This window comes from Oncorhynchus mykiss, chromosome 19, assembly GCF_057628025.1.
Source record: "Oncorhynchus mykiss isolate SJ-2025 chromosome 19, ASM5762802v1, whole genome shotgun sequence".
In the NCBI taxonomy this organism is placed as follows: Eukaryota; Metazoa; Chordata; class Actinopteri; order Salmoniformes; family Salmonidae; genus Oncorhynchus; species Oncorhynchus mykiss.
Genome location: NC_143040.1, coordinates 33909506 through 34053684, shown reverse-complemented (window position 1 = coordinate 34053684; position 144179 = coordinate 33909506). Strand labels below are relative to the sequence as shown.

Below are 144179 nucleotides of genomic sequence, written 5' to 3'. Positions count from 1 at the left end.
CAGACACGATGACGGGACACACAGCTGGTTACCATGAGAACCCAGATGGAGATAATGTGGGATTGAAGAGAAGGAGGAGTGACTCCAGTGACACTTTGGATTCCTTACACAACTAAAGAGGTTACACGTGGACTGGTAAATGTTTACAGGTTAAGGTCAAGGAAGAGTAATAGAAGACTGTCACGTTCTGACCTTAGTTCCTTTGTTCTGTCTTTGTTTTAGTATGGTCAGGGCGTGAGTTGGGGTGGGCAGTCTATGTTCTTTTTTCTATGATTTGGGATTTCTGTGTTTGGCCTGGTATGGTTCTCAATCAGAGGCAGCTGTCAATCGTTGTCCCTGATTGAGAACCATACTTAGGTAGCCTGTTTTCACCCTTGAGTTGTTTGTGATTATTTTCTGTTGTGTTTCTTCACCAGACAGGACTGTTTTGTTGTCGTTTCGGTCTTTCACTTTGTTTTTTGTATTTCAGTGTTCAGTTTGATTCACTAAATATTTACATCATGAACACATACCACGCTGCGCTTTGGTCCTCCCCTTCTTCCACCACCAAAGGCCGTTACAAAGACATTCATAATGGTGTGTCAAGAGATAATGTACTGTACAGAGATCATTATCTCTCGTGATAACTTTATTTATTTTGTGATCAATTCAAAAGAAGATGTTATAATAAATGCCATTATATGAAATTGTGTGACTTCTTCATCTTACAGTGTATGCAGACTTTGATGTCGTAGTCGAATTATGGTGGGTCAGCTGTTACACATTGTATGTGTGAAAGTTGTCTTTTGTTTTTCAGTTGCTAGCAAATGGCAGTTTGCCCAAAACATCAATCTAATCAATTTTTTTAAAGAAGCTAACTGAACTGTCAGACAAAGTCAGGGGAGGCAGCGTGTAATCGCTATAATCTGGTCAATGTAGTCAGACCCATCAAAGCCACTGTCAGATTGGCTGTGACAACCACAAACACGTGCGCACGCTCTCCAGGGGAACAAAATGGTCTGACATCTGACAACATAAAGAGCTGTGTTACCGTGGCAATAGAAGACCTCTGTAAAAGCGGATGCTGGGTAGATCTGCTCAGCGTATCAGTAGGACATTTTCCACACTTGTATTTGTTCACATCCTAATAGGACAAAGGATATTTCTCAATTCATCTTCACCTCGAGTACTCGCCTCCTTAAAACGCATCCAATACAGTTGAGGAGGCAGCAAGGAGATAGAATCGCGAACCGCAAGGAATCGCAGAAGGACGAATTGTTAGATTTAATAGATTTTATTTGCCAGTTTAAAAAACAGACACACAGTATAACAACGTGATGGGAATAAAATAGTCAGACGTTGCACCCTTAGCGTGGTCGGTAAAATCCAGAAACATCCTGTTTTCAGAGATACAGTGATACGTTTGAGTCATTTAGCGGAAGGTCTTATCCAGAGCGACTTACAGGAGAAATGAGGGTTAAGTGCCTTGCTCAAGGGCACATTGACAGATTTTCACCTAGTCGGCTCGGGATTCAAACCAGCGACCATTCAGTTACTGGGCCAACACTCTTAACACTCTTAAGAGTTAATCAGCTATAATTGTGTATATGGGTATGTTACCGTATAACCCAATCTCATTCTTCTCTAAAATACATATCTTTGACCTGGAGGTTTGCTATCATGTCATAGCGACTACACTAGCCATGAGCTCATGTGTTTGGCCTGTGTGGTGCCTCTCTTTCTCAGGTGTTTTGAGCATAGAGACCGAAACAGAAACACACACACACACACTTTCAACAAGCCTCTGCAACCTCCAAACCTGTAACTGCCACTTACTTCTTTTCTTCTTCTTTTTTTCTAAAATAGCTACAGTTTTCTACAATAGCTAGCTAGTAGCTAGGTTTTCAGTTGTTTTAGCAAACCAACTGGCTTGCAGATCTTGTAATGCCATAGATCGATATGTATACACTGAGTATACCAAACATTAGGAACACCTTCCTAGTAGTAAGTTGCACCTCCCCCTTTGGCCCTCAGAACAGCCTCAATTCATCGGGCATGGACTCTACAAGGTGAATCCTTCTTTAACCTGACTCCTCCCCTTCATCTACACTGATTGAAGTTGATTTAACAATTGGGATCATAGCTTTCACCAGGATTTACCTGGTCCGTCTATGTCATGGAAAGAGCAGGTGTTCTTAATGTTTTGTATACTCAATGTATATACAGTATATATAATCAGTACTTAATTAGGGAGCAAAATAAAAAGTTGATTTAAAAAAATTACATATAAAAACTTCCACTTAAAGTGGAACTCCAGTCTCCTTTTCACCTCATTTAACACCTGAGCCATTCCTCTTTTGTTTTACTCTTCTATTGTTCTGTTGTCATCAAGCAAGAGGGAAGCTGATCACAGATTTCCATCAGACCAACTCCTTGAAGGCCCTACTCCTTGAGGTAGTTGTCTAAAAAACAGGATTTTCCTCAAAACGTATTTGTTTACCATTTAGTGTGTACTTTAGTTTATTTATGCTTGGTATATCGCTTTTCAATAGTGAAAGTTCAAAAATCACTGGAGGAAGTGTTTGAAAACAATAAACTACTTACATATTTACAGGATCTCTCTGCTTAGGCTGCTACTAGGGCCTATATAGCCAGGGATTTTCAGGGTGTTAAAGTGTTGATCGAGTGCTGGCATGAAAGTATGGTGAGAGTTTTCCTCTCATTGGAATTTTTGCCGCTTTAAACCTCTTTGCCCAGCACGCTTTCGCTCTCCTCCCTTCCTTCGGGGCACCATGCAGAGTGCGACGGAGAAATTATACTCTGAATGTGGTGAAGTGCATTATGGTTCTGTACCCTACCCTGGAGAGAGAGAGTAAAAATAGCATCAGCACAGACAGACAATACATATCATTCTCCTCAACAACAACAAAAAACTATTAAAAGTGCTTCCTTATAAGATTGTTTTCTCTCTACGTATTTAAAGTTAAGAAACAGTGAAGTTCTTCACAGTGATTTATTTTCTGATGCTTGGCCCCTTGAGAAACGCATCAACGGAGAATAACACTGGATTAATTGCTTCCTTTTGACGATGTGTTTCTCATAGTGGTCAGAGGGAGATTATAGAGGGAAGAATCATTTGTTTCATGGCTAGATCTTTTGTGTGGTCTTCTATACTACAAGCAGTTCCTAATATAGAACAGGGATTGTTATTCACTATAGTCGAGTTGTGAGTTTCACTACATTAATTAGAGGAAACAAAGAAGTGGTTGTTTTTATTAAATGGGTTGGGATGATATTGTTTATCTGAGAAAAATAGGACAAGACAGTGTTTCCTAGTCAATGTATGGGGAATGTAACATTGGAATGAGGAGTGAACTGCAATTAACCCATATGACACGACAACAGAACTGAAGAAGAGCTGAGACTTGCAGAGTAGGATAGAAAACGTTCTTGTCCAATGTGGGACGTTAGCTCACTTTTGGCTTGACACAATGACATTGACAGATATTACAGCACTTTTCTATCACTTTGTCATCAAGAGGTTAAACAGTTTTTAAATATTTTTTTTAGATGTATTGTACAGCAAGTTCAATATATGTACTTTATTTATGGAATTCTAAAGGACAATTCCAAAATGTTGTGATAGGACTATGTGTGTTTTAATGTTCATAATGCCAAATCAACTCTCAAACTTGAGATGTCGAGTGAATATCATTTGAAAAGCCTCTTCCTCATCATTTTACTCTCTCTCTCTTCTTCTCTGTCTCTCTTTTTTTCATGCAACATTGGCTGTCTTTCTTTCTCCCTCTAATAGCCCAATAGATTTTTTCGTGGGCGAATCACATTTATTTATGGGCTTTTCACACACAGGAGTCAAAGTCATCCATCGCTGCAAAGTGTTTAAGGCTCTAACCCAGTCCCATGGGGCCTAGCTATCGGTCTGTACTTAGATGACTATACACTGTCAATTAGTCTCTGATTAGTAGCTAACACCTGGGCTTCGAGAGGGACTCCATATGTTATGATTAGCTACTGATGAGCATCGAATAAAGTGATGTGAATACTGGTTGGAGAAATAAACACAAAAACAAACCATCGATGTGTTTGTGTAGTAGTCTGAAAAGAGGGGGAGAGAGGGAGAAATCTAACAGAGGTCTTATTCTGTGAAGAAAGAACAAATTGGTTGCTGCAGTATACCTCAACAGACACGACACCAACACAAGGACAGCACCACTTTGTGTGGCCTGCTCTTCACGTGTACTGTACATACTGTATCTGATAACGGGTTAGCATGTCACGGTCAAAGTACTTCATTGGATTAGAAAAACGCACAGCCAACCCTTGGGATCAGCAGATACCCTGAAAATGACATCGACTCCATTCACTTACTGTGCACACACCACTCTCGGCCATAACTGAATAAACAACGCACATCTGAAATTGATCGGATTTAATGAACGTGCTCTCAGATTTGCATGTCTGTAGAATGAAAGATACTCTCTCTCTCTCTCTCTTCCAGCCCTTCAATTCCCTCTCTCCTCCTTGTGGTTCGATATCAGGCATCTCTCTGGCATCTGGCCTGTAGATTCAATGGAAGTGACACTCCATCAAAGTATGCATATGGCTGTCACGGATAATGGCATGGCTGCATAGATAGTGTGACTAGATAGTGTGACTGTGTGAGTAAAAGAGCTGAGGCACCTAGTCTGACCATCAGTCTAATAGACTCACATTGTGTTGATAACACGCAGCTGAAGCACCTTCTCTGTCATTGAACACTGTATTGTCGTCAAATTAAAGTTTATTGGTCACGTACACAGTTGAGCAGATGTTATAGCAGGTGCAGCGAAATGCTTTTGTTACTAGCTCCTAACAATACAGTAAAATATGTACTAACAATGATAGGTAGAGCAGTAGATGTGTCAGAGTGAGCTATGTCAATAATCCAGTATATAAATAAATATGCAGCGTGTATAAACAATGTAACTAAAATGCAATAACAGTAGTAGATATACTAGAATGAGTAATGTCGAGAATACAATTAGAAATACTCAGTACAAAACCCCATGGTAAAATGGACAGAATTGTAGGAAATTAGCTTCCAGACCAGAGTCCGGAATATAAATATATATATATATATATATATATATATATATATATATATATATATAGAATTTGTGAATGGTGTGCATAGACAGTATGGACAGTATGTGAATAGAAAAGGTGTGTACAGCAGTAGTTATATAGGAACAGCCATGACTAGAATACAGTATACAGGGCATAGGGAAAGTATTCAGACCCGTTGACTTTTTCCACATTTTGTTATGTTACAGGCTTATGGTAAAATGTATTAAATCGTTTTTTCCCCCTCATCAATCTACACACAATACCCCATAACGACAAAGCACATATCATATTTACATAAGTATAAAGACCCTTTACTCGGTACTTTGTTGAAGCACCTTTGGCAGCGATTACAGCCTCGAGTCTTCTTGGGTATGACGCTACAAGCTTGGCACGCCTGTATTTGGGGAGCTACTCAAGGACATTTAGAGACTTGTCCCGAAGCCGCTCCGGGCTTTGTCTTGGCTGTGTGCTTAGGGTTGTTCTCCTGTATGTAGGTGAACTTTCGGCCCTGTCTGAGCTCCTGAGCACTCTGGAGCAGGTTTTCATTATACTTTGCTCTATTCATCTTTCCCTCTATCCTGACTAGACTCACAGTCCCTGCTACTGAAAAACATCCACACAGCATGATGCTGCCACCACTATGCTTCACTGTAAGGATGGTGCCAGGGTTCCTCCAGACATGACGATTGGCATTCAGGCCAAAAAGTTCAATCTTGGTTTCATCAGATCAGAGAATGTTGATTCTCATGGTCTGAGGTCTTTAGGTGCCTTTTGGAAAACTCCAAGTGGGCTGTCATGTGCCTTTACTGAGGAGGGGCTTCCGTCTGGACACTCTACCATAAAGGCCTGATTGCTAGAGTGCTGCAAAGATGGTTGTTCTTCTGGAAGGTTCTACCATCTCCACAGAGAAACTCTGTCAGAGTGACCATTGGGTTATTGGTCACCTACCTGGCCAAGGCCCTTCTCCCCCAATTACTTAGTTTGGCTGGGCAGACAGTTTTGTTCCACATTTCTTCCATTTAAGAATGATTGAGGCCACTGTGCTCTCGGGGACCTTCAATGCTGCGGAATTTATTTGGTACCCTTCCGCAGATCTGTGTCTCGACACAATCTTGTCTCGGAGCTCTACGGACAATTCCTTCGACCTCGTGGCTTGGTTATTGCTCTGACATGTACTGTCAACTGTGGGACCTTATATAGACACGTGTTTCCTTTCCAAATCATGTCCAATCAATTGAATTTACCACAGGTGGACTCTAATCATGTTGTAGAAACATCTCAAGGATTATGAATGGTAACAGGATGCATCTGAGCTCAATTTCGAGTCTCATAGTAAAGGGTCTGAATACTTATTTAAATAAGGTATTTATGTTTTTGCTTTGTCATTTTGGGGTATTGTGTGTAGATTAATGATGGAAAAAATGTATTTAATCAATATAAGCATAAGGCTGTAAACGTAACAAAATGTGGAAAAAGTCAAAGATTTGGAATACTTTCCGAATGCACTGTTGTAACGCCTGTCGCCGGATGGAGTGGACCAAAGCGCAGCGTGAAAAGTGTTCATGATTTCTTTTATTATCGAAAAACACTCAAACAAAGTAACAAAACGAAAGCGAACAGTTCTGTCAGGTAACAGAGACTAAACAGAAAATAACTACCCTCAAAACACAGGTGGGGAAAAGGCTGCCTAAGTATGATTCCCAATCAGAGACAACGATAGACAGCTGCCTCTGATTGGGAACCATACTCGGCCAAAACAAAGAAATAGACAACATAGAATGCCCACACCAAATCACAAATCAGGGCGTGACAACTGTATACAAATAAAGTGTGAACATTATTAAAGTGACCAGTGTGATGACTCTATGTACTGTATACAGTTGAAGTCGGAAGTTTACAAACACCTTAGCCAAATACATTTAAACTCAGTTTTTCACAATTCCTGACATTTATCCAAGTAAAAATCTCCTGTCTTAGGTCAGTTAGGATCACCACTTTATTTTAAGAATGTGAAATGTCAGAATAATAGTATAGAGAATGATTTATTTCAGTTTTTATTTTGTTCATCACATTTCCAGTGGGTCAGAAGTTTCCATACACTCAATTAGTATTTGGTAGCATTGCCTTTAAATTGTTTAACTTTGGTCGAACGTGTCGGGTAGCCTTCCACAAGCTTCCCACAATAAGTTGGGTGAATTTTGGCCCACTTCCTCCTGACAGAGCTGGTGTAACTGAGTCAGGTTTGTAGGCCTCTTTGCTCGCACACACTTTTTCACATCTGCCCACAAATATTCTATAGAATTAAGGTCAGGGCTTTGTGATGGCCACTCCAATTCCTTGACTTCGTTGTTCTTAAGCCATTTTGCCACAACTTTGGAAGTACACTTGTGGTCATTGTCCATTTGCGACCAAGCTTTAACTTCCCGACTGCTGTCTTGAGATGTTGCTTCAACATATCCACAATTTTCCATCCTCATGATGCCATCTATTTTGTGAAGTGCACCATTCCCTCCTACAGCAAAGCACCCCCACAAGATGATGCTGCTACCCACGTGCTTCACGGTTGGGATGGTGTTCTTCGGCTTGCAAGCCTCCCCCTTTTTCCTCCAAACATAACGATGGTCATTATTTCCAAACAGTTAAATTTTTGTTTCATCAGGCCAGAGGACATGTGTCCCCATGTGCAGTTGCAAACCGGCTTTTTGGCTTTTTTTATGATGGTTTTGGAGCAGTGGCTTCTTCCTTGCTGAGCGGCCTTTCAGGTTATGTCAATATAGGACTCATTTTACTGTGGATATAGATACTTTTGTACCCGTTTCCTCCAGCATCTTCACAAGGTCCTTTGCTGTTGTTCTGGGATTGATTTGCACTTTTTGCACCAAAGTACATTCATCTCTAGGAGATAGAACGTGTCTCCTTCCTGAGCGGTATGGCGGCTGCGTGGTCCCATAGTGTTTATACTTGCGTACTATTGTTTGTACAGATGAACGTGGTACCTTCAAGCATTTGGAAATTGCTCCCAAGGATGAACCAGACTTGTGGAGGTCTACAATTTTTTATCTGAGGTCTTGACTGATTTCTTTTGATTTTCCCATCATGTCAAGCAAAGGGGCACTGAGTTTGAAGGTAGGCCTTGAAATGCATCCACAGGTACACCTCCAATTGACTCAAATGATGTCTATCAGAAGCTTCTAAAGCCATGACTTAATGTTCTGGAATTTACCAAGCTGTTTAAAGGCACAGTCAACTTAGTGTATGTAAACTTCTGACCCACTGGAAGTGAAATAATCTGTCTGTAAACAATTGTTGGAAAAATTACTTGTGTCATGCACAAAGTAGGTGTCCTAACTGACTTGCCAAAACTATAGTTTGTTAACAAGAAATTTGTGGAGTGGTTGAAATACAAATTTTAATGACTCCAACCTAAGTGTATATTAACCTCCCGACTTCAACTGTATATGGCAGCAGTCAATAAGGTGCAGGGTAGAGTGGTGGTATTCAGCTAGTGACTGTGTCTAAGGTTCATTGCAGGGTTCGGTGAGGAGGCAGGCTAATGATGACTGTTTAACAGTCTGATGGCTTTGAGACAGAAGCTGTTAATTAGTCTCTCGGTCCAGCTTTGAAGCACCTGTACTGTTTCCGCCATCTAGACAGTAGCGAGGTGAACAGGCTGTGGCTCGGGTGGCGGAGGTCCTTGATTATCTTTTTGGCCTTCCTGTGACACCGGGTGCTTTAGATGTCCTGGAGGGCCGGCAGTGTTCCCCCGATGTTGTGTTGGGCTGACCGCAACACCCTCTGGAGAACCCTACAGTTACGGTCGGTGCAGTTGCTGTACCAGGCGGTGACACAGCCTGACAGAATGCTCTCGATGGTACATCTGTAAAGAAGTTTGTGAGGGTCTTAGGGACCAAGCCGAATTTCTTCAGCCTCCGGAGGGTTTAGAGGCGCTGTTGTGCCTTATTCACCACACTGTCTGGACCATATCAAATTGCCAGTGATGTGCACACACTTGTTGCTTTTGACCCTGTCCACTGCTGCCCCATCGATGTGGATGGGGGTGTGCGCTCCCTGCCGTCTCCTGTAGACCGTGATCAGCTGCTTTGTTTTGTTGACATTGAGGGAGAAGTTTTTTTCCTGGCACCACTCCGCCAGGGCTCTCGCCACCTCCCTGTAGGCTGTCTCATCGTGAACTTGATGATTGAGTTGGAGACGTGCATGAACACCCAGTCATGGGTGAACAGGTAGTACACGAATAGAATAGAATCCATGGAAATAGAATCAAAAGGGCTTGGAACCTCTAACCCTGGCAATTTGACTGGCAAATTGATGGGTACATTCGCAATGGCTGCCAGTCCACCCATTATGCAATAATTTATGGGGAGGACCGTTCTATGGATTTTAATTATATGATTGCAGTACTGTATGCTTTCCTTCTGCTATTATTTAGTTATTATTGACTTAATTCTTTAATGCTGTAGAGAAGTACAGAATGTGTATTATACTTGTTCACCAGCTGTGAGTCTGACCAGATGTCAGTCAGAAAACAGGAGATCCCAGGAGCCTGTCAGGAAAGGTCAACTGATGTCTGTTTCCAGGTCAGTTCATATATGTATCCAGAAACCACTCATTTTGCTCCATCAAGATTTAGGAGTATGGCAACACCAGACTGAGAGATGTATGATGCTTGCACCTTGAACGACGCACACTCTTATGCACCTCCACAACAGACACACACTCACATGCACTCACCTGCACACATGTACACATGTACACACTGCTATAACACACACTCACAAACTTGTGCTCCGAAGCAGGTCTGCTTCAGCCAAATATAGTAACAACAAGGTGCCCCCTTCCCCCTTTACATTCCTCTCACTCCCCCTCTCCACCGTTCTTACACCCCCCCCCCCCCACGCAGTCGCACCCTTTCAACCCCCCACCACAAACACACATGCGCACACATGCGCACACATGCGCACACATGCACACACACACACACACACACACACACACACACACACACACACACACACACATACACACACACACACACACACACACCTCGACCCCACAGTTACATATCCATCCCTGCACCCAGAGAGGGCCCTGCGTTTTCAGATAAATTAAACGCTGTCATGATGATATATGTAGTCATATAATTTTTATTGCTGCCACTTTATCTGCTCTTCCTACCGGCTCTGTCCGAGTTTCTGCCCTGTTGCTTCCCTCTCTAGTGCCACTTTCTCTCTTTCACCCTGCTTTCTCTTTCTATCGTCAGTCTCTTTTCTCTTTCACTCTCTATCTCTCTCTCTCTCTCTCTCTCTCTCTCTCGCTCTCTGTCCATCCCTCAACCTCTCTCCTCCCACTCTCATCATCCTGTCTTTACCAGTCACAGGAAGGTACAGTACTGGTGAAGCATGTCATCTCCCTCCCTCCTCCTCTCACATCCCTCACTCCCTTTTCTGTGTATTGTTGTGTGTTCTGGGTTGTGTGTCAGGCTGGGGGAGGCGGTAGGGGGATGAGAAAAAGAGAGCGAGAGGGGGGAGGACAGAGCGATTAAGAGCGAGAGAGAGAGAGAGAGAGAGAGAGAGAGAGAGAGAGAGAGAGATGGATGGATGGATGGGCCTCTTCTACCTGCCTAGCTGGGGTAAATACTCCCTCCAGTGGCCAAAAACTGTAACGTCATTCAACCCCACGGGGTGGGATAAGATTATCACATACGCTGATCTGAGGACAGTTTTGTGTTTCACACCAACTGGTTAAGATTAGGAATAGGGGAGAGTAAGCTGATCCTAGATCTTTGTATGAGGGCTTCTTTAACTCTGTTTCTTTCCTCTCCAAAATTCTCTCTCTCATTTTTCACCTCTCCCATATTGTCTCTTTTTAATCACAAATAAGTCATTGATTTTGTGTGGGTGGTTGTGTGTGCATGTGCGTGTGTAATCTCTGTGTGACTGGCTGTGTTTATCTGTGCTGTCCACACCATGGGGCTGCTTCCTTTCAATCCTCTCCCCTTTTATGTTCCTGTTCCTCTCATCTCCCCTATCCCGTTCCCCCATCCTCTCAATTCCTATCTCCTTTCTTCTCTTGTCCCCCCATCCTCATCTATTGTCTTCTCTTCTAACATCCTTTCTCACCTTTCGCGGTATCCTCTCTTCTCGACCCTCCTCTTCTTCTCTAAATCCCTCACTCTTCCACCCCATCTCCTTCCTATCTCCCCTCTCCTCTCGTCCCCTCGCTACCCCATGTCCCCCTTTCCACCCTCCCTCCTTTGCCCCCTCCCTCCCCAGTCTGCAGTGTGTCTCAGTGTTTGGGGGATTGTAGTCTCAGAGGCTGTCCGTGTGGAGCCTGTCCTCAGAGATAAGGCTGGCAGAGAAGAGGACTGGAGAGGAGAGGAGAGAAGAGGAGAGGAGAGGAGAGGAGGAGAGGGGGAGGAGGGGAGTGGATGAGTGGTTTTGAGAAAAGAGTCGATGCAGGAATGTTTTGCTAAATTCCTTGTGATTTTACTGTCTTTAAAAAAAATCAATGTGGGTGACCCAAATGTTAAAGGTTTAGTGCAAGGGGCGGCAAAATTTGTTCTACCCGGTCGGAAAACAGTGTTGAACATAACATGCAGCACTCCTTCTATGGGCATGTGGGGGAGGGTTCTTGAAATGTAACAAGAATTACAAATTTAGCTGCTGGAAGCCAGCGGATCATTCCAGTCGCTTCAGCTAATACATCATTCTCCAGACCTCCAAAGAAGGTGTGACAACAACGTGTTTTCAAGGTATGGCTACGCAAGACTACGTGCTGACTAACTGTGGCCTACCACACTTACCTACCTACTGGTCTTAGGCCTGCTGTGGTCTGACAGTGCATTGACATCTTGATGAAGCTAGAAACAACCCCCCCCCCCCCCCCCCCCCCCCCCCCACCACTGAAGTCTCCATCAGCTACTGTCTCACAGAGATGACATCAGAGATATATTTGGCCCCTGCCGCTGCCTGCACCAAGGAAAAGTGGCAGCCATTTTGATTTGATGCCATCTTGGCCATGTGTCCTATGTGATGTGTGCCAAACGGCATTGGGGTTCTGGTGTCTTGGTGTCTCTGTCTGTTTTTCGGTCTGTCCGTTCGTCTGTCTGTCTGTCTGCATGTCTGAGAATCTGGTTTAGGTTGGCTGTGCTGTAACTTCAACTAAATTCACATTGCAGTTTATCTTTGTTCAAGATGTTGAAGCCAAAGAGCCGGAGAAAATGTTTATATTTTAGGGAAATGTAACCCGCAATCATGTTTCCTTTTCGATATTGACTTTAAGTATATGTGAAAGTGAGAAATATTTAACGTTGGAGATAATATTGAAGATAAGAGTACTTCCTAACGCTGATAGATGATGCTTTGATGCAACTATTAACTCAGAAGCTGTTTTTGACCTTTACTTTCTAGGTTTGAAATGCCGTGCTATGAGCGCAGTTCCATGTTTTTCTACCCATGGTAGGTAGGCTAGTTGAGAACAAGTTCTCATTTGCAACTGCAACATACAACCACACAGAGTTACACATGGAATAAACAAAACATAGTCAATAATACAGTAGAACAAAAGAAAACAAAAAGTCTATACACAGTGTGTGCAAATGAGGTAAGATAAGGGAGTTAAGGCAATAAATAGACCATGGTGGCGAAGTAATTACAATATGGTCACGAATCCCGCCGAAGATGGTGCCTCTTCCTGTTCGGGCGGCGCTCGGCGGTCGTCGTCGCCGGCCTACTAGCTGCCACCGATCCCCTTTTCTGTTTAATTTAGTTTTGTCTGATTAGTTGCACCTGTTTCTTGTTTAGGTTTTGGTTTTGGGCTATTTAAACCCGGTAGGCCCGCCGGCTTTTGTGCGGGCTTGTTTTATGTTATTTGATGTGTGTGATTTCTGTGGAAGTATTTTGTTCTCGAACCGTTTCGTCCTGTTGTTTTGGACTGGGTCTTATTGCTCCAGTGTGTGTGGCGTTGACCGACACTGTGGTTTTGGGAATAAACATTCCACATATCAACTTCACTGCTCTCTGTGCCTGACTCCTCCACCCACTACTTCTAGAAGTACATGACAAATATAGCAATTAAACACTGGAATGGTAGATGTGCAGAAGATGAATGTGCAAGTAGAGATACTGGGGTGCAAAGGAACAAGATAAAGAAATAAATTCTGAATGGGGATGAGGTAGGTAGTGTTACAGGAATTATATTCCTCTATGCTTTAATACCCAATTAAAATTAAACACTGTCAATTCCTAAGAATTTGTAAGACTCTTATTTGCATAAAATGGACAGAGACCAGTCTCAAAAATCAACCAGCAGCGTTTATTCTCGAGAGTACTGAACATGATACAGTTTACCACAGATTATAAACTGAAAATGACGTCATTAGTTTTCGTACTATCCCGTCTCATCAACCAGCAGTACAATGGCTGTATAGTTCTCAAGCCTTCCCACATCGTCTCTCCCTACTAAGATAATTTACGACCCAAGCCAAGGTCTGCCTGTGTAGATTAGCATTCTAGCCAGTCTGGCTATAAGTTCATTCATTTCTACCAAGGAACAGACAGTCATTGTTCTAATTCTTAATTATATTTACACACATTATATTCAGTACTAAGGTTAAAAGAAAATTCATACATCTATACAGTAACATAATAGTTTTCTGATTAGTCAGTCCTGATTGAAATGTATAAATAATTAGTCATTATTGATAAAAAAAATCCCTTAACAGGTAGATAGATGGGCTGTTTACAGATGGGCTATGTACAGGTGCAGTGATCTGTGAGCTGCTCTGACAGCTGGTGCTTAAAGCTAGTGAGGGAGATATGAGTCTCCAGCTTCAGAGATTTTTGCAGTTCGTTCCATTGGCAGCAGAGAACTGGAAGGAAAGACGACCAAAGGAGGAATTGGCTTTGGGGGTGACCAATGAGATATACCTGCTGGAGCACGTGCTACGAGTGGGTGCTGCTATTGTGACCAGTGAGCTGAGATAAGGCGGGGCTTTACCTAGCAGAGACTTGTAGATAACCTGTAGCCAGTGGGTTTGGCGACGAGTATGAAGCGAGGGCCAACCAACGAGAGCGTACAGGTCGCAATGGTGGGTAGTGTATGGAGCTTTGGTGACAAAACGGATGGCACTGTGATAGACTGCATCCAGTTTGTTGAGTAGATTGTTGCAGGCTATTTTATAGATGACATCACCGAAGTCGAGGATCGGTAGGATGGTCAGTTTTACGAGGGTATGTTTGGCAGCATGAGTGAAGGATGCTTTTTTGTGATATAGGAAGCCGATTCTAGATTTAATTTTGGATTGGAGATGCTTAATGTGAGTCTGGAAGGAGAGTTTACAGTCTAACCAGACACCTAGGTATTTGTAGTTGTCCACGTATTCTAAGCTCTCAGAAGGTGTGTACATTTGTCTTGTGTGTGAGTTGCTCTTAGTGCCACCCAGAACCACTGAACTCTGAGATTGGGCTCAGAAGGGGAGACAATCTTTTGTTTGGTGTCTTAGTGAATGCCTCAGTTATTCTTCCCCAGTCGGAACAATAACATCAGGGTAGACTCTCTACAGCGAGGCAGACAGGACAAGGCTGAACATACTGTTAGTGCTGTTGTAGGTTAGTTCTAATTCAGACACACACACGCACACACACAAACAGACAGACAGGCACACACACACACACACACCCACACTCATAAACTTGATTTCTATTACAGGATGTGAGCAAAAGTCAACTCAGCACCGCTTCACACGGATACAAATGATATAGATACATTTCCATGTCCTGCAAATTGGAGACACAGTGCTGCTGTTTAAAAACAAAAGTACACTGTGATAGCGGCAACCAGTCCGTGTTAGCCTGGCCATCCGCAACTCTCCATTGCTTTTCACCTGTAAGACCTTGACATTTAATTTCCCTGTGAATGGAGAAACTCTGCCAGCGAGCTGGCATGAGGAATTAGACCGCAGGCGGCCGCAGACAGACCAGTTGCAGTATAGCTCTGAAACAAGTCAACTGTATTAAAAGGAGAGGGGAAAATAAGTTTGTTCACACAGACCAGCGACTAGAAGTGTGACTGTGGGTTGACATTACAGTGGGTGGCCTTCTTAACCTATCAGTCTCTGTCTCTTCTCAGAAGATGGAAATAGGCTCTATACAGGGCCGACGCAGCACACACTTTGCACCTTAAATAATTCCAATAATTATTTTCTCTGAAATGTGTCTAGGACATTCATATCTTATGTTCTGAGAACATGGCAACCATGTCCTGTGTATGTCTGGTGGGACGTTGATGGAATAGTCTCCTAACCCTCAGAAAAATGGACACATGAATGTTCTTGCAATGTACCATGAAATGTGTTTAGAAAATGAATATTGTATATTATGAGAACATGTTAAGCATGCTCTGGGTATGCTCTGTTTGACATTGAGGTAACTCTAACACCAAAACATGCTAAAAAGGTTTTCAGAAGGTTTTTGCTAACATAGATAGATGCTCCCCTAACTAATAGAAAACTGTTCACAAACATTAGGGGAACATTACATTTAACATTACAAAAACGTTCTCTCTCCCTAGAATTGTTAGCTGGGCTGCTGCTGTTGGTTGTTATGGTGATGGCGGGATTGGCTAGTGGCGAAGTGGCGAGGAGTGTTGTAACGGCAAGGCCTCTCGGTGAGTTGATTACACCCCATTATGTCATTTCACTCCCGCTTTGTTTTTAATCGTCCTGTCCCCGTTACCATGGTCACCGATGGAGCACTGCTAGCTGCTCTTTTCAGACTGCCTGTGTTGGCTAACAGCCGTGCTCTTGACTGACAGACAGGTAGTCTCGGTGTGTGTTTTTAGGTCATCTCTTGTGTCAGTCATAAAGTGGGTAACAGTTTCTTAGTTTACAAATGGCCTTTAACTCCGAGTGAAAACAATGTTTCCTTCACCTTGTATTAGCTTAAGGCCGGTCAGGAGTTTTGTTAGTTATAGATTGTGGCCTTGTTATAGACCATAACTACTAGGACATAATATATTTCCTGGTCAGGTCACATGGTCAAGACAAACTTCTGGGTTTAAACTATAAAGTTACCCCTCTGTATCGGTTTCTCCCTTTTTATTCAGAGGGTAGAAGCTGAAAGAAACTGGCGTCCATCTTGTTTCCTAGCCCGTAGAACAGAACCAGGGGCAGGTTGGTTCCTAGTCTCCTCACCTCCTCACCGTGACAGTTGAGTTTCTATCCCAGAGAGTTTGCCTGAGGGGGACAGAAGAGTGAAAGGACTTTTGTTTACATTTAACATAATCTCCTTGTGTGAGCGAGAGCTGGAGAATGCTGGCACTGTGCCTCTCTATCCCTTTCTCTCTCTCTCTCTCTCTCTCTCTCTCTCTCTCTCTCTCTCTCTCTCTCTCTCTCTCTCTCTCTCTCTCTCTCTTTCTCTCTCTCTCTCTCTCCATTTCTCTCTCTGTCCATTCCTCAATCCCGCTCTGTCTCTCTCTCTTCTTTTGGCAGCCTGTAATTTTTTTCTCTTTCAATCACGTCGGCTTCCATGGTAACTATCTGCTGAGAGGCCAGAGAGAGTCTGTGAAATGGTTCCAGGGCCCAGCTGTAATTGGTAGCAGGTTAGATGGAGAGAAAAATACCCTGCGCTCCATCTGTGTTCCCATGCATTATCACAATACAGAGACCTTTGTGTACATGAGCAGGTGTTATTGGCTGTGTGATGCAGCTAGGCCTAGCTGCATATACTGGTGGGAAAAATATGTAATGACGCATGTATTACTAGGCTTCTGCTACAAACTATGCATATCACTAAGCAACATGGCTTCAATTGATCAAAGTTAGGTATTTTATCTATAGCTACAAATCCGATGATCCCACCTGCATTGGAAAACGAATGAAAATAGCTTGGCGATAGATATTTCAGTTGTTGTTCGTCTTCTGTTAGATAATTGTTTGCCAGTAGTTATGCCCAGCTAAAGCCCTGGTAATTCCGGGATGCCTTTATCTGTGTAGTGTATACTGTGAGTGACTTGACCAGCTTGCTGTTGTGTTATAAATGGTGTAATCCCAGCTCTGAAGGAAGCCTGTGGTCCATGCTAAATCAACAGTAATCAACTCCCAGGTACCTGGAAGGCGTTGCAGTGCAATAGTGACACCTGTAGGCCAGAGGCGGCAGCGCAGTGGTGCTCTATAACAGCAGGTGCATCTGGTAGTCGTGTATACTTTAGGTTAGAGAGAATAGAATGGCTATATCTTTAGAGGTGTTGATCACATGTTCTTTAACGGTATGGGTAAGATTTAACATGGTTGAAAGTGTATTTACATTTAAAAACTGCTCTTCATCCATCTTTTCATAGTGGTAGTATTAAGCGACGGACGAGTGCATCTGGCTAAACGAAATGGGAGCGTAGTGCCCTGAGGAGGATTATAGAGCAGGCCCAGTCACGTCTAGGTCTTGGAAGGTGATACCAGTACACACACAAAGGAATACTCTGTGTACAGGCTAGGCTGCCTCTGGCTGTCATACTCTGAGGAATGGAATCTGTGAGTGGATTCTTGTGACTGAGAGTGATGCCAGAGAAAAGCAATGAGTAGTAGCATATATGGCCCACCGGGGGATGACCACTATGAAAACAAATACTGTATGAGGACACGTATCAAGTGTTTATTTTTGACTTATTCGTCAAATAGAGTCATCCATTTATTTTCCCTAATGCGTTTGTCCATCACCATCACAAGTCACATTTTTTTTGAGAAACTGCATAACCTTTATAAGGACTTCGGACATTCATACACACATAGGCTACTTTACACATTACACAGACATGCAGGTAGTCTAGCGGTTAGAGAGGCGACTGGTTGCCAGTTTGAATCCCGGGACTGACTGGAAAAATCTGTTGGGAAGTGAGCTGGCTCAAATGTCAAAAATAATTAAAACAAAAACACTACAGTACTACAGTAATGTCTGCAAAAACAACACAGAATTTATACCATATACTATTTATATCATATACTATGATGTTTTTTAATGTGGATGAAACCGGAGAGTTGCTGGTATCAAATCCTAGATGCCATTTCCTGTCGTTGTGCCCTTGAGCAAAGCACTTTACCCTACACAATAACTGCTCCATGGGTGCCCAGTGTGGCAGCCCCCTGCTCCAACCTACCCAACCTGTATGGGTGTCTTTTGGAGGGGTTGGGATAAAGCGGAAGTCAAATTTCAGTTGGACTTTGTGTACAATTGACGAATAAAGTGTTTTTTTTATTTTACCCCCTTTTCATGGTATCCAATTGTTTGTAGTTACTATCTTGTCTCATCTCTACAACTCCCGTACGGGCTCGGGAGAGACGAAGGTCGAAAGCCATGCGTCCTCCAAAACACAACCCATCCAAGCCGCACTGCTTCTTAACACAGCGCACATCCAATCCGGAAGCACCAATGTATCGGAGGAAACACCGTGCACCTGGGTGCACTGCACACTGTGCCCAGACTGCCACAGGAGTCACTAGAGCACGATGAGACAAGGATATCCCTATCGGCCAAACCCTCCCTAACCCAGATGATGCTAGGCCAATTGTGCGTCGCCCCATGGACCTCCCGGTTGCGGCAGAGCCTGGTGTCTCTGGTGGCACAGCTAGCACTTCGATGCATTGCCATAGACCACTGCGCCAAAGTGATTTTAATCTTAATATATATGTTCACATTTATTATACCAAAAGAGCAAATTGTTTTAGAGCTGATAGTTTATAAGTCAATAGTCAATCACGTGCATGAATGCATTCAGTTGTGCAACTTTCCCTTTCCCTTTTGTTTGGTAGCGGTGCCATTGTTTTTCCCTTGGCTAAGAACATTGCATAGAAAACGGCATGATTCCCACTGTGATATAAAAGCTAGGGATTGTGTAGTCGAACCCCCCATCTACGGGCTGTGATAGGCTGTTTTCTGGGGGCACTCCCCTCTTCTTCTCTCCTGTCTGTTCCGGGTGGTGAGAGTTACCCCTTGCAGTGTAATGGGTTTTCCTGAGCCTGGCTGCCTTGAAATGTAGGAGTCCTTTTGTGGTGCCATGTGCAATGCCTCAGAGAAGAGCAGGAGGGGGAGAGGGGAGGTGCAGGGGGAGAGATAAGGAGAGGGCTGCGTGTGCGGAATGCTCATCCTCCCTCTGTCTCTCTCTTTCATGCTCTTTCTCTCTCTCTCCCCCCTCTCTCTCTTTCTCTCCCTCACATGTCTACCCACTCTGTCTCACCACATCCAACTGTTTATCTACTACTACAGGGCTTTTCTCTCTCTCACTCTCACTCTCTCTCTCTCTCTCTCTCTCTCTCTCTCTCTCTCTCTCTCTTTCTCTCTCTCTCTCTCTCAATCTCTTTCTTTCTTTCTCTCTCTCTCTCTCTCTCTCTCTCTCTCTCTCTCTCTCTCTCTCTCTCTCTCTCTCTCTCTTCACACACATCTGTCAATCGCGTGGGCAGTAATGGAAACCTAAAAAAGATTACATCTGATAATGAAGGCTACTGGGGGGACAACTCTGAGTTCTTGGTTGATGGTTTCAGATGCCAATAAATCCATAGGTATAAGAAACCCTAACCCGTACCACCTACTCCGCTCACAGCATAAGTGTTGGGGTGTACTTTAAGCACTAACCAGCAGTGTAGGTGTTGGGTTGTGAGGTGTGGTGGTGGTGGTGGGGAGAGGCAAAGGCGTCATTGGATGAGTTATTGAGCTATTACAGTACCGCCAGACCGCTAACTGGGGTGATGAACCTCTCAGACTGACCACAGGTAGCTGGTGTCTGGTCACACGTGACAAGAGACATGGGGCAAGGGAAGATTAACACACCTGTTCAGTGTAATGTATCAGTGTGTGTACCACAGCAGCCATCGACACTGCAGAAAAAAACGCAAGACAAAAAATGGCTACCGTATCGCTCTGTCTCTCACTTCGCTAAATATTGTTATGTTACTTCCTCTATCTTTCTTTCTTTCTCTCTCTCTCTCTCTATATATATATATATATCTCTTTATTGCTCTCTTTTTCTCTCCCTCTTTCTCCTTCCCTCCGTCTCTCTCTGCCAGCGGCTAACAGGAATCCAGGCAGGGGAGGAGAGAGAAACAGATTTGGTTCCCTCCCTTCCTCTCTCTCTCTCTCCCCTCCCCCTCTCACCAAACCTGTTTTATTCCCATCATCTCCTCGCCTCTTATCGGCCTCTTCCAGGCGCATGGCGGGCGAGAGCCTCCATAATGAGGTGGCGAGATCTCAGACTCCGATCACTTTGCCGCCTTATCGGCGCTGACACCAATCTCCTTGAATGACATTCCGCCCAAACCGTTATATAAACCAGCAGAGCCCAGATCAGTGGAGGAAAGTCAATGCTGCAAAGGAGAGCGAGAAGGAGAAGAAGGATGGAAAAAAGGGAGAAGATTTAGAGCTGCCGTTGCGAATGATAAGGGGCAACTGTTTTTTTCCTTTTTTCCTTTCCCTTTCTTTCTCTTTTTGTGTGTGTTTTTACTATCACTTATTTAATTAAAATCGGAGTTGCTTTGCTAAGAAAAGAAGAAGGGAGATAAAGGGGATTGTTTTTGAAATGGCGTGGCTTAAGATCGTTAGCCTGTCTGGATGCTGAAGTGGGATGGGAATCATGTGACGCAGTCAAGTAATAGCACAGATCTGGGTATGCTCTAAAGGCGCATTTTCCTTATCTTTGATCTGGGTTTGAATTGACCCCTGAGCATAAGCAAATATTAACATAGTAATCCCCATCATCAAAATGTTAACCTTGGTTCTGCCCACCATTTCAGAGCATCCCCTAGAGTAAATCTGTGTATACATGCGTGCATGTGTGTGTCTATGTTTGTGTGTGCGTATGTGCGTGTGTGTGTGTGTGTGTGTGTGTGTGTGTGTGTGTGTGTGTGTGTGTGTGTGTGTGTGTGTGTGGGTGTGTGTGTGTGTGTGTGTGTGTGTGTGTGTGTGTGTGTGTGTGTGGATGAAGGTTCTACCCTGTCTTTGATGGAGAAGGGAGGGGAAGTGGGGGGCGCTATCTCCACTCTAATAGCAGTGCTCACAAGTAGGAAGTAAACACCACACTTATAGATCTATAGAACATTGTTACCCATGATAGCGTTAGCTAACCTACAGTAAGCCTTGATATTAGATATAAACCACAATATGCTGTGGTTGCCCTGCCAGGAGATATGGTGCATAGTACATTAACGCAGCGATAGATATGCTATTCTAGGGAGCAGTGGCCTGGAATAGAAACCATTAAGAGCCCAAATAGGAAAGAAATAATGGCAGCAATCATTTAACACATGGAAAGTAAAACACGGGTCCTTATCTTTCCTGAACAGGAGTGTGTTGTTTTCTCCTCATGTGCCTCAGTCCAGCAAGCTCACCATGACAATGAGAACAATTTCATTAAAAATACAGGCCTGAGGGGGGAAGTGTGTGTGTGTATGTGTGTGTGTGTGTGTGTGTGTGTGTGTGTGTGTGTGTGTGTGTGTGTGTGTGTGTGTGTGTGTGTGTGTGTGTGTGTGTGTGTGTGTGTGTGTGTAGGGGGGGGCACATTTCAAAGGCAAATCTATGCATAGTAGTTTGACCGTGGGTCACCCTATATGATGTGAAATAGGAATTAGAGGTCAGTGTGTGTGATATTCTATCATCCTCTAACATGGGGTATTGTCAGTCTCTCTGAAACAGTATGAGAGAGACAGTAGGAGAGAGAGAGAGAGAGAGAGAGAGAGAGAGAGAGAGAGAGAGAGAGAGAGAGACGTGAGGAAGCCTCTCCATATAGATGATGTTAGAGAGACACCATCAGGCATACAGTGCTCACTTCACCTTATGGCTGGGTATGTTTGAAATCACAAAATAATTAGAATATTGCTCTAATTGAGCCTAGGTTATGATAACGTATACTGTCCCTATACCTTGCAGACAGTTCAACCAAAGTACAGGAAATGAAGAGTAAACTCGATCTATGGGGAAAAAGGTAGGTTCAAGAATGCTGTTTCTTTATAAACTACCTCAGTATGAGTCATAGTACCCATAAAACCTAGCGGTCAAACAAGGAAATGGTTCAAATCATCATTTTTCCCGTAAGGGGTTTTAGAAAATGTTTAATAAGGGCTATGTTTTGTGTAAAACACATGATGTTTTGATAACTGTGGAAATCTGCCGAGGACAAGGTGACTTTTATATTTATCACAATACCTGTGTCACACTCTGACCAGAGTTTGCGTTGTTTGTTTCTATGTTTTGTTTGGTCAGGGTGTGATATGAGTGGGCATTCTATGTTGTATGTCTAGTTTGTCTGTTTCGATGTGTTTGGCCTGATATGGTTCTCAATCAGAGGCAGGTGTTAGTCGTTGTCTCTGATTGGGAACCATATTTAGGTAGCCTGTTTTGTATTGTGGGGTGTGGGTGATTGTTCCTGTTTGCAGTGTTTGTGTTCACGTTATGGGACTGTTTTGTCTTTGTTCATTTTGTCGGTTTGTTGTTTTTGTTTGTTGTTAAAGTATTCTATTAAAATGGATAATCATCACGCTGCATTTTGGTCCTCCTCTCTTTCGCCCGACGAAGATCGTTACAACCTGTTAGCAAAGGCGTCAGCTAGAGATGACGTGCAGGAGCTTGCAGGGATTTGTAGTCTTGCATGATGTCTACTTTGATGCTAATTAGCATTTTCAAATCTGAGAGTAAATAGAGAGGAATATCTTGATAAAAGTCACCTTGTCCGAGACAGCTTTATATTGTTATAAAAACGTATAAAAAATGAATGGTGGAAAAACTATTTGAACCATTTCCTTGTTTGACCGCAAGGTTTTATGGGTATTATGACACCTCCACTGTGGGGCTCTGTAGTTATGAAATGCTCTAAGGAATGCATGGCACTCTGCCAGAATGAATGTTATTCAAAGTACGCATCTAGGCCTACATTTTCCCACGAGATAAGTGTTTCCATCCAATTGACTTGTTTTGGATAAAAGGCTGTGCGTGATGACGTAGTGCACATAAAAATTACTTTTACATTTAAATGCCCATGTACCGAATATTTTTTTTTACAAATAAATGGGTTTGCATAGCATTTTCAACTCTACTGATGGTTTTGTCACAAACATTTTTGTGTTGTATAGCGAATTGTGTCTACTCTGGTATTGGCACATGCGCTCTCGCCAACAGCTCGCAGATACAGTGCATAAAAAGGCTGGATGAAAACTTGATCCTATTTTGGCAGTTACCTGTATAGACGTGTGTGTGTGTGTGTGTGTGTGTGTGTGTGTGTGTGTGTGTGTGTGTGTGTGTGTGTGTGTGTGTGTGTGTGTGTGTGTGTGTGTGTGTGTGTGTGTGTGTGTGTGTGTGTGTGTGTGTGTGTGTGTGTGTGTGTGTGTGTGTGTGTGTGTTGTGTGTGCGTGTGTATCTGTGTCCTCCCCAAAGGTCAGCACTCCTCACAGGCCTCCTAGTGGAGGATGCGGTTGGCATTGCTCTCACAGCTGCTGTGGATGAAGGGTCTGCAGGCCTGGACATGGCTGTTAAAATACCAGTGCAGAATAAACTTCCCACAGCTGCCCTCCTCCCGGGACAACACACACGGTTCTACTGGAGCTGGAATACATCACACACAGTGAGTGAGTGAGTGAGTGAGTGAGGCCAAAAATCTGGAATCAGAACAGAGGTAAAGCCACAGTGAGCCGTTAAAGCTCCGAAATTTTGTGACGTTAGTATTCATTTTACTGTACAGGAGCTTAACATTTTGTGATGATCATTAAATAAGTGATCATACAATTGAAGAGTTTATTTGTTTCACATTTGTGTTTTTTCTTCAGAAAATAATGCAATACCTTTATGTGTCTGTGAAATATTACTGTCCTCAGATTTTCAATTCATATTTTTTACAATTGGTTTTGTTGCAAAACACTATATATCCATTGTTTAGCTTGAATTGAATTTTTGTATCCTGCATTTAAAAAATACAAATAAAAACCTGGTCCAACCTTTTTATGCAAGTACAGTACATGTTGGATAAAAAAAATGTCATGCTCAGGCCTGATGAAAACATCACATTTGTAAACTTTGCAAATATCGAACAAAATATAATGTGTTAGACAAGGTGGGATCTTTTTGTGTCTGTAAAATGAATTATGTGAGAAATGGTGGTGGAAACTCCTTTATGCGCAAATATTGATAAAATAACCATCATATTGAAGTAAACTTGGAGTCAAGCGATGGTAGGTTGGGTGGTCCTCCCGCCTACGACTTCTCAGGAGACTTCTCAGGAGAGCACGCAGTTTATTAGGCTACAGATTAAATACATTATGATGAACGTCACAGGGTGGTGAAAGTGCAAGGTGATGAGCTTGATACTCCTTTCCAATACATAGAGGGTCTTATTATGGTGACAAGATGATGGATGCTTGGCAGCCATTTAACAAATACAAATAATATTGCTCTTATCCATAATGAAAATGTTGGTAGCCTACCCGCACTGTATCTGCAAGCTGTTTGCTAGAGCACATCTGCCAAGACCAGAGTATTTGTATTTGTTAGGGATCTCCATTAGCTGCTGCCAAGAGAGGGCACATTCGCTATATAACGCAACATTTGTCGTGACAAAACCATCAGTAGAGTTGAAAATGAAATGGAAACCCATTTAACTTGTATTTTTATTGGGTACATCAGAATTTAACAGCAAATGTCAGTTATGCGCACTAAGTCATTACGCACAATTTTTTTATCCGCAACAAGTCAATTTGATGGAAACATATATCTCTGGTGGGAAAATGCGCATATTGTTTTTATGCGGCTTGAAGAATATTTGCATGATAATCTGTCGCCAATAGGATGGAAACCTAACTATTGACACCCACTATGTTAACAATTATGTTTAGTGTGTCATCAATTTGCAAAGCAACCACTCAGAATTTGACAAGAATATCTGATTTCAAGCTCTTGGTCAATTTCAAATTGCGGGTAACACGTAATTTAGCACACCGTGGGAACAGGTGAGACCTATGTCACATGTCAGAGAGCCCAAACAGTAGAGGCTACTACAGTTCATTTCCACTACAGAGGACCACTCCCTTTTCTTATCTGAAGGCTCGTAAACCGCACCCATTCCTGAATGCCGCAATACCATAGGCTGACGCTAGTTGCTAGGGGCGTTTATTTCCGGTATTGCAGCGGCTGGAATTTCAGGGGTTGCATTCAGTTCATCTCAACGATTGCTACGTTGCGTGATGGTTTATACTGAACAAGACGTTTCCCCAAAACGGTGCGTACCGTCCTTCAACATCATTTGAGGTACGTCTGCTACTCTTTGGTGGGTGTGGCCTGATCAATACGGGGGATACCATTTGAAATCGCAAAACTCGTTCAGCAAGTTACAGTTATAGCCGTTATGTTGAATCAAAGGTTGAACATCGTGCTGTCTTACTGAACACACCCCTTGTGTCCGCGTTGTGGATTTTTGGGTGGGTTTGCGAGCGCACAACCCGGACAAGCACCAAAAACGAGTTCCCCATTCTGTGCTAGCCAGATACATGCAAGTTACTGTAGCCTCCACAATCATAGGCAAGGATGACCGAAAGCTCCGCGAACAAGCCGGCCAATGGACAAGTTTGTCACCGAGTAAAGAACGGAGTTAAACCGGGCAGAAACGGTTTCATAAAAAACCATCACCATTACCATCATCAGCAGCCGATGTACTGCTATCCCGAGGACAAGGTGAGGCCCAAGCGCACTGTATGGATGGAGAATGGATGGATGGTGTGGAAGTGGTGAGGCTTATCTGAATAACCGAAAACACCAAGCTGAAAATCAGTATTGTTAGCAATGTAGCTAGCTAACGTTATGTATATTTAGCTTGATGTGTTTTGAAATGTAGCTAAACGATTTTGTTAGCTGTAACGTTACTGACACCTATTTGAATTTGCTAAACAACTGCCCGCAAGCTGAAGCCAACGTTGCTGAGTCTACTAGCTCAGTAAGTTGGACATATGACAGTTGTTGCCAACTATTTCAGTTGGTTTATTAACTAACGTTATCTATTCATCAAAGTAGATTTGTAATAATGGAACGTTAGCATTATGTAACGTTCAGTGGAGGCTGGTGGGAGGCGCTATAGGAGGACGGGCTCATTCTAATGCTGGAATGGAATTAATGGAATCAAACATGGGGTCTCCATGTGTGTGATGTCTTTGATATCGCTCCATTCATTCCAATCCAGCCATTGCAATGAGCCCGTCCTCCTATAGCTCCTCCCATCAGCCTTCATTGGTAACGTTAGTGTTAGCTAATTATATCTGCAGTGTAGCCAGTTAGCTAGCTACAATGTCAACAATCATTTAATTAATCACTGATGCCATTAGCCCAAAGGCCAGCAGATGGCGCAATTCAGTTGTTTCATTTACCGTCCAAAGGGAATCACAGCTATACACTCGTATCCGCTGTGAACCGGTTCGTACATAACACTTTCCATTCAGGCTGCAAAATCATTGATTTCCTCCTTAACTCCATTTAATGGTGAGAAAGCAAAAAAATATGCATACTTTCTTTATGAAACACCATTTTCCACCACCATGCTAGAGTAATTAATACTAGTCCCGGATGTTGCGTAACTAATTCACTTTTTGGTCCACCAGCTACGATTTAAAAATATTTTTTTAAATCTACCAGCCACTCAGATCTTTTACCAGCCAAAATAAAATAAAAATGTTGCCATAATTACACACACACACAAAGAACGAAAATGCTTTCTGTTTTTCTAAAACAAAACATGTATTACTTGTAAGAAGTAATGGGGTATATTGCATAATTTCATTTTTATGACCTGTCTTTCAACCAATGTTTGTTAAAATAAATCATTTAGATACAATAGTAAAAAGAGATGAACAGGTATAGAACTGAATCAACGAAGGCTGAGTATGGCTTATTTAGTTCATTTAGTTATTTAGTATTATAGTTCAATACTTTATTTTGACATTTTTTACAAGCAGTTCATGATTTGCTCCTAAGAAGAAATGTAACACACAAATACATCTAAGAGAATACATATGAGTGTTTTAATAATAAGAAATTACTAAAAGTTCATTAATAAAATATTTTAGGATGGATCCATGCTCAATCAAGCACAATCATTAGACAAATGTTCAGCTGTCCCTTTAAGGGATGGCTCATTACCATAGCAACTTAGGCACTTGCTTGTCTGTGCTGGAAAAAAATCTTACCGCAAATGTCTTCCTAGCAGCAGACTGTTGCAGCAAACTGAAAGTAACATTGAAAAACAACCTAGTGTGTGTGAACAAAATTATATAACGGGCCAAGAAACACAAGGACAAAGTCACAGTCAGTGGTGTAAAATATCTAAGTAAATACTTTATAATACTACTTAAGCCATTTTTTGGTGGTATCTGTACATTACTTTACTATTTATATATTTTTGAAAACTTTTACTTCACTACATTACTATAGAAAATAATTTACTTTACTCCATACTTTCCCTGACACACACAAGTACTCATTACATTTTGAATGCTTAGCAGGACAGAAAAATGATCAAATTCATGCACTTAGCAAGAAAACATCCCTTGTCATCCCTACTGCCTCTGATCTGGCAGACTTACTAAACACAAATGCTTCAATTGTAAATGAAGTCTGAGTGTTGGAGTGTGCCCCTGGCTAGCCATAAATAAATAAAAACACATTGTACCCTCTGGTTTGCTTAATATAAGGAATTTTACATTATTTTTTACTTTTGATACTTAAGCATATTTGAGAAATTCCATTTACTTTTAATACTTAAGTATATTTAAAACCAAATACTTTTAGACTTTTACTCAAGTAGTATTTTACTGGGTAACTTAACTTGAGTAAATTCTATTAAGGTACAATATCTATACTTTTACTCAAGAATGACAATTGGGTACATACATGTTAGCATTGGCGAATGGGAATATGATGCTCAAAGTGGCTCAGACTCATTGTGATGAATCTATAAAACGGAACTAGCTAGCTACATAAACGTATTTTTGGGAATTCGAAAATGTATTGGAATAAATAACCAAACTATAAAGCTAGCTAGCCAGCTATGGTGCGGGAGGTAGCCTAGCGGTTAAGGGCATTAGGCCAGTAACCAAAAGGTAGCTGGTTCGAATCCCAGAGACAGCTCGGTGAAAAATCTATCTATGGCTTTAAGCAAGGCACTTAACCCTAAATGTTCCTCTACGTCGCTCTGGAATAGAGCATCTACTAAATGAATAAAATGTAAATGTCTGTAGCTAGCTACCTGACAAGAGTGCTATGTTAGCTTGCTAGGTAGATAAATAGCTTTAGGTCGGTTGCTTTCCACCAAGGACGTTGCCTATCCCTCACTTGGCCATGGGAATTTGAAGGTAAACTTGGATGTGACTATGTAAAACTTAATTTATGGGTTGAGGGGTGAGGGCTGTCTACTTCGCATTTGTCCGCAGCCCTGAACTGAAAGTTTCTAAATAAAAGAATGCTGAAACCTGATTGGCTGAATGTGATACGCTAATTTCGGGACGAGCATTAACTGCTCTAGCATGGTGGTGGAAAATGGTGTTTCATAAAGAAAGTACGCATATTTTCCCTGTTTTCTTTCACGCCTTCTCATCATAAAATAGAATTAAGTAGGAAATTGATGCCTTTGCAGCCTTAATGGAGAATGTTTTATGTACAAACTGGCCCACGGGGGATACGAGTGAATAGCAAGCTGCATACATTCCCTTTGGACGGTAAGATGAAACGACTCAATATTGCCATCTGCTGGCCTTTGGGGTATGACGTCATCAGTGTTCTCTCTAGAAGATGTTGAGTGTAATCTTAAATAATCTTAACTGGGTGTAGCCCTGCTGCTGCCTGATGGTGCTGCTATTCCTCACGTCTTTTGTCATTTGTCATTGGTGTCCTGCATTAAGCTGCACAGACCGGCGACAAACCGGCGACAAACTTGTATATCCTCCATTCAGGCTCCAAAGGCATCTGAAAAAAAAATGGGGAAAATATGCGTACTATCTTTAAAAAAAAAATGTTTTCCACCACTAGTTTTGGATTTTCTGACAACTTCCAGATGTTGCACACCACATTCAGCCAATCAGGTTGCAGCAGTCTGTTGCTTACCCCTGGCTGAATGCGATGCACAACGACAGGAAGTAGCATTATCCACTCTAACATGGTTTGTTGGAAGTTGTGTTTTATTAAGACGGTACGCATATTTTCCCAGTTTGTTTTTTGGGGCGGCATGCCATTAAAGCTAGTTAAGGAGGAAACCGATGCATCTACAGCCTAAATGGCGGATGTTTTATAGACCAGCTGGTTACTAGGGGACAGGAGTGTACAGTGCCTTCAGAAAGTATTCAGACCCCTTGACTTTTTTCACATTTTGTTACGTTACACCATTCTAAAAATGTACCTCATCAATCTACACACTATACCCCATAATGATAAAGCAAAACCAGGTTTTTAGAAATGTTTGCAAATGGTGCCAGGTTTCCTTTAGACGTGACGCTTGGCATTCAGGCCAAAGAATTCAATCATGGTTTTGGTGCCCTTCCCCAAATCTGTGCCTCGACACAATCCTGTCTCGGCGCTCTATGTACAATTCCTTTGGTTTAATGGCTAGGTTTTTGCTCTGACATGCACTGTCAACTGTGTGGGCTTTTATAGACAGGTGTGTGCCTTCCCAAATCATGTCCAATCAATTGAATTTACCACAGGTGGACTCCAATCAAGTTGTAGAAACATCTCAAGCATGGTCAATGGAAACAGGATGCGCCTGGGCTCAATTTCGAGTCTCATAGCAAAGGGTCTGAATAGTTATGTACTTATGTTTTTAATTTTTAATACGTTTGCAAAGATGTCTAAACCTGTTTTCCCTTTTTCATTATGGGGTATTGTGTGTAGATTGATGAGGGAAAACATGCATTTATTCCATTTTAGAATAAGGCTGTGACGTAACAAAACGTGGAAAAAGTCAAAGGGTCTGAATACCAAATCCACTATACTGAACAAAAATATATATGCAATAATTTCAAAGATTTGACTGAGATACAGTTCATATTAGGAAATCAGTCAATTGAAATACATTCATTAGGCCCTAATCTATGGATTTCACATGACTGGGAATACGCAGATATGCATCTGTTAGTCACAGATACAGTGCCTTGCGAAAGTATTCGGCCCCCTTGAACTTTGCGACCTTTTGCCACATTTCAGGCTTCAAACATAAAGATATAAAACTGTATTTTTTTGTGAAGAATCAACAACAAGTGGGACACAATCATGAAGTGGAACGACATTTATTGGATATTTCAAACTTTTTTAACAAATCAAAAACTGAAAAATTGGGCGTGCAAAATTATTCAGCCCCCTTAAGTTAATACTTTGTAGCGCCACCTTTTGCTGCGATTACAGCTGTAAGTCGCTTGGGGTATGTTTTGCACATCGAGACTGACATTTTTTCCCATTCCTCCTTGCAAAACAGCTCGAGCTCAGTGAGGTTGGATGGAGAGCATTTGTGAACAGCAGTTTTCAGTTCTTTCCACAGATTCTCGATTGGATTCAGGTCTGGACTTTGACTTGGCCATTCTAACACCTGGATATGTTTATTTTTGAACCATTCCATTGTAGATTTTGCTTTATGTTTTGGATCATTGTCTTGTTGGAAGACAAATCTCCGTCCCAGTCTCAGGTCTTTTGCAGACTCCATCAGGTTTTCTTCCAGAATGGTTCTGTATTTGGCTCCATCTATCTTCCCATCAATTTTAACCATCTTCCCTGTCCCTGCTGAAGAAAAGCAGGCCCAAACCATGATGCTGCCACCACCATGTTTGACAGTGGGGATGGTGTGTTCAGCTGTGTTGCTTTTACGCCAAACATAACGTTTTGCATTGTTGCCAAAAAGTTCAATTTTGGTTTCATCTGACCAGAGCACCTTCTTCCACATGTTTGGTGTGTCTCCCAGGTGGCTTGTGGCAAACTTTAAACAACACTTTTTATGGATATCTTTAAGAAATGGCTTTCTTCTTGCCACTCTTCCATAAAGGCCAGACTTGTGCAATATACGACTGATTGTTGTCCTATGGACAGAGTCTCCCACCTCAGCTGTAGATCTCTGCAGTTCATCCAGAGTGATCATGGGCCTCTTGGTTGCATCTCTGATCAGTCTTCTCCTTGTATGAGCTGAAAGTTTAGAGGGACGGCCAGGTCTTGGTAGATTTGCAGTGGTCTGATACTCCTTCCATTTCAATATTATCGCTTGCACAGTGCTCCTTGGGATGTTTAAAGCTTGGGAAATCTTTTTGTATCCAAATCCGGCTTTAAACTTCTTCACAACAGTATCTCGGACCTGCCTGGTGTGTTCCTTGTTCTTCATGATGCTCTCTGCGCTTTTAACGGACCTCTGAGACTATCACAGTGCAGGTGCATTTATACGGAGACTTGATTACATGTATTTATCATCATTAGTCATTTAGGTCAACATTGGATCATTCAGAGATCCTCACTGAACTTCTGGAGAGAGTTTGCTGCACTGAAAGTAAAGGGGCTGAATAATTTTGCACGCCCAATTTTTCAGTTTTTGATTTGTTAAAAAAGTTTGAAATATCCAATAAATGTCGTTCCACTTCATGATTGTGTCCCACTTGTTGTTGATTCTTCACAAAAAAATACAGTTTTATATCTTCATGTTTGAAGTCTGAAATGTGGCAAAAGGTCGCAAAGTTCAAGGGGGCCGAATACTTTCGCAAGGCACTGTACCTTAATAAAAACAAAGGTAGGGGTGTGGATCAGAAAACCCGTCAGTATCTGTTCGGACCTCCATTTGTCTCATGCAGCGAATGACGTTCCTGCATTCAGCATGTCAATTGCTCGCTCCCTCAACTTGAGACATCTGTGGCATCGTGTTGTGACACAACTGCACATTTTAGTGGCCTTTTTATTTTCCCCAGCACAAGGTGCACCCGTGTAATGATCATGCTGTTTAATCAGCTTCTTGATATGCCACACCTGTTAGGTGGATGGATTATCTTGGCAAAAGAGAAATGCACACTAACAGGGATGTAAACATTTGTGGCAAAACTCTTTGAGATATAAGCTCTTTGTGCATATGGAACATTTCTGGTATCTTTTATTTCAGCTCATGAAACATGGGACCAACACTTGACATGTTGCACTTTATTATTTTTTTCAGTGTAGATTTAAGACTCAGGTCACAAAAAAATGAAATGAAATTGAGCAATATACCACATTACTTCTTACTAATACATTTCTTGTTTTAGAAACATTACAAAGCACGGTCATCCGTTTTGTGTTTTTTTAAATGTAATTATGTCAAAAATATTTTAACAAAATTATTGTTCAATTAACCTTAACCCCTTTCCTAACCTTAAACTAATTATCTTAACCTGTTATGATAATTCTCCTAACCTACTGCGTAAATTCTCCTAACCTGATATGAAATGTCAAATCTGACATTAATTAGTCAAAAGCTGGATTCCTTCTAGTGAAATTCTCACAGGCATATGTGATGACCTGAGTGGCCCCGTTACCAAGGTAACCTTAAAGGGGCAGCTGAAAAATGTTTGTCACGGAATATTAAATTTAAGTCTTACTAGTAATACATTATTTATTTTTTTAACATTACTGAACATGCTCATCTGTTTTTGTGTGTGTAATTATGGTGGGGAAAACATTTGGCTGGGAAAAGATCAGAGTGGCTGGTAGATATTTAAAAAAAAAAAAAAAAGAGAGAGAGATTCTACCTGCCACAGTGTCTGGTATACAAAAAAGTTAGTTTTAGTCCCTGGTCACAACCCTATACCTGTACTCCCCGACTCCCTAACTCCCCATCTATAGAGGAAACGCAGAGGAACAGGGCGCTGTTCATTAATTTTCCACCCCTTGATCCAGGCTTAATTTTAATTAGTCTAGTGTATTGCAAATTCGATAACATCTCTTTCATGAGTCAACAACATATCTTTAAGATGGCTCTAAATTAAAATTCTCAGAGACAATTCTATCAAGTTGGCTATATCAATGTCTTGCCCTATATAGCCACTTTTATCCAAAGCGATTTAGTCATGCGTGCATACATTGGCTCCAGCGGGAATCAAACTCACAACCTTTGGCGTTACAAGCGCCATGCTCAACCGACTGTGTGATCTTCTAGGTAGAGCATTTTTAGTTTAGTTTATTAATTCGACCACTTAAGCACACATAAAACTTAAAAGCCATATATGCACATGAATAAAATCATCAAGGATAACACACAATAAAGTCTGGGACTTATTTCCATTTTGGTCCTCTTGAGACAAGATGGCTAGACAAGATCGAACACAGTGTGGCAGTGAAATAATAAAACCTAAACATAAAAGAAGAACATCGATCTCATCATTCCAGTTACATCATTGCATTGGAAGTCAAACACTGGGGCCCAGATACTGATGTCTTGTCAACTAGGGTATGACAATTCAATAAGGCATTGCCGAGACATCACAAACAGATCTTAGATACAAGGAAATGAATCAAGGATTTAGCCTAGGCCTACTTGTTGTAGCTACACTAGCTCCTTTTCCCAGGCGTAAGGCGGAGAGTGGGAGGGACGGGAATGCATGGTCTGGTAATTGACTCCAAGCTGATTTTTTAAAAATGTATTTCACCTTTATTTAACTAGGTAGGCTAGTTGAGAACAAGTTCTCATTTGCAACTGCGACCTGGCCAAGATAAAGCATAGCAGTGTGAACAGACAACAACACAGAGTTACACATGGAGTAAACAAACAATAAACAAGTCAATAACATAGTAGAAAAAAAAATCTACATACATTGTGTGCAAAAGGCATGAGGAGGTAGGCAATAAATTGGCCATAGGTGATTAATTACAATTTAGCAGATTAACACTGGAGTGATAAATGATCAGGTGAACATGTGCAGGTAGAGACACTGGTGTGCAAAAGAGCAGAAAAGTAAATAAAATAAAAACAGTATGGGGATGAGGTAGGTAAATTGGGTGGGCTATATACCGATGGACTATGTACAGCTGCAGCGATCGGTTAGCTGCTCAGATAGCAGATGTTTAAAGTTGGTGAGGGAGATAAGTCTCCAACTTCAGAGATTTTTGCAATTCGTTCCAGTCACAGGCAGCAGATAACTTGAAGGAAAGGCGGCCAAATGAGGTTGGCTTTAGAAATGATCAGTGAGATACACCTGCTGGAGCGCGTGCTACGGGTGAGTGTTGCCATTGTGACCAGTGAACTGAGATAAGGGCGGAGCTTTACCTAGCATAGACTTGTAGATGACCTGGAGCCAGTGGGTCTGGCGACGAACATGTAGGGAGGGCCAGCCGACTAGAGCATACAGGTCGCAGTGGTGGGTGGTATAAGGTGCTTTAGTAACAAAACGGATGGCACTTTGATAAACTGCATCTAGTTTAATGAGTAGAGTATTGGAAGCTATTTTGTAGATGACGTCGCCGAAGTCGAGGATCGGTAGGATAGTCAGTTTTACTAGGGTAGGTTTTGCAGCGTGAGTGAAGGAGGCTTTGTTGCGAAATAGAAAGCCGACTCTAGATTTGATTTTGGATTGGAGATGTTTGATATGAGTCTGGAAGGAGAGTTTGCAGTCTAGCCAGACACCTAGGTACTTATAGATGTCCACATATTCTAGGTCGGAACCATCCAGGGTGGTGATGCTAGTCGGGCGTGCGGGTGCAGGCAGCGAACGGTTGAAAAGCATGCATTTGGTTTTACAAGCACCTCTGCGTAGAGGTGGATCAGGGAATCGCCCGCAGCAAGAGCAACATCAATGATATATACAGAGAAATGAGTCGGCCCGAGAATTGAACCCTGTGGTACCCGCATAGAGACTGCCAGAGGACTGGACAACATGCCCTCCAATTTGACACACTGAACTCTGTCTGCAAAGTAGTTGGTGAACCAGGCAAGGCAGTCATTAGAAAAACCGAGGCTACTGAGTCTGCCGATAAGAATATGGTGATTGACAGAGTCGAAAGCCTTGGCCAGGTCGATGAAGACGGCTGCACAGTACTGTCTTTTATCGATGGCGGTTATGATATCGTTTACTACTTTGAGCGTGGCTGAGGTGCACCCGTGACCGGCTCGGAAACCGGATTGCACAGCGGACAAGGTACGGTGGGATTCAAGATGGTCAGTGATCTGTTTGTTGACTTGGCTTTCGAAGACCTTAGATAGGCAGGGCAGGATGGATATAGGTCTGTAACAGTTTGGGTCCAGGGTGTTTCCCCTTTGAAGAGGGGGATGACCACGGCAGCTTTCCAATCCTTGGGGATCTCAGATGATACGAAGGAGAGGTTGAACAGGCTGGTAATAGGGGTTGCGACAATGGCGGCGGACAGTTTCAGAAATAGAGGATCCAGATTGTCAAGCCCAGCTGATTTGTATGGGTCCAGGTTTTGCAACTCTTTCAGAACATCTGCTATCTGGATTTGGGTAAAGGAGAAGCTGGGGAGGCGTGGGCGAGTAGCTGCGGGTGGGGGGGCGTAGCTGTTGGCCGCGGTTGGAGTAGCCAGGAGGAAGGCATGGCCAGCCGGTTGTAGTGCATGTCACTGTTGCTAGCCTCTGAGGTATGGGAGAGAGAAGCATGACTAGTCACATGTGGTTGCAAAGCAGTGTGGGGCTTGATTTTTCAATGGAACGACTCAAAGGCCACTCCTGTATGTCAAACCTCAGTATTGCAGTGTGTGTAAAAATGTCTCTCACATATTAACCTATCCTACCAATAAACTTTTATTTGATTATCTGTATGGGCCAGCTGGCCCTAATTACATTAATGGTCGGGGTCCATGACAGTTATTTATAAGTTGTACACTACAAATTGACCGCAGCAATTTCAAACAGATATACACTGAACAAAAATATATATGCAACATGTTTCATGAGATGAAATAACAAGAGGTAATAAGACAAGAGGTAATAGCCTAAAGGTAGGCTAGTGCTGTCTTTAAGGCCCGGTTTCCCTGACACAGTTTAAGCCTAGCCCTGAATTAAAAAGTATGCTTAATGGAGAATCTCATTTGAAATGGCTTTTAGTTCAGGACTTGGCTTAAACTAGCAATTTGTGTCCGGGAGACTGGCCCTCATCTTTGGATGGAAAAGTTGACTGTTGTATATCAATCACATACAGTTGAAGTCGGAAGTTTACATTCACCTTAGCCAAATACATTAAAACTTTAAGACATTTAATCCTCGTAAAAATTCCCTGGCTTAAATCAGTTAGGATCACCACTTTATTTTAAGAATGTGAAATGTCAGAATAATGGTAGAGAATTAATTATTTCAGCGTTTATTCCTTTCATCACATTCTCAGTGGGTCAGAAGTTTACATCCACTCAATTATTATTTGGTAGCATTGCCTTAAACAATTTAAACTTGGGTCAAACGTTTCGGGTAGCCTTCCACAAGCTTCCCACAATAAGTTGGGTGCATTTTGGCCCATTCCTCCTGACAGAGCTGGTGTAACTGAGTCAGGTTTGTAGGCCTCCTTGCTCGCACACGCTTTTTCAGTTCTGCCCACAAATCTTCTATAGGACTGAGGTCAGGGCTTTATGATGGCCACTCTAATACCTTGACTTTGTTGTCTTTAGGCTGTTTTGCCACAACTTTAGAAGTATACTTGGGGTCATTGTCCATTTGGAAGACCTATTTGCGACCAAGATTTAACTTCCTGACTGATGTATTGAGATGTTGCTTCAATATATCCACATCATTTTCCTCCCTCATGATGCCATCTATTTTGTGAAGTGCACCAGTCCCTCCTGCAGCAAAGCACTCCCACAACATGATGCTGCCACCCCTGTGCTTCATGGTTGGGATGGTGTTCTTTGGCTTGCAAGCCACCCCCTTTTTCCTCCAAACATAAAGATGATCATTATGACCAAACAGTTCTATTTTTGTTTCATCAGACCTGAGGACATTTCTCCAAAAAGTACGATCTTTATCCCCATGTGCAGTTGCAAACCGTAGTCTGGCTTTTTTATGGCGGTTTTGGAGCAGAACGGCCTTTCAGGTTATGTCAATCTTTTTACTCTGGATATAGATACTTTTGTACCTGTTTCCTCCAGCATCTTCACAAGGTCCTTTGCTGTTGTTCTGGGATTGATTTGCACTTTTCGCACCAACATATGTTCATCTCTAGGAGACAGAACACGTCTCCTTCCTGAGCGGTATGACGGCTGTGTGGTTCCATGGTGTTTATACTTGTGTACTATTGTTCGTACAGATGAAGGTGGTACCTTCAGGTGTTTGGAAATTGCTCCCAAGGATGAACCAGACTTGTAGAGGTCTACCATTTTTTTCTGAGGTCTTGCCTGATTTCTTTTGATTTTCCCATGATGTCAAGCAAAGAGCTACTGAGTTTGAAGTTGGGCCTTGAAATACATCCACAGGTACACCTCCAATTGACTCAAATTATGTTAATTAGCCTCTAAAGCCATGACAACATTTTATGGAATTTTCTAAACTGTTTAAAGGCACAGTCAACTTAGTGTTTGTAAACTTCTGACCCACTGGAATTGTGATGCAGTGAATTATAAGTGAAATAATCTGTCTGTAAACAAACAGTTCTAACTGACTTGCCAATACTATAGTTAACAGTGGTTGAAAAACAAGTTTTAATGACACCAACCTAAGTGAATGTAAACTTCCCGACTTCAACTGTAGTTTGTTTATTAAAAAGAGGAGCGTAGCAGAATACAGGCCTAATAATCATAAGCTGTTTAGCAGATGCTCTTATCCAAAGCGATAAAAGCGTCCGTCATGCATGCATACATTTGACCTACGGTTGGCCCTGGGAATGCCGAATGCATGCCTACTTGTTTTAATAATCCAGGCGTAGATCAGTGGCAGCATTTCGTTGTTTTGATTTATTTCATTGGCAAGATGTTTGATTCATGTGAGTTTGTTAGGAGTGTCGTATCTGCTTGGAGAGTGCTCAAAAACAACACCCTCAGTCATGGAGCAGCCCCTCCCTTTATTTGACTCACAAATCCGATAGCCAGAGCAACAGTGCTTTACATATGGTCAGTGTAAAAACATAGCTAGCCCATAGTATCCTTCTGTAGGCTATTTTGAATATCTCACTTCCTCTTCCCCCACAGTGCTATCACTGTAATAATATTCACCGACCACATAGACTAGTCACCACTTACTGAACGAAAATTCTGTTCGGTGATGATGGGAACACACAGAAATTGTCATATGAATGACCAGGAATTAGGTTATGCAGACACCTCGGCGCCAGCTGCCAGACAAGTATTCATTTACATTTTTGCGTACGTTAAAGACATCAGATGGTGGCAAGTGCTTTGAAAAGTGTATGTCCCGTGTATGTGAGACCTTAGGAGAGCTATGTAAGCCATGCCTTCTATGTTTTTATACAAAACATGCAACAGCTTGTTATTACTATGATCCAAGTGGCTTTGAAATACGTGTATTACCCGGACTTGTGAGACTTTCACATTTCCAGATCATGAAACTCATGTCATTTACAGTGTCAATGGGCCTGTACGATATCAAAAAGCAAACCAAACTCTTTGCAAATATGTATGAAACGTTTTGTTAAAGTCAGCAGGGGTATGGGACAAAAAGTGATTCAAAAGAAAAAAATCAAAAGGAAAGACCCTTTACAGTATGTTTTTTTTTGTTGTTGTTGACATTACCCCTTAGGGATGAGTAAAGGTAATTTAACTGAATTGACATTTTCTCCATCCCAACCACCTCATCTCACCATCACCCAAAAACCCAGAATAACACTAACACTTGCACTGGCTGTGCTGATAACTAGCCTACTTTATTGAGAGAACCAGGTTACTATAACCAGCTTTCCATCTAACCTTTTAGATCAAGTACACGTATGCTAAAGAATGTCACGACAGGCCTGATGGAAATAGCCAAATTGTTGGTAAACTTTCCAAATGTCGACGAAACAAAATATGCTAGACAAGGTGGGATCTTTTTGTGTCTGTAAAATTAAAGATGTGAGAAATGGCAGTGGAAACACTATTATGCAAATATTGATATATAATAAGCATTATATCGACGTAAACTTGGAGTCACGTGATGGTATGTTGTGTGGTCCTCCCGCCTACGACTTCTCAGGAGAGCACGCAGTTTATTAGGCTACAGATTAGATACATTATGATGAACGCCACAGGGTGGTGAAAGTGCAAGGTGATGAGCTTGATGCTCCCTTCCAATACATAGAGGGTCTAATTCTGGTTACATGAGGATGGAAGTTTGGCTGCTGTTTGCCAAAATAAAACTGTTCTTGCTCTTATGTCCATAATAATCTCATCATGTAGTCGGCTACCTGTCCTGCACAGTATCTGCGAGCTGTTGGTTGGAGCACACGTGCCAAGCCCAGAGTGGGCACATTTCGCTATATGACGCAACATTTTTCTTATGACAAAACCATTAGTAGAGTTGAAAATGCGATGGAAACTCATTTAACTTACATTTGAATTCGGTACATGAGAATTTAACCACAACTGTTATTTTGATGTGCATTATGTCACCACGCACAGCCTTTGACCCGCAACAAGTCAATTTGATGGAAACACATCTGGTGGTAAAATGTGCATATTGTTTTTGTGCAGATTTTTGAATATTTGCCTGAAAATCTGTCGACAATTGGATGGAAACCTAGCTACTGATATGTGGCGGTCTTACCTAGTTGTCTTAATATGAATGCACTTAACTGTAAGTGGCTCTGGATAACGCCGTGCTAAATGACTAAAATGTTAATGTAAATCACCTTGCCCCCCCCCCCCCCCAGGTGCAGCACACCGCGTGTAATGGCAGCAACGGCCTGGGCCTGTACAGTCGTCCCTTCATCGAGTCTTTTGAGGAAACGCCCATGCTGGTGGCGGTCCTCACCTACATGGGCTACGGCATCCTCACCATCTTCGGATACCTCCGAGACTTCCTCCGGGACTGGAAGATCGAGAGGTGTCACGTTGCCCGCGAGAGGGAGGAGCAGAGGGTACGATTATGACCACCTCACCTGGCTTTGTCCTCAGTTTGTTTGATAAATGTTATTAATTGTCATTTCCATTAATCTCATCTTGTTCATCAACACCATTATTTGTTAAGGGGATTCAAAATGAATGAATGAAGTTGTCAGATGTTTTCATATTTCAAAAGTGACATTTTGTGTTATATGTTCAACTTATTTACTTTTGAGGTAAGAAAAGGAGGTTACCTTCGACATTGAAATTTTACACTTGGAAGCATTCACTGTAACACTTTATTTTGGCACTGAAGTCCAATTTTGGGGAGGATATCAAACAACTCTTCAGATCTCAGATGGAATGTTTGTGAAAAAGGAAGGAAAGCTTTTTTTTACCAATTAAAACCACTTCGGGCAACAGTCATTCATTGTGACATACACTAGTAAACAGGAAGTAGGAGTGTGAGAAGGAGGTTGTTATGTCCTAATGTACGACACAGACTTTCACTCACTCACCGCACGTAAAATAACAGTTTCAGGACATTGTTTTGGCACTCTGTTACCTCTGGAGGAGGAAAGGAGCTAACTTTATCGCCTGAAGGATATCCTACTCTTGTCGCCTCAGACACTGTTGGGTTTGAAGAAAGTGAAAACACTTTCAAGGAAATAAGCTGAATGTCTGTGGGGCTTTTTCAGTCATGTGCAAACTTTAAGTTTACCTCTGCGTATAGGGAGAGATTAAGACTAATTAGAACAGTACATGTTGACTATACTTTGACTGTGAGCTCAGCCTATATGCTTAGTGTAATATGGATGAATGTGGCATAGTACACAGAATATGGCTGGCGTGATGTCGGAGTGGGGCATAACGGGTCACTTAACAGAGAGCGGTATGTGTGTGTGTGGTCTATACTAGGAAATGGGAATAATACTTGTTTTATTTTTCCTCATCCGGTCCCCCCTCTCCCTCTCCCATATGTTCCGTCTTCAGGACTTTGTCCCACTTTACCAGGACTTTGAGAACTTTTACACCAGGAACTTATACATGCGCATCCGTGACAGCTGGAACCGACCCATCTGCAGTGTCCCGGGGGCCAAGGTGGACCTAGTGGAACGTGTGTCACCTGACTACAACTGGACCTTTGAGTGAGTGTCATAATTACAGGGGGAAAAAACAAGACAAACCAACTCTGGCCTTGTGATTCGTGTCCGGCCCTGAGATTTGGAAGGTAGGGAGTTCGATCCCTGGCCGAGTCATGCCATACTGTACAAATGGAACTTGGCTTGGCACTCAACATTTTAAGGAAATAGATTGGGGGTAAGGCCCTGCAATAGACTAGTGTCCTGTCCAGGGGGTGTACTTGTACACCAAGCTGCCTCACGCTACAGAAACGGGCTCGCACAAGCCAAGGCTACTTACAGTCACTGGATGTGTCCCAAATTCCACCCTATTCCCTACATAGTGCACTACTTTTGACCAAAGCCCTATAGAGTTGCTAAAATAAGGTCCTAACCACTGATCCAGGGCCAGATGAGAACATTAGCCGTCTAATGTTTAGCATTAGGAATCAGGTTAGGGTAATCTGGTCTGAGATCAGTGGTTAGATAGGGCACCACCATGCCTGGTGAATAGGGTTTTGTTCCAGCCCAGTAAAAATACACCAGATTAGGCCTAAATAATCAACTAATCATGTCTTTCAGTTTGCACTACGATTAGGACGTGTGACATTGTTAGGAATGTGTTATAAACAGGGTGTCCCATAAAGTGTTAACTTGAGTGGTATCAGGTGAGGTAGAGCTGTTTGGAACAAAAGCCTGCCTTACACACACTGCCCACTTCCACGCCTTAGTGTCACCCCCAGCCCTGTTACCAGAGGGGAAGTCACTCTGCAGTGCATTTACAGGCCCTGAAAGAGCCTGTCTGTGTTGTACTAAGATAGCAACACTAATCTACAGCAAAGGTCAGAAAAGCGGTCGTTCCTTATAGTGAAGGATGTATTAAAAGCCTTAGATGGGCAGGAGAGAGAGGAGGAAGAGAGAACAAGGAGATGTTCTTCTAGACTAACCGCAAAACGTGAGGCCTCTTGTCAAGATTTATTGGATTGGATTGGAACTGTCAACTAAACGGTTGTATTCTGATTTGGTGCTGTGTGTGTGATTAGCATCATGTCATTATAGTGTCTGGCTGATAAACATGCAGTCAAGAGACTGTTGAAGGTCAACTATGTGTGTTGACTTGCTTAGCTGAACAGAGTAAAGGTTAAATACATTTGGCACCCCTTTTAGTCCCAGCTATACAGAGTAATGGGCCTTATCTGTTTCTCTCTCTCTCTCTCTCTCTCTCTCTCTGTTTTTTTTCTCTCTCTCTCGCTCTGTTTTTCTCTCTCTCGCTCTGTTTTTCTCTCTCTCGCTCTGTTTTTCTCTCTCTCGCTCTGTTTTTCTCTCTCTCGCTCTGTTTTTCTCTCTCTCGCTCTGGTTCCCCCCTCTTTCTCTCTCTCGCTCTGGTTCCCCCCTCTTTCTTTCTCTCGCTCTGGTTCCCCCCTCTTTCTCTCTCTCGGGTTCCCCCCTCTTTCTCTCTCTCGGGTTCCCCCCTCTTTCTCTCTCTCGGGTTCCCCCCTCTTTCTCTCTCTCGGGTTCCCCCCTCTTTCTCTCTCTCGGGTTCCCCCCTCTTTCTCTCTCTCTCTCTCGGTTTCTTCCTCTCTCTCTCGGTTTCTTCCTCTCTCTCTCTCTCTCTCTCTCTCTCTCTCTCTCTCTCTGTTTCCCTCTCTCTCTCTCTGTTTCCCTCTCTCTCTCTCTCTCTCTCTCTCTGTTTCCCTCTCTCTCTCTCTCTCTCTCTCTCTGTTTCCCTCTGTTTCTCTCTCTGTTTCCCTCTATCCCTCTCTCTCTCTGTTTCCCTCTCTCTCTCTTTCTCTCTGTTTCCCTCTCTCTCTCTCTCTCTGTTTCCCTCTGTTTCTCTCTCTGTTTCCCTCTATCCCTCTCTCTCTCTCTCTGTTTCCCTCTCTCTCTCTCTCTCTCTCTCTATTTCCCCCTATCTCTCTGTTTCCCTCTATCTCTCTCTCTCTCTCTCTGTTTCCCCCCTTCTTTCTCTCTCTCTCTCTCTCAGCTACACAGGCAAAGTGGTTGAAGGTGTAATAAACATGGGTTCCTATAACTACCTGGGCTTTGCTGAGAACACGGGTTACTGTGCTGACGCGTCCGCTGAGGTCACCATGAAGTACGGGGTGGGCGTGGCCAGCACCAGGCAGGAGATGGGTATGGCCCGGTAACACATGCATGCACACACACACCGCGTAAATACACTCTCCACAGTTTAATTCATATCACTGTCCAACATGGCCAATATGTTGACCCAAACAAGACACAAAGAGCAGTGAAAGCACTGATTTTCACAATCCTCATTTTTCTGTAAAAGTTGAGTGTTTACAAATAAATACAATGTAAGCATTTTTTTCTCACTTTCACACCCTCAAGTTATTTGTGTTTCACAGTAGAGTCCTTCCATGTCATTTCAGCAAGCCATGCCACCCACCATCAGATTGTTCAGAAATGGTTTATGTAGTTAGAAACAAGATTGGCATTCCTGAAACATTTAATTGACTTTTTTTTTTCTCTGAGAAATTAAGCTAATTGATTGCATCCAAATTGGCAATTTTAATGAATAGGATTCAGATAATATTCCGTAAATAGAGTACCCAACATCAGATTTGGAACATTTCTTCCTACCAATGAGTAAGACATGAGGAATCCCCCCCAAAATGAAAGATGCTGCTCTTCTTGCTATACCGCCACACTCTTATCAATTTTGCTGGTTTCTTGTGTTTAGTAAATAGATCACAGCATTTATTTTGCAACTTTGGGTAGAAAACCAATAGATTTGGCTCATGATGAAAATAAATGTTTCCTTCTTTTTACACGTAATCTATGTCCAGGAAACCCTTTTGTGTGGTTTATTCCCCTCAAAAAAGGTCTGGTGTAGTTACTGTTAGACCAATGGTAAACAGGCAAACTATTAGGCTAAGGCAGTTCTAATGGTTTCAGTGTTATGGTCTCTAATGGTCTTCAATGGTAAAAGTCCCAAACACACACTGTATAGTGTTTTGGTACTGGGTTATCTTAATGTTTAATGTTACTAATCACAATACATAAAGAGCCATTTCCTCATCATTTTATTAAAAAACATAAGACTGCCACACATTAAAACATTTTTTTTTAGCGTTGCCACATTTGATTTACCTAGCCCATTTATCCATCAAAGTTTTGGGCTTGTAGGAAAAGTCTTAATATGAGAATTGCGTAGGGATAGTCCTCTCAGAGAGCGGCCACGTGTTGGACAATTCGAAGATAGTTGGGTTGAAGGTGGAGGTCGACCGATTTATGATTTTTCAACACCAATACCGATTTATTGGAGCACCAAAAAAAGCCTATACCGATTTAATCGACCGATTTAAAAATAATTGAAAAAAAAATGTTTAAATTATTTTTATTTTCTTATTTGTAATAATGACAATTACAACAATACTGAGTGAACACTTATTTTAACTTAATATAATACATCAATAAAATCAATTTAGCCTCAAGTAAATAATGAAACATGTTCAATTTGGTTTAAATGATGCAAAAACAAAGTGTTGGAGAAGAAAGTAAAAGTGCAATATGTGCCATTTAAAAAAGCTAACATTTAAGTTCCTTGCTCAGAACATATGAAAGCTGGTGGTTCCTTTTAACACGATACTTCAATATTCCCAGGTAAGAAGTTTTAGGTTGTAGTTATTATAGGAATTATAGGACTATTTCTCTCTATACCATTTGTATTTCATATACCTATTGGATGTTCTTATAGGCACTTTAGTATTGCCAGTGTAACAGTATAACTTCCGTCCCTCTCCTCGGCCCTACCTGGGCTCGAACCAGGAACACATCGACAACAGCCACCCTCGAAGCATCGTTACCCATCGCTCCACAAAAGCTGTGGCCCTTGCAGAGCAAGGGGAACAAGTACTTCAAGGTCTCAGAGCGAGTTACGTCACCGATTGAAACGCTATTATTAACCATTTCACATCGGTTACACCAGCCTAATCTCGCAACTTCATAGGCTTGAAGTCATAAACAGCTCAATGCTTTTGAAGCACAGCGAAGAGCTGCTGGCAAATGCACAAAAGTGCTGTTTGAATGAATGCTTACGAGCCTGCGGCTGCCTACCACAGCTCAGTCAGACTGCTCTATCAAATATCAAAACATAGACTTAATTATAACATAATAACACACAATAATACGAGCCTTTGGTCATTAATATGGTCAAATCCGGAAGCTATCATTTCGAAAATAAAACGTTTATTCTTTCAGTGAAATACGGAACCGTTCCTTATTTTATCTAACGGGTGGCATCCCTAAGTCTAAATATTGCTGTTACATTGTACAACCGTCAATGTTATGTCATAATTATGTACAATTCTGGCAAATTAATTACATTCTTTGTTCTTTGGTCTTCACACAGTTCGCAACGAGCCAGGTGGCCCAAACTGCTGCATATACCCTGACTGCTTGCACGGAATGCAAGAGAAGTGACACAATTTCCCTAGTTAAAATATAGTCATGTTAGCAAGCAATATTAACTAAATATGCAGGTTTAAAAATATATACTTGTGTATTGATTTTAAAGAAAGGTGATGATGTTTATGGTTAGGTACACATTGGTGCAACAACGGTGCTTTTTTCACAAATGCGCTTGTTAAATCACCACCCGTTTGGAGAAGTAGGCTGTGATTCGATGAGAAATGAACATGCACCGCATCGATTATATGCAACGCAGGACACGCTAGATAAACTAGTATCACATCAACCAACATCAACCATGTGTAGTTAACTAGTGATTATGTTAAGATTGATTGTTTTTTATAAGATAACTAGCTAGCAACTTACCTTGGCTTCTTACTGCACTCGCGTAACAGGTAGTCAGCCTGCACGCAGGCTCCTCGTGGAGTGCAATGTAAGGCAGGTGGTTTGAATCCCGAGCTGACAAAGTAAAAATCTGTCGTTCTGCCGTTGAACAAGACAGTTAACCCACCGTTCCTAGGCCATCATTGAAAATAAGAATGTGTTCTTAACTGACTTGCTTAGTTAAATAAAGGTAAACAAATATATATATATATATATAATAAATAACAAATTGGCCACAATCTGTGTCCTAAAATGGCGATTACTGATTGTTATGAAAACTTGACATCGGCCCTAATTAATTGGCCATTCCGATTAATCGGTCGACCTCTAGTTGAAGATTAGGTTGCTAAGAGAAGGATAAACTGAATTGCTTTCATGGAGGACTTGCTTGATTTGTGAGGATTACCACACAATTGATTTCTATAATGAGCCAAATCTATTGGTTTAGAACCCAAAATTGCAAACGAAATGATCGACTTAATAAACACAAGAGACCAGCAAAATGGATAAAACTGTGGCATTATAGCAAGAACAGCGGCATCTAGTGATTAAAACATGTTACTTTCTTACTACTTTATGGTAAATATTGCAAGCGACTTCCATTACAAAATTCACCAGTAATTCCCTGACATAGTATGGAGAAGCAATTCTCCAAGCCACAGCTTCATACTACTTATTGGTAGGAAGATGTTTGGTCCAAAACGGATGTTGAGTACTGCATTTATTGAATATGATCTGAATCTTATAAATGAAAAGGGCAAATGTGGGTTTAATCAATTAACTTCATTTCATAGAGATCAAATTATGTTTAAACAAAATAATATTTCAGGAATGCTAATTGTATCTGTTGACAACTACAGAAACAATCTGAGATGGTGGATGTCAATCCTCTTTCTTGTGCTTTTTGAGGTGGAATGACCCAGTAGTGAGTGGTAGGATTAATCCTCAGGCTCTGAGACGAACTATATCAGATTTTATTTTGGTTCATATTAATTTATTGCTGTAAAGTAAACGCATATCCATTTGTTTATAAAAACGAATTTAGTCGCCACACCCTCGGGCTTTATAACTCAGTTTTGGCTGGTAGATGAATGCAGAGGCTCCGACTCAGCCCTAAAGCCATCTGTATCATACAACTGTTTTCTAATGAATAACACACAGTTATTCTTCTGAATCTTATCAGTAGGTAGGTATGTGTCTATGGGAGTTTTGATGTATCTCCTAAATTCCCTTAGGTAACTTAGACAGACATGAGGAGATGGAGGAGCTGGTTGCTAAATTCCTGGGCGTGGAGTCGGCCATGGCTTTCGGGATGGGCTTCGCTACCAATTCGATGAACATCCCTGCCCTTACTGGCAAGGTAGTAGGACATGCTACCGAAACATCAGGGGTTTTCAGTCTGTTTCTATGTTCTAGCCTCTGGCCTCTGGTTCACTGTCTTTGCATCTGTCTCTCTCTTGCTCGCTCTTGCTCTCTCTCTCTGTGTCTCTCTCTTAATTCAATAAATGCTTTATTGGCATGAATGGCTGATTGCCACTGTTGCCAAAGTAATGTATGTGAAGTATTACATACGTTAACAATATTTTTGCGCAACTAATAATATATATCAACCAAAACAATTATACATGGAAAATAATACACACAAAAAATAAAATAAACAGCAACAGTTGAGAAATGTAATCTACAAGGGCATCTGTATGACATGGCAGTAGCTATTGTCTCTCTTATATTATTATACTGTCTCAACGTGTTCTAACAACATTTCTGATTTTCTCCTCAACGGGCAGTTCAAGAAATCCTGCAACGTTTCCTTACAATTTCAGGAGATCAATATCTCTGGAGTCATATTTAGAGCAGTGGAGTCGGAAGCGACCCACAGTGCTTACATAGTCTTTCTTCAACTGACCTTCCATGTTTTTCTATGGCATCCTGTCTCTATTGCCAGGCTATGGTCACTGAGTCTGCACATTGTTAATGTCTTCCTTTGTTTGAGTTCTTTGATTTTGGCATGGTGTTGTCTCCCAAGTTCTGCCCTACAGGCTAGGTTTGGGGCATTTCTGTGCACACCTAGAATATATATTTTTTACAAGTGTAACATTTCTGTGGGGCTTTTATCCCATGATATATATTGTAAATTGGTGGGTTAAATAAATCGCCCTGATAAACTTCTAGTCAGACCAAGGTTAGTTTAGTTGGTGGTGTATTTAAGGGTTATTTATCCTAGGATGAAATGGTATTGTCTTTCCTGGGATCTGGACTTTTTCTGAAAGATCATTACTTTGTTTGTTTTCTATATTAATGGATAGTGCCCAGTCCTTACAATAATGTTCTAGCAAGGACGGACTTTGTTGTAGCCTCTGTTCTGCTGGTGACAAGATTACTATAAGCCATAGGCATATAAAATACACTTTATTTCTTTGTCTTCTAGGGTGATGTAGATTGTTTTAATATGGTAGCCAGTTAATTTATATAAATAATGAGTAAAGTTGGACTAATATTGCGACCTTGTCTTACCCCTTTGTCCTGACTAAAGAATTGTGTGTCAGCCAGAAGAGGACCGGCCACCCCTCATAGCCTGGTTCCTCTCTAGGTTTCTTCCTAGGTTTTGGCCTTTCTAGGGAGTTTTTCCTAGCCACCGTGCTTCTACACCTGCATTGCTTGCTGTTTGGGGTTTTAGGGTGGGTTTCTGTACAGCACTTTGAGATATCAGCTGATGTACGAAGGGCTATATAAATACATCCGATTTGATTTGTGTTCACTTAGGAAGGCCTGAATTCTGGCATTCATTATTCTACTAAAAACTTTTCCTGAGTTACTACGAACATAGATGCCTCTGTCTGTCTCTCGCTCTCCTCTAGAGACATCTTTCTTCCTTCTTTTATTCAGTTAGTTTCACCCGCTCTCTGTTCATTACACTTTCCCTGGCGCTCACTCATTGCCTCTCTACTTTTCTTTCCCTCTCGCCGTGGCACTGTGTGCTCTGTCGGTCTGTTGTGTTGCCCTCTCAGTACTGCCTGCACCACACCTTGGAACATCATCATTTTCAGGATCACAGCTGCCAAAGGTGTGTGTGTGTGTTAAGAGTTTGAGAGGAAGAGGGTGTGTTTGTATTGAAATAGGGGGAGAATCCATGTTAGTATATTTAATACCAGCGTGGTGTTGTCATAATGTTCAGAGGACAGCCTGTTCCATATCTCCATAACAACAACATTCTGGGAGGTTGTGTGTGTCATCATGGCGCCAGCAGGTGACCTCCAGACCTGGGTGGTGCGTACGCACGCCACGGGAGAGTCTCGATAACACAACATATTATCAACGGGAAGTGTTTCCTGCCGCCAGGAGCACATCACAGCTCCACTTTCTGTCAGGACAAAGGTCATCGCCAGGGCAGCCAGAGGTCAACTCTGTTGTGTTGCTGTGAGAGCGGATGCAGTGTGAGGTTTCTTTTCTCTTTCTTCCTTGTGAGGATTGCGAAACGCGAGATGGTGAGGTTAGGGTTTACTACTTATTGATCAAGCATAAAAATAGTGTTAGTAGACAAGCTCTTCTGTCTCTCTCTCTGTGTAGGGCTGTCTAATCCTAAGTGATGAGCTGAACCATGCCTCTCTGGTCCTGGGAGCCAGGCTGTCTGGGTCCACCATCCGTGTCTTCAAACACAACAGTAAGTCCGCCCCCCCCCCGCAATCCCCTATCCCTTTCCCCCCTGCAACACTGGGTCCGTCCCCTATCGCTGTCCCCACTGCAAAACCGTGTCCGTCCTCTATCGCTGTCCCCACAGCAATATCGGGTTCGACCCTTATCTTTATCCCCTCCATACTTTGTTCATGTTCAACCAAAATGGTGGGGCTTATACATCCCTTATATCTGTCCCACATGCTACAATGGGTCTGTCCTTTATCTCTGTCCCCCCCCTGTTTCTACAGTGTACAGATCACCACCCTAAGGCTCTATAGCTAGTCCATGAGGGGCATACACTACTTAGAAAAGTTTTGGAACAACTGCACTGGTCTAAACCTTTTAGTCCCAGCAGTGGTGTGTGTGTGTGTGTGTGTGTGTGTGTGTGTGTGTGTGTGTGTGTGTGTAGAAGTTTGGCAGTACATCAGCAGTTTTTCACTTATGTCAGTCACTGACACACTCAATTAGTATGTCAGCTAATCATTTTTAGATTGGTAAATTAGTCTAGCCTGCTATATAAACTTGTAGTAATCATGGCCGAATACCGACCGGATATGCAGGGCAGGTAGGTGCCTAGTGTCCCTGACCTTCAAGTGGCCCCCATTGTTTTAGCTTTAGAACTGCAAAGATTTATCTCCATCCCATGGCAAAATGGGTAGAATTGCAGAAAATGGGAACAACTGGCGTTGTTAGCATCCCTGCCTTTCATTTCATATGGATTGATTTGAGACTGGTTCAGCCAGCAACCAGACAAATCTCGCTCAGGCCCCCCAAAAGGCTAAGGCTGGCCATTGTCTCCTGACAGATGTTCATGGTGATTGTTCTGCTGTGGAAACTGTGTAACTGTGTGCTCCTGGTGTGTCTTGTCAGACATGCAAAGTCTGGAGAAGATGTTGAGAGACGCCATAGTCCACGGCCAGCCCAGAACACACAGGCCGTGGAAGAAGATCCTCATACTGGTGGAGGGTATATACAGGTAGTCTTTTACATGCTATTTCAACTTTACTTCTGACGGTACAGCTCTATGTGAGCTTAAGTCAATCTGTTTACATTTTTATAGAAGTACAGACTCAGAGCTTCAAAATGGTTTATCATACACTGTAGTTGGATAAACATGGAAAGCTATACTGCTTTGAAAGTTGATAAACTTGAAAGATTTTGCTGTTATTTGTTTACGACTATTCAGCATCTTTCACACACTCTTAAGCTTTAGTCCCACCCATCTCCTTTAAAAATTCTGATGTACAGTGGCTTGCGAAAGTATTCACACCCCTTGACTTTTTTCCTATTTTATTGCCTTACAACCTGGAATTAAAATAGATTTTTGGGGGGTTTGTATCATTTGATTTACACAACACGCCTAACATTTTGAAGATGCAAAATATTTTTTATTGTGACACAAACTAGAAATAAGACTACAAAACGGACCAAAAAACGAACTTGTGCGTGTGTAACTATTCACCCCCCCAAAGTCGATACTTTATCGAGCCACTTTTGCAGCAATTACAGCTGCAAGTCTCTTGGTGTATGTCTATAAGCTTGGCACATCTAGCCACTGGGATTTTTGCCCATTCTTCAAGGCAAATCTTCTCTAGCTCCTTCAAGTTGTATTGGTTCCACTGGTGTACAGAAATCTTTAAGTCATACCACAGATTCTCAATTGGATGGAGGTCTGGGCTTTGACTAGGCCATTCCAAGACATTGAAATGTTTCCCCTTAAACCACTCAAGTGTTGCTTTAGCAGTATGCTTAGGGTTATTGTCCTGCTGGAAGATGAACCTCCGTCCCAGTCTCAAATCTCTGGAAGATTGAAACAGGTTTCCCTCAAGACTTTCCCTGTATTTAGCGCCATCCATCATTCCTTAAATTCTGACCAGTTTCCCCGTCCCTGCTGATGGAAAAACATCCCCACAGCATGATGCTGCCACCACCATGCTTCACTGTGGGGATGGTGTTCTCTGGGTGATGAGAGGTATTGGGTTTGTGCCAGACATAGCGTTTTCGTTGATGGACAAAAGCTCAATTTTAGTCTCATCTGACCAGAGTACCTTCTTCCATATGTTTGGGGGGTTTCCCACATGCCTTTTAGCAAACACCAAACTTATTTTCTTATTTTTTTCTTGAAGCAATGTTTTTTTTCTGTCCACTCTTCTGTAAAGCCCAACTCTGTGGAGTGTATGGCTTAAAGTGGTCATATGGACAGATACTCCAATCTCCACTGTGGAGCTTTGCAGCTCATTCGGGGTTGTCTTTGGTCTCTTTGTTGCCTCTCTGATTAATTCCCACCTTGCCTGGTCCGTGAGTTTTGGTGGGCGGCCCTCTCTTGCCAGGTTTGTTATGGTGCCATATTCTTTCAATTTTTTAATAATGGATTTAATGGTGTTCCGTGGGATGTTTAAAGTTTCAGATATTTTTTTATAACCCAACCCTGATCTGTATTCTCTACAACTTTGTCCCTGACCTGTTTGGAGAGCTCCTTGGTCTTCATGGTGCCGCTTGCTTGGTGGTGCCGCTTACTTGGTGGTGCCGCTTGCTCAGTGGTGTTGCAAACTCTGGGGCCTTTCAGAACAGGTGTGTATATATATACACTGAGATCATGTGACAGATCATGTGACACTTAGCACACAGGTGGACTTTATTTAACTCATTATGTGACTTCTGAAGGTAATTGGTTGCACCAGATCTTATTTAGGGGCTTCATAACAAAGGGGGTGAATACATGTGCACGCACCACTTTTTCGTTTTTATTTAAAACAAATTTTTAAACAAGTTATTTCTTTTCACTTCACCAACTTCGACTATTTTATGTGACCATTACATGAAATCCCCCAAAAAATCAATTTAAAATACAGGTTGTAATGCAACAAAATAGGAAAATCACCAAGGGGGATGATATAGTATTCATACGAGTCAGCATGGCATTGTCCTCCAAAAAGCAGTCTCTACTTAAACTTTCCCCTTCTGTGCTTTGCTGCTAGCAACAGATACATTCAGGGCAGCAATGTTGTTGAGAGCTGTGGCAACACTTTTGCTGCTACACATAGCTAGCTATATCTTTCCAAATATCTGCAGTAGCAAAGATGATCTATATACTGACCAGTGAAGCCCCCATTCTGTGATAGATGGAAGCCTGTGACGTGACACACCAATCAGGACTCATCTCTCGGCATGTACAGCCCCACCATTATCTCAGCCAATCATGGCAGTCCAGGAAGGATCCTGTCTCTCTCCCTAGCTGTCTCCTAGGCTGAACTAGGCTCGTAACTAAAAATGTTTACAGATCACATACGAGTTTGTTATTAAGGCACATGAAAGTTTACATGTTCAAGAAGGCCTGCTGGCAGCAGAACATTATACATATACTTCAGAGGCAGCAGCTTAGACTGCTAGACCACCCCAGGCTACATGCTGTTTAAACTTTATACTGTAAAGAAGGAATCGACAGGAACTCCCAACACTGGTGCTCTCTCTCTCATTAGTCAAATGTACACTATGTGATGTGATGGCTGAAAATGTCCCCTGAAGTGAAGATGGGATACTTCCTCCATCTTTTGTCCCTCTTGTCACCCCCACCCACCCACCTTCCTACCCCTCTCTTTCTGTCCCCAGTATGGAAGGCAGTATAGTACGTCTACCTGAAGTCATAGCTCTGAAGAAGCGCTACAGGGCCTATCTGTACCTGGACGAGGCCCACAGTATTGGGGCTCTGGGGCCAGGGGGCCGAGGTGTGGTCGACTACTTTGGTCTGGACCCCCGAGACGTGGACGTCATGATGGGGACGTTCACCAAGAGCTTTGGTGCCGCTGGGGGCTACATCGGAGGCAGGAAGGTGAGGAGGATAACGTTGTTGTAATGGACAAGTTCACTTTTTTTTTAAAACCAAATCTGTATTTTGTATGTAAATGGCATGTTATAGAAGTTATAGATGTCCTGACACTTTTGTTGCGATTTCACCTGGATTTGAAAAGCGTACCCCGCCAGCGATAGACTTCCTCATGCTCATTCAGCTGTTGCAGGGGCACAGATAAAACATGAACCAACGGCTCCAAAAACACCCAAATACATCCTTTTCAAAACGGCAACGCTCTCAGGATAGTGATGCAGGTCTTTTGATGTTGTACACATGAAATTGTCTCATTCTGAACTTTTTCTGCAATGTTATGTTCCATTTTGTGCCACTCGTGTTATTGCCCGTGCATGCGCACAAGGAAAAGTATAGCTTGAGTCGCACGCGTTTAGAATCGCACAACGTCCTTTACTGTTACTAAAACGTTTCAATCACGTTACAAATAAACCTTTCAGATCCTGTAAATGTACCATATCAATATAAAAACATGACATATTAACAACACAGCAACATTTGAGAGAGGAGGGTGAAGAGCAACGGCGCACAATGTAGATATCTACTTTTATGCCAAGTGTGAAATCAGAAATGTATACTTTTAGTGTTGCAAATATACTAACCTCAGAATCGACAATAACATTCTATTCTGTTCTATTTTAGGAGTTGTTGGAGTACCTGCGCTCCCACTCTCACAGTGCGGTGTACGCCGCGTCCATGTCACCTCCTGTCGTGGAGCAGATCATCGCTTCTATGAAGTGCATTATGGGAGAGGACGGGACGACGCTTGGTGAGTCCGACACGTAGAAACGCAGTGGGTAGAGTGAAAAGCTGCTATTTCCCCCACACACACTGATGCAATGAAATGCCATTTTGAAGACATTGCACTGAGCTGTAAAAGGTGTTAGAGGATGTTTTTGCTCTGTGGTTGGTACTGAGGTGTTTTCTGTTGACCCATACCATGCTTCACCACAAGGGGGCGGCAGAAGCTTGTTTAAGACGAGCATGGCAGAATGCTCTCAACAGACAAACTTAGTTTCTGGACAGACACAGAGTAGGGTTCTGATTTACTGACTGTGTGTGAGGTAATCAGTGTTCTATATTGGTGGAAACGTACTGTACTTGCTATACCCAAGCTTGGGTAAACACTGACTATATAGTAGGCTATTTATCAGGTTTTAACTACAGTACCATCAAATCAAGTGTATTGGTCGTGTACACAGATTTGCAGGTTATCGCAGGTGCAGCGAAATGCTTGTGTTTCTAGCTCCAACAGTGCAGTAATACCAAGCAATAATATATTTAAAAATACACACACAATCCAGAAAATATCAATAGTAATAAGGAAATTAGTAAATATCAGAATGATGTCAGGGACCGGAATATATGTGTGTGTGTGTGTGTGTGTGTCTCAAACGTTTCGGGTAGCCTTCCACCACCTTCCCACAATAAGTTGGATGAATTTGGCCAATTCATACACTTAGGTTGGAGTCATTAAAACTCATTTTTTAACCACTCCACAAATTTCTTGTTCACAAACTATAGTTTTGGCAAGTCTGTTAGGACATCTACTTTTGTGCATGACACAAGTAATTTTTCCAACAGTTGTACAGACATATTATATCTGTACAGACAGATTATTTCACTTATAATTCACTGTATCACAATTCCCGTGGGTCAGAAGTTTATATACACTAAGTTGACTGTGCCTTTAAACAACTTGGAAAATTCCAGAAAATGATGTCATGGCTTTAGAAGCTTCTGATAGGCTAATTGACATAATTTGAGTCAATTTGAGGTGTACCTGTGGATGTATTTCAAGGCCTAACTTCAGACTCAGTGCGTCTTTGCTTGACATCATTGGAAAATCCAAACACATCAGCCAAGACCTCAGAAAGAAATTGTAGACCTCCACAAGTCTGGTTCATCCTTGGGAGCAATTTCCAAACACCTGAAGGTACCACCTTCATCTGTACAAACAATAGTACGCAAGTATAAACACCATGGGACTACGCAGCCGTCATACCACTCAGGAAGGAGACGCGTTCTGTCTCCTAGAGATGAACGTACTTTGGTGTGAAAAGTGCAAATCAATCCCAGAACAACAGCAAAGGACCTTCTGAAGATGCTGGAGGAAACGGGTACAAAAGTGTCTATATCCACAGTAAAATGAGTCCTATGTCGATATAACCTGAAAGGCCGCTCAGCAAGGAAGAAGCCTCTTTTTCAAAACCTCCATAAAAAAGCCAGACTACGGTTTGCAACTGTACATGGGGATGAAGATCGTACTTTTTGGAGAAATGTTTTCTGGTCTGATGATACAAAAATGTAACTGTTTGACCATAATGATCATCTTTATGTTTGGAGGAAAAGGGGGGAGGCTTGCAAGCCGAAGAACACCATCCCAACCGTGAAGCATGGGGGTGGCAGCATCATGTTGTGGGGGTGCTTTGCTGCAGGAGGGACTGGTGCACTTCACAAAATAGATGGCATCGTGGGGATGGAAAATGATGTGGATATATTGAAGCAACATCAATCAGGAAGTTAAAGCTTGGTCACAAAAGGGTCTTCCAAATGGACATTGACCCCAAGCATACTTCCAAAGTTGTGGCAAAATGGCTTAAGGACAACAAAATCAAGTTATTTGAGTGGCCATCACAAAGCCCTGACCTCAATCCTACAGAAATTTGTGGGCAGAACTGAAAAAGTGTGTGTGACAAATCTGACAAATCTGACAAGGCCTAAAAAATTTACCTTATTGTGGGAAGCTTGTGGAAGGCTACCCAAAACGTTTGACCCAAGTTAAACGGTTTTAAGGCAATGCTACCAAATACTAATTGAGTATTTCTGACTCACTGGGAATGTGATGAAAGAAATAGAAGCTGAAAACAATAATTCTCTCTACTGTTATTCTGACATGTCACATTCTTAAAATAAAGTGGTGATCCTAACTGACCTAAGGATAATTTTTACTTGATTAAATGTCAGGAATTGGGACAAACTGAGTTTAAATGTATTTGGCTAAGGTATATGTAAACTTCAGACTTCAACTGTGTGTGTGTGTGTGTGTGTGTGTGTGTGTGTGTGTGTGTGTGTGTGTGTGTGTGTGTGTGTGTGTGTGTGTGTGTGTGTGTGTGTGTGTGTGTGTGTGTGTGTGTGTGTACACTCACATTACTACTGTCCCCCACCCACTCAGCAACGATGGTTGTTAATGCCGTTTTAGTTTCTCTGCTCTGTGCCTCCTCCATGTTCTTAATTGTCAGTAGTTCCTGGGACTTCATGTCCCACTTCTCATTAACGTGATGGGTCGTTGCAGTGATGTATGACAGTGTGTTCATTGACGTCCAACAATCTGTTCAAATGTTATTGGTCACATACACAGAATTATCAGAAGTTCTTGCGGGTGTAGTGAAATGCATGTGTTCCTAGCTCCAACAGTGCAGTAATATCTAACAATGCACAACAATACACAAATCTAAAAAGTAAAAGAATGGAATTTAGAAATATATAAATATTAGGTTCTTGTTGTTCGAGAGCTGGCGCTTTTGTAGGCCTACTTGCAGAGTAATCATTGCACAATTTCTCCATCAGTTTTTCGACATGGCATCTTGTTGTCTGGTTCTAGACATGCCAACAGGGCAACATTGAAGCCGACATCTTCTACCGTTGACAATGGCTGCAAATCAACTGCAATCATTTCTGTAATCAGCGCTGTGATTTTCTCACCCCCCCGTCCCTTATCGCACTGCTGCCAGGAACGGGTTGGGTCTCACGGTGCCTCCCTTTTCAGCATTGCACCTGTGCTGCCACTGTAGCTCAATTCCACCTTGCAGAGTTTGCATTTCACAACCTCCTCATTTAACTTCTCTAAGTAATTGCCATACAGGACTTCACTGCTGTCTCTACCCTATCTCACTCTGTCTCACTCGCTGGCATTTTTATATATATATATTTTTTACTGTTAACGAGGATGACGTGCAGAGCGCTTTATATCCGGGGCAAATCATTTGAAAGATGCAGATCTACTAACGTTCAGCATGGTTGCGTTAGGCATTTGTTTAAAGTTTATTTTACGCTTGATGATGATGATGATGATTGGGGCCTGTTAGTGGTAGTTTTGTGATAATTGCACTGTTTTTCAGTTAGGGATTTCTTTCTAAACTTTGTCGATCCCAATTTTGTTTAAACGTCACACCCCTAATGTATATAAATATAATGCAGTGTATAGACAGTATGGACAGTAAATGAATAGAAAAGGGTGTTTACAGCAGTAGTTATATAGGATGAGCCATAACTAGTCTAGATTACAGTATATACGTATAAAGTGGGTGAAACGGTATGTAAACATAAGTAACTAGTGACTAGTGTTCAATGACTCTACATAGGGCAGCAGTCTCTTTGGTGCAGGGTAGTGTACCTGGTGGTAGCCAGCTAGAACAGTGACTAAGGTTCACGGCAGGGTACTGGGCAGAGGCTGGATAGTGGTGACTGTTTGATAATGGCCTGGAGATAAACTCTTTCTCAGTCTCTCGGTCCCAGCTTTTATGCAACTGTAGTGTCTCCACCTTCTAAATGTTAGCGGGGTGAACAGGCTGTGGCTCCGGTGGCTGAGGTTCTTAATGATTTTCTTGGCCTTCCTGTGGCACAGGGTGCTGTAGATGTCCTAGAGGACAGGCAGTGTGCCCCCGATGATGTGTTGGACTGATTGCACCACGGTCTGGAAAGCCCTGTGGTTGCAGATGGTGCAATTGCATCCCGACAGGATGCTCTCAATAGTGCATCTGGAGAAATGAGGGCCACACCGGATTTCTTCAGCCTCCTTGAGGTTGTTGTGCATTCTTCACCATGCTGCCTGTGTGAAGGGACCATTTCAGGTTGTCAGTGATGTGCACGCCAAGGAACTTGAAGCTTTTGACCCTCTCCACTACGGCCCTGTCGATGTGGATGATGGTGTGCTCCGCCAGGGCTCTCACCTCCTCCCTGTAGGCTGTCTCATCGTTGTTGGTACTCAGCCTTCAACTGTTGTCGTCAGCAAACTTGCTTATAGAGTTGGAGGCGTGAAAAGGGGGGAGGGGGCTGAGCACGCACCTCCTCTGGGGCCCCCATGTTGAGGATCAGCATGGCGGAGTTGTTGTTGCCTGTCTTCACCACTTGGGGTTGGCCCTTCAGGAAGTCCAGGTGCCAGTTGCAAAGGGAAGGGTCCAGTTCCATGCCTTGAGCTTTGTGATGAGCTTGGAGGGCACTATGGTATTGAAGGCTGAGCTGTAGTTGATGAACAGCATTCTTACCTAGGTACAGTGCATTCGGAAAGTATTCAGACCCCTTTACTTTTCCCACATTTTGTTAAGGTAGTTTTTATTCTAAAATGGATTCAATAAAAAAATCTCAATCTACACACACTACCCCGTAATGACAAAGCGAAAACAGGTTTTTAGAAATGTTTGCAAATTTATAAAACAAAATTAAGTATTCAGACCCTTTGCTATGAGACTCGAAATGTAGCTCAGGGGCATCCTATTTCTATTGATCATCCTCGAGATGTTTCTACATCTTGATTGGAGTCCACCTGTGGTAAATTCAATTGATTTGGAAAGGCACACACCTGTCTATATAAGGTCCCACAGTTGACACTGCAAAAACCAAGCCATGAGGTTAAAATAATTGTCCGTAGAGCTCCGAGACAGGATTGTGTCGAGGCACAGATCTGCGGAAGGGTACATAAACATTAATACAGCATTGAAGGTCCCCAAGAACACAGTGGCCTCCGTCATTCTTATTGGAAGAAGTTTGGAACCACCAAGACCCTTCCTAGAGCTGGCTGCCCGTCCAAACTGAGCAATCGGGGGAGAAGGGCTTGGTCAGGGAGGTGACCAAGAACCTTCCAGAAAAACAAACAGAAGCTACTCCTCAGTAAAAGGCACATGACAGCCCGCTTGGAGTTTGCCAAAAGGCACCTAAAGGCCTCAGACCATGAGAAACAAGATTTTCTGGTCTGATAAAACCAAGATTGAATGATATGGTGTGAATGCCAAGCGTCATGTCTGGAGGAAATCTGGCACCATCCCTACGGTGAATCATGGTGGTGGCAGCATCATGCTGTGGTTTTCAACGGCAGGGACTGGTAGACTAGTCAGGATAGAGGGAAACATGAACAGAAAAAAGTACAGAGCACTCAGACTGGGGCGAAGGTTCACCTTCCAACAGGACAACGACCTTAAGCACACAGCCAACACAACGCAGGAGTGGTTTCGGGACAAGTCTCTGAATGTCCTTGAGTGGCCCAGACTTTAACCCGATCGAATTGTATGTAATGTATGTATGTATGTATGTATACTGCTCAAACAAATAAAGGGAACACTTAAACAACACAATATAACTCCAAGTCAATCACACTTCTGTGAAATCCAACTGTCCACTTAGGAAGCAACACGGATTGACAATACATTTCACATGCTGTTGTGCAAATGGAATAGACAACAGGTGGAAATCATAGGCAAATAGCAAGACACCCCCAATAAAGGAGTGGTTCTGCAGGTGGTGACCACAGACACTTCAGTTCCTATGCTTCCTGGCTGATGTTTTGGTCACTTTTGAATGCTGGCGGTGCTTTCACTCTAGTGGTAGCATGAGATGGAGTCTACAACCCACACAAGTGGCTCAGGTAGTGCAGCTCATCCAGAATGGCACATCAATGCGAGCTGTGGCAAGAAGGTTTGCTGTGTCTGTCAGCGTAGTGTCCAGAGCATGGAGGCGCTACCAGGAGACAGGCCAATACATCAGGAGACGTGGAGGAGGCCGTAGGAGGGCAACAACCCAGCAGCAGGACCGCTACCTCCGCCTTTGTGCAAGGAGGAGCAGGAGGACCACAAAACGCCCTGCAAAATGACCTCCAGCAGGCCACAAATGTGCATGTGTCTGCTCAAACGGTCAGAAACAGACTCCATGAGGGTGGTATATGATGGCCCGACGTCCACAGGTGGAGGTTGTGCTTACAGCCCAACCTTACAGTTTGGCATTTGCCAGAGAACACCAAGATTGGCAAATTCGCCACTGGCATTTCTTCACAGATGAAAGCAGGTTCACACTGAGCACGTGACAGACGTGACAGAGTCTGGAGACGCCGTGGAGAACGTTCTGCTGCCTGCAACATCCTCCAGCATGACTGGTTTGACGGTGGGTCAGTCATGGTGTGGGGTGGAATTTCTTTGGGGGGCCGCACATCCCTCCATGTGCTCGCCAGAGGTAGCCTGAATGCCATTAGATACCGAGATGAGATCCTCAGACCCCTTGTGAGACCATATGCTGGTGCGGTTGGCCCTGGGTTCCTCCTAATGCAAGACAATGCTAGACCTCATGTGGCTGGAGTGTGTAGGAGTTGGCGGATGCTTTAGTCCAGGTCTGGGAGGAGATCCCTCAGGAAACCATCCGCCACCTCATCAGGAGCATGTCCAGGCGTTGTAGGGAGGTCATACAGGCACGTGGAGGCCACACACACTACTGAGCCTCATTTTGACTTGTTTTAAGGACATTACATCAAAGTTTGATCAGCCTGTAGTGTGGTTTTCCACTTTCATTTTGAGTATTTTGAGACTCCAAATCCAGACCTCAATGTGTTGATAAATTTGATTTTCATTGATGATTTTTGTGTGATTTGGTTGTCAGCACATTCAAGTATGTAAAGAAAAAAGTATTTAATAAGAATATTTCATTAATTCAGATCTAGGATGTGTTATTTTACTGTTCCCTTTATTTTTTTGAGCAGTGTATGTATGTGTGTATATATATATATATATATATATATATATATATATCACACACACACACACACACACACACACACACACACACACTGCTCAAAAAAACTTTCAGCTTTGAAAAACATTTCACATGCTGTCAGAAGTCACCGTTTACTCTTTTGGAATATATATATATATATATACAGTGCCTTGCGAAAGTATTCGGCCCCCTTGAACTTTGCGACCTTTTGCCACATTTCAGGCTTCAAACATAAAGATATAAAACTGTATTTTTTTGTGAAGAATCAACAACAAGTGGGACACAATCATGAAGTGGAACGACATTTATTGGATATTTCAAACTTTTTTAACAAATCAAAAACTGAAAAATTGGGCGTGCAAAATTATTCAGCCCCTTTACTTTCAGTGCAGCAAACTCTCTCCAGAAGTTCAGTGAGGATCTCTGAATGATCCAATGTTGACCTAAATGACTAATGATGATACATACAATCCACCTGTGTGTAATCAAGTCTCCGTATAAATGCACCTGCACTGTGATAGTATCAGAGGTCCGTTAAAAGCGCAGAGAGCATCATGAAGAACAAGGAACACACCAGGCAGGTCCGAGATACTGTTGTGAAGTTTAAAGCCGGATTTGGATACAAAAAGATTTCCCAAGCTTTAAACATCCCAAGGAGCACTGTGCAAGCAATAATATTGAAATGGAAGGAGTATCAGACCACTGCAAATCTACCAAGACCTGGCCGTCCCTCTAAACTTTCAGCTCATACAAGGAGAAGACTGATCAGAGATGCAGCCAAGAGGCCCATGATCACTCTGGATGAAATGCAGAGATCTACAGCTGAGGTGGGAGACTCTGTCCATAGGACAACAATCAGTCGTATATTGCACAAATCTGGCCTTTATGGAAGAGTGGCAAGAAGAAAGCCATTTCTTAAAGATATCCATAAAAAGTGTTGTTTAAAGTTTGCAATCGGAAATCGGTATTTTTGGGTGCCGATTTCCGATTTATAAAAAAAATGTTTTATTTTTATTTATTTAACTAGGCAAGTCAGTTAAGAACCCATACTTATTTTCAATGACTGCCTAGGAACTGTGGGTTTACTGCCTTGTGCAGGGGCAGAACGACAGATTTTCACCTTGTCAGCTCAGGGGTTCCAATCTTGCAACCGCACAGTTAACTAGTCCAACGCTCTAACCATTGCACTCCACGAGGAGCCTGCCTGTTACGCGAACGCAGTAGAAGCCAAGGTAAATTGCTAGCTAGCATTAAGCTTATCTTATAAAAAAACAATCAATCATAATCACTAGTTATAATTACTAAATCAGTTTAGCAGGCAATATTAACCAGGTGAAATTGTGTCATTTCTCTTGCGTTCATTGCACTCAGAGTCAGGGTATATGCAACAGTTTGGGCTGCCTGGCTCATTGCGAACTAATTTGCCAGACTTTTACGTAATTATGACATACATTCAAGGTTGTGCAATGTAACAAGAATATTTTAAAAATACCGAACGGTTCCGTATTTCACTAAAATAATAAACGTTTTGTTTTCGAAATGATAGTTTCCGGATTTGATCATATTAATGACCAAAGGCTCGTATTTCTATGTGTTATTATGTAACGATGCTTCGAGTGTGGCTGTTGTCGATGTGTTCCTGGTTCAAGCCCAGGTAGGGGCGAGGAGGGGGACGGAAGCTATACTGTTACACTGGCAATACTATAGTGCCTATAAGAACATCCAATAGTCAAAGGTATATGAAATACAAATGGTATAGAGAGAAATAGTCCTATAAATACTATATTAACTACAACCTAAAACCTCTTACCTTGGAATATTAAAGTCTCATGTTAAATAAAAGGAACCACCAACTTTCATATGTTCTCATCTTCTGAGTAAGGAACTTAAATGTTAGCTTTATTACATGGCACACATTTCTATATGGCACATATTACTTTATTCTCCAACACTTTGGTTTTGCATTATTTAAACTAAATTGAACATGTTTCATTATTAATTTTTTGGCTAAATTGATTTTATTGATGTTTTATTTTATGTTAAAATAAGTGTTAATTCAGTATTGTTGTACTTGTCATTATTACAAATAAAAAATATGGTCCTTTGGTCCTCCTCCAATAATCGGTATCAGCGTTGAAAAATCATAATCGGTCGACCTCTAATACAGTACCAGTCAAAAGTTTGGACACGCCTACTAATTCCAGTTTTTTATTTTTTTAATATTTTTTTATTTTCTACATTGTAGAATAATAGTGAAGACATCAACACTATGAAATGACACATGGAATAATTTAGTTACCAAAAAAGTGTTAAACAAATTAAAATATATTTGAGATTTTTCAAAGTAGCCACCCTTTGCCTTGATGACAGCTTTGCACACTCTTGGCATTTTCTCAACCAGCTTCATGAGGTAGTCACCTGGAATTATTTTTATTTATTTTATTTAACCTTTTATTTAACCAGGAAGGGCTCATTGAGATTAAAATTACTTTTTCAAGAGCGCCCTGGCCAAGATAGGCAGCACCAAGTCATTACAAAAAAATTACAGACAGACAACATGAAAAACTACAAGTAATCTAGTAAAAACCATTGAATTCACAAGTATAAAACAGCAAATTAAAAACATTGACAGGTCAGGGAATCAGCCTCAAAATCCTTTGTCAGTAATTTAAAAGTTCTTCCAGTGTAAAAGTATTTTGGAAGGTGTTCCAAGACGATGGCGCAGATTACATAAAAGCCCTTTTACAAAATTCAGTTTGAACATTTGGAACAGTTAGCAGGATAAAGTCCAGCGAACGAAGAGAGTACCCACCACATTTCTGAACAATAAAAATGCCCAAATAAAAAGGTAGTAAACCCAAAATGGCTTTGTAAATAAAAGTATATCCCGTGACTGAGCCTACGAGTGACTAGAGAAGGCCAGCCAACCCTGGTATACAAAGTGCAGTGATGCATAAGGGTTTTGCTGTTATATAAATAAATAAATAAATAAATCTCTGTGCGCCATGGTAAAGGGTGTCAATTGATCTCAAACACTGAGCGGAAGCATTCATATATAAAATATCCCCATAGTCTAGAAAAGTCATAATGTAGCTGACACTAGCCTCCTTCTGGCTTCAAAAGAAAAACAGGCCTTATTCCTAAAATAAAATCCAATTTTCAGCTTCAAGTTGTTGAATATGCAATTTAAAAGAGGCTGTCATCAACTAAAATTCCAAGATATTTATGAGGTTACAACCTCAAGCTCCTTGCCCTGACAGGTAGTAATAGGTGAAAGGTTTTATTTCTTGCATTAGAAAACACCGTTAGTTTAGTTTTGTCAGTATTGAGGATAAGCTTCAATTGACACAAGGTATGTTGAACAGTATAAAAAGCAGTTTGCATGTTCTGGAAAGCTTTTTTAAGAGACGAGACACAACAGTAAATAACAGAATCATCAGCATAAAAATTAAGTTAAGTTAAATTAAGTTAAATTAAGTTAAAAATTAAGTTGTGCATTTTGGATATTTTTGTCTAAATCATTTATATAAATAGTGAATAAGAGAGGACCAAGTACAGAGCCTTGGGGCACACCATTCAAGACAGACAATTTAACAGACATAAGCCCATCAAATTGAGTGCACTGAGTTCTATCAGAGAGATAGTTAGCAAACCATGCAACTGCATGCTCCGAAAGACCTACACTCGACAATCTCTGCCTTAGTATAGCATGATCAACTGTATCAAAAGCCTTAGAGAGATCAATAAAAAGTGAGACACAGTGCTGTTTTTTGTCAATGGCTTCAGTGATATCATTTAAAACCTTCATGGCTGCTGTAATTGTGCTATGCTTCTTCCTGAAGCCCGATTTGGTACATTGATAAAATAGAGTTAGTAAATGAACTCTGCATTTCAATTAACAGCTGTGCCTTGTTAAAAGTGAATTTGTGGAATTTCTTTCCTCCTTAATGCTTTTGAGCCAATCAGCTGTGTTGTGACAAGGTGGGCTTTATATATCGACGATAGTCCTATTTGGTAAAAGTCCATGTTATGGCAAGAACAGCTCACATAAGCAAAGAGAAATGACAGCCAATCATTACTTTAAGACATGAAGGTCAGTCAATCCGGAAATTTTCAATAACTTTTAAATATTCTTCAAGTGCAGTCTCAAAAACCATCAAGCTCTCATGAGGACCGCCACAGGAAAGGAAGGCCCAGAATTACCTCTGCTGCAGAGGATAAGTTCATTAGAGTTACCAGCCTCAGAAATCGGCAGTTAACTGCACCTCAGATTGCATCCCAAATAATTGCTTCACAAATTTCAAGTAACAGGAGTGAATCTGGCCTTCATGATTGATGCAAAGAAACCACTACTGAAGGACACGAGAGACTTGCTTGGGCCAAGAAACACGAGCAATGGATATTAGACCGGTGGAAATCTGTCCTTTGGTCTGATGAGTCCAAATTAGAGGTTTTTGGTTTCAACCGCTGTGTCTTTGTGAGATGCAAAGTAGGTGAACGGATGATTTCTGTATGTGTGATTCCCACCGTGAAGCATGGAGGAGGAGGTGTGATGGTGTTGAGGTGCTTTGCTGGTGACACTGTCAATGATTTACTTAAAATTCAAGCCACACTTAACCCACATGGCTACCACAGCACTCTGCAGCGATACGCCATCCCATCTGGTTTGGGCTTTTGTTTTTCAACAGGACAATGACCCAACACACCTCCTGGCTGTGTAAGGGCTATTTGACCAAGAAGAAGAGTGAGGGAGTGCTGCATCAGATGACCTGGCCTCCACAATCACCCAACCTCAACCCAATTGAGATGGTTTGGGATGAGTTGGACCGCAGATTGCAGGAAAAGCAGCCAACAAGTGCTCAGCAAGTGCTCAGCATATGTGGGAACTCCTTTGAGACTGTTGGTAAAGCATTCAAGGTGAAGCTGGTTGAGAGAATGCCAAGAGTATGCAAAGCTGTAATCAAGTCCATGTGTGGCTACTTTGAAGAATCTCAAATATAAAATGTATTTTGATTAACACACATGATTCCATATGTGTTATTTCATAGTTTTGATGTCTTCACTATTATTCTACAATGTATAAATAGTACAAATAAAGGAAACACTTGAATGAGTAGGTGTCCAAACTTTTGACTGTGTGTGTGTGTGTGTGTGTGTGTGTGTGTGTACAATTATTTATTTTTAAGGGTAAGCTTAAAATAGGCATGGTCCGATTTGATTCCACAATCTAAGTTTAGCTTTTTTTAATATTCCAGAAAATCTATAGTTATTTCTGGTTGCTTATCAAAGGCATCTGGCTTTGTAGTATATAACCCTCTGCAGTACTGACCATGGCTACAGACACACACCCACACACTCACTTGCTTACTTTATTCCTGTCACTGTCCCTGCTTAGTGTTGCATAATTTTAATTTAAACATATTGTGGATAAACAACAGTCATCACATACTTTTTCCACTCTCTGTACAATACATTCTGTATGGTCAACCCTAACCTTGAATCATCACTATTGTTTCACTTTCATGCTTTTGATGGAGGGAAAGAATGTCATGTGGGAGGTTTTTAATTTCTGCCCTCTTCTGTTTTTCACCACTCATTAAATAAGAGTGATGGCTTCCACAGATGCACAGAGTCTTTCCAGGTACAATATCTAACCCAGAACCCCAACCAACCCCTCCAATATGGCAACAATTACCCAGCAGGCCACACTGATAGGCCCTTTGGTGAGGCCCTCTCAACCAACTCTCTCACACACACACTTTTGTACACGTGCAAGAACAAGGGCATTTACGCACACTTTCATACACACACATGCCACTTAATCACGGCAGGACAACGACAACAAACAGTTGCTCTTGCCCTGTCTGCCCCAGGTGAAGTGTATGTGTGTGTGTGTGTGTGTGTGTGTGTGTGTGTGTCCGGGTTTCCGCTAGGAAAATGTGGAGCCGGACAACATGACAGGAAGATTTTAAATTTAGCGTCCATTTGAGATATGTAGTGGACCCATATGTATTGGGTGCATAACCCATTAGGGTGTCCACGGTGCTCAGAATGATAAAAAATATCACATTTAGATTATGGTAATACACCTGAACAGAACAGGCAACTCATGTAATGAAGAAGCCAATAAAACGTCATTTTCAAACATTTACAGAGAGGCAATTTGCGGAAAAAATACATTCTAAACAGAGCACCTGGGAAAGCGCCATTCTAAACAGAGCACCTGGGAAAGCGCCATTCTAAACAGAGCACCTGTGAAACCGCCATTCTAAACAGAGCACCTGGGAAACCGCCATTCTAAACAGAGCACCTGGGAAACCGCCATTCTAAACAGAGCACCTGGGAAACCGCCATTCTAAACAGAGCACCTGGGAAACCGCCATTCTAAACAGAGCACCTGATAACGGTTCCCTATGTGACAGATGGAAATACATTTGGATATATTTCTATAATTACTCCTGTTTATACAAAAATAAATAATATCATTCAAAATAAGTCCCCAGAAAGCATGTCTTCGCCACAGAGGACTCTTCTTATTCAAGAAAATTCTGTGGATTGTTTCAAATCACAAGCCGTCAGTGAAAAGCATCTAAAATATGTCTGAAGATCATGTGTCTTGAGTATAATTTCAAATGTTGAGAAATGAAGAAGGGGAGGGGTGTTTCGCAAAGGTATGCAATGCTTTCGGAAAGTATTCAAACCCCTTGACTTTTTCCACATTTTGTTATGTTATAGCATTTTGTTATGTTATTCTAAAATATACACACAATACCCCATAATGCCAAATCAATAATAGGTTTTAGACATTTTTGCAAATTTTATAAAAAATAAAATCAGAAATATTACATTTGCTTAAGTTTTCAGACCCTTTACTCGGTACTTTGTTGAAGCACCATTGACATTACAGATCAGGTCTTATTAGGTATGATGCTACAAGCTTGGCACACTTGTAATTGAGGAGTTTCTCCCATTCTTCTCTGCAGATCCTCTCAAGCTCTGTCAGGTTGGATGGGGAGTATCCCTGCACAGGTATTTTCAGGTCTCTCCAGAGATATTTGATTGGGTTCAAGTGGGGGCTCTGGCTGGGCAACTCAAGGACATACAGAAACTTGTCCCGAAGCCACTCCTGCGTTGTCTTGGCTGTGTGCTTAGGGTCGTTGTCTTGTTGGAAATTGAACCTTTGCCCCAGTCTTGAGGTCCTGAGTGCTCTGGAGCAGGTTTTCATCAAGGATCTCTATGTACTTTGGTCCGTTTCCCTCGATCCTGACTAGTCTCACAGTCCCTGCTGCTGAATAATATCCCCACAGTAGGGATAGTGCCAGGTTTCCTCCAGACTTGACGCTTGGCATTCAGGCCAAAGAATTCAATCTTGGTTTCATCAGACTAGAGAAACTTATTTCTCATGGTCTGAGAGTCTTTAGGTGCCTTTTGGCAAACTCCAAGAGGGCTGTCATGAGTCTTTTTACTGAAGAGTGGCTTTGTCTGGCCACTCTACCATAAAGGCCTGATTGGCAGAGTGCTTCAGAGACAGTTGGCTTTCTGGAAGGTTCTCCCATCTCCACAGAGGAACTCTGGAGCTCTGTCAGAGTGACCATCCGGTTCTTGGTCACCACCCTGACCAAGGCCCTTCTCCCCCGATTACTCAGTTTGGCTGGGCGGCCAGCTCTAGGAAGAGTCTTGGTTGTTCCAAACTTTTTCCATTTAAGAATGGAGGCCACTGTGTTGTTGGAAATCTTCAATGCTGCAGAAATGTTTTGGTACCCTTCCTCAGATCTGTGCCTTGACACAATCCTGTCTCGGAACTCTACAGACAATTCCTTCAACCTCATGGCTTGGTTTTTGCTCTGACATGCACTGTCAACTGTGGGACCTTATATAGACAGGCGTGTGCCTTTCCAAATCATGTTCAATCAATTGAATTTACTACAGGTGGACTCCAATCAAGTTGTAGAAACATCTCAAGGATGATCAATGGAAACAGGATGCACCTGTGGTCAATTTCAAGTCTCATAGCAAAGGGTCTGAATACCTATGTAAATAAGGTATTTCTGTTTTTTTTAATTGTTTATACATTTGCAAAAATGTCTAAACATCCGTATTGATTTAAAAAATACTCAATCCATTTTAGAATAAGGCTGAAACGTAACAAAATGTGGAGAAAGTCAAGTGGTCTGAATACTTTCCGAATGCACTGTAGACGAGTCTCTCTCCAGAATGGCTCAGCTGTCTCCTGCCAATTCTTGCGCATTCATTGTTTCCTTGTGTGAATTGTTTGCCCTTTGATTATTATTTTTTTTAATCAAATCCCCATTACGAATGTCACCAGTAGTAAATGTACCGTTAACCCCTGTCATTTGGTTACATTTAATTTATTTGAATGCATGTATTAATTACAGTCATTTACTGTTCTCATTCTCAGAGTGGAAACGTAGTTTGCAGAGTAACCATCTATGAAGTTTTGTAAATTTGTTCATTGTCTTTTGTTTGGAGTGCTCCATGTGAACATTGAGCATGGGTCTGGTTTCTCTGTCCTGATAATGCTGAAGGAGTGAGCCTGAGCGCGCATAGAAGTAAGCACCTAGCCTGCTGCTCAGAAATGTTGAAAGGTGTTTTTGTTTTTGTTTTTTTACATCCATTGTGAATGATAATATATTAAAACTATAGTTTCTCACAGTAAACTGTTGCACATATGAAAATCATAAATGGCACCCAAAACAGTAGAAATGGTGAGATAAATTGTAAGCTTACCCAAACTTTGAACTTACCCGCAGCCTATGAAGTCTTTTTAAAGTAATTGTCTCCACGTTTCCATGGTCAGATTTTGCCTATAGGCTACTTTGAACCAAGGTGAGGCATACCTCATGATATGAGGTAAAACATACAGGTTTCAAACAATTAAGTATATTTTCAAAATGCATACTGCCTGCAGCTCACGTTGTAAAGTGGTGGGTGACGCGCTGATAGCCTGTTGCCTGCACTTGAATGGGGAGGAACACTTCAATTACAAGTTGAGAAATAAACATGGTGGCTATTTTTTGTCGTTCACCAAAACAGTTCGTAACACGCGATTGCATTTAGAATCGTTGCTCATTGAATGAATGGTCTTCTTAACCAGGGAAAATGCAGAGTGCCAAATTCAAATAAATTACTATAAAAATCAAACTTTCATTAAATCACACATGTCCCATAAACATCACAAATGGTCCTTTTGTTCGGTTAATTCTGTCTATATATATCCAAAATTTCCATTTATTTGGCGCGTTTGATCCAGAAAAATACCGGTTCCAACTTGTGCAATGTGACTACAAAATAAAAGTTACCTGTAAACTTTGCCAAAACATTTCAAACTACTTTTGTAATTCAACTTTAGTTTTTTTTTTTACGTAAATAATCGATCAAATTGAAGACGGGATGATCTGTGTTCAATACAGGATGAAAACAAACTGTAGCTAGCTTTCTGGTCACTCCTCTATCTAACAGTAGACTACAAGTGACCCTCGTTCTGAACAGGGCAAGTTTTAGAAACTTCAGAGTGTTTTCTATCCAAATCTAATAATATGCATATCTTATCTTCTGGGGATGAGTAGCAGGCAGTTGAATTTGGGCATTTCATCCGGACGTGAAAATACTGCCCCGTCACCAAGAAGTTAAAGCACATGTTTTACTCCAGCTGCAACCAGCTGAGGAGCAGCAGGTGAAATCCCACTCAAATAGTCTGTATGCTGTGCACGTGTAGTTGTTAGATAAATAAGATGCATGACGACTAACAAAAATACAAAAACCAGGCCAATTTCATTTAAATTATGCAAAAGTTCCTATCGACCGATAAACATGACGGTCAAATGTATTTCCATCGACTGGTATTTCCATCAATTAATTAATTAACTTTTGCAGTGGGATTTATTTTATTATATTTTATATTTTATTATATTTTGTGTGTGTGTGTGTGTGTGTGTGTGTGTGTGTGTGTGTGTGTGTGTGTATGCGCATGCACATTCAAGCGTACGTTCAGTGACTGTTTCTGTAACATAGCCTTGCTCAAGGTTGTCCACATCTCACCACATCTGATCTGATACACATATACTCCTGCCAGACAAAGACATTGTTCCTGCAGGCAATCCTACCATTACTGCAGCCTCAGGAGGTTGACTACTGATCCTAGATCTGATACACATGTACTCCTGCTAGACAAAGACATTGTTCCTGCAGGCAATCCTACCATTACTGCAGCCTCAGGAGGTCGACTACTGATCCTAGATCCTTTCTCCTCCTTCTTTTCCACCCTTCATTCACTGTATATAGAGCGCTGCTCCAAATATGTCAAACAACTGTTGAAGGACACATTGGCATACCTGGCTCTTTTCCTCGCCTCTCACTTTGATTGACAGCAGATATGACCAAACTTGGCCTTCTTCCCTGCCTTTCCCTGTGTGTCAGAGCTAAGCTGTCCGTACCTGGCCCTCCTCCCCATCTCTCCCTTTGAGTGACAGCAGAGCTGTCCATACTTTGCTCTCCTCCCCGCCTTTCCCTTTGATTGACCACTGAACTGACCCATACCTTGAATCTGTCATTGACATCAGTGTATGTTGCGGAATTGTGATGTTGTGGCCACAGTGTTTAGCATAGTGGCGTGCTAATTGGCATTTTTAATGATCGCTGTGTGTGTGAACTGGGTCATGACTGGAAAAGCAATCAAATTGGGGGAGGGGTCAATGTGTGTGTGTGCATGCCTGCACGAGTGTGTGCATTTATATAATGGTCTGTGTGTGCGTGCGGGATGCACAATGTACTTTTTTTTTCTTCAGTTGGAGGTCGTATATAGGTGGCCGGATATCCTGTGGTTCCCCAGGGGGACCGACACCCTCTAAACTCCCATCAGGGTGGTCCTTCAATGGGCTAGAGGGGGGACGTTTGCCCCCTCCCCCTTGATGTCACCACAGATGCACTCTTAGAGCAGAATCTGAAATAGGGAGGTGTGCGTGTAACTTGACTTTTCACAGAAATGATCATGCTTTGATAAGTGTAGGATTTGCGTGACAATTAGTCTCACATGTATCTCAAGTTAGGATGTGGCAATGTTCGTTCACAGGGCATATGAATGGATGTCACAGATGACCACGTAGTCTCACCACCCGTGTGTCAGCCTCAACGTTCTCCTCTTCTCGTGCTCTGTGTTGTTTTTCAGACTGCATCTTGGCCTTTTAGAGGTGATGTTAAAACCATCCATGCTTGGTTCTCACTCAACCTTACAGTGTCCACAGATAAAACACTGAGAGGAAGTTCATGGGAAAACCATCAAAAGACCTTCACAACACGTCTCTCTCCTCTGTGCACCACAGATAATTAATCCTACACTATGTGGGAACGGGGCTTTTTTAAACACACACACACACCCACACACACATATGGTGTGATTTGGTTCTATTCATCCAGTGTAATTTATACAGCGTGCCTAGCCAGGCAGTAGTACAGTAGAGCTATAACCCCTGGAGTTACAGGCCTGTAAAGTGGCCTTTAAATGTGGTGTAAAAACACCCTCTCAGATCTATGGGCCAAACCCAGTCATTCTTCACGGATAGCCCAGGCCTTATCAGGACCACAGACCAGGGCAGTGTTCATTAGGACATGGTGTAGCAGAATAGTTTTAAACAGAAAAAAATCAACAACATGTGTTTCTTATTGTTCCAAAAGCTATGTATTTGTCGAACCTTCAGAATACCCTACAGTTGGACGCATCTGTGCCTTTCGGGTAGTTCATATTGTTGTAGGACCTGTTCACCAACGAAACCACTTTTATAATAGTGTTTTTGTATTGTCCGTGCTCCTGCCTTGATTGAAGCATTAGTTGTCTAACTTTTTAATGTGCCATTTCTGCTGGTCACGCAGGGCTCTCTTGCAAAAGAGGCAGTTGTCTCAATGGGACTCGCTGCCTAAATAAAGGTTAAATAGCCATGTGAAGCTACTGTGACCTACAAAACAAGTGGATATGATGTTACTGAAAGAGAGACATGCATCTGTGTTACTAGACCCTCATCAGTACAAGAAGCAGAGGTGGAGCCATCACTGCAAAGCACCAGCCAGCAAGCCTCACACCCAGATAGACTAATTATAATAATCTATTCAACTTCTACAGACAATACTATAAAGATGTATTGTATATCACTTGTGCAAAGCTGCTGTGATGGATCCAAGTTAGCTCCACAGGTGAATAAGATTTGAAGTGAAAAGGCAAGACGTGGTTGAGTTAATGTGTTATTATTCTTCGGAGTGGTTTACAAAGCCGTTGTCACAGGATGATTAGTAAACCGTAATCCTAAAAACATGTTGAAGGGATAAATATTATCTCTGGACCCCAGGAGAAAGTCTTTGGAACAATCCCTGTTTCCACTCAGGGAAAACTCCCATTCCCTGATATTTACGGTTTTCCCGGTGAGTTTGGGAAGTTGGGAGGTCTCCGTCACGCCTGGGAGCATGTGGGTCTCATCTGGAGTGACGGCCACGGCAGACAAGAAATGGGATGGAGATGCAGGAAGTGCGACGGATAGAAGGGAAATGGTACTCTAGTGGTTCCCCCCGCCCCCACCCCCCATCTTCAGTTGGGTACATGTCAGGGAGGCATGTATTTCTGGACAAGGCCAACAATTCCGTGCCTTGATGAACATTGTGCCACTGCTCTACCAAGGACTGAACATGGCCAACAAGCGTGTCTCCTATTTACAGAATCTTTTGTTCAATTCATTTGTTTTGATTCAAAATCTGTCTTCCAGATTCCATCTGAATCCAGTTGGATGATTGAATGGATTAAGGCTGGATGGATCCGGGCTAGAAACAGGTTTTGCATGATATCTGGTTGACATTGAGATGGGCAATACCAACTCCAGCCCATCCGTCTCAGAGTGAGGGTGTTGACTTCCCCTGACTCCTGAGAAAGGCGGGGTTCAGAGTTTGTGATGTCAGACGTCCCATTGTCTCTTCAGGACATTGAACTTTACATTAGATTGGAGAAGTTTGGTCTCTGAACGGTCTTGAGTTTAGAAGTGATTAACTCACTCTCCTTGCCTCGTTCTGTCTCTACCTTGCATTTGTCTTTTACTTTGCATGGTTTAGATACAGAATCTAGAGTCTTCTAAAGCTGTTGATCTTTCCATGGCTGTGTGTAAGTTTTGTGTGTGTGTGAGTGAAACCCCGATTTTGCATGGACATTGCCATATAGAGCTTCCACCCCAGCTTCTTATTCTACTGCTACTCAGAGATGTGTGTGTGTGTGTTAAGTTTTATTAGTCGTATGTACTGGAGTACAGGATACACATGGTATACATCGTCCATCGAAATGATTACGTGTGTGTGTGTTCTGACCATCTCTGCTTGTCAGAAGCCCTTGAACTGAAGCTGGTGTAGAAACCTCCAAAGCGCTGTGGGTGTTTTGTACTTATCCCTCCTCCTCCCCCCATTCTCAGATGAGAAGGAAGTGAGGAGGAACTTTCATCTGAAAGGGAAACAGCCCCTACATCTGGAAGCTCTTTCGCCCCTCCATCCCCCTCAATCCCTCTCCTTTTCCCCCTCCACCCCTCCCCCTTCCTTCATCTCTTCACCCCCTCCCCCCATCTTTCACTCCAGATCCCTTTGCCCCGTGTCTGGAAGGAGTTAAGTGTGTATGTGTATGTGCCCGTGCCACTGCGTACGTGTGTGTGTGTTGTGAAACTAGCTGTTGAAAGGGTAACCCAGAAAGATTTTCTTTGGAGAGCCCTGCACCCCATCCCCCTGGAGAGAGAACACTCTGACTGAAGAGCTTGAAGTCAGCGACCACTCCACACACACACACACAGACACACTGCTCCCCCTGTAAGGCCTTATTGCTTTCAGATGGCCAGCCCTGCTCTGGGTCTTAATACATTTGTTCTCCTCACAGTTTATGTAGCTGATCACAGCTCTGGAGGGGAAAGGCTGGGATCATTAGGGAAATGGCTGGAGAACATGGCAACGAGTATGTGCTTGTGTGAGGGTGAACGTGAGTAAGAGAGAAATTGTGTTATTTTTCTCCCATTCTCTCTCCCTCTCCTCCTCCCTCTCGCCCCCCCTCTCTCTCCCACTCTCCTCCTTCTCCCTCCCCTCCTTTCTCTCGCTTTCTTTCTCTCTCTCCCCTCCGTCTATACTCTCTCCCTCAGCAGTGGCAGTAGTCTTGTGTATTGGTGGGCAGTGCCAAGTGTCCCGTATCAGTTGAACACAACACACAGCTCCATTTGGAAGATGAGAGGATAGTGACTCAGAACCAGACCAAGCAGCCTGCTGCCATTTGTTTTCATCAAGGTCATTATCGATTTGGGACAGCCCTAAGTGATTCTCTCTGTCCAGTGTGCAAGTCATCTCTGGCATGCATGGGCTGACTGACCATGATAATACTGTGCTGTCAGTCCTGCGCCGTCGGGTATATACTTTCCCACAGTGTGTGTGAGCAGCCGGAGGAGAGGGAGAGAGAGGGGGGATGGAGTCGAAAGGGTGGGAATATGTTTTCAGGGGGGTTGTGTGCAGAGTTATCTATCCAAAACTGAGATGTATGGTTAACCCACTTCTCCAAACAAACATCCAAAAAATGTACATGATCAAATGCAAATCTTAGAATAATCTATTAAAGACTACCAGAACCCACTGGATCCTCCAATTACATTGAATGAACTACAGGACAATATACAAACCCTCCAACCCAAAAAGGCCTGTGGTGTTGATGGTATCCTCAATGAAATTATAAAATATACAGACCACAAATTCCAATTGGCTATACTTAAACTCTTTAACATCATCCTTCACTCTGGCATCTTCCCAAATATTTGGAACCAAGGACTGATCACCCCAATCCACAAACGTGGAGACAAATTTGACCCCAATAACTACCTTGGGATATGCTTCAACAGCAACCTTGGAAAAATCCTCTGCATTATCATTAACAGCAGACTCGTTCATTTCCTCATTGAAAACAATGTACTGAGCAAATGTCAAATTGGCTTTTTACCAAATTACTGTAACGTATTCACCCTGCACACCCTAATTGACAAACAAACAAAACAAGGGCAAAGTCTTCTCATGCTTTTGACTCAATTTGACATTAGGGTCTGCTATACAAATTGATTGAAAGTGGTGTTGGGGGGATACGACATTATAAAATACATGTATACAAACAACAAGTGTGTGGTTAAAATGGGCAAAATAACATTTCTTTCCACAGGGCCATGGGGTGAGACGAGGATGCAGCTTAACCCTCTTCAACATATATATCAAGGAATTGGCGAGGGCACTAAAACAGTCTGCAGCACCCAGCCTCACCCTACTAGAATCTGAAGTCAAATGTCTACTGTTTGCTGATGATCGGGTGCTTCTGTCACCAACCAAGGGCCTACAGCAGCACCTAGATCTTCTGCACATATGCTGTCAGACCTGGGCCCTTGACAGTAAATCTCAGTAAGACAAGAAATAATGGTATTCCAAAAACACTGTTGCCCTAGAGCACGCACACAAACTATATATACTTCGGCCTAAACATCAGTGCCACAGGTAACTTCCACAAAGCTGTGAACGAGCTGAGAGACAAGGCAAGAAGGGCCTTCTATGCCATTCAAAGGAACATAACATTTGACATACCAATTAGGATCTGGCTAAAAATACTTGAATCAGTTATAGAACCCATTGCCCTTTTATGGTTGTGAGGTCTGGGGTCCGCTCACCAACCAAGAATTCACAAAATGGGACAAACACCAAATTAAGAGACTGCTTGCAGAATTCTGCAAAAATATCCTCAGTGTACAACGTAGAACACAAAATAATGCATGCAGAGCAGAATTAGGCCGATACCCACTAATTATCAAAATCCAGAAAAGAGCTGTTAAATTCTACAACCACCTAAAAGGAAGCGACTCCCAAACCTTCCATAACAAAGCCATCACCTACAGAGAGATGAACCTGGAGAAGAGTCCCCTAAGCAAGCTGGTCCTGGGGCTCTGATCACAAACAGACCCCACAGAGACCCAGGACAGCAGCACAATTAGACCCCAAAAAATCATGAGAAAATACAAATGTTATTACTTGAGACATTGGAAAGAATTAACAAAAAAACAGCAAACTAGAATGCTATTTGGCCCTAAACAGAGAGGACACAGTGGCAGAATACCTGACCACTGTGACTGACCCAAACTTATAGAAAGCTTTGACTATGTACAGACTCAGTGAGCATAGCCTTGCTATTGATAAAGGCCACCGTAGGCAGACCTGGCTCTCAAGAGAAGACAGGCTATGTACACACTGCCCACAAAATGAGGTGGAAACTGAGCTGCACTTCCTAACCTCTTGCCAAATGTATGACCAAATTAGAGACACAGTTTTCCCTCAGATTACAGAGATCCACAAAGAATTAAAAAACAAACCCAATTAACCAGTGAGTCACTTGATTTGGCAATGTTAACATATGTTTCCGGGGGGGGGGGGGGGGCTATGCACCTTAATCAGCCAATCAAGTCAACTTTCATATATGTTATACACACGTCAAGTCCAATGATCCCCTGTCACGTTCCCACACTTGTTGCTTTCCCTCTTCTCCTCTCGCTCAAGTGATTGCTGCTCCCCCCCGTTTCATCAAAAACGTCAGCATTCCATAAACCAATCCTGACGTGTGTGTGTCACTCTCTAATGTGTAGCTCTCAATTGGGGATGATGTGTTTTGTTCAGCCTGGCACCCGAGGCAGGAATGTGCCACTGCAAAGTGACTTGAAGGCGTCACTTAGTGCATCTGGCCAACGGTGGCGGAGGGGCGACTAGCAGGGGGGAATCGTCAGGGAAGGGGAAATTCCTGGGCCCGAGTCCTTAGCATGCGCAGAATATTTGACAAGTGAGAACCGAGGCGTGCAGAAATGCAAGCTGGCCCTCCGAAACTGTTCCGTCCGCCTCATAGCCAATAAAGGAACAGGCGGAATTCTGCTCTCCCTCAATATTACTGCGAGGAGCTTGGTGAGAAAGTGTGTTGACCTCCTTTCAAAGGCTGATGTGTATGTACAAGTTGTAATCAATTGGCTCGTAATACTTTCAGCCCTTGAAGCACACACAGACCCTTTCACATACACACACATAGGCTTGCGTAGACAGAAAGACAGACAACCTGCATCCCCAATGCTGTGTAGGAATAGATAGAGATCTGCAGTATGTGCCTGGGGCATGAGGGTCTGTCTTGAGCTCTACCAGTCTGATAAAGGCTACAGCCAGATGGTAACAGAGAGACAGACGTGGTTAACATCAGCTGTCTGTCTGGACAGAGGACAAACCACTGTAGGGTGTTACTGTGTCATCTTAGAAAGAGTTTTAACCAACATTGAGTAGGTTCAGGCTTTAGCTACTCATTTTTAAATCCTTCAAAATTCACGTGTGTGTGTGTGTGTGTGTGTGTGTGTGTGTGTGTGTGTGTGTGTGTGTGTGTGTGTGTGTGTGTGTCCAGGTCGTGATCGCGTGCAGCAGTTGGCAGAGAACACTTTGTATTTCCGTAGGAGACTGACAGAGATGGGCTTTATCATCTACGGAAACAACGACTCGCCCGTAGTTCCCATGATGCTCTACATGCCGGCCAAGATAGGGTGAGTTAGCCCTGGCATCCACAGTTTAATCTATGAATATGAGAGGTTGCCTTTCCCCAGCCCCATTCCTCAACTTTATAGTAAACCAAGTGGCTTGAATGCAGTTTTGTTTTTCAAATTAGGCTCAAAACTTTAAATACATATTTGGCTGTGCACCTACTCACAAACTACTCCTCTAAAGTTGTTGTTCGATGCCCTCTCTTGCTTTCTCTCTCGCTCTCTCTTTCTCTCAGGGCGTTTGGTAGAGAGATGCTGAAGAGGAACATCGGGGTGGTGGTGGTGGGCTTTCCAGCCACACCCATCATTGAGTCCAGAGCACGATTCTGTATCTCTGCCGCTCACACCAAAGACATGCTCAACACGGTAACTATCCCCCCATGCTTGGCACAAAATGGCTGCCTTTTTCACATCAAAGACATAAAGAGCGTACACTTATGGTCCTGTGTCCTTCCGTTCTTTCTTCCATTCTATTGCTTCCACTTCCTAGTGCAGCGTTTCCCAAACTTGGGTACAGGACCCCATGTGGGGTCACCAAATTGAAAAATGGTGTGGATAGAGAAAATAAAACTTACCTTGGTAGGTTACCCCCCCCATCCCCCTTAGTGGTGGGTGTATGTAAGTGTGACCTCCCCTCCCCTCATTGCTGGCATTAGATCTAACAGCCTCTCTTAATCTCTCTCTCCCCCAGGACTCCCCATTTAACTCTGCTGAAAAGCACACTCCCTCTGCCTCCACCTCTTTTTTTTATCCTCTTTTAACTACTTCTCTCTTTCACAAAGGCCTGTACCCCCTCTCTCCTCCCTCTCCTCCCCCTAGAACTCAAACCGCCCTTTGATGTGACGCTATCTGTTTTCACATTGAGTCTAGGGCTGGGCGGTATACCATATTTTATGATATACCGGTATTGATGCAGGGACCGGTTTAGGTTTTTACTTAACCTTCTGTACCCATATTTGAATGTTTGGTTTGTTAAATGCGATACGCCATGTGTAATGTCCATTTTTTATAGTTTACTTCGCTACTTGAGTCATCTCTCTCCGCTCTTTCTCTCCGTGCCACTTTCCACACAAAACTAGCCATGCCCTCTGTAACTCAAGGAGCACAATTGATGTTCCTCAACCATGAGACACTTGCGTTCAGTCTGCTTGGTCAATGCAGCACATGCAATAATGTTGACAACAACAATGCTGTTTTCACTTTGCTTCTTAATATAAATCCACTAGCGTTCTTTAATGACACTATTCATTTGTGTTTCTCACATCAGCAAACAGCTAGTGTGTCTTTTCTTAGCAAGTTGCCCAAAATCTTGTGAGATGCTAATTGTTAGCTGCTAATGCTAATAGCTAGCTAATAAATGTACTGCTTAAGAGCAAACGTAGCTAGCTAATACAGCCTGATACAGTGATGGTGTAGACTTAAATCAGCATGTTGTTTGTGCAACAGTATCTTCTAAATCAAAGAGGAATATGCAAAGCAAGAATTTTACCACTTATGACATTTAATCCTAGTAAAAAATCCCTGTCTTAGGTCAGTTAGGATCACCACTTTATTTTAAGAATGTGAAATGTCAGAATAGTAGTAGAAATAATTATTTATTTCAGCTTTTATTTATTTCATCACATTCCCAGTCGGTCAGAAGTTTACATACACTCAATTAGTATTCAGTAGCATTGCCTTTAAATTGTTTAACTTGGGTCAAACATTTCAGGTAGCCTTCCACAAGCTTCCCACAATAAGTTGGGTACATTTTGGCCCATTCCTCCTGACAGAGCTGGTGTAACTGAGTCAGGTTTGTAGGCCTCCTTGCTCGCACACGCTTTTTCAGTTCTGCCCACAAATTTTCTATAGGATTGAGGTCAGAGCTTTGTGATGGCCACTCCAGTACCTTGACTTTGTTGTCCTTAAGCCATTTTGCCACAACTTTGGAAGTATGCTTGGGGTCATTGTCCATATGGAAGACCCATTTGTGACTGATGTCTTGAGATGTTGCTTCAATATGTCCACATAATTTTCCTTTCTCATGATGCCATCTTTTTTGTGAAGTACACCAGCCCCTCCTGCAGCAAAACTGCAACATGATGTTGCCACCCCCTTGCTTCACAGTTGGGATGCTGTTCTTTGGTTTGCAAGCCTCCCCCTTTTTCCTCCAAACATTACGATGGTTATTATGGCCAAACAGTTGTATTTTAATTTCTCCAAAAAGTACCATATTTGTCCCCATGTGCAATTGCAAACTGTAGTCTGGCTTTTTTATGGCAGTTTTGGAGCAGTGGCTTCTGCCTTGCTGTTCGGCCTTTCGGGTTATGTCGATAACCCTCGTTTTACTGTGGATATAGATACTTTTGTACCTGTTTCCTCCAGCATCTTCACAAGGTCCTTTGCTGTTGTTCTGGGATTGATTTGCACTTTTCGCACCAAAGTACGTTCATCTGTAGGAGACAGAATGCGTCTCCTTCCTGAGCAGTATGACGGCTGCGTGATCCCATGGTGTTTATACTTGCGTACTATTGTTTGTACAGATGAAGGTGGAACCTTCCGGCATTTGGAAATTGCTCCCAATGATGGACCAGCCTTGTGGAGGTCTTTTTTCTGTGGTCTTGCCTGATTTCTTTTTATTTTCCCATGATGTCAAGCAAAAGAGGCACTGAGTTTGAAGTTAGGCCTTGAAATACATCCACAGGTACACCTCCAATTGACTCAAATGATGTCAATTAGCCTATCAGAAGCTTCTAAAGCCATTACATCATTTTCTGGAAGCTGTTTCTCAGTCTCAGTCAACTAAGTGTACGTAAACTTCTGACCCACTGGAATTGTGATACAGTGAATAAGTTAAATAATCTGACAGTAAGCAATTGTTGGAAAAATGACTTGTCATGCACAAAGTAGATGTCCTAACCGACTTGCCAAAACTATAGTTTGTCAACAAGATATTTGTGGAGTTGTTGAAAAACAAGTTAATGACTCCAACCTAAGTGTATGTAAACCTCTGACTTCAACTGTATCTGCTGTCTGCTATCTATTCTTTGGTGTCACATTGATTTCTGTATCACCTCTCTTCCCTCTCTTCTTCTCTTACATCACTGTGCCTCTTTAGTGCCTGCCCTATAGTGAGATTCTGCCATTATGGGTCTTGATGTGATAGTCATGTTGTAGATGAGTGAGTTATGTGAGATCCTCATGCTAGCTCTGCTCTCTCAAGTCCCAGTCTTCCCCCATCATAGATCCTACTGTACCATGTGTTAGTGATCTGGGAGGGCTTGCATCACTCTCAACTGACTAACATCCAATGGTAGCTTCAGACAGCTGTAGTCAGCCTGTGTTAGACGTAGACGTGAGTTTTGGCGTAAGTGTGTCTTCCATCGGTATACATGTAAAGCAAGACGGTGTGTGTTTGTTTTGTCAGGCTCTGAGTGTAATCAGTAATATGTGTCTCTGCAGGCATGACGTGTGTGTTGTGTGTTCGGGTTAGAGTGATCATTGACGTGCGTGTATGTGTGTCTTCATATCTGTGTGATAATGTAACATTTATGGTGTGTGTGTCTCTATGGTTAGGCCCTGAGTGTGATCAGTGAGGTAGGAGACCTGCTGCAGGTCAAGTACTCCAGACACAAGAGACTGCCCTCTCTGGACTGAGTCGTCGACCATAGCATCTACGACCAGATACAAGACTGAACTGGACCACAGTGGTCTAGACCGGATCGGACCAGATTGGACTGGCAGTCTTCCACACCCAGAACCAAAATGTGCTCGCCTTGATGTCACAGAACCACTTTATTCATCTAACACAAGGTTTTAACTTTCACACGCCTGCCTTATTTTACCAGCAAACTCACTGCATCATGGCGAAGAAGAAGAAAAAAACTCGGAAAACATTTATTTTTTCAAACGATTATTTCTTACCTCTGTTTTGTCTTAAATAATGAAATGTTGGGTCTGCATCTTAATTTGTGGCATTTTGTTTCTGGAGGATTAGTAGACTGAGGACTGCTTATGTGTGCTTGTAGCTGCTTTATGTCATGCCTATGTCATGTCATCTCTGACTGTGTGTGTTTGGGAGAAACGGTGTGATTTGTAAAGACCAACCTAAATGTAGCTTACGAAGCTTTCGGAAGTATTTAAACATTTTGGAGGAGAGATGGGGAGTTGAAGAAAAACAACAAGAATAATCAACACAAACAAACAAACTGATTTCTAAAGGTCATAAAACACACTGAGTTTCTGTTAGAAGTTTCCCTTAGGTACAGATCTAGGACCAGCTTACCCTCCACAAAACCTATCCTTACCCATTGGGGTTGAAATGTGTAACTGACCTTAGCACAGTGTCAAGGGGCAATGTTATCCTACTCTACTCAGTGATGGTATTGCTATGAAGTACAGTTTAGGAGTGCTTTGAGATGCATGTTTGGTGTAACCGACTCCTGGAGCTAAACTTTGCTGTTCTAACTTGCAGCCAGGAACCGTGTCTTACTTGAATCTCTAACTACGTTCTCTTTCCAAAGTATTTATGATTTTTATTTACAGATGACTATATCTCATAACAGGTCAGAGTGAGAGACGTTGTACCAAGGCCTTTACTTCCAGATGAGCTATGAGCACATCACTCCTCCTCGCTCGTATCCACTAGCCCTTGGTTCCAGGCTGTTTCAGCTGTAGATCCTAACCACAGATCTAGGATCAGATTATTCTATCCCGATCCTAACGTTATCATTAGGTGGATGAACAACTATATGACCCAGTAGCGGTGGTTTGGGGGAAAACTCCACCCACTCCAGTAGAAAAAGTCTGGTATCCAGGGAAATGGATCTATCAGATGGGGGGGGGGCAGACTTAGTCAAGACAGACTTAGTCTTAACCAAACGTGTGTGTGACAGAGAGAGTTGTTTAATGTACAGATTTATTTATTCATTGTTTCCATGTTTTTTTTTTTTTTCAATTTGGAAAAAATGTAACATTTTATCACTGGCAGCTCTGAAGCCATGTCCTGCATGCACATACCTTTACACCTCTCTGACTGATCACATGCCCTCAGTGCAATCACTACTGATGTGTATTTTATCGTTTGGCACACCTTAGCGCTGCATGCACAGTATGACATAGTCACTGACGCTGCTAGTACACCATGAAACAAGGTGCTCAACTGTACACACTACCTACATACAACACTCCTTCCTGTGGCTTTGTTTTAGTTTTTAAATACAACCTGAACTCATTCCAAAATTACTGATTTTATTGTATGAAATTGATATATCTTTGAAGACAAGGACATGTTCTGTTTGTGTTAAAAAAATAAAAATAAAAATCTTTCTTTGAGAGTTTATTAATATAAGTGACCTGCAAAGAGCTGGAGGAGAGACATTTAAGATCATTGAAAATATTGAATATAGAGAACTAAATAGATTTTCATTCATTTTTCTTACTGTACAAAGAACTCTCACAATGACAAATGATTTGACTCATTCAGCTAGCTATTTTTTTGTTTCCTCAAAGGCAAAAAGTTAGAAGTAAATCTGCACTGGATGTGTGTAAAAATGTCTTTTGTATATTTCTATTTTTCTTGTTTGCACAAAGAGAAATACAACATGATACTGATGTGGTGTCAAAGTCTTAACGTCAAACTTCTTAAGATTTAAACACTGTCCTTATGCCTCATCTGTGGATGACCTGTCTCTTGGGTGAGATACAGGGTGTGAGTGGCCATTCAACTGCTTTAAAAAAAAAATACATGTATGTGTTCTAACATAACTTGGATGTGCTACAAATAGTGCATAATAATAGCTGTACTTTTTTTGGATCAAAGAAAAATGCAGTGTTTGCTACATATCAGTGGATGACCTATTTGTACCTGTTTCACTCATGTTACGGACATCAAAATGTCATTAAAATAATGTAACAACGTTTTTGTGTTTTATTACAAATCAAATGTTATTGACTTATTACACATCAGGGCCTGTGTTACGAAAGCGTCTCAGACTAGAAGTGCTGATCTCGGACCAGACCCCACCTCTTATTCATTATGATTTAAAATGCAAAAATGATCCTAGATCAGCACTCTTGAGTCGGTTTGTGAATGAGGCCAGATGACTAATTTTCTTCACGCGTTCCATTCAATTTTGCTTTAGCTACAGTGCCTTCAGAAAGTATTCATAACCCTTGACTTATATCTAATTTTCTTGTGTTACAGCCTGAATTCAAATTGGATTAAATATATTTGTTTCTCTCACCCAGCTACAACCAATACACCATTATGACAAAGTGGAAACATGTTTTTGAAATTTGTACAAATTTATTGAAAATGAAAAACATAAGTATTCACACCCCTGAGCCAATACTTTTTAAAAGCGCCTTTGGCAGTGATTACAGCTGTGAGTCTTTCTGGGTTAGTCTCTAAGAGCTGAGGCTCCCGAGTGGCGCAGTGCTCTAAGGCACTGGATCTCAGTGCTAGAGGTGTCATTACAGACCCTGGTTCGATTTCAGGCTGTATCACAACTGGCCGTGATTGGGAGTCCTATTGGGCGGCACACAATTGTCCCAGCGTCGTCCGGGTGAGGGTTTGGGCGAGGTAGGCCGTCATTGTACATAAGAATTTGTTCTTAATTGACTTGCCTAGTTAAATAAAATAAATTAAGAGATTCCCACACCTGGATTGTGCAACGTTTTTCCATTATTCTCAAAATTCTTCATTGTCAATTGGTTGTTGATCATTGCTAGACAACCATTTTCAGGTCTTGACATAGATTTTCAAGTAGATTTCAAAACTGTGGCTCGGCCTCTCCGGAACATTCACTGTCTTCTTGGTAAGCAACTCCCGTGTAGATTCGGCCTTGTGTTTTAGGTTATTGTCCTTTTGAAAGGTGAATTAATCTCCCAGTGTCTGGTGGAAAGCAGACTGAACCAGGTTTTCCTCTAGGATATTGCCTGTGCTTGGATCCATTACATTTATTTTTATCCTGAAAAACTCCCCAGTCCTTAACAATTATAAGCATACCCATAACACCACTATGCTTGAAAATATGGAGAGTGGTGCTCAGTAATGTATTGGATTGGCCCAAAATTCAACACTTTGTATTCAGGACATAAAGTTAATTTATTTGCTACTTTCTTAGCAGTATTACTTTAGTGCCTTGTTGCAAACAGAATGCATGTTTTGGAATATTTTTTTATTCTGTACAGGTTTCTTTTCGCTCTGTCAATTAGGTTAGTATTGTGGAATAACTACAATGTTGTTGATCCATCCTCAGTTTTCTCCTGTAACTGTTTTAAAGTCACCTTTGGCCACATGGTGAAGACCCTGAGTGGTTTCCTTCCTCTCCGGCAAGGAAGGACACCTGTTTCTTTGTAGTAACTGGGTTTATTGATGTACCATCGAAAGTGTAATTAATAACTTCATGCTCAAAGGGATATTAAATGTCTGCTTTTTTATTTTTATCCATTTACCAATAGGTCCCCTTCTTTGTGAGGCATTGGAAAGCGTCCCTGGAAAATCCCTGCTCGACTGAGGGACCTTCCAGATAATTGTATGTGTGGGGTACAGAGATGAGGTAGTCATGTTAAACACTATTATGGCACACAGAGTGAGTCCATGCGACTTATTATGTGACTTAAGTAAATTTTTACTCCTGAACTTATTTAGGCTTGCCATAACAAAGAGTTTGAATACTTAAGACATTTCAGCTTTATATTTTTTTATTACATTTGTAAAATAAATAAATAAAACATAATTCCACTTTGACATTATTGGGTATTGTGTGTAGGTCAGGTTTGTGAATACTTTCTGAACGCACTGGAATTGAACAGAGTGGTGCAGAAAAGAAACAAGCTAAAATCAAACCTGTAATAGGTGTTGAGAGCTGTTAACAGGATCACTTTGAATACTGTCTCTCTGTTTCCAGCACATCTTATACCTTGAGCTGAACAACAGCTCCTTCATCACTTGCTCTCTTAAAACACATCACCTTTTCCTTTTTCTTAGCAAGACCGAGATAACACGCAGAATCTCTCTCACTAACTCACTCTCATGCTCGCTCTCAATCACACACAGTATAATCCTGAAGAAGTAGGAGATTTCCAGATAACGTTATCCTTCTCGTGTGTCATAATTCAGAGCTGGTTCATCGGTTATCAAAGGGAGAGTTCGGTCTGAGGGCTAACATAAAATCAGGTGTGGTTTTAATTCAACATGTTTATCGCAGAATAAACTCATACTGTAAATCGCTGGAAATCATGCCATGTCTTTGTCTTGCGTCTTTCGCTATCTCTGATTCCCTCTGTGGAGAGAAGTTCATCAGTTCTCCCTCTGTAGTTCACAAGGTCACCGCCGTCATCAGCTTCACATCATATGTGTCTTCAGTCTGGGAGAAAACCCAACACTCTAGTCCCTGGCTTCTGCAACATTTGGAGTCAAAACGGGGAATTCTGGCACATGGACAAGATGATAGCGAGATAAATGGGAACTCTGTGGGGAAAGTCATTTAATTAAGCTCATCCCCGAACAAAGAAAATGAATTACTCCATATTAATTTGCATTATTAAACCACACGCCCCTCTAATCCAACGGGGAGTGTCTAACCTTCAGACTTTATTCAAAAGGGAGCATTCTCTGTTTAGTCACCATCTTCGGCCTTATACCTCCTCTCTTTCATAATGTTATCCTTTCATTTTGCTCATATTTAAAATCACCCCCTTCACAAACCTTCATTCATTTCGGTCGCTCATTCATTCCCTGATTTCGCTCTTTTATTGTGCGCTCTTTCGTAAGACCCTCCCTCAGAACGTCACCCGTAAAGGGGAGATGGGGATCGAGCCCTCAGCCAATGAGGCCACTATACTATGAGTGGTGTCTGCGAAGGTGACTGGGACTGAACAGATGGTGACAGAGAGAGAGAAGCAGCGACGAATGTAGATGACAAACGATTATTCTCAAGCAGTCATAGAAGAGGTTCCTTATAACAGGCACAGCAGAGCGCATGCGAGCATATTTGAGTTAGCAGCATTTAAGGTTAGAGAAAGTTACTTATTAAAACTCGGGATAAACTCAAGTCCATTTATTTCAAAGGAGTATACCCACAAGGTTGTAATAGCAGGACCGAAGAAGCGTGTACGGAAGGAGACAAGTATAAGGAGACGAAGCGTCTGGACAGTGTAAAGTCAAGTGAGGATAGGTAGGCAACATAGCTACCAGCCGATAGCCTGATCTAGTTCTGAACGGTTTTGTTATAAGACTAAGACTGGATATTGGCGGGAGAAGAGCCAACGGGAATTAATGATCACAGTGCAAAATATTTTAAGTAACCTTTGAGCGTCAACGTTGGAAGTTACCTAATGGCGCATTTGGGGAGCAAAGAGCACAGATGAGACGCATCAAATTGGTTCAAAATTCAGCTCCAGCTCTGAAAACTGAGTTCACGTTCAAACAACATTGGATTAAGAATCGTATATCGCAAAGTCTTACATATTGATTTCGGATTTATATTGATTATATTTAGGCTATGGATCAGAGGCGAGGGTTCTGAAAACGTGTCCAGCACGCCGAGCGGCTTCTAAATATCTGCTGTTGCTTTCCACACCGACCACAGCATCGCAACACCAGCAAACACCGACGAAACCAACAGCTGTTGTCCCAACTTGGAAAAGACATGCAGAAGATGCACAGGAAGGTTAACCTGCTGTGGGTAGTCTTCTTGACGATGACTCAGGTGTCAATCAAGAGCTTCCCCACCAACAGTCACAAAAGTGCAGTCCCCAAGGACAGGAGCACTGCGACCACGGAGGTAAAAGCCTACTAACTTTTATTTTCTACTCACAGTTAGGGGGTTAGGCCATTTGCTAATTTTCCCTCAATGTCATATGATTGGGAAATATGTTTCACTCTGCTGAAACTTGACAGAGCGCATTTATGAATTGATGCGTAATGTTACCTTAACACCTGGCTTGACGTAACACGTTGTATGTTGTCCGAAATTACAACATTATTGTTTAGGAATTGGCATCATTCATCATGAAGTTAATCTATTTGGTTAAACTCTTTATTCTGAAAGCTCAATGGGCCAGAGACAGTGAGCAACAATGGCCGTGGTCCAAAGTGACTTCATTGCGCAATCATTTTGCTGAAATGAAAGCAGAGGTAGTCGGGAGCTGGGGAGGGCAATAGGCACCAGATCATGTGAAACGTTTGATTGTCTCCCCTTAATCCCCTTAACATGTGTAGACAATCTAAAAAAACATAAAATAATGTACAACAGGCAGTCCTGTTAGGCTGAGAGGAGTAGAGAGCCCTCTTTGGCTGGTGAGGAAATGATAATTTTCCAGTTGTGATGACACTCATACCTGATAACACCTCAAATATCCCCCTCAGGTATCATTGGAGCATCTGGCAGTTCATGTCCCTCAGTGTGTATGTATGCTATACTGCATAGACTTTCTACAGCTTATAGTGATGGGCTGTATTCAAATCTTTATAAAGATGAAGGCATTGCCCTTTCACATGGCTATAATACAGTAATGACCCAGTTACTAGTCATCATTTTCCAGGGTTCAGGTCAGAGGTAAAGGTTCAGAGATCAGACGTCTCAAAGGGTTATTAAGCAAATGTAGCCTCAGGCTTATACCCTTTCTGATAAAATATTAATGGAGAACTCTCCCTCTATCAGTCTGTCTGTCTGTCGACTCCATCACACGAATACAACAAATCTGCCCGTGATCTTACCCTGTTCTTACAAGGTACCACCTTCATACTTACTGGGTAGGTAAAATTAAGTGGTGTCTGTTTCCACATATATACAATAGAGTTACTTGTGAGCTACAATTACATTGGACAACTCCGTCCCATAAAGACAACAGCAAATCTGTCTGATCTTAACCTGTTGTTACATGGTACCACCAACTTCAGACTTACAGATTAGGTACTGTAGGATGTAAGAGGATGTAAAATGAAGTGGTGTCTATTACCACATAGATACAATGTAGTTATTTGTGAAGTACCACTACATTGGATGACTCCATTCCATGAAGACAAAAGCAAATCTGTCCATGATCTTACCATGTTGTTACAAGGTACCACCTTCACACTTACAGGATAGATATGAGGTAAGAGGGCTGTAAAATGACGCTGTTGCTAATACCATGTTAATACAATATACTTTCAAGTTTACTCCAGTACAATATAACAAAGTGATTTTTCACAATATAGACAAGCAAGCAATTCAGAGTGAAGTTAATTTAATGAAAATCAACCAAACAAACCTAAGTAGAAACACATTTGTTTTCACAATCATATCAAATAGCTAGCTAGCTTAACAAAAAAAGGAATTGCATACATTTCTATGTGAATGTGAAAATAATTTTAACATTAGCTACATACAAGTTGTATCTACAGTTCATGACATGAATATAATCACTGCATACAGAATTTATTATACAAGAGACAAAATTCACAAATTATACAGCACAACGGCAGAGTCATTTTTATTTTTTTTACCTTTATTTAACTAGGCAAATAAGAACAAATTCTTATTTTCAATGACTGCTAACTGCCTGTTCAGGGGAAGAACGACAGAACGACCTTGTCAGCTCAGGGGTTTGAACTTGCATCCTGCCGGTTACTAGTCCAACGCTCTAACCACTAGGCTACCCTGCCGCCACTCTAGACTCATGTCATCTCATCTCATGCAAAACTAATAATGACTCAATAGAGAACGCTAAAGTCCAGAAGAACTAGAAAGTTGGCTGTCAGAAGTATTACAATGTAAACGTACTTTATTCCGCCTGTCTGTGTATTTCCAGACATGGCATATTGGGGTGTAGTGAGATACCCTATCTCGAAAAAACGTATACTAAAAAAGTGGAAATAAAACAATCAAATAATACAATGGAAAAATCAAATGATTTATTTTTGAAATATTTAGTGGGCTACGGAGAGAAACTAAATGTTGCAGTTTCAGGCCATGTGGCGGAAAGTGATGTGGGTGCTGGATATGGGGGTGTGTGCTAGTCGGTTCGGGTAGGTGTGATGTAGTTGTTGTTTGTATGATGTTGTCATTTGCACCACTGGAGAGCCCCACTCAGGCACCCGAGTAGCGCAGCGGTCTAAGGCACTGCAAGGGTGACACTACAGTCCTTGGTTTGAATCCAGGCTGAATCACATCCGGCCGTGATTGAGAGTCCCATAGGGCGGCGCACAGTTGGCCCAGCATCGTCTGGGTTAGGCCGTCATTATGAATAATAATAAGTTAAATAAATGTTCAATAAAATAAAACATTTGTATGTGTATGTATATAAAATATTAAATAAATCTTACCCCCCTCCCCCCCAAAAAAATAATGACTGCATACATTCTAACCACAAGCTAACATAGAATATTGCTAGCCCAAGCAAATAGATAGATTCTGTACAACATGTAGCTAAATTACTACCCAATCGGGAGCTAGCATGCTAACACACAATGTAATATAGAATGTAGAATGTAGAATAAACATACAAAAAATGTAATTCCAACATAAAACACTGCTTGCGAAAGCAAGTCTTTAACTACATTTTCACAATATTACCCACAGACATATCTTTCCAAAGCGCAGTAAGGAATCAATTATTTATATTTACACTTGATGACTTATGTATGCAGTGTTTTGAAGCCACCACGCCTCCATCTTGGAACCCCCCCACCGTTCAAAAAAATATTTTGGAAGCTATAGAAATGCATTTATGAATGGCTATATTTGTTTTTGACGTGTTTATTCTATTACGTAAGCCTTATTACATACTTTAAAATTATATTATGTGAGCTAAACATAAAAGTGAAAAATGATATTAAAACATTTTCCTTAAAGTTCTAATGTTATTTTCCTCACTACAACAGAAAAAATAATTGTCTTTGAAACTAGGACTGCTTCATTCGGGGAGTGCCAATAGGCTTCAAAGCCTCTCATTGGCCAATACATAGTATCTGAAATTCAGGGTTTATATACTTTATTTGAAGGAACGTGATGTGAAGTGTCACTTCAGCAACCTGTGTCCAGGGACGGCATGCCTTAAAACGCTGTGTATGATATTAATTCAGTATTTTTTGCAGTTTTGCATAGTGCATGTTATAGGATGCAACACTATAACTACATTGGGAAAAACTACACTATATGTTTTTGACACTTTTCTACTATGACACGAGGGACTTTTATTTTCAAATGTTCCCAAATTCGTGACCTGGAAGTGACTCAGTGTTGCTAGTAGCTACTTTTCAATCTCACCCACGATATTCAAACTTGCCACTGTCTATTTGCCTGGCTACCCAGACTCCTTGCTCCGTTGTAACCTATTGTAGCAGGTGTAAAAGAAATGCCTGAAACTAGATCCCCTACATACTAGTCTTGATGAGAAGAAGAAAAACTGTAGGGGGAGGTTCTCTTCTACACCATTCAACCAAGCCAGTAAATGTAGAGGAGGAGTTAAAATGGAGTGTCTACTTCTTAGTGTCCAGAATTGGAAGTTGTGTCACAGGCTATTTTTCAATTTCCCCTGAAAACCGGAATGTCTGGTTGTTGGGGACTCAGCAGGGGCTAGCTCCGTCCAAATGCTACACCACACCCACAGACGTTAGCTTCTTCTCTGCAATAAGTACCTCCCGTAAACACATTCGGAGCCGTCTGATTGGCCCAGAAACCGATGTGTTGGGCCAGAGCCAGAACACACGTGAGTAAAGCGGCGGTTTGAAAATGTCTTCTTGGCTTTGATACTCTGATAGGTTCGAGGCGATCCAATGGCTGAAGACTTTGTTTTGTACAACGCTCCTCATCATCACAAACAAGTTCCATGATGGCAGAGAGGAAGAAGAAAAGGGAGGCCCAACTTGGCAGAAAATCTGTCTCCCTCCAGCAGGTAGCGCTTTTTCGTTGTTTCCAAGCAAGGAGTTTTTGTGTGGACTCCAATGAGAGAGTGTCGTTTGGTCAACAAAAAACGTATACCTTATTTGCTACACAAGGTTTATTTGATCTAATAGAAGTCCCGTAATGCTTAAGTTGTTACGAGTGTACTGAGTGACATCCCAGCAACTTTGCGAAAAAAACCCGCTTCATATCGGAGTTGCCTCGGGATAGCTAAGGGTTCTTCAGCTGTCCCCATAAGGGAAGCATTTTGGATTACAGGTAAATCCTTTTGTGTTCCATGTATAACCCTCTGTAGAAAGGGTTCTAAATGGAAGCCAAACGTGTTCTACCTGGAAGCAAAAAGGGTTCTCGTATGGGGACAGGCGAAGAACCATTTCAGTTAGTTAGTTCTAGATAGAAAAAATCTGCAAAGAGTTTATGCATATCCATGGTATGAGGCTATTAGCATAGCATCTCTCTCCAGAGTTGACATCAACAACACTCATCGAATATTCAAAAAAGGATTACAACAATTTATACACCAATCCAAAGAATGGATAGCAGGGAGCTAGACTTCCCGCTGTTCCGCTCTGTGGACAACGACTCCCATTGTTAGGGCAGAGAGACATGTAACTTGTCAGTATATCCACAATCTTTGATGATGGCAGTCTCAGACTAAAGTACAGTGGGGAAAAAAAGTATTTAGTCAGCCACCAAGTGTGCAAGTTCTCCCACTTAAGAAGATGAGAGAGTAATTTTCATCATAGGTACACTTCAACTATGACAGACAAAATGAGAAAAGAAATTCCAGAAAATCACATTGTAGGATTTTTTATGAATTTATTTGCAAATTATGGTGGAAAATAAGTATTTGGTCACCTACAAACAAGCAAGATTTCTGGCTCTCACAGACCTGTACCTTCTTCTTTAAGAGGCTCCTCTGTCCTCCACTCGTTACCTGTATTAATGGCACCTGTTTGAACTTGTTATCAGTATAAAATACACCTGTCCACAACCTCAAACAGTCACACTCCAAACTCCACTATGGCCACTGTCTAACTGGCTAGCTTTAGGATATTTACTACCCCATACCAGTGACAAACTTGGATATGTTATCGATATATCTAGCTCACTTATTTTGCCTGCTAGAAAGAAACAGACACAAATTTATTCAGAAACAGAGGAAGAGGATAGCTAGTTATAGCAAGCTAACGTTAGCTGATGCCTCTTTAACAAGAAGCAACTGTGACATTGATTACTTTCCCATTTAACAAAATCCACAACCACCCCTCCATAGAAAGCGTGTCTCCAGGACTTCTCAATGACCCCAGATCTGCAATCAGATCCATGACCAAAGTGTCACATTTCAATTTAGCCTGCAGGCAGGCTCTATAGAAAACTCCCCCAATGCTAGACACCATCCAACGAGACAGCCAGCGGCTCCCAAAACACAACTTATGCGGGAAGCTCTAGAAATAAACGTTCCAATTGAACAAAATCCACCCCTCTAAAGAAAATCTGTTTCCTTTCTCTGAAATGCCACCAGATCCACGATCTAATACATGGCCAAAGCTTTGCATTTCGGTTTAGCTCGCTATCCACACACATAGACATACACACAGTTGGGGCCCCAGCCACAGGCTCTATACAGAAACATTGACCTCCATTGTGACCAAACTACACTTTTCCCATAGATTTGTACTATCTATAGTATGACAGTACCAGCAGTTAGCTAGCAACAGTTGGCAGTTGACATGTTAATTTGGCTACTTTAGCATTAATCAGTGTTATTTAGATGGAAGATGTGAGCTAAATACGGTAGCTCTAGAGCTAGCTAAGGTTAGCATAGAGGTAGTAAGTTAGCTCTTTCACTTTCCCGGTAAAGTCCTGATAATGCTTTGTCTCTGCTGGTGCTGCTGGCTGTTTGTGATACTTTATAGGCCACATTGTTGGTAAGGACAGCATCCATTTTGAAAAGCAACATTTTGCTGAGGCCCTCCTTCTATTGTTGATAGCCATGGAAGTTCTCAAGGACGAAATTTGCGAGTAGATGCCCAATTCGCCGACCTCATTCTCACAACTGTATCCCACTTTACACAGTGTTGCATTTACATGATAATAGAGGCATTCTCACATTTCGATAGCAAGTGTTGCTACCCCCTGCTACCACACAAAGCTTCTTGATGAATAAAAATACAATTGCTAGCTAGCTCCATACCACTGACCCACGCTTTTTGTTGTTGTTGTTGTTTTTTTACCCACAAGTATATGAAGAGTGAGCATGGAAACCAAACAAACCCAATTTAGAACAATATTAGATTATTATAAAAATTGATTTAAGAGTTTGTAATTTGGGAATGTTTTCTTGGGGTGCTCTACAATTATACACGTTTTTGGCATTGAGAAATAGCTGAAATGGTCAGATAGCTAGCAATTTCTGCAAGTCATCTATGTTAGGTCATGATAGGGATATATGCAGTCATTCTTTTTAATCATATTTGTATATGATATATATTCATGTCATGTAGATACAAAATAGTTTTGTATGAACAGTAGCTAATGTAAAAATGATTTACACATATTGACATAGACATTTAAAAAAACATATTTTTTTATGCATTTCACTTTTGTTGTTATGCTAGGTCTTTGATATGGTTGTGAATACAAATGTGTTTCTACTTAGCTAGCTAGCTAGGTTTGTTTGGTTGACATTCATTAAACAAACTTTTTTGTGCTTGTCTCAATTGTATAAAAAAAAACACTGACAAACTGGATCACTTTGTTATATTGTACTGGAGTAAACTTGACAGTATCTGGTATTTACATGGTATTAGCAACAGCTTCATTTTACAGTCCTCTTAACTCATATCTACCCCGTAAGTGTGGTGGTGGTACAGGGTAGGATCACGGACAGATTTGCTGTTGTCTTCATGGAACGGAGTCATCCAACGTGCTGGTACTACATTGTATTTACCTGGAAACCACTTAATTTTACAGCCCTGTTACTACTACACACAGATTACTGCCAAAATAAAGGAAACACTTGAATAAATGAGGGATACAAAGTGTATTGAAAGCAGGTGCTTTCACACAGGTGTGGTTTAGGAATGAATTAAGCAATTAGCATCCCATCATGCTTAGGGTCATATATAAAAATGCCCAGTTACCCATTATTTTGGCTACCCATTATCTCATCATGGCAAGATGATGAGATCTCATTGACTTTGAAAGAGGTGTCTCATATGAGCATGGAGGTTTAAAAGGTGTGTGTGTGTGTGTGTGTGTGTGTGTGTGTGTGTGTGTGTGTGTGTGTGTGTGTGTGTGTGTGTGTGTGTGTGTGTGTTTGTGTCAAGATTATTATAGTAAACTAAAACTAAACAAAAAATATAGTCAAACTATTATCTTTGACTTCAAAACTAACTCAAAGTAATAAAAAAAAGTAGAAATGATGTTCACCTTTTGTATTTTTTTTTTTATCAAAGGAGGTTTAAAAAAAAATGTGTTGGGTTTTCGAACTTCTGATTCTTGCAGGTAAATGCATTGTTTCACCAGAGAAGAAAAGCGAAGAAAACTTATTTTTTATTAAACCTTTATTTAACTAGGCAACGTTATCAACTGTGTCATCAACTGACATATTTCTATAACATAGTGTGGTTAGGTGATTCGTAATACACCTACCTACCGTTGTAAGATCTGTCAGGCATCAGCAATGTCTAAGCTCTGGAACGAGGCCTAAAATGTATTTATAATGTAAACCTAACCAAACCTATGACCATCACCTTATGATTGCCTTCTGATCAGCATCAACTCACCATCAGTACGACCAAGAATATGTTTTTCGCGACGCGGATCCTGTGTTCTGCCTTACAAACAGGACAACGGAGTGGATCCTATGCAGCGACCCAAAAAAACGACTCCGAAAGAGAGGGAAACGAGGCGGTCTTCTGGTCAGACTCCGGAGACGGGCACAGCGCGCACCACTCCCTAGCATTCTTCTTGCCAATGTCCAGTCTCTTGACAACAAGGTTGATGAAATCCGAGCAAGGGTAGCATTCCAGAGGGACATCAGAGACTGTAACGTCCTTTGCTTCACTGAAACATGGCTCACTGGAGAGACGCTATCCGAAGCGGTGCAGCCAACGGGTTTCTCCACACATCGCGCAGACAGAAACAAACATCTTTCTGGTAAGAAGAGGGGCGGGGGCGTATGCCTCATGGCCAACGTGACATGGTGTGATGAAAGAAACATACAGGAACTCAAATCCTTCTGTTCACCTGATTTAGAATTCCTCACAATCAAATGTAGACCGCATTATCTACCAAGAGAATTCTCTTCGATTATAATCACAGCCGTATATATCCCCCCCCAAGCAGACACATCGATGGCTCTGAACAAACTTTATTTAACTCTCTGCAAACTGGAAACAATTTATCCGGAGGCTGCATTCATTGTAGCTGGGGATTTTAACAAGGCTAATCTGAAAACAAGACTCCCAAGATTTTATCAGCATATCGATTGCGCAACCAGGGGAGGAAAGACCTTGGACCATTGTTACTCTAACTTCCGCGACGCATATAAGGCCCTGCCCCGCCCCCCTTTCGGAAAAGCTGACCACGACTCCATTTTGTTGATCCCTGCCTACAGACAGAAACTAAAACAAGAGGCTCCCACGCTGAGGTCTGTCCAACGCTGGTCCGACCAAGCTGACTCCACACTCCAAGACTGCTTCCATCACGTGGACTGGGAGATGTTTCGTATTGCGTCAGATAACAACATTGACGAATACGCTGATTCGGTGTGCGAGTTCATTAGAACGTGCGTTGAAGATGTCGTTCCCATAGCAACGATTAAAACATTCCCTAACCAGAAACCGTGGATTGATGGCAGCATTCGTGTGAAACTGAAAGCGCGAACCACTGCTTTTAATCAGGGCAAGGTGTCTGGTAACATGACCGAATACAAACAGTGCAGCTATTCCCTCCGCAAGGCTATCAAACAAGCTAAGCGCCAGTACAGAGACAAAGTAGAATCTCAATTCAACGGCTCAGACACAAGAGGCATGTGGCAGGGTCTACAGTCAATCACGGACTACAGGAAGAAATCCAGCCCAGTCACGGACCAGGATGTCTTGCTCCCAGGCAGACTAAATAACTTTTTTGCCCGCTTTGAGGACAATACAGTGCCACTGACACGGCCTGCAACGAAAACATGCGGTCTCTCCTTCACTGCAGCCGAGGTGAGTAAGACATTTAAACGTGTTAACCCTCGCAAGGCTGCAGGCCCAGATGGCATCCCCAGCCGCGCCCTCAGAGCATGCGCAGACCAGCTGGCCGGTGTGTTTACGGACATATTCAATCAATCCCTATACCAGTCTACATTTCCCACATGCTTCAAGAGGGCCACCATTGTTCCTGTTCCCAAGAAAGCTAAGGTAACTGAGCTAAATGACTACCGCCCCGTAGCACTCACATCCGTCATCATGAAGTGCTTTGAGAGACTAGTCAAGGACCATATCACCTCCACCCTACCTGACACCCTAGACCCACTCCAATTTGCTTACCGCCCAAATAGGTCCACAGACGATGCAATCTCAACCACACTGCACACTGCCCTAACCCATCTGGACAAGAGGAATACCTATGTGAGAATGCTGTTCATCGACTACAGCTCGGCATTCAACACCATAGTACCCTCCAAGCTCGTCATCAAGCTCGAGACCCTGGGTCTCGACCCCGCCCTGTGCAACTGGGTACTGGACTTCCTGACGGGCCGCCCCCAGGTGGTGAGGGTAGGCAACAACATCTCCTCCCCGCTGATCCTCAACACTGGGGCCCCACAAGGGTGCGTTCTGAGCCCTCTCCTGTACTCCCTGTTCACCCACGACTGCGTGGCCACGCACGCCTCCAATTCAATCATCAAGTTTGCGGACGACACAACAGTGGTAGGCTTGATTACCAACAACGATGAGACGGCCTACAGGGAGGAGGTGAGGGCCCTCGGAGTGTGGTGTCAGGAAAATAACCTCACACTCAACGTCAACAAAACTAAGGAGATGATTGTGGACTTCAGGAAACAGCAGAGGGAACACCCCCCTATCCACATCGATGGAACAGTAGTGGAGAGGGTAGCAAGTTTTAAGTTCCTCGGCATACACATCACAGACAAACTGAATTGGTCCACTCACACAGACAGCATCGTGAAGAAGGTGCAGCAGCGCCTCTTCAACCTCAGGAGGCTGAAGAAATTCGGCTTGTCACCAAAAGCACTCACAAACTTCTACAGATGCACAATCGAGAGCATCCTGGCGTGCTGTATCACCGCCTGGTATGGCAACTGCACCGCCCTCAACCGTAAGGCTCTCCAGAGGGTAGTGAGGTCTGCACAACGCATCACCGGGGGCAAACTACCTGCCCTCCAGGACACCTACACCACCCGATGTCACAGGAAGGCCATAAAGATCATCAAGGACATCAACCACCCGAGCCACTGCCTGTTCACCCCGCTATCATCCAGAAGGCGAGGTCAGTACAGGTGCATCAAAGCTGGGACCGAGAGACTGAAAAACAGCTTCTATCTCAAGGCCATCAGACTGTTAAACAGCCACCACTAACACTGAGTGGCTGCTGCCAACACACTGACACTGACTCAACTCCAGCCACTTTAATAATGGGAATTGATGGGAAATGATGTAAATATATCACTAGCCACTTTAAACAATGCTACCTTATATAAATGTTACTTACCCTACATTATTCATCTCATATGCATACGTATATACTGTACTCTATATCATCGACGGTATCCTTATGTAATACATGTATCACTAGCCACTTTATACTATACTATGCCACTTTGTTTACATACTCATCTCATTTGTACATACTGTACCCGATACCATCTACTGTATCTTGCCTATGCTGCTCTGTACCATCACTCATTCATATATCCTTATGTACATATTCTTTATCCCCTTACACTGTGTACAAGACAGTAGTTTTGGAATTGTTAGTTAGATTACTTGTTATTACTGCATTGTCGGAACTAGAAGCACAAGCATTTCGCTACACTCGCATTAACATCTGCTAACCATGTGTATGTGACAAATAAAATTTGATTTGATTTGATTTGGTAGCATGAAGTGACATCCCCCCCCCCAAAAAAAAAAAAAAAACTAACTATAGGCTTTCAACACATACAGTTGAAGTCGGAAGTTTACATACACTTAGTTGACTGTGCCTTTAAACAGCTTGGAAATTCCAGAAAATGATGTCATGGCTTTAGAAGCTTCTGATAGGCTAATTGACATAATTTGAGTCAATTGGAGGTGTGCCTGTGGATGTATTTCAAGGCCTACCTTCAAACTCAGTGCCCCTTTGCTTGACATCATGGGAAAATCAAAAGAAATCAGGCAAGACCTCAGAAAATAAATTGTAGACCTCTACAAGTCTGGTTCATCCATGAGAGCAATTTCCATATGCCTGAAGGTACCACGTTCATCTGTACAAACAATAGTACGCAAGTATAAACACCATGGGACCACGCAGCCATCATATCGCTCAGGAAAGAGAGGCGTTCTGTCTCCTAGAGATGAACATACTTTGGTGCGAAAAGTGCAAATCAATCCCAGAACAACAGCAAAGGACCTTGTGATGATGCTGGAGGAAACGGGTACAAAAGTATCTATATCCACAGTAAAACAAGTCCTATATCGACATGACCTGAAAGGCCGCTCAGCAAGGAAGAAGCCACTGCTCCAAAACCGCCATAAAAAAGCCAGACTACGGTTTGCAACTGCACATGGGGACAAAGATCGTATTTTTTGGAGCAATGTCCTCTGGTCTGATGAAACAAAAATATAACTGTTTGGCCATAATGACCATCATTATGTTTGGAGGAAAAAGGTGGAGGCTTGCAAGCCGAAGAACACCACCCCAACCGTGAAGCACTGGGGGGGCAGCATCATGTTGTGGGGGTGCTTTGCTGCAGGACGGACTGGTGCACTTCACAAAATAGATGACTTCATGAGAAAGGAAAATTATGTGGATATATTGAAGCAACATCTCAAGACATCAGCCAGGAAGTTAAAGCTTGGTCGCAAAATGGGTCTTCCAAATGGACAATGACCACAAGCATACTTCCAAAGTTGTGGCAAAATGGCTTAAGGACAACAAAGTCAAGGTATTGGAGTTGCCATCACAAAGCCCTGACCTCAATCCTATAGACAATTTGGAGGAATAGGCCAAAATTCACCCAACTCACCCAAATTTCACCCAAATGTGTGACCCAAGTTAAACAATTGAAAGGCAATGCTACCAAATACTAATCGAGTATATGTAAACTTCTGACCCACTGGGAATGTGTTGAACAAAATAAAATCTGAAATAAATCGTTCTCTACTATTATTCTGACATTTCACATTCTTAAAATAAAGTGGTGATCCTAACTGACCTAATACAGGGAGTGGTAAGTGGTACAAGTGGTAAAAAAACTGAGTTTAAATGTATTTGACTAAGGTGTGTGTAAACTGTAAAAACTTCAACTGTAAATGGCTCCTTGCCCCCATGCATAGGGTACTCTCCTTTCTGTCCCTAACAGTAAAACTAAAACTAAATAATATAAAAATTAAATAGAAATGTTTTTATCAAACTGAAACTAAATAAAACATGTGTTAATGAAATCTGAGAACTCACTGAAACTAAACTTATTTTCAAATCTAAAAATGAATAGAAATAAAAACTAATATAAAATCAAAAAACTAGTATATCCTTGGTGTGTGTGTGTGTGTGTGTGTGTGTTTGTGTATGTAAACTCAGGAAAAAAAGAAACGTCCCTTTTTCAGGACCCTTCACAGATCTTAATTGTAAAGGGTTTAAACACTGTTTTCCATGCTTGTTCAATAAACCATAAACAATTAATGAACATGTACCTGTGGAACGGTCGTTAAGACACTAACATCTTACAGACGGTAGGCAGTTATGGTCACAGTTATGAAAATGTAGGACACTACAGAGGCCTTTCTACTGACTCTGAAAAACACCAAAAGAAAGATGCCCAGGGTCCCTCCTGTTTAAAGGCACTTCAATCTGTTGTCTTGCCCATCCAGGCTGCATCACATCCGGCCGTGATTGAGAGTTCCATAGGGTAGTGCACAATTGGCCCAATGTTGTCCGGGTTTGGCTGGGATAGGCTGTCATTCTAAATAAGAATGTGTTCCTTACTGACCTGCCTATTTAAATAAAGGTTAAATAAATACAAATAAATCAAAATATTCACCCTCTGAATGGCACGCATACACAATCCATGTCTCAGAAAAGTATTATTTAACCTAACAACTCCTCCTGTTCATCTACACTGATTGAAGTGGATTTAACAATAAGGGATCATATCTTTCACCTGGATTCACCTGGTCAGTCTATGTCATGGAAAGAGTAGGTGTTCTTCATGTTTTGTTTACTCAGTGTATATGGTATTAGCAATGGTCTCATTTTACATCCCTCTTACCTCCTACCTACCCTGTAAGTGTGAAGGTGGGATCTTGTAAAAACGGGGTACAGTCACAAAGAAATGTACTCTTGTCTACATTGGATGGAGTCATCCAATGCAGTGGTACCTCACAAGTAACTACGTTGTTTAATGCTGAAACAGAGACCACTTCCTTTTACAGCCCTGTTACTATGAACATACACGCTAACTAAAGGTGAAGTACACAGAAACAAAACAGGAAGAGCACAAGAGGAGGACTTGAAGGTATTGATTTAGTAATTACGTGCGAATAAATGATAAATGACCATGTAAGTAATTGGTGTTTCTTAAGGACTTACCCTCTTTACCCTCTCTTTCGCTGTCCACACAGGTGCTTTGAGTTTATTTCGTCTCCTCTCTTTTTCTGATTCACCATACCTCATAACACATGAATAACATGGCGGAGATCTGCTGTATGAAGCTCAGCTGAGCTGCGGTGTATGTGGTTTGACTTAAGTTAGAGAGATGTAAATACCAGAGGGGGACATTACGATTGACGCTAGATCTACTGAGGGTTTTCTAAAGCTAGCCAGCTTCAGTTACTGTGGCTTCCCGTTGCAGCTCATGCTTCATCCATACTACGACGGTGGATATTGCTCTAATTTTGAACACGCACAAATATGTGCTTAATAAAATATTGAATCAGTCGTTTTCGTCAAATGAAGTGGATGATGATGCAATCGTTGCAAGGGGGAGGGAATCTGATTTCATTGGTCCTCTTATATTTCTACCTCTGGATGTATTGGGTGTTACCAGAACACAGAAACCCCATATCCTTCACCCTAGCACTGACTTCATTCTATCTGTCTCTTTGTCTGTTAACTCGAGAGTTTTGGTTAATGGCTCAGTCACAAGGGGCCATGCAGTTTCCTGGGTCCCAGTCCCGAGCCCTAGACTAAAAAGCACTTTCAATGAACATTCTACATTGAACATGAATCTTAGTACAGGAATAGGTGCAATCTGGGTCCAGGAAACCATCTCTAGATGATCTCATGACAAACAGCACCTCCTGATTATGGAAGCAGCGCCTTTGCACAAAGGTCCTGTTTCTCTTATAAAACTGATTTTATGTCTCCACTGTTTTCTTGTGGAAGATGAAGACTTTTGATTAGATGGCCAAGCTCTATAACAGTGTAACTGTGGAACTCCCCCATGCAGGCATCCATGTACTGAGCCTCACAGAAGATGCCTATAGATTACTAGATACAGCGGATGTCTCTCTCACCGTTGGCCCGGCAGGGGGCCAGAACATACCTTGCTTGCTGCCTTGAAGGTGAAAGAATGTTCTGGAGAATTTGACAATCTGGCGAAAAGTAGCACAGCGCCAGTTTAGAAAGCAACAATGGCAGGGTGGAATTGTGCGGAGTGTGAAAACATGCTCTTTCTCACTCGCTTTCTCACGCTCACTTCCTCTCTCACACAATCTCTCCCTATCCTGATTTTGCATTCTCTCCCCCTCTCTTCCCCCTCCATCTCTCTCTGTGACATGCTGGGGTATCTGGGATATTTTTATTAAAGTGAGCGAGCGGTTGGGTTGACATTGCTCAGAGGGAGCTGGCGAGGCTAAATGTTTGAGGGACGCAACATGAACCACCTGTTTTATACACAAACAACTACTTACTTATCCTAACTCTGGCCTGGAATGTATGCAACAGTATTGGATGTGACTCTCTTATGTGTGTATGTGTGAGCATGCATGTGTACATGCACACTAAGTATGCCAAATATTAGGAACATGTTCCTAATATCAAGTATCACCCCCCTTTTGCCCTCAGAACAGCTTCTATTCGTCGGGGCATGGACATTTCTACAAGGTGTCGAAAGTGTTCCAAAGGAATGCTGGCCAATGTGGACCAATGCTTCGTACAGTAGTCACAAGTTGGCTGGATGTCCTTTCGGTGGTGGACCATTCGTCATAGACACAGGAAACTGTTGAGCGTGAAAAATCCAGTTCTTCACACAAATCGGTGCGCCTGGCACCTACTACCATACCACGTTCAAAGGCACTTAAATATTTTGTCTTGCCCATTCACCTTCTGAATGGCACACATACAAAATCCATGTCTCAGTGGTCTCAAGGCTTAAAAATCTTTCTTTAACCTGTTCATTCACCTGGATTCACCTGGTCAGTCTATGTCATGGAAAGAGCAGGTGTTCTTAATGTTTTTTATACTCAGTATATATGTCTGTGTGGGCATGCATGCGTGTGTGTGTGTGTGTGTGTGTTTGTGTGTGTGTGTGTGTGCGTGTGCGTGTATGCTTTCATGTGCATGTGTGTGTGGAGGCAGGGATGAGGGGTAGAATTGGGTTGAGAGGCTCTGGTAATTGTTAAACCAAATAATCCTGGAATGATCGGCTAGTTCCCCCTCTTAGAGGGGAGCTGATGCCCATGCCACATTCACGGAGAGTGCCAAATTCTTTGTCCCATACAGAAGTTCAAGTTGCTGTTCTATATGGTGGCAGGGGGTGACTGTGTGGAGTGGAATTGTCTGACGCCCTAATTGAGGTTAATTGAGGTTAAACTGAAACTGTATACCATAATCCAGGTATGAAACTACAGCCTGGTTGCGTATGCTTGTTGGTACACACTGCAATCTCAGCTTCAGGTTTTAATGAAGAAGAAACGTAAACTAACGCTTCAACGGAACTGCGTTAGTGTGTGGTGAGCTAAAGAACATACAGTGTGTGACGCACGCACACACACACACACACACACACACACACACACACACATATTCCATGAATACACATACATAGATCTGAAAGATTCATATGAAGCATAACAGCAAGACTTACAGTCTAACAGTCAACTCTAGTTCCTTTAGGGCACTGTACATTCTCCAGTCATGGAACTCCAATTAGTGCCTGTTTGGTACCATATCTCTCTAGAACACTGTTAGGTCAGCAGAGCACTAGCGGTGGTTTGGTACCATATCTCTCTAGAACACTGTTAGGTCAGCAGGGCACTAGTGGTGGTTTGGTACCATATCTCTCTAGAACACTGTTAGGTCGGCAGAGCACTAGCGGTGGTTTGGTACCATATCTCTCAGTTTGGTACCATATCTCTCTAGAACACCGTTAGGTCAGCAGAGCACTAGCGGTGGTTTGGTACTGTGTCTCTCTAGAACACCGTTAGGTCAGCAGAGCACTAGCGGTGGTTTGGTACCGTGTCTCTCTAGAACACCGTTAGGTCAGCAGAGCACTAGCGGTGGTTTGGTACCATATCTCTCGGTTTGGTACCATATCTCTCTAGAACACTGTTAGGTCAGCAGGGCACTAGTGGTGGTTTGGTACCATATCTCTCAGTTTGGTACCATGTCTCTCTAGAACACTGTTAGGTCAGCAGAGCACTAGCGGTGGTTTGGTACTGTGTCTCTCTAGAACACCGTTAGGTCAGCAGAGCACTAGCGGTGGTTTGGTACTGTGTCTCTCTAGAACACCGTTAGGTCAGCAGAGCACTAGCGGTGGTTTGGTACCGTGTCTCTCTAGAACACCGTTAGGTCAGCAGAGCACTAGCGGTGGTTTGGTACTGTGTCTCTCTAGAACACCGTTAGGTCAGCAGAGCACTAGCGGTGGTTTGGTACCGTGTCTCTCTAGAACACTGTTAGGTCAGCAGAGCACTAGCGGTGGTTTGGTACCATGTCTCTCTAGAACACTGTTAGGTCAGCAGAGCACTAGCGGTGGTTTGGTACCATGTCTCTCTAGAACACCGTTAGGTCAGCAGAGCCCTAGCGGTGGTTTGGTAAAGTATCATGCTTCACTACATGTTATTGTTGGGCTGCTGTGGGTTTGTTTGGTAATTCAAGGTGTTATTTTTGGACTCTGGCTGCCTTTGTTAGCCATCTTTCCAGAGCTACCCATAGCTACAGTGAGTGTCTGCAATGAGAATGCACAAAGACTGCTTTATTGAAGAGATAGGATAAAACACGTTTGGCTATGCTAGTGATACTATCGGGAATGCCAACCAAATCAGATAGTTACACGCCGACGTGGTGCCAGAGAAGAAGAACAAATAAGTCCGACAATGAGACATTTCTCAGAGTTTCTGCCAGGTTCCGGGCAGGCGTCCAGCCATAGATACGCACACCCACCCACACACACACACACACACACACACACACACACACACACACACACACACATACACACACACACACGCTGGCCTCCCTACCCCAGAGTGTGTCTCTGTTCTGGTGATTGTCTTCGTTGGTTTCCAGGGGATGTTTCTCCTGGCCAACTCTCTATGCCTCTTGTGGATCTCCAAGAATTCTCTGGTCGAGCTCCCTCTCTCTCTCTCTCTCTCTCGCTCTGTTTACTATGTGTGTCTGTGTTTGTGTGTTAAAGCAATGAATTCAGAGAGCCCTATCAATACCCTGTGCTCGGTTCTCCCAACTCTTTTCCCCAATTTACACTCCTTCACTCAGAGAGAAATATATATATTTTGTATTATCCGTGGAACAGGTTGCTTTGGTGATGTTAATGTTTATATGGAGGAGTGCTAGAAGAGTCACATCCCAATGGATTTGTCGTGTGCAGTTGAGCAGGACCATTTTGTTTTGCCTCTAACTTAGCTCTTCGGTTTCCTTCCAACCTGGGATAGGTGAATGGTCCAAAGAGAGTGGCGGAAGTCATGAAGGGGACCATCAGTCAGTCATACATTATGGCTGCGTTTACACAGGCAACCCAATTCTGATCTTGTTGCCACGAATTGGCCTTTTGACCAATCAGATCAGATTTGTTTGCCAATAAGGGCTTCCTGTGTAAACGTAGCTTATGCGACCTGTCATGATGTTATCAAGAGAGAAAGGAGTACTGGGGATAGACTACAGTGTAGCGCAGCCTCTTGGTAATGAGGTTTAATGTATGGATCTGTAAAAAAATATCTTCTCTTTTTTCATCTTGTCTTCTCCACCCCCCTTCCCCTCATTCTCTCCCTCTCTCTGTGTCATGTATCTGGATGGAAGTTGTTAAGACTGGAATAACTTTCCTTTCATTGTATCGTGTGCCTGGTGAATCTAGACCCACTCATGCACCACTAATAGTTATTCTTCCTGGCACAGAACGTTGCGTTCCTGGTATCCAACTCCATTCTTGACTCATTCAAAGGCAGGCTCCTCTGTTATGACTACTGGGATACATTTGTTTTAACACCCAACCTCAGCTAAAGTAAAGCCCCAACCCCAACCTGAACCTGTTCCATGAATGGCCTTCTCTGCTGCAGACCTCTGGTTTTTGGTCATGCTGAAATCTAGCTGAAGGTTGGAAGTGGAATGCATGTATGGGTGGTTTGTGGAGGGGATTGGGGAGAGGACATCTGTTTTGCGTGTGTTAGAGACACAGCCAGAGATGTGAGTCAAGACAGGATACACATGATCAGTGGATAGAAGGCTTTGATCAGAGGCAGAACACAGAGCTGAGCACAGCTCTGAGCCAAAAAAATGTTTATTTTTTAAAACAGCAACGAATATACCTTGATATAAGCTTGTAATATCTTATGTTTCACCGAGTTGTGGCTGAGCGACGACATGAATGACATACAGCTGGTAGGTTATACACTGTAGCGGCAGGATAGAACAGCAGCCTCTGGTAAGACAAGGGGTGGTGGTCTATGTGTGTTTGTAAACAACAGTTGGTGCACGATATCTAAGGAAGTTTCGAGGTTTTGCTCGCCTGAGGTAGAGTATCTCATGATAAGCTGTAGACCACACTATTTACCAAAAGAGTTTTCATCTATATTCTTTGTAGCTGTCTATTTACCACCACAAACCGATGCTGGCACTAAGACCGCACTCAATGAGCTGTATACGACCATAAGTAAACAGGAAAACGCTCATCCAGAGGCGTCGCTCCTAGTGGCCTGGGACTTTAATGCAGGGAAACTTAAATCCATTTTACCTAATTTATACCAGCATGTTAAATGTGCAACTAGAGGGAAACAAGCTCTAGACCACCTCTACTCCACACACAGAGTGGCATACAAAGCTCTCACTCACCCTCCATTTGTCAAATTTTATCATAATTCTATCCGCCTGATTCCTGCTTACAGGCAAAAACTAAAGCAGGAAGCACCAGTGACTCGGTCAATAAAAAAGTGGTCAGATGAAGCAGATGCTAAGCTACAGGACTGTTTTGCTAACACAGACTGGAATATGTTCCGGGAGTCTTCCGGTGGCATTGAGGAGTACACCACATCTGTCACTGGCTTCATCAATAAGTGCATTGATGACGTCATCCCCACAGTGACTGTACGTACATACCCCAACCAGTAGCCGTGGATTACAGGCAACATCCACATCCAACATGAGCTAAAGGGTAGGCTGCCGCTTTGGGACTCTAACCCGGAAGCTTATAAAAAAATCCCGATATGCCCTCAGACGAACCATCAAACAGGCAAACTGTTACAGACTACTAAGGACTATTACAGACTGCACAACCGCGAGCTGCCCAGTGACACAAGTCTTCCAGATTAGCTAAATTACTTCTATGCTCGCTTCGAGGCAAGTAACACTGAAACATGCATGAGAGAATCAGCTGTTCCGGATGACTATGTGATCACGCTGTCCGTAGTCAATGTGAGTAAGACCTTTAAACATGTCAACATTCACAAGGCCACAGAGCCAGATGGATTACCAAGACGTGTACTCCCGAGCGTGCGCTGACCAACTGGCAAGTGTCTTCACTGACATTTTCAACCTCTCCCTGTCTGAGTCTGTAATACCAACATGTTTCAAGCAGACCACAATAGACCCTGTGCACAAGAACACTAAGATAACCTGCCTAAATGACTACAGACTGTAGCACTCACATCTGTAGCCATGAAGTGCTTTGAAAGGCTGGTCATGGCTCACATCAACGCCATTATCCCAGAAATCCTAGACCCACTCCAATTTGCGCACCGCCCAAACAGATCCACAGATGTTGCAATCTTTATTGCACTCCACACTGCCCTTTCCCACCTAGACAAAAGGAACACCTATGTGAGAATGCTATTCATTGACTACAGCTCAGTGTTCAACATTGTAGTGCCCTCAACGCTCATCACTAAGCTAAGGACCCTGGGACTAAACACCTCCCAACACTATCATTACGTTTGCCGATTACACAACAGTGGTAGGCCTGATCACCGACAACGATGAGACAGCCTATAGGGATTAGGTCAGAGACCTGGCCGTGTGGTGCCAGGTTAACAACCTCTCCCTCAACGTGATCAAAACAAAGGAGATGATTGTGGACTATTCCCCCACAAGAGACTGAAAAGATTTTGCATGGGTCCTCAGATCCTCAAAAGGTTCTACGGCTGCACCATCGAGAGCATCCTGGTTGCATCACTGCCTGGTATGGCAACTGCTTGGCCTCCGACCGCAAGGCACTTCAGAGGGTAGTGCGTACGGCCCAGTACATCACTGGGGCCAAGCTTTCAGAGGAAGGCCCTAAATATTGTCAAAGACTCCAGCCACCTTAGTCATAGACTGTTCTATCTGCTACCGCACATCAAGCAGTACCGGAGCACCAAGTCTAGGTCCAAGGCTTCTTAACACCTTCTACCCCCAAGCCATAAGACTCCTGAACATCTAATCAAATGGCTACCCAGACTATTTGCCTTGTCCCTCCTTTTATTCTGCTGCTACTCTCTGTTAATTATCTAGGCATAGTCACTTCAACTCTACCTACATGTTCATATTACCTAAATTACTAACCTGTGTCCCCGCACATTGACCCTGTACCGGGACCCCCTGTGTATAGCCTCACTACTGTTATCTTATTGCTGCCATTTCATTATTTGTTACTTTGATTTCTTATTTTTTCTTAACACTTATTTTACTTAACACTGTGTTGTTGGTTAAGGCTTGTAAGTAAGCAAATAAGATTTGATTTGATTAACCCGGAGTCAACACATGTTAGGAACACATTTGGCAGCGATGACAGCTGTGCCTCTTCTTGGGTAAGTCTCTAAGAACTTTGCAAGCCTTTGCCATAGATTTTCAAGCAGTGACAGAGGCGGCCACCACTACTCAGTGACGTGTTGGAACACAAGGCTTTGTAATTGAGGCCAAAAAGTGTATTCCTTTGCCATGCTTTTTTTGCAGTATTCCTTTAGTGCCTTGTTGCATACAGGATGCATGTTTTGGTATGTTTGTATTCTTCTTTTCACTCTCTCACTTAGGTCATTACAATGTTTGTCGATCCATCCTCAGTTTCCTCCCATCACAGCCATTGAACTACGTAGCTGTTTTAAAATCCCTTATATCCTCGGGGTGACATCTCTGAGCAGTTTCATTCCAGTCTTGTTTCATTCCAGTTCAGGACTGGAATGTATCATCAAACTGTATCTTTGATGTGTCTGGGTGGTTTAATACGTCATCCACAGCATAATTATTAACTTGACCATGCTCAAATTGATATTCAATGTCTGATTTGTAATTGTTGCCCATCTATCAATCTCTGCCCTTTTTATGAGGCTTTCGAAAAGCTCCCAGGTCTTTGTAATTGAATCTGTGCTTGAAATTCAATTCTTGACTGAGGGACTTTACAGATGCTATATGTATTGGGGACAGAGGAAGGGTTAGTCATTCAAAAAAGCCTATTATTTCACACAGAGTGCATGTAAATTATTATTTGATTTGTTAAGACACATTTCACTCCTGAACTTATTAAAGATTGCCTAATCAAAGGGGGTGAATACTTATACAACAACTATATTTTATTAATTTATTTTTAAAATGTACTATAATTGTTTTTAATTTGTAAAAATGCGTTGATTTTATTTTGTGTAGATCAATGACACAAAAAAAAACACAATTAAATCTATTTCAAAACCCCTTTGTAATGTAACAAAATGTGAAGAAATCCAAGGGGGGTGAATACTTCTGATACCCACTGTATATCCATAAGAACAGTACAGTGTGATATCCTACCATGAAGAAAGACAGTGATGGGTTAGACAGACAGACGGACAGACAGACAGAGATGAGTTAGACAGACGGACAAAGCACAGTCAGTGTCAAGTGACTCAGCTGGGTTTGATGTTGTTGACTCAAGCGGCCTCTCTCTCGGCCCAGACTCACGGACTACATACTAAAGTGAACCAGATGATGGAGATTTATGTGTGTGTGCGTGCACACGTCCGTGCGTGTGTGTATGTGTACATGTGTGAATGTGTTTGTGTGTATGTGTGTGTGATATTCTACCTGCTTGTACCATCCCAGGCTTCACTCCAAACCTCTATCCCTGTAGACGGTATTACTGCTAACGCCAACCAGCTGTGATGTAGACTGACAGACTGACTAAATCTCTTCTCTGTAAAGAAGATACCTACATACCTTGTGGAGTAAAGCAGCTTTGACTTGAGTTGTGTTGTATGTACTTTGATTGACTGATTGATAAAGAATAATACATACTGTATAAACAGTACATGCATTTTAAACATGACAGCACAAAAAAGTCAGATACTTATTTCCATTTGATTTATTTAACTCGGCAAGTCAGTTAAGAACACATTCTTACACTGGGACAATTGTGCATCGTCCTATGGGACTCCCAATCACGGCCGGTTGTGATACAGCACTGAAATGCAGTGCCTTAGACCACTGCTCCATTCGGGAGCCCATTTTGGTTATTAAAGTGCGTGGTGCAGAAACATCCATACTGTTAAGTGTTGTGTTTTGCTTTGTCTCAGAGCCCTATACTAGGAATCAGGTTTGAGCATTTACAGAGGTAACTTTGGTCAACTTTGAGTTCAACTCGGGATAACCGGTACCATGAAAGTGACTCACCTTTTAGCCAGTTTAATCTCTATGGGAATGAATCCTTCAGAACTAACCTGCTCCCAGGCAGGCTAACGCAAGGCTAACTCCATTTATCCTGAATGAACTGTCTGAGCTGGGAGTTGAGGAACAATGAAATCAGATTTCCTCCCTCATAAAGATTGCGTCATCCTTCCCCTTCATTTGAGGACGACTGATTAAATATTTTATTAATCAAAAGTTTTTTTGTGTGTTAAAAATAGTCATGTTAAAATACCGACCACATTACACATTTAGCAATGACAGAATGCATTTAAAACTTCACATAAAGTAAAACTTGTGTATACAATGACTTAATACAATTATTTTATCGAAAGAAGTGGGGAAAAAGGTGCTTGTGCATTGATAAGCACACCAAAGCACAACAAAGACGACATTAATGATAAGTAATAACATGAAGACAGCACTTGTAAAAGCTTATTTGACACAATAGCCTGCTGAAATGGCAAGATAACTTTTTTTCATTTTGATTTGAACATAAATGAAAATGGGGCACTGACTCGCCCATGGATTGATGTTTCAGCATTGTTTCAATAAAGAGTTCAGCGTTCGACTAGCCATGTGCAACATGCACCCGCAGTTACAAGCCTCCTAGAATTACTGCCAGGTGGACAAGTGATATCAAATCAAACTTTATTTGTCACATGCGCCGAATACAACAAGTGTAGACCTTACCGTGAAATGCTTACTTACAAGCCTTTAACCAACATTGCAGTTCAAGAAAATATTTACCAAATAAACTAAAGTAAAAATTATAAAAAGTAACACAATAAAATAACAATAACGAGGCTACATACAAGTTAGTGTGCGGGGGTACAGGCCAGTTGAGGTAATTTGTACATGTAGGTAGGTGTGACGTGATTATGCATAGATAATAAACAGCGAGTAGCAGCAGTGTACAAAACAAATGGGGGGGTCAATGTAAATAGTCCGGTGGACATTTGATTAGTTGTTCAGCAGTCTTATGACTTGGGGGTAGAAGCTGCTAAGGAGCCTTTTGGTCCTAGACTTGGTGCTCCAGTACCGCTTGCCGTGCGGTTGCAGAGAAAACAGTCTATGACTTGGGTGACTGGAGTCTCTAACAATTTTAAAGGCTTTCCTCTGACACCGCCTATTATATAGGTCCTGGATGGCAGGAAGCTTGGCCCTAGTGTTGTACTGGGCCGTACGCACTACCCTCTGTAGCGCCATATGGTCAGATGCCCAGAAGTTGCCATACCAGGCGGTGATGCAACCATGCTCTCAATGGTGCAGCTGTATAACTTTTTGAGGATCTGGGGACCCATGCCAAATCTTTTCAGTCTCCTGAGGGGGAAAAGGTGTTGTCGTGCCCTCTTCACGACTGTCTTGGTGGGTTTGGACCATGATAGTTTGTTGGTGATGTGGACACCAAGGATCTTGAAACTCTAGACCAGCTCCACTACAGCCCGTCAATGTTAATGGGGGCCTGTTTGGCCCACCTTTTTCTGTAGTCCACGATTGAGGGAGAGGCCAGTTCTCTGACCTCCTCCCTATAGGCTGTTTCATTGTTATCGGTGATCAGGCCTACCACTTGTATCATCAGCAAACTTAATAATGGTGTTGGAGTCGTGTTTGGCCATGCAGTCGTGGGTGAACAGGGAGTACAGGATGGGACTAAGTACACACCCCTGAGGGGCCCCAGTGTTGAGGATCAGCGTGTCAGACAAGTTATTGCCTACCCTTACCACCTGGGGGTGGCCCGTCAGGAAGTCCAGGATCCAGTTGCAGAGGGAGGTATTTAGTCCCAGGGTCCTTAGCTTAATGATGAGCTTCGTGGGCACTATGGTGTTGAACACTGAGCTGTAGTCAATGAACAGCATTCTCACATAGGTGTTCCTTTTGTCTAGGTGGGAAAGGGCAGTGTGGAGTGCGATTGAGATTGCATCATCTGTGCATCTGTTGGGGCGGTATGTGAATTGGAGTGGGTCTAGGGTATCCGGGAGGATGCTGTTGATGTGAGCCATGACCATCGTAGTATGGATGAAGCATGAGCTGGAATGTGAAGCTAACTGTAGCTGGCTGTCTTTAGAAAAGCCTGAGTAGATCTAGCTTACTTCATAGTATACACATCCGGTTAGGTCATGATGATGTGAAATTGAATTAGCTCATTTGTTGTTATCTTCATTCAGTCAGTCTTCAGCATGTTCATTCAGTCTTATCTAACTACGTGTGGAATGTTCTGTAATGCCACAGAAATGTCATCCTGTATCAACATTTATAAGATTATTGTCTCTGAACATTTCACAACATTTTAAAAACATTCTGAGAAAATGTTCTGATCCAAAATATAGTGTTGCAACAATAGGACAAAGCTGGTGCATGGGCCTGCATCAGGACTCTTGTTAAATAGATACCTACTCTCAGGGATCATCTCAATGCATGGATTATCTGTAATCTACTATCAACCTGTATGAGGTGATGCATGAAAAAATGAAATAATTGATCTCTTTTTTCTTTTGGTGATATCTCAGGCTAGCCCTGGTGGCGATGTGGGTGAGACTCTGGAGGACCTCCAGCAGCAGAACCAGCTCCAGAGCCTGGCATCATCCAACCCATCCTCTCAGAGACCCCGACGCCGTGGCTGGTCCCAGGGGGTTCTACCCAAACCAGAACCAGAGGAGGACCCAGAACCCTTCATCCTGGACCTCAGGAACTTCCCTGAGCTGGCCAACGCAGACCTGGGATCTCATAACCCTAATATACAGGTATGTTTTCACAACCCTAATGAATAGGCAGGTTTACACAACCCTAACGTACAGGTAGGAGAGGACACATAATGAAATATTACACTATGTATTATATAGTATACTACATGACCAAATGTATGTGGACACCTGCCCATCAAACATCTATTTTTAAAATCATGGGCATTAATATGAAGATGGTCCCCCCTTTGCTGCTATAACGGCCTCCACTCTTCTGGGAAGGCCTTCCACTAAATTGATGGGGTTGAGTTCAGGGCTCTGAGCAGGCCAGTCAAGTTCTTCCACACCGATCTCGACAAATAATTTCAGTATGGACCTTGCTTTGTGCACAGGGGCATTGTCATGCTGAAAGCGGAAAGGGCCTTCCCCAAACTGTTGCCAAAAAGTTGAAGGCATAGAATCGTCTAGAATGTCATTGCATGCTGTGGCGTTAAGATTTCCCTTCACAGGAACTAAGGGGCCTAGCCTAAACCATGAAATACATCCCCAGACAATTATTCGTCCTCCACCAAACTGCTCCGGAGTCCAATGGCGGAAAGCTTTATAACGCATTGCGCATGGTGATCTTAGGCTTGTGTGTGGCTGCTCGGCCATGGAAACCCTTTTCATGAAGCTCCCAACGAACAGTTATTGTGCTGATGTTGCTTTCAGAGGCAGTTTGGAACTCGGTAGTGAGTGTTGCAACCGAGGACAGATTATTTTTCTACGCGCTACGTGCTTCAGCCCTCGGCGGTCCTGTTCTGTGAGCTTGTGTGGCCTACCACATCGTGGCTGAGCCGTTGGTTCACCTAGACGATTCCATATCACAATAGCAGCACTTACAGTTGACCGGGGCAGCTCTAGCAGGGCAGAATTCTTACGAACTGACTTGTTGGAAAGGTGGCATCCTATGACGGTGCCACATTGAGTCACTGAGCTCTTCAGTAAGGCCATTCTACTGCCAATGTTTGTCTATGGAGATTGCATGACTGTGTGCTCAATTTTATACACTCAATTCGTCAACAATGGGTGTGGCTGAATAGCTGAATCCACTACGTTGAAGGGGTGTCCACATACTTTTGTAAATAGAGTGTATCTCTGGAGCTCTTCTGTTTAGTACATCAGAATATATCACACATGTTATGGTTGTATGGGCTTAGCAGAGTTTCCAGTATTGCTTACATCCATCCAACGTTCCTTTCAGATCTACCAGTAGTGTTATCGGATCTACTGTTAGTGTAGAGTGAAGAATTTAATAAAAGGAAGCTATTGAAGAGCAATGGGATGAAGTCTGTATCTTTATATTCATGATCAATTAGAAGGAAGCTTATTGTAATAATGTTTCTATCTAACCGTTGTCTCAATGACCCCAAAGCTTTATAGTACCCTATCGCTCTGGCGTAGGGAAGGACAACTGTCACAGCAAGAGATTTCTGGATGTTTGTAATGATACTATGTACAGGATTACCGTAAGCCTAACACACACGCACACGCACACACACACACACACACACACACACACACGCGCACACACAGACACACACACACCACACACACACACACACACACACACACACACACACAGCGCTGCATATATGCATCATTGTTGTTGACAGCCAATTTATTCAGCGACAAACTTTTGCACCTGGTTTTGCAATCCAGTTTCTCTGTATAATGTGTGAGCCATGCCAAAGCCTGGTTGACAGCTAATTCTCACAGGGCTGCGTGTTAGAGTAATTTAGACGCATAATGACTTAAGGTTAACAGAAAACGACTGAGGTACCAGATTGCTGGATTGAGTGCTTTCAGTAAATGTTAGCTGATGGGTAACAATGGATGGTTGGAAAAGTGTTGATAGTATCAAACTGTGCCTGCCCTGGAGGCAACTAGCAGAACGTAGCTCATCAAATTATTGTATCCAAGGGATGGTACACTCTTAGAAAAAAAAGGGTTCCCAAAGGGTTCTTTGGCAGTCCCCATAGGAGAACCCTTTTTGGTTCCAGGTAGAATTTTCGGGGGGTTCCAGTTATAACTATTTTGGGTTCAATGTAGAACCCTCTCTGGAAAGGGTTATACATGTAACTCAAAAGGGTTCTTCAGAGGGTTCTCCTATGGGGACAGCCGAAGAACCCTTTTAGGTTCTAGATAGCACCTTTTTTTTCTAAGAGTGTACCATGTTTTGATCCGGCATGAAAAACACTTAATAACTCATGTTCTTCGTAACCGAGTAAGTTAAGAAGGCAACATTTACTGAGCGGGGCAAGGAAGTTACTTTCTTTAAAGTGGGCTGAATCCTGACTAGACACCCATGCACAGAACTCAGACTTCTGTGTACATCATGCATTGATGTCTATGAGGATTTGCACACAATTCAAGTTCCCTAGTTAGGCCTGGGTAAAAGGCAGTATTTAATAGGTTTAGAGACTGTATTCCTCTAGTGGTGTTTCATATCTGATCGCTGCTACTGTTCCAAACACACTGTGAACCACTGGCCAACAGTAGAGTTTACAAGACTCTCTGTTTTCCTTGCATTTCATTTAGTTGATCATTTATCCCTTGAATTTCTTTCTTGCTATTATTGTAAGAGGCTGCAGGGACTCCAGAATAAGAAGGGAGGTGGGGCGTTTGCTCTAAAGCTTATTGTATCACCCCAACACACACGTGAATGCACACACACGCAGGCACACACATGCATGCACACACACACACACACACACGCACGCACGCACGCACACACACACACCCACACATACATGCACACACGCACACACATACACTGACTCCCCTCCCATCTTTCTTCACAGCTGTTTTGAGTCGGAGCGGCCTCTTAAATTTCTCCATGCGAGACCTTTACAGTGGGGTGCTTCAAGTCTGCCATGATGCTCAAACATCTGCATGGGGTTTAGGGAGAGAGCAGAGAAAACAGCCAAATCTAAGGGGTGAGAGGTCACCGCATTATTTTATTATTTTAACAAGCACTTTTTAACGTGCTCTCCAAGCGCAGCAGATCTTGATTATCTCAAAAGTGCTTTTTTATACAGAAGTATGAAGAAAAAAACGTTCATTTTATTTTTAGTGTTATTGCAGAGGGTTTATGTGTGCAAGTGGATTTGAAAGGAAATTAAGTTAGACTTTGGGGAAAAACTGACACAAGAGAAGCCCAGGTATCCAGAAATTGAAAGAGCCTCGTTATTATAACAAGGAAAATGTGTTCTTGATCCAAGTGGGATTGGGCCATCCTTTAGTCTATAGGAACCAGACAAAGCTATTTGGTTTTATAAGTCTTTCTTTGGGAGCCAGCCGCTAATATCCTTGGTTGCTTTAGTGGGCTTTTTACCTTGTTATCACGTCGGCTGGAATTCATTGGTTTTGACTGTGGAGGGTCATAGCGTGACGAACTGAGTGAACCGTACCAAACTGTACTGGCACACTATGGGGAATAGAATACAACAATAGAGTAGATTTGAATAGAACCAAATGCGTCCGATATATAAATAATGGTGTTTAAAATATTTTTGTCTTACAATACACACGTGCACAAACACTCGTCCCTCTTGCTATCATCGTTGACAAATGACCAACAATCTGCATAGTACAATCTCCTGATTGACAATACACAGGAAATATTTTACTGGGAGTGGCTTAGTTCCCTATGGTTTGTCTGGGGCATTAATACTGGAAGTGCCTGTCCTTCAGATCCATGGTTATGTATGAGTCACAGCCTATAATGGGTCATAGTTAGGCCTAATACACTTCCTCCACTTACCGCTCAGACAGGGGGAAGGAAATAGAGCTCAGCTTCAATGTGCAGAGGTCTTATACAGTACAGTACACTACAGTCCAACTTCACCCCGCTGACAACTAGCAAGAGCCATACAGTGAGCTGGCTATGTCCTCTCTTTGCCCCTTGGAATCATGCAGGCTTGTAATGACGCCACAGTGTGTCATGTCCTACTAATTCGCTTATTGGTTTTTAAATCAAGCATGGTCATATTTTGATATATGAATCTTCCTGGACTTGTTGGTCTACTGACAATGATTGTCAGCAGAGAGCGAGGTAGAGACAGAGAGACACAGAGAGAGACAGAGAGAGAATGAGATGATGTTAAGGGTCTGACAGGCATAAGACTAGTAGCCATGACTCACCATCCTAATCTGTGTCTTTAGCCAGTGGGTTGTCTTTATAAACAGTTGTAGCAGCCATCAGATGGTAACTACTAGCAGAAGCATAAACAACCATGCCTTTGTCTGGACCTGCAGGCTCGTGGCAGTCTATCAGTCTATCCCCTATCCCTCTATCTTGCTCCCTCCATCTCTAGCTATCCCTCCCTCTCCACCACCACACACCCTTATCCCACACCTCACTCCTTCCACCACCCTACTTCACTTCGCTTCTCTATCCTGCTTTCTCCATATACACCTCCCTTTACAACCCCACTCTAAGTATCTCTCCCGTCATCCCTTTTCACTCTTCCACTCTGTTCTCTACCTCCCTTCATCACATACTACCCCAACCACCTTCCTTACATTCTCCCTTCATCACACATGCCTGGACACACTGTCTACAAACCTACCTACACACCCTCAGTACCCTGGTTGGTTCATCCCAAGAATCTAGTGGGTTCAGATAGGACATCAGACTGGCACCAAGACAGACCATGTTGTTTGACGGGGGTGGAAGGGGTTGTTTATTTTTCTTTCCAATGTTGCACGTCTGGGGCTGAGCCTGATGCTGTAAATGTTAGGTTGTTTACAGTAGAAGCAGTAATGTTAGTATATAGAATGGTAATGGACAGTGGTTGAGCAAGGAGTTTTCCCTGAACACGTAGCCTGACTATGGAAACATTTACATTTCAGCAGACGCTCTTATCCAGAGCGACTTACAGTAGTGAGGGGATACATTTCATACTGGTCCCCTGCGGGAATCAAACCCACAGCCCTGGTGTTGCAAGCGCCATGCTCTTCCAACTGAGCTACAGGGAAGTACCTCTGGTCTCTAGTTGTTATTGCTGGTATAACTAGGACCCAGAGTTTTTCCCGGTGAGGTCATGTCAGGAAAAACACCTGGTCCTAGTCATATTTTCACCAGGAAGTACATATCACATACAGTACTGGAAGGGTTTTTCCCCATATCCCCATAGTTTCTTTAACCTCATGTTGCATTCCCTTCCTACCGTTACTAGCCTGCCTTCGATTGCTGTGACTACAGTTACAGAAGCAGTTTTGTGGCCAGTGTATGTGTTATCAGTATTACTCTACAGTCATGGCTGTTTTACTATCATCTGGGAAAGTACTGTGTGTTCAATAATTGCTAGCCATCAATCGCACCAGAGTCTGTGACACCCTGGTTGCGACCCAAATGGCACCCTACTCCGTATATAGTGCATTACTATCAGTCCTGGTCAAAAGTAGTGCACTATATAGGGAATAGTGTGCCATTTAGGATGCAGCCTGTAAGACTCCATAAGATTACACAAGCAATTGTGTTGAATGTTACTCTTGGCAACAGCTTCGGTCCAGAGGCAATTTACTCTATGATTTTGTTGCACTTTGCTGAGGATAATTATGAAGTGTGAAATCACACCCTCAATTCCCAGTTGTAGAAAGGTTAACTTTTATAAAGGTTTCACATTATTCAGTTGTGATTACACAGAATGCAATATTCTATACATGAAAGGAGGACTGGAGACCTGGGAAAGATTTAGCTACTCGTATTATCACTTGAATTAGTATTTAATTAGTACACACATGTTGAGAAGGGTGCAGAAACCATGTGTGTTTGGCATTGGCATGTTGTTCAAGGCAATGAAAAAAGTATTTAATTTGAAACCTAAAAGCTCTCTCTCTCTCTCTCTCTCTCTCTCTCTCTGTATGTCTCTCTCTGTCTCTCGTTCTCTCTCGCCTCCCCCCTCTCCTCCAGGTGACCATCGAGGTGGTGGAGGACCCACAGACAGAGATGGAGATGGACCTGGCCAAGGAGGGTGGGGAGGGGGGCCGCAACGACTGGTCCCTGTCATCGGAGGAGTGGCTGGGCCACAAGAAGCTGTTCTGGCCTCTGTTCTGGGAGTACCCAGACCAGGCTGAGAGCGGGCCTGGCAGCAGGGCCAGCCTAGAGGAACAGGAGCAGCCCACAGAGGACTATAACTACAACCCTGAGGAGCAGGAACCTGTGCTTAGTGGGACCGGGGGGACTGGGGTGGGGACAGGCGTGGGGGTGGGGGGTGGCTGGGGCAGCCGCTGGAGCAGCAACAAGGGATGGGACTCCAAGGAGAACTACGGTATGTTTTTTTATGATTAAATGTTTTTGTTCTTGTAATTATCACAAAATGATAGATAAAGAAGGAACAATTCAGCAGAATCAAGTTACAATGGGTGTTTCTCAATATGCATATACTACCGTGCTCCACGCTCTCATGCATTCTACGAGGACGTTCCCTTGAGTATGTTCTTGTGAGGACGAGAGTGTGGAAAACGCATAAAACATTACATTTGACAAGCACTCGAACTCCCTGGACCCATATGGGCTTGCATCTGCACACACTACAGTGGGTATTGTAGGGAGGTAAACATGCCAAAATGAACGTATGAGATGTGAATGGGCAACATGTCATTCTGAAATCAGAGTTTATTTTCTCTCACTTCAGCTCAAACAATGGCCATTGATTTCAATAAATGGACGATGCACGTCAAATAACATCCTCTTAAAAAGACACCTTTTTAAAACGCCCCACAGGAAGCAGAAGTTTTGGCCCTTCAGTTTCTTCGACAATGATTAGATAAGGTTTCTAAGAGAATGTATGGCTTGTGTATTGTTACTGTACCTTTCTATTGTAGAAGAGGGTTCCTCCTGTTTGTTTGGTGTCCCTGATCTGATCACAGATCTGAGAGAGGGCTGGTGTTTGTGTATGGTTCGGGGGTCAGTGGTCAGGGCATGTATGTGGCGAACTGTCTGAGATGTTTTTGCCCTGACAGTTTCCTCCACGAGGCTCAGAGACAGCAATACTACGGGCCTCCGTCCCCCACTGTCTCTCCTTTTCTCCCCCCGCCTTACCCTCTGTTCCTCCGACATGATTTATGATTCGAGGCTGTTCGCTCAAGGTCCGCTACATAAACATGTCAACTCCCTCCCTCCCTCCCTCGCCCCCTCCCTCCCTCTCTCCCTCCCTCCCTGAGGCTCTCTTCCAAACCCTCCCTCCCTCCCTGAGGCTCTCTTCCAAACTCTCCCTCCCTCACCTCTATGATGCCTATCAGTTGTAAACAGCCAGCCAGGAAGAGGGAGGAACAGGACTTGGCCTGTTTCAGTGTACTGTGTTCACCTTGGATAAAGTCATGTTCATGGCATGAAAGATGATTGCATTGTTGGATGTTTAGGCCTACTGTCTACTGGGGAGACAATTAGAGGTGTTTGTTGACATCCTAGAGATTCAGCTTTACGTTCCAAGAACTTAAAGATTTAGAGATGACTTACTGTAAACTTGATATTGTATACTGTAAGGCCTGTAGGTTAGCCTCTTTAGAAATGCTGCTTTTGATGGTCATTATGTCCCATTATAAGACATCCAAGAAGGTTGATCTTTATAGTGAAAACTGCCCAAGACATGCTCTTACAGACTTGATGTCTGCTACTCTGTATAGCCTTTCCTTATCCTCTCCATTCCCTTCCAGGGATAACTGTATCTAACTATTTTAATATGTGGCTCATACTGAAATAAAATGGCCAAAATAGAATGATTACAGTAGTGAAGTCACAGGGCTGCATTCAATGAAGAAGGTAGGAACATTTTCGGGAAGACCTTAATTCGCCTCCGGTAGTTATAATCTGTCTGAACCTTGAACTCTCCTTGTCAACCCTCAAGCTCATTCATTAAGCCCTCTGGAAAGAGCTTCAGTTCTTGGCTCTGGCTCTGTGTTCCGGGTTTTTGGTTGGTTGTTTTAGTGTTCTCTCTCGCTCTCTGACAGTAGCAGTTAGCCACCAGACTAGCTAACAGCTCTCTAATGCTGTTAACCTGATCAGTAGGCAGTCACCTCTAAGTGAGACCAGTCAGCCCACAGTGCTACGGCTCTGCTTTGTCTGTAGCGCTCTGCCAAAAGAGCTCTGATAGATTATTACTATTACTATTCGCATAGGGGTGGGGTGGAGACATGTTGGCTAGTTGGGGGAATGGGATGGGATGGGAGGTTGGGGGTGGGGGTGGAGGCCCACATCTTTTTGGTTTTCTATTATTTATTATTCAACTTTATGTATTTCTTAATGTTATTTTGAGTGGTAGCCTACGGGTACAGGTTTTATAAACTTATAATTTGAAATGGATAGTAATGTACCCTAAGTAAAAAACGATAAAACAAAAAAATATCCCACAAAAAAATATTTAAAGACATGATTAAAGATATGGTAGAGTACAGGTCAGATAATAACAGGGGGAAAGATAAAGCTAGTGGGCTGGAGAGATCAAATTGAAAGGGGGAGAAAGAAAGAGATGGAGAGCATGAGGGCAGGCTCAGGGAGGAACTGAGAGAGCGAGCGCTCGACCGTCAGTCCATTGTGTGTGTCCTTTGAAGTGTGTGTCCTTTGAAGTTGACACTGGTTCTTGGGATAGAGCAGTCATTTGAACCTCTGCTGGGCTGAGTCTCAGGGTAACGGTGGCATGGTGTCTCCTCACAACCCCCTGGCCAAACAACTAATATTTATTTGTGATCATTTAGACTGAAGAGAGGGGGTGAGCACAGGCAATTAGGGGGGTGGAGGAGGGGGGGCAGGAGTTGTCAATTCAAATCCAATTTTATTGTTCACATTTTAATGCCAGGCTTAATTTACTCTTCCCTTCCCCAAAATCACTGAAATTAGACAATGGCACAGGAGAGAATGGCTGCCGTTTTACAGTCTCCTAATCAATTGTGCTATTGTGTGTGTTTTGTCGAGTTATTTCTAAATGATTGTGTACGTAATGTTTCTGCCGCCGTCTCTTATGACCGAAAAGAGCTTCTAGAAATCAGGACAGCGATTACTCACCTCGTATTGAAAGACTGTTTTTTCTTTAACGAGTCGGGCGAGAGGGATTTAGTCCAGAAACCCGGCAAGGCCCTCATCCCCGTCTTTCGCAGGAGAAAGAGACAGAGATTTCGAGGACGAAGGTCAGGGTGCCTTGTAAGGATCTGGTGGTGAGTGGGTAATTTGCCTTTACCATCGGTCCTATTAGCCAACGTACATAATTGGATAATAAAATAGACTAACAACAAGCACGTATATCCTACCAACGGGACATTAAAAACTGTAATATCTTATGTTTCACTAAGTCGTGGTTGAACGGCGACATGAATGACATACAGCTGGCGGGTTATACACTGTATCGGCAGGATAGAACAGCAGCCTCTGGTAAGACAAGGTGTGGCGGTCTATGTATATTTGTAAACAACAGTTGGTGAACGATATCTAAGGAAGTCTAGAGGTTTTTAAGAGTATGGAAAATGCTCATCCAGAGGCGGCACTCCTAGTGGCCTGGGACTTTAATGCAGGGAAATTTACCAGCATGTTAAATGTGCATTTCTACAGGAATGTTAAATGTGCAACCAAAAAAAACTCTAGACCACCTTTACTCCACACACAAATATGACCATAATTTTATCCTCCTGATTCTTGCTTACAAGCAAAAACTAAAGTAGGAAGTACCGGTGACTCGGTCAATAAAAAGTGGTCAGAATTGAAGCTACAGGACTGTTTTGCTAGCACAGAGGGCCTTGTAGGGATTCCTCCAAGGGCATTGAGTACACCACCGATGGTATTGAGTACATCAGTCACTGGCTTCATCAATAAGTGCATCGATTGACGTCGTCCCCACAGTGACTGTGCGTACATACCCCAACCAGAAGGATTACAGGCAACATCCCCACTGAGCTAAAGGGTAGAGCTGCTGCTTTCAAGGAGGGGGACTCTAACCCGGAAGCTTATAAGAAATCCCGCTTTTCCCTCCAACGAAACATCAAACAGGCAACACATCAATACAGGACCAAGATCAAATTTTACTACACCAGCTCCGACACTCATTGGATGTGGCAGGGCTTGCAAACTATTACAGACTACTAAGGAAAGCACAGCCACGTGCCAGAGCTAAATTACTTCTATGCTCGCTTCGATGCAAGTAACACTGAAACATGCACGAGAGAATCAGCTGTTCCGGACGACTGTGTGATCACGCTCTCCATAGCCAATGTGAGTAAGACCTTTAAATAGGTCAACATTCACAAGGCTGCAGGGCCAGATGGATTACCAGGACGTTTACCAAGGGCTGTAGTGGAGCAGGTTGAGAGGTTCAAGTTCCTTGGTGTCCACATCACTAACAAACTATCATGGTCCAAACACACCAAGACAGTCGTGAGGAGTGCACGACAAAGCCTATTTCCCCTCAGGAGACTGAAAATATTTGGTATGGGTCCTCAGATGTTCAAAAGGTTCTACAGCTGCACCATTGAGAGCATCCTGACTGGTTGCATCACTGCCTGGTATGGCAGCTGCTCGGCCTCCCACTGCAAGGCACCACAGAGGGTGGTGCGTACGGCCCAGTACATCACCGGGGCCAAGCTCCCTGCCATGTATACCAGGCGGTGTCAGAGGAAGGCCCTAACCATTGTCAAAGGCTCCAGCCACCCTAGTCATAGACTGTTCTCTCTGCTACCGCACATCAAGCGGTACCAGAGCATCAAGTCTAGGTCCAAAAGACTTCTGAACAGCTAATCAAATGGCTACCCAGACTATTTGCGTTGCCCCCCCCTCTTTTACGCTGCTGCTATTCTCTGTTTATTATCTATGCATAGTCACTTTAACTCTACCTACATGCACATATTACATCAAATACCTCAACTAACCGGTGCCCCCGCACATTGACTCTGTACCTGTACCCCCTGTATTTATTTTTTACTTAACATGTATTTTCTTATAACTGCATTGTTGGTTATGGGCTTGTAAGTAAGTATTTCACTGTAAGGTCTTTTGTATTTGGCGCATGTGACCAATTCAATTTGATTTGATGTGTATCCTCCTCCCCCCAAAAAACATTATATTCCTCTCTCGCTCTGTTAACCCAGCATGCTTTGAGAGTGCTTGTGGTGTTGTTGTGTGGTCAGGTCTTCCAACTAGCCCGTAGCAAGTGATTACAGTCTTACCACTGCAATGATGTCAACACACACACATACACACACAAACGCATGCCGGCACGCATGCAAATACACACACACACACACACACACACACACACACACACACACACACACACACACACACACACACACACTTCTAGATCTGTTAGATCACACCCACTTCCACCATCTTCATGTGGGCTCTGCTTATGCTAATAAGCTGCACATCAAACTGACTCCTAAATTACTTTATGTTGTGCAAGTCATGAAATGTCCATCTAAATGCGTACACAGTACTTAGTGCCAGTGGTGGAAAAAGACCCAATTCTCATACTTGAGTAAAAGTCAAGATACCTTAATAGAAAATGACTCAAGTAAAAGTGAAAGTTACCCAGTAAAATACTACTAGAGTAAAAGTCTAAAAGTATTTGATTTGCAATATACTTCAGTATCAAAAGTAAATGTAATTGCTAAAATATACTTAAGGATCAAAAGTAAAAGTACAAGTGTAAATCATTTTAAATTCCTTATATTAAGCAAACCAGACAGCATCATTTTCTTGTTTATTTTAATTTACGGACAGCCAGGGGCACGCTCCAACACTCAGACATCATTTACAAACGAAGCATGTGTTTAGTGAGTAAGTTAGATCAGAGGCAGTAGGGATAACCAGGGATGTTCTCTTGATAAGCATTCAAAATGTAACAAGTACTTTTGGGTGTCAAGAAAAATTGATGGAGTTAAAAGTATTTCATTTTCTTTAGGAATAAAAGTTTTAAAAAAATAAAAAAGTAAAAGTTTTTCCTTTATTACTTTCTAACCCTTCCACCCTTCCCCTAATTGGAGAAAAACTACTGAACAACAACTCTAAGGCTTCTACTTCCGGGTTATACATACTATATACATTTCACGGGCACAGTCTATTTTACAATAGTTAAAAATATATATATATATAATTCTCCTGTCCTTCCTCTAACCTCGACCTCTCGCATCTGTTTCTTTCACAAAAGTTCTGACCCTATATACATTTTACACATTATGTTTTACATTAGTTATCTTGTTGTTATTAGTTATTATTAGTAGTCCCACCCTTCAGCTCCATTCAACCCCTCCCGTCTATCTCTTAACACCATCCATATTGGATTTCTATTTGCCATATACTGTATTTTTCAACTGGGCTGTGATGTTTCATAAAAGTTTTGAACCTTTCTATTCTCATAATTTCTACAGATTTTTGATAAAAGTATTATTATTTTATTCATCGATTGACTATAGCTGTGTTTGAATACTTCATATTTTGGCCAATTTAGTACAACATCCGGGAACTTTTGGCATACTAACTTTATCCATACCATGACCAATAAGCGTATGGTTAGTGCGGTTGATGCGAGTATTCGAACACATTTTTATGACAGGTCACCCAGTAGTGCTATCTGCAGAGTTAGCTCCAGGTAAATGATGCAATTATTCAGACATTCCTGGACCTGTGACCAAAAACAAGCTACATATGGACAGTACCAAAATAAATGATCTAATGTTTCTGTCTCTTCGCAGCAAAATCTGCAGAGCTGGGATGGTTGTATCCCCCATATATATAATATTCTATTGGTTGCAAGAATTTTGTGTAATAATTTAGATTGAATAATTCTATGTTTTGAATCGGACGTTGTTTTGCGTATCAGTTCGTAAACCATGTGCGATGGAATCGGTACTTTGAAAATCTCTTCCCAACTATTTTGCAATCTGTATGGCACAGCTGTCATTTTTTTGGTCCTTAAATTAAACTGGTATACTTATTTATTTATCACAATTTTCTTTAACCAATTATTGTCTTTAATGCAGGGCCGACAGACAAGTTCCCTACTTTTTCCCCCTTCCGTTTTCCTCTTCCATTTGTGCGATAATGCTGGAGTTAGATGGTTGTAATTTTGCGTTTCCATATATTTTTGTTAGCTGCATGTGTGACATAACTCCACCAGTCCTATTTATGATATAATTTACAAAGATTATACTTTTTTTTATTTTTTTAAATCTTTTTTTATATTTTTTTATCTATTAGTATATTTGAGTTTAACCACAATATTAGTTGTATTATTTGTTCTGTTTTTTCTGGTGGATTAAATATAAATTGCAACCAACCTATGGCTTGTTTTAAAAATAGCAATATTTGGGAGATTATTTATTATAATCTCAATAAAGGGAAAAAGGGCATTCTTGAACATGGGGTGAGACATTGTTATTAATTTGCTAGAGAACCAGTTTGGATTTAAGTATGACTTTTGTATGACTGACGTCTTTAGTGATGGGTTTAGTGCTTTAATATTGAATCATTTCTATCCTCCAAATTCATGTTCATTTATCATTAGGAGACCTTATTTGTTTATATTTGGCACTGTACATTTAAGGAACCCATAATGTATGTTATGTGCTCAGTTTTGTCACACCCTTAGTATACAAATCCATCTTGTGTGTTGAGCAGAGGATGCATAAAAGAAAGAGAGCAAGAAAGGGAGAGTTGGAGGTGGGGTTTATTAAGAGAAAGAGACATGGAGAGAGGGATGACAAGGAGGAAGAGGGAGAAGGAAACAGAAGGAAGGAGGGAAGAACAAGACGGGAAGAGAGACAGTGTGTGTGTGTGTGTGTGTGTGTGTGTGTGTGTGTGTGTGTGTGTGTGTGTGTGTGTGTGTGTGTGTGTGTGTGTGTGTGTGTGTGTGTGTGGCTATAGAGACTACAGAGCATTCCAGGATTAGTGTTAGTGAGTGGAGGAGTGCAGCATGTCACCCACACCTCTGTGTTGTTTGACTTGGCCAGCCAACATGAGAATGCTCCTTCAAGACACACACACACACACACACACACACAGACACACACACACACAGACACAGACACACACACACACACAGACACACACACACACACTGTAGTCTGCCAGCAGGAGAAGGCTCCATCTCATTCAACACCAGGCCCAGAGCTCACAATTAGCCCCAAACTAGCAACCAACGGCAACTAGCCAAAAACATATTAACTGCCGGAGAGGCAGCAGGACGCTGGATGAACTAATCTCCTTTTCTTCTCTTCTCGTCTCTTCTCTTTTTTCTATGTTCTTCTCTCTCGCCTCCATCCCTTGATCACTTCGATGAGTATGTTCCTTGCTGGCTCTCCTTTTGCACGACCTCTCCCTTTGTCCTACCTAGCATGTGTCCCCATGTCCATCTTCTTCCACTTGCCCTTTCTCTTCAATTTTCACCCTCTCCCTCTCTATTTCTTCATCTTTTCCATTACTCTCCCTCACTTTTTAGTCGCTCTCTTTCCTACGTCTCTCCATCTTTTCTTTCTTCCTCTCTTCCTCCATCCCTCCCTCCACTGAGTCTGTAATCTTTTTAACATGGGGGAAAGAACTGATTGTTCATTAGAGAAACAGAAAACCTATTAGCTAGCCTAGTACAGGGCTAGCTGTCCTGGGGCACTGTTTGTCTTGGCTTTGTTCACTCCACTGTATGCTGCTGAATTTGCCATTGACATATTTATTACAACCAAGAGAAACACACACACACACACATACACAGTGGCACATGCATGAGCAGGCAAGCACACACACTTGCGGATACACAACCATCCACACGCGCATACACACGCACTGGTACATAGACATGCTCACACACACACACACACACACACACACACACACACACACACACACACACACACACACACACACACACACACACACACACACACACACACACACACACACCCTAGCCTGCCAACTGGCCCCATTTCCTGATCATTAGCGAGATTATACTTTCCTGAAAAATATGCAATATTAATTCACGCGTCATTAACTTCTGTGTGGAAACTGAGGGAGCAGTTAAGCGTCTCTGGTGGTGGGATGAAGTCTCACTGAGACAGAGAGAAACAGATTCCAGATCAGTTTACAGCAGGTTGGTGTCTGTCTCTTTTAAGGAGATTCATTTTACCTGACAGGTCTTAGATCAGAATATAGCAGGTTGGTGTCTGTGTCTGTTAAGGATATTCACTTGCGCTTGACAGGTTCTACAGTAGATCAGAATACAGGAGGTACAGTGTCTGTTTTATTTTTGGCGATTGAGTCCTCAGCATACATAGACACACAGGCTTTACTCAGAGCCAGTGGCAGGTCATTAGTAAAGATTGAAAAAAGTATGTCTATAGCAGGTATGTTTTTCTCTGTTATAGACATCATACTGTGGAACGAGCTAAAGCAGGTACTGGATTAGTGTTTGTCAATCCTGGTCCTAGGGACCCTAGTTTTTCCCCCTAGCATTAATACACCTGATTCAAATAAGCAACTCATTATCAAGCCTTTGATTAGAATCAGGTGTGTTAATGCTAAGGCAAAAACTAGAAGTTAATGGCAGCCACTAGCTACACCACAAGTGAAGTTAATGGCAGCCACTAGCTACAGCCCTAGTGAATTTAATGGCAGCCACTAGCTACACCACAAGTGAAGTTAATGGCAGCCACTAGCTACAGCCCTAGTGAAGTTAATGGCAGCCACTAGCTACAGCCCTAGTGAAGATAATGGCAGCCACTAGCTACAGCCCTAGTGAAGTTAATGACAGCCACTAGCTACAGGCCTAGTGAAGTTAATGGCAGCCACTAGCTACAGCCCTAGTGAAGTTAATGACAGCCACCAGCTACGACCCCAATGAAGTTAATGACAGCCACCAGCTACGACCCCAATGAAGTTAATGACAGCCACCAGCTACAGCCTCATGAAAAAGACTCTCACTCCTTTCTGAAGCCTCCTTAGCTTTTTGAAGTGTGGTCTTTTGGTCCGCTCCAAGACACGGTTGTTCCTGGTGTCTACTTTGTTCTATGTTGTTCCTGAGATGCTAAGATACTCAGTTGTTCCTGCCACAACCAGCACATTGAAGAAGGTTTATGTATGCATGTTAGAGCTGACAGATGAACACTCTACTGTAGCTCCAAACATGTTTGGTCGTTGCTGCTTTATTGCAAAACGCTCTCACCAGCTGGGTCAGGAATTCACTTGGCTCACTTCAAAGACATACCGCACTCCTCTAATATAACCCTTTGTTCCCCCCCCCCCCCTTTCTCATCTCTCCGTCTCCCTCTTTCTCATCCCTCCATCTCAGAGTACGAGGAGGAGGAGTGGAGCGCCTGGTCACCATGCAGTGTCACCTGTGGCCACGGCAACCAGAAACGTATCCGTTCATGTGGTTACGCGTGCACGGCGACCGAGTCTCGGACCTGTGACCTGGACAGATGCCCAGGTGAGAGAGACACGGATGTAATGTCATCAACAATGGCCATGTTTCGTGGCTGTGTGATGTCATCAGACCTCGCCTGTCTCTGGTTGGGTCCCAGTAGTTCCAAATAGCATCCTCCGTGTGCCGCCTTTCCTTCATGATCACTGATTTCAAAGCACTTTATACGTGTTAAAGCAACAGGCTAAAACGTATCCAGCCTTTCACATATTAGTGATCAGTTCTACAGCGATCGTACCATTAGGCTTTTCCTAACAGGTCTGCCTGATGCTTCTAGAACAGGGCTATTTATATCCGTACAGTTTGGACTTGGACAAACGTGATGTTTATCCCTGTTAGTGTGTTTAGTAGTGTGCTGCCTGTTCTGTTGCCCCCCTGCAGAGTCCTGGTGTGTACACAGCTCCATGTCTGTTTTAAAACGCTCAATGAAGGCTCGTACTGCAACCCAGGAAGGTGTGTGTGGGTGTGTGTGCAAGTGTGAGTGCGTGCGCGTGTGTTATGTTGGGCATAGACAGTCCCCCTAGTCATATCAACAGCTACTCAGAAACCATTTTTTTCCTTTGACTACAGTATGAGGCTATCCATTCAGCAGGTTTCTTAACCAGTGTCTGTGTCCCCTCTCTCTGTAGATGACCTGTTAGCAGTGACTGAGCTGATACCTCTGGAGACAACAAATGGCACTGACTCCCTTGACACAAGTATGTTTGTTGAAATGTGTATATGACAAGTTTGTGTGTGTGTTTGTGTGTGTGTGTGTGTGTGTGTGTGTGTGTGTGTGTGTGTGTGTGTGTGTGTGTGTGTGTGTGTGTGTGTGTGTGTGTGTGTGTGTGTGTGTGTGTGTGCGTGGCTGTGTATTAGCTGGTTGTCCCTTTTTCTGTAGCCAACAGTCCGTTCTAGTATTTGGGGGGCCTTAATGGTCTGTTCCGTTTAGGGAGGTTTAAACTGTTCTACTGGGGCTCCAATCATAGAGAGACTGCAGGAGTCCAGTTGGGGTAGTCAGGATTCTCCCTCCCTCCACCGAGATTGTTACAAAGCCCATGAAAAACCCAACTGTTCCTCCAAGAAATGTTTGAATGGCTTTTTAGTTTTTATTTTATTTTTTAGTCTTTTATTGCTCTCCCTACGTCTGGCACAGGCCAGTGAAAGGGATAGATCTTTTCACTCTGGGCAAAAATAACAAAGAATATGCAACAGAAACATAACAAGATAAAGTGTCATAAGTATTATTTTTTTTTGCTCTTTCCCCAATCCACTACGGAACATAAATGTTTATAATGAATAGGTTCCAATTTGACCGCAGCCTTCAACATTTTACTCTCTAGCACCGACTATGGCTTTGTTTTTGAAGCCATTCTCGTTCACTCTCCGTGGTCTTTGAGAGCTTTGCAGCCCCCCGGTTCAAAGTAATGGGTTTTAACGCTCTGAAATCACTCCTTTATGCTTGGAAAGTCTCTCTGGTTTCCTCAGAGTTACCAATGCTGTCTTAGCTTATAATCCTTCCCGAAAGTCATCTTTTTATTACGGCCAAAACCTGAGCTGTTGAAAGAGAGCGGTTGATTTCCGTGATTAGTATGCATTGTAGTATTTCATAGGTATATATACTGTATGTATTCTATGTTGTGGAAAATGTACTAAATATGGTCCGAATCCAGTTTTTATTTATATACGCATTGAAAATGTGATGTTTCACACAAATCATGCATAGATGTCAATGGGTGATTTGTGCGAAAGTTCACGCTTTGTGTGTGCCTCAAGCTACGATTCAACTCTATATGTGTGCATCACTTACAGTAGCAGGTGCTTACAGTGTATGTTTCTGTGTTTATTGATAGTTAATTGAGTTCTGCTGATCCTTGATTGATCCTTGTCGATGACCTATTGACTGTTGTGGTATTGATTGATAGATTATTCATCATCTGTTGACTCCTGTATCATTTCTCTCCTCCCCAGACGTGGACAGCTGTGAGAAGTGGCTGAGCTGTAAGAACGACTTTCTCCAGAAGTACCTCCACCAGGTGCTGACCGAACTACCCAGCTGCCCCTGCTCCTACCCGTCCGAGGCCGTCTACAGTGCCGTCAACATCTTCGACAAGACTCTGCGTAAGACCTACCGCTGGCGTGACGCCTCCGGCCCCAAAGAACGGCTGGACATCTACAAGCCCTCCGCCCGCTTCTGCACACGCTCCATGCTCTCCTTCGACAGCACCACGCTGGCCGCGCAGCACTGTTGCTACGGTGACCACATGAAGCTGATCACACGGGGGAAAGGGGCGGGCGCGCCAAACCTCATCAGTACGGAGTTCTCACCGGAGCTGCATTACAAAGTGGACGTGCTGCCCTGGATCCTGTGTAAAGGGGACTGGAGCCGCTTCCACTCTGTGAGGCCGCCCAACAACGGGCTGCAGTGTGCCCACAACCCCACAGAAGACGTGTACCAGGCTGAGCTAGAGGAGGCCCGTGAGTACTGAGGGAGGAGAGGGGGAGGAGTACTGAGATCCTGAGTGGGGAGAGACACACGTGGTTCCAATGGCTCTATTGGATTTGGGCATGGGCCACATACTGAATATATTGTGTTAACTATCAGTTGCTTTGGATGAAAGGAAACCTGGACATCCCCTCCCCCTTATTCAATGTTTGGTCACATTGTGGCACAGAGTTTAGTGAACACCTACATTTTTCTAGTCAGGCTTAACCCATCCAAAATTGAGTCAAGTTGAATACTCTTTTTTCAATTTTTTTATTTATTTTTAAGTTGAATACTCTTATCTGGTGTGCGTGGGAAAACTCTATGATCGTCACGTCTTAATGGCGCGTTGTAATGACATCATCACCATCAAGCGTTTCCTCATTGGATGACTCATCGGAATCCACCTGCCAATTGGAATATGTTTTCCCGTGGATGACTTACTGTGGTGTTACGGGAAGAGAAAAAACAACTATTTTCTAACTGGTAATTTATTGCTTGTGAAAGTCCGAATTTTGGAGAGCGTTTTTTTTTGGGCTACACTCAAAAAACAAGAAGAAAAAAACACTGGTTTGTAAACATTGGGACATTTTAAAGAGGGAGAGACTGCAATGAGATTGTCCTAGTTCTCTCTGACACCCCTCAACCCACCACCCCATAGACTCACATGTGCTGCTGCTATTGAGAAAATGGATGGGGGGATGGGTACAGGGGGATGGGATGGCTCAGGGGTTGCCATGAGCTGTTCCAGAACCCCTGAGGGAACATGGAGGAACATGGATAGTGTATTTATTGGACTCATATTGGGCCTGTATTGTATTTACTCAAATACTCTGATGTCTCATGAAAGGAATTCCTGTCAAGCTGCTAAAATGGGGATGAATTCAACACAGAATGTTAGTTGTTGTTTGTCTTAGACTTGAAGCTCTCTCTCACAATCTCTGTCTTCTTTCTATCCACCTCTCTCTCCCTTCTCTCTCTCTCTCTCTCTCTCTCTCTCTCTCCTGGCCCCACTCCAGTCGGAAGAAAAAAAACAGACTGATCAAACACAGGCCCAAGATGCATTGTGCTTTTCTTACTTTCTTATTTCATGTCAAGCCACATATTTCTTTGGAGACGTTGACCCCTAGAACTCTATTGTGTTATTCATCCAGTCATATCCAGTATCAGAGGACCAGATACTCATCCTCCTGAGCCATTTGGCCGTAATGCTTCGTCAGATAAAGTTGCATGGGTCATGGTTAGCTAATCCTGGGGGAAACATAAAAAATACATTGTTGAAGGTCTCTCTGTTGTTCTCTCTCTCTTTCTCGCTCTCATCGACAGACGTACCGCTTGTTTTCCTCCTAAGGATTGCTCCATCGTTTAATCTGATCCATAATTGAATCGTATTGAGATGTTTTCCTTTTATCGCCTGTTAACAAGTCACGGTGTTGCATTCCTCGCAACCCGAGACACCCGGAGAGACAGTCGTAGATTTGCCGGTGGAGAGGGAGAGAGGAAAACCCTTGGTAGGGGGCCTTGAAAGGAGAGAGACACTAGGACTCTCCAGGGGTGAGGGGGAAGATGGAGTGAGGCTGGAGGTAGAAGTGAAGGTGCAGGAGAGGGCTGAGGGGAGGGGTGTCTGGGCTCAGTTGATGCATGGAGGTCCTTTCTCCAGAGAGGAGTGGGAGTTGAGCAGAGGGGAAGTGGAGAGACATCTCTGTAAACAGTGGAACCCTTTGAAGAGCTCTCCCCTTCACTGGTGTCCAAGACCTGCTGCCTCTCCCCCTCCACCCTGTCTTGAAGCCTGGTGTTGTTTTAAGGTCTTAATCCTAACCCTGGTTATCAGACTGAGTGCCATTGAGAGATGTTGAGGCTGAACACGTCCTGAAAGAATAGTGTTGATGGACAGCTCTCCCGCTCCACACTGCAATGACAACAGCAGAAACAACACACAACCTTTGGTGTTACACACTCGGTTTCTCTTTCTTATTTTTTTTAACATTTTAGTAATTTAGCAAATGCTCTTATCCAGAGCAACTTACAGTAGTGAGTGCATCCAATCGTTATACTTTTTCATACTGGTCCCCCGTAGGAAATGAATCCACAACCCTGGCATTGCAAGAGCCATGCTCTACCAACTGAGCCACACAGGCCTTATCCTATGCTTCCCTTTTTTTATACTCTAATTGCAGCCAGGTCACCCGTGATACAAGTCCATGTTCGATGTCCATCCACATCTGACGATGTCGGGAAATGATGTGTAAACCGGCCACTAGGAGCAATAGTGAGCACTGTTAGCAAAGTAGGTTTTTGGTTTTGCTATGGTGTTGTGTTGTGGACAGGGATTGGGTGTTGCACGTTTGCAAGTTCAGAACCAGCAATGGAAAGTCTTTTTGTTTTGAAGGGTATCCCAAACCTTCAAACTTACCTTAACCATTCAGAGTTACTGCTTAACCTAAGAATTTGGAGTTAATGCCTAAGCTTAACCTTAAACACACTGAAATTTGACATTTGGAACAACTTCTAAATTTGACGTTTAAGAAACATGGATGATGTCTAATTCTAAGTCTAATTCTGACGTGAGACTGTGGGAGCCGGTAGCTTGCTTGCTCCTTTTCTCCTTCCCTCCCTCTCTCTCTCCCTCGCCCTCATCCATGCCCATTCATAGCTGGCTCAAGTTGGCATAGGGGAATTCTCTGTAGGTTGTCATCGGGCCGTCACTAAAGACAAACACAGACACACACACACACACACACACACACACACGCAGAGTCAGGCAGCCCTCCAGTATTCCCTCAACATCCTGCACTCTGCCATATCGAAGCCAGTTAAGCGAATAGCGTTTAGAAACTTCACAGAGATCCCAATTCATCAAGATGCCAATCACAATAAGAACACAGAGGGCTGTAGTAGTTGGACTCAGACACACTGACGAACATAATATGAGAAGAGCGTTACAGCCTCTGGTATGAACAACGTTTTTTTCCATAAAATTCTCTCAGATGAAACAGCAGTATGACATGCGTTCTCCTTCATCTGTTGAGACACGGTGCTGGTAACATTTGTCCACATTCTCTGATCAAAGCCTTGCCATTTTTCACCCTTTTTTTCCCCTTAACCCCCCCCCTTCGGAGGACACAAATATATTTTTTGTTTTTTACAGCATTTCTGTTGTACATACAGTACATTGCACATATACATACATACATTGCACATATATATTTTACATACATGGTACTTTGATATATAGCAATCACATGACAATAATACATTACCGAACATGAGCTCTTTAATCCCACCCCTCAGCCACTCTCAGCCCATCCCACCTATCACTGCAGACCACCCTCGTTTAGTTTCCATGTGCCATATATTTTTCAATTGTGCTGTGATGTTTTACATGGATTTTGAAGATTTTAATCACATAGTATCCAAAGCCTTGTCATTGAATGTGATGTGTTCCTATGGACTCAAACTGCCTTGACCATCACATTGTTGCTTCATATCACCACCAAACACACAGTCAAGTGAACACAGACAAAGTAATGCAGTGATTCATATGAGGAGTGTACGTTGGGATATGACCAGTTAACCATCCACAGTCCCTGGAAGATATCCATTACTTCATGCCAGACACAGTCAGAATGGACTCAATTAAATAGGGAATTTGTCCCAAATGGCAGCCTAATGCCTATATAGTGCACAGTATTGGACCAGAACCCTATGGGCAGGGCCCTGGTCAAAAGTAGTGCGTTATAAAGGGAATAGGGTACTATTTGGGACGAAGTCCCTCTTTAATTGAGTCCATTCTGACTGTGTTTGGCATGGAGTAATGGATACCTTCACACTACACTGGGTTCATCTTCCATTGGGGCCCAGCTGTGAAAACCCCCTGAATCCTCATGGCATTAACAGCTCAGACTCACACTGCTGCATGGCTCTCCAGCCTGCCTGCTGCTGCCTCAGGTTTCACCATCACATTACACTACACTACACCCACTACACCCAGTGGAGGCTGCTGAGGGGAGGACTACTCGTAGTAATAATGGTTTTCATGTGTTTGATACCATTCCATTCACTCTATTCCAGCCATTACACTCCATTCCAGCCATTATTATGAGCTGTCCTCCCCTCAGCAGCCTCCACTGACCCTCACAGCATATCTCTCTGTCCTAGGAATGTACTCTGTGTTGTGTGTATGCACATGCAAGCGTGTATGTTTTTCAGAGGACCTCTAGGTTCTGAATGATTGTGTTTCTAATGCTATCTAGTCACGGTGTGTGTATTTCTAAAGGGCTAGATGGGCCTAGTCTATATTCAGTAGATCAGTGGCGGTTGGTGCCATTTAAGATTAGGGAGGACTTTTTTTTTATGCGCAATGGCCTTATTTCTATTAAAGCATATTGGATGACTGTCATTCATATTCCATTCAATGTAACATGAATAGGTTTAGGCTACATGATACTTGCATTTTCCCTATATCTATCATGAGGTTGCTACAACCTAGTCTATGAATGAAAGTTTCTAACAGATCGAGAGACAAATTGGAGTAATCAAGGTGACAGACAGTGACACATTCAATACCGCCTTGCACACTCTTGCCTGAATATAGCTAATCTAGGGTGTAATCATTAGTCCAAACAGCTGCAAACGAGAGTTTCTATTGGACGAATTCAGGTAGGTTTATCCCCGTTTCGTTCCGTTTATTTCCGTTTAAGAAACGTTTTTCAACAGAATCGTCGGAATGAATACCCCTGATCCCCCGCACACACAGTTCACTTTCATAGCAGCCACATACAAACAGAATCATCACTTTGCTCATTATATAATTCCTTCTCGCATCTACGTGCTATCCTCCCCTCACTTTTTCCCTTTCAGTGCACAACAGCTGTCTGTGGCCATGCGAAATTAAACTTTTCAAGCCAAACCTTCATACCATAATCGCTAACCACTACACACAGCCTACATCGTTGTCACCATATTAGCTAACGTCATAGTCAACATAGCTACTAGAACTAACGTGTTAGTAAACCCTCTACAATTGCGCAGTACAGTGTACATCAAGCAGTTTAGCAGTTACACCGGCGGGACTCGTGGCAATAAATTAATTAAACCGCTTACCTTGACTTGGAAGAGTTCCAGTATTGGATAGCCTTAGCCAGATAGCTAACATAAATAGCATGCTTCTGTTTGTGCCGGGTGTTTAAGTAGGCTAAATTAGCTAACTGAATTAGCTAGCTAAGTGAATGAAAGTAAAAAGAAAATGAAAAAAAGAAATAGAGCTAGCTCTCGCTCTCGCTCTCTTTGCTGCTTCTCCTTAATTTTTGCACTCAACAAAAAAAAGGCAGTGAATGATTTCTTAAAGATCAGTCTAATCCATTGTTCTAGGTTTTGTATTGAAGTCAATGTACCCAGAGGAGGACGGAAAATAGCTGTCCACACCATGGTGCTACCCCAGAGAGTGCTGTTGAGGCTACTGTAGACCTTCATTGCAAAACAGTGTGTTTTAATCAGTTATTTGGTGACATGTGAATATATTTAGTATAGTATCATCTTAAAAGGATAACCTTTAGAACTTTTCACTCTTTTCCATGAAATGACTGAGATGGATGGTCCTCCCCTCCTCTGAGGAGGAGCCTCCGCTGCAGTAGATAGATATCTGTGTATGTGTGTTCTGTAGGAGTGCTGAGTAAAGTATGGCTACAGAGGAAAAGGGAGAGAAGGAGAGAGACGAGGAAAAGAGAGAAGGATGGAAGGAAGGCTGGCTATCAGAACTGTTTCTTAGAAAGTATTGACATTGGCCTGATTCTCAAAGTTATTTTATTTTGAAAGCAAGCCAGGGCCACCTCTCCCTCTTGCCCTCTCTCTTTCTCTGTACAGTGTTTCTGTACAGTATGAAACGGACTATTTTTCAATGGCCACTGTTAAATCCACTCAGCACAGTATGAATTGCTTGACTCTTTTCCATGTACCTTACAGATTCTGTCTCATTGTTGGACCTTTTACCTATTTAGCAAAGGGAAATGTTAAGGTGATAGAGCTTGTGAGAAGGGAATAAAGTGCAACGATTATACAATGATTGTGTTTACTTTTCTTCCAAACCAATGGGGTGATGATGATGCAAAACCATCTGTTTTAAAGTTCATGGGTTTATGGGAGAAATGTTCCTAGTACACTGCAGTTGGCAACGTGTTTCATTGTGCTATTTATCATTGGCCAACTTCAATGCTGTTTCTCAATTCGAAACATTCTTTGTTGTTTTTGTCATGGAAAAAATACTTTAGTCTTTTTGGAGCTGTCTCGTCTTGGCCTTACATTTGAAAATTTACGTTGCAAACCTTTTTTTATCAGGAATATTTTCTTTTGAAAAGATAAGGTATCATTTTTGTAAACATGTTTTCTTTTAAGAAAGGCACTTTATTTAAAAGCATAAGTAAATAATATACATGTATATACAAACTCATAATTAAATATATACTGTATGTAATACACAGTGCAGTGTACCAACATTTTTGTAAATTGTTCAGTTTTTATAGCTAATTGTAAAGGGTATGTACTTTTTTCAGCATATGTCATGTTTTTTATCTCGGTCTTAGATACATTTTTTGTATAGTATTTATTGAAATTAATCGTATGAAGATGCACTATTGAGAGCATCCCCAATGTGGTCTTTGTTACATGAAAAGGGAATGTGTTCACTCTATACCAGTGTTTCTCCCATTGATATAGAACATTGATACACCCCTAGTATGTGGACTGTTACTGTTTCTAACCAGTCCCTCAGATGGTTAGCTAACAACTATTTAATCAGTTCTCAATTGCTAGTGTTAGGCCTAGATTCGCTAGATCTGTGTTAGCTCACTTTACATTTAAAGGTAATTTCTATTGAGACGACATCTGCAGCGTTTACCTTGATGCGATCTTCACTTAATCGGTAACATTGCCTTTAATAACAGCCGTAATCTCAGAGATCACATAAAAGGTTGAGAAACACTGCTCTCTAACACCACACCACACCATGTAAACCCTCAATCAAACAACTGCTCAGCATTCTTCTCTGTGACTTATAAATGTGCTGTGACAAAATATAATAAATTTAACTTTGCCACAAGTTGCTAGTCCCACTGGTGTTTATGTTCAGGTTTACAGGTTGTATACGATCATTAGGGTAGAGAAATGAAAGAAGATCATTTGGCATTCATGTTTACGATGAATGAGAGAGAGAGAGTGTGAGCGAGAGAGACTGAGTGAAGGGTAAACAAGAAAGCGAGAGACAAATGTAGAAGGAGAGAAAGAAAGCAACTTTGAATCCGAGAGAGAGAAAGAGAGAAAGAGAGAAATTGAGCTCAGACAGAAAAACTTTAATCAAGCTAAGAGAGAGATTTGAATAGGGCAGAGAAAGTGAGTGTAGCACACCAGAGTCTTGTAAGCTTATCACAGAATAGCTATCTGGCTGTGTAACTGCCATCTGGAGCTGTAATAATATAATTGCCTCCACATTAGGTGTTGCTAGGATGCTTGCCCCAGGAGGAGGGCTGACGCTACACCAGCCAAGTCAGGTGCTGCCTTGGCCCTGATCACTCCCCTAAATAATACCCCACCTCACCCCTCACATCATCCACCCTAGAACCACCCCTCTCTCTCTGCTCCCATATCATCCAAGATCGCATAGCAGTTCAGACGTCTTTTGTCCTCGTCTTGTCGTGTCCTGTATATATATATATTTACAACTTTTTTCACATACATTTTATTTTTATTTTCCATCAACTCATCTTCTAAACACTCTCCTGCAACCAGCCTCACCAATTTATATTTATAAAAAAGTATTATTTACCTCAGATCTGCAATCCTTCAGGAAGCTAGCCAGAAACTCCAGGAGGCTGGCCAGAAACTAGCCAGAAGCTAGCCAGGAGCTAGCCCAGAAGCTAATCAGAAGCTAACCACGGTTTGTGGTCATCGGCTGTCCTTTAGCTCGAAAATCTATCGAAAATCTATCGCCAGTTTTGTACGGCGCAGCGCGGCTCGGAACGGAACATACCGGACCAATTTTTCTCTCCATGTCCCTGGATTTCAACTGCTCTCTGGACATTCATACCCGGATCTCACAGCTAGCTAGCTGCTATCCGTGTGACAGTCGGCTTTCGTCGATTCCGGAGCAAACATCGATTGTTCCGGTGCTAGCCAGCTCCGTCAATCACGCCTGAGTTCCATCATTCACTCCTGGGCTGCAGTCACCTATCCGGACCCGTTTCACTGCCTACGCGGAGCCCCACCAGGCCTTCACAACCGGACTGCCGACGTTATCTACCTGAAGGAGATCCGGCTGGCTCCTCTGTCGCGACGTTGCCGGAACGCCCATCTGCGGCCCGCTAACCGTTAGCTGTCTTTCCGGCTGCTATCTGAATAGACAATCGGACAATTTATTTATTTGAATTATTATGTTTTCTTCTCGGGCCTCTATAACTATATCTATTGTTCTTATTTTTGTTGTTGTTGTGTGATTTGGATTAATCCCCTCTACCACACGGAACCCCACTAATCTACTGACCGAACGCAAGAGGTGGCTAACAACAGACTCCATCCTATGCTAGCTTGCTACCGGTTGGCTTGGCTAGCTGTCTAAATCTGTCTAAATCGCCGTGACCCTAAACCAACCTCTCCACTCACTGGACCCTTTTGATCACTCGACTAAGCATGCCTCTCCTTAATGTCAATATGTCTTGTCCATTGCTGTTCTGGTTAGTGTTTATTGGCTTATTTCACTGTAGAGCCTCTAGTCCTGCTCACTATACCTTATCCAACCTATTAGTTCCACCACCCACACATGCAATGACATCTCCTGGTTTCAATGATGTTTCTAGAGACAATATCTCTCTCTTCATCACTCAATACCTAGGTTTACCTCCACTGTATTCACATCCTACCTTACCTTTGTCTGTACATTATACCTTGATGCTATTTTATCGCCCCCAGAAACCTCCTTTTACTCTCTGTTCCAGACGTTCTAGACGACCAATTCTTATTGCTTTTAGTCGCACCCTTATTCTACTCCTCCTATGTTCCTCTGGCGATGTAGAGGTGAATCCAGGCCCTGCAGTGCCTAGCTCCACTCCTATTCCCCAGGCGCTCTCTTTTGACGACTTCTGTAACCGTAATAGCCTTGGTTTCATGCATGTTAACATTAGAAGCCTCCTCCCTAAGTTTGTTCTATTCACTGCTTTAGCACACTCTGCCAACCCGGATGTTCTAGCTGTGTCTGAATCCTGGCTTAGGAAGACCACCAAAAATTCAGACATTTTAATTCCAAACTACAACATTTTCAGACAAGATAGAACTGCCAAAGGGGGCGGTGTTGCAATCTACTGCAAAGATAGCCTGCAGAGTTCTGTCCTACTATCCAGGTCTGTACCCAAACAATTTGAACTTCTACTTTTAAAAATCCACCTTTCTAAAAACAAGTCTCTCACCGTTGCCGCCTGCTATAGACCACCCTCTGCCCCCAGCTGTGCTCTGGACACCATATGTGAACTGATTGCCCCCCATCTATCTTCAGAGCTCGTGCTGCTAGGCGACCTAAACTGGAACATGCTTAACACCCCAGCCATCCTACAATCTAAACTTGATGCCCTCAATCTCACACAAATTATCAATGAACCTACCAGGTACCTCCCCAAAGCCTTAAACACGGGCACCCTCATAGATATCATCCTAACCAACTTCCCCTCTAAATACACCTCTGCTGTCTTCAACCAAGATCTCAGCGATCACTGCCTCATTGCCTGCATCCGTAATGGGTCAGCGGTCAAACGACCTCCTCTCATCACTGTAAAACGCTCCCTGAAACACTTCAGCGAGCAGGCCTTTCTAATCGACCTGGCCAGGGTATCCTGGAAGGATATTGACCTCATCCCGTCAGTAGAGGATGCCTGGATATTTTTTAAAAATGCCTTCCTAACCATCTTAAATAAACATGCCCCATTCAAGAAATTTAGAACCAGGAACAGATATAGCCCTTGGTTCTCCCCAGACCTGACTGCCCTTAATCAACACAAAAACGTCCTATGGCGTTCTGCATTAGCATCGAACAGCCCCCGTGATATGCAGCTGTTCAGAGAAGCTAGAAACCATTATACACAGGCAGTTAGAAAAGCCAAGGCTAGCTTTTTCAAGCAGAAATTTGCTTCTTGCAACACTAACTCAAAAAAGTTCTGGGACACTGTAAAGTCCATGGAGAATAAGAACACCTCCTCCCAGCTGCCCACTGCACTGAAGATAGGAAACACTGTCACCACTGATAAATCCACCATAATTGAAAATTTCAATAAGCATTTTTCTACTGCTGGCCATGCTTTCCACCTGGCTACTCCTACCCCTGTCAACAGCACTGCACCCCCAACAGCAACTCGCCCAAGCCTTCCCCATTTCTCCTTCTCCCAAATCCATTCAGCTGATGTTCTGAAAGAGCTGCAAAATCTGGACCCCTACAAATCAGCCGGGCTAGACAATCTGGACCCTTTCTTTCTA

General features: G+C 42.6%; 2 protein-coding genes across 3 annotated transcripts; both read left to right on the top strand.

Annotated features, from left to right (window-relative positions):
• Nucleotides 1-25238: 25238 nt before the first annotated feature.
• On the top strand, nt 25239-84823 carry sptlc2a (serine palmitoyltransferase, long chain base subunit 2a). Of its 2 annotated transcripts, XR_016488676.1 has the most exons (13): nt 25239-25814; nt 39917-40123; nt 41082-41236; nt 43194-43342; nt 47263-47387; nt 49595-49688; nt 50573-50678; nt 53312-53531; nt 54207-54333; nt 76540-76772; nt 78793-78928; nt 79162-79291; nt 82481-84823. XR_016488676.1 is itself a non-coding variant. In XM_036954482.2 (12 exons), exons 1-12 carry the CDS (start codon nt 25668-25670, stop codon nt 82559-82561), a joined length of 1677 nt encoding a protein of 558 aa, XP_036810377.2. In that variant the 5' UTR covers nt 25239-25667; the 3' UTR covers nt 82562-84823. The 2 variants fall into 2 exon arrangements, 1 of the variants encoding a protein (XP_036810377.2); XM_036954482.2 differs by lacking the exon at nt 76540-76772.
• Nucleotides 84824-87718: 2895 nt separating this feature from the next.
• LOC110497546 (isthmin-2) lies at nt 87719-138072 on the top strand. Its single transcript, XM_021573699.3, has 6 exons — nt 87719-88695; nt 114597-114830; nt 120730-121087; nt 131078-131215; nt 131839-131907; nt 133160-138072. Exons 1-6 carry the CDS (start codon nt 88561-88563, stop codon nt 133675-133677), a joined length of 1452 nt encoding a protein of 483 aa, XP_021429374.1. The 5' UTR covers nt 87719-88560; the 3' UTR covers nt 133678-138072.
• Nucleotides 138073-144179: the final 6107 nt, after the last annotated feature.

Excerpts from the sequence above, each read along its gene's own strand:
- sptlc2a (XM_036954482.2), top strand. The coding sequence starts at position 25,668 with ATGACCGAAAGCTCCGCGAACAAGCCGGCCAATGGACAAGTTTGTCAC. Across the intron at positions 40,124-41,081 it reads GCGAGAGGGAGGAGCAGAGG|GACTTTGTCCCACTTTACCA; the intron begins GTACGATTATGA and ends TTCCGTCTTCAG. Across the intron at positions 41,237-43,193 it reads GACTACAACTGGACCTTTGA|CTACACAGGCAAAGTGGTTG; the intron begins GTGAGTGTCATA and ends TCTCTCTCTCAG.
- LOC110497546 (XM_021573699.3), top strand. The coding sequence starts at position 88,561 with ATGCAGAAGATGCACAGGAAGGTTAACCTGCTGTGGGTAGTCTTCTTG. Across the intron at positions 114,831-120,729 it reads CTCATAACCCTAATATACAG|GTGACCATCGAGGTGGTGGA; the intron begins GTATGTTTTCAC and ends CCTCTCCTCCAG. Across the intron at positions 131,908-133,159 it reads CACTGACTCCCTTGACACAA|ACGTGGACAGCTGTGAGAAG; the intron begins GTATGTTTGTTG and ends TCTCCTCCCCAG.